Raw genomic sequence first — 118,383 nt, 5'->3', positions numbered from 1 at the left:
CAAAAGTGGCTAACAAACCCCAGTGTATCTCGCTCCCTCCATCCACGTCTGCAAACAGAGGAACAGGAAGTGCATCTCCTCTTCCAGCTCTCACGTCTCCACGCCCACATTGCCAAACTGAGCCATCTGATTGGACTCGAGGTTATGACTGACACGCAGATCAACAGAAGCTCCAGAGCTGCAGTGTGGCATTAGTCATTTTTACTGGGTACCATGGAGTTTTAACTTTTTTATATATACACACATATATACATATGTATGTGTATATATGTATGTATATGTGTGTAGTAATCATGCCTATTTGCTCTATTATTAAAAAAAAAATAAACTTTTATTCAATAAAAAAAAAAACTTCAAACCCACATTTGAGGACATTGTTCAATCCAAACATGGAGGACATGAACCTTTCTCTTATACAGCAGCTTTTCATGTGTTATGCAAATGGCAAGCAACATTTGATCCTTAAAGGTGTTGCATGATGGTGCTTGAGTGGTGGCAGTGTGCGTGTGTGGATAAACATGTAATAGTCGGAAGCATTCAGAAGCACATGGTCTATGTTTGATGTGATCAGGCGGGTGGGATATATGGCCACTTGTGTAATGTGAGGACGTTTGTAGTGATGTCAGTGGGAGTGTTGTGCTGTCATGAACGCTGATGGGAAATGTTACAGTATGTTGTTTAGTCTTTATTTGATTTGGTAGAGAAACCCTTTACCGGGTTTACCGGTCGATCACAGGAGTGCGAGGGTTGCACAAGCAATAAACAGCCTATTTGTAACCATCAGGGTCCAAATGTGTCTGAGAATGAGTGCTCGTGTTGTCTGTGTTGTCTATGTTGCCATCTCTGGGCTCATGGGGATCATGACTAAAAATATGAAGTGCACAGGAAATGTTGGTTTTGATTGGTCTTCATTATACTACAGCTGTACAGAACTATAACCATCAGCACATGTTCGTAAAACAAAGGAGCATTAATGAAAAAGCAGCCTGTCCTTTTCCTTTGGTTGAACATGTGTAATGCCTTTTTAATTGATTTCTGCAGTGCTCATGGTTATTTTAGAGGTTTATTTGCTTGGATGTTCATTGGCACTGTTCGAACACATAGCCTTCAACTGTAAAATTGCTTCTTGATAATTGCTGCATATCTGTACAGACTCATTATTGCCCTTTTGCTTAATTTTTTTTTTTACCTGTATTTAAGGGGCCAGCGATGGATTAACTCCCTTTTTTTTTTTACATTTATTTTAAGGGTCTGTTTTTTCCTATAGATATTTATCACTCAATGTTGTTTATCCTATTAAATGTATTATATTTGCCCTTTTATTGGAAATGATCAAGAGAGAAATAAAGCAGATTGTGCTTTTTTTCAAAAAAAAAAAAAATCTGTTTGTCTGCCCATAAGCCATGTGCACTTATTGATGAGGCCATTGCTGTGATTTAAACATTCAAGTGATATTGCATCTTGGTGTTTTTCTGGATTTTAAATTAGAGCTGAAACAACTAATCGATTTAATCGATTATTAAAATAGTTGTCAACTATTTTAGTCATCGATTAGTTGCTAAATAACTTTTATTTGCCGTAAGTGGCTCATTTCGTGCATATTTTAAATCTGCGGTGACCAAAGTGTGGCAGTAATGAGCCACCGCAGGTTTTACTCGGCCAGTACAGCAGGAGAAGTAGCGATTAGCCAATAGCTGGCCTCGTTTTATGTCACGTGCTTCCCAAGCTGTGTCTGCAGCATTCAGTGAGATGGTGGAGACAGACGGCAGTGGAGTAAGCTCGAGAAAGAAAAAGAAAAAAGCAGAAGATAAAACTACTCCCACACTGGATGACTTTGTTCGATTACTTTACTTTGAGCCTTAAAAAAAAAAAGTAACCTGTAAACTTTGCACTACTGAATTTACTTTTATATGTTCAGATTCTCCAGTACAATGTTGTTTGCAAATGTTTAGTCGTAAAGGCTGATAACATTGCTTTTTAACAGTTAACAAGCTTTACAAACATGTTCTGTGATCAGTTTGTCGTTTACCAGTTCATAATTCAGTCTTGCAGCCTAATTATGACTGAATGACAGAGGTTAATGTTTAAATGTATTTGAAATGCACTTTTTTTTCTTACAAGTATTCACTGCTCTTTTTCCACACTGCAAGGTTTTTGTGTCCAATTTTTTTGCATATTTTTTCAATACTTTTTTTCTGATGGATTTTACTTTTAAATTGTGAGTTCCATTCAGGTTTCATGCCATTGGCACTTTATTCGAATGATTGTTTACAATTTCACAGCATAAGCTATAAAGCTGTTTCCCAGGTATAAGTTGTGTGTTTACAGGGGGAAAAAAATGCTATGTACTGCAATTTTATCCTGTTTTATTCTTATTCTTAGTGAAAAATTGTTCTGAAAGATTCCTTAATAAGCTTTGTTCGGGATGTTAAACTACTTTAGGAGCCCTTAGGACTGCCATGGTGAAAACATGTGAAATCTCCTTGTGAAATTTGCTAGAGTATGTATGGGTCAGTGTTTTGATTGCAGAAGAGTTGGACAAAGGATTACTAGCACATAATAAAACATAACTCCAGGTATGTTTTTGATGAGGATATGACAATGCAAAATGGTTAAAATCTCTAAAAAGTCTGTTGAACGATAAAGACCCTTTATTAATAAGTTACTTGGGGAAAAAATGGGCAAAACTAAAATATAAGCACATAAACCGATTAATCGTAAAAAGAATCGACAGATTAATCGATTATCAAAATAATCGTTAGTTGCACCCCTATTTTAAATACATGTTGAGAAATCTGAAATGGCTAAGTTAAATACTGTAAAAGTCAAAAGGAGAATTAAGACATTTCACTAAATTAACACAAAGAATGACATTATGGACCAATTTAACAAATAAAAATATGTAACTGAACTGCTGTTTTTGAGCATTTTTAGTGACTACATAAAATGTAAGTTTTAATTTTAAGAGATTTACAAAATTCAGGTCCCAGGTCTAGTTCTGTTTTTGCTACCTACTGCAAGTATAATTCTGCAGTAAGGTATGAAAGGCTGTGTTGTGAATATAGTAATGACTGAAGCGTTCTCGTTAGAGTTACTTTCACCACAAATCAGTTCAATTTTGATCATGCATTGAACATTTCAAATCACAATATCAAATGTAAATTGTAAAACTATTATTCAAGGTTGGTCCAGTCAATGTACATTTGAAGTGTAGACCATGGCTAGTGAGTGCCGTTTAGGGGGCACACTTTTAAAATTCCTCTTAACCTACTTATTAAAGTATTAGTCTTACGTCGTTTTTCACCAGGTCATGTATTACTGCAGTCTCTAGAAGTAAGCTATAACAATTTTAATTCAAATGTTTTGCTTTTCATTTATTTGACATATCATTTTGTATTGAAGTGTGATAATATAAGCAACCTTACCTGGAGTATGCCAGGGAAATCCTTTCCACCGTCCAGTGTGGGAGGCCCTGTTTGGTAATTGGCTTCTTCATACACCGATGCTTTTCGCTATAGCCATCCAATGCTGCCACCTCAAAAGACAATATCTTTTCCATTAGCTCAAATGGAGACACTTGCTCTTAGGAATAAGTTGGCATCATCTCACTTTATCTGTTTGTATGTCTAAAATGTGCACAATAAGTGACTTGAAGCCTCCTTGCGGGGTTATACACTGTACATTCTCCAAACTTTAAGTATCACTTGCAGGGGTGTCTAAAACTCTTCCTGGAGGGCCACTGTTCTGCAGAGTTTAGCTCTAACTATAATTAAAGACACCTTGATCTAGCTAATTAAAGTCTTCAGACTCTTTAAAACAAGTGTGCTGGAGTTGAACTTAGCAGGTTGTTGTCGTTCCAGGAGCAGGATTGGTTACCTTGTACTGGTGGGTGGATGTGCTAAGACAGGCCTTTGGTTCAAGTGAGCATGAAAACCACAAGTGTGTGTGGAACTTTTCATTACCTCATGGGACACACTTTTAGTGTTGTAAAAATGCAAGTGTTTACAGAGCTTTTATTTTTTTCAATACTTTGCATTTTAAAATCAACTCCTAAATGTGTTCAGTAGTCTCTATAACAGACAATTTAATTTTGAGGTTCTTCTAATTGTTACAAAATAATTGCAGTGGGGAAAATATTTATTTGATCCCCTGCTGATTTTGTAAGTTTGCCACTTTCAAAGAAATGAAGGGTCTGTAATTTTTATGGTAGGTTTATTTTAATGTATAGAGACAGGATACCAACCAAAAAAATCCAGAAAAAAACACTATATAAAGGTTAAAAATTAATTTGCATTTCTGTGAGTGAAATAAGTATTTGATCCCCTATCATCCAACAAGAATTCTGACTCCAACAGATTGGTTATGTGCCCATGTGAAACACATTAGTCCGGTTACTTTAAGAAGTTACTCCTTATGTCAGCTCGTTAGGTGTATAAGACACCTGTCCATTCCAACCTCTCCCACAACCTTGGGCAAGACCAAATAGCTGTCAAAGGATGTCAGAGACAAGAATGTAGATCTGCTCAAAGATTGAATGGGCTGCAAGACGCTTGGTGAGAAGGAGACAACTGTTGGTGTGATTATTCGGAAATAGAAGAAATACAAAACGGCCATCAATCGGCCTCGGTCTGGAGCTCCATGCAAGATCTTGCCTCATGGGGTAAGGATGATCATGAGAAAGGTGAGGGATCAGCCCCAAACTACACGTGAGGAGCTTGTTAATGATCTTAAGGCAGTTGGGACCACAGTCACCAAGCAATCCATTGGTAACACACTACTCCGCAAAGCCTGCCAGGTCCCCCTGCTGAAGAAGGCACATGTACAGGCCCATTTAAAGTTTGCCAAAGAACATCTAAATGATTCAGAGAAGGCTTGGGAGAAAGTGCTGTTGTCAGAAGAGACCAAAATTTTGCTCTTTGGCATTGACTGACTCGCCGTATTTGGAGGGAGAGTAATGCTGACTATGACCCAAAGAACACCCTTCCTACAGTCAAGCACAGAGGTGGAAACCGTATTCTTTAGGACTGTTTTTCTGCTAAGGGGTACAAGATGACTTCACCACATTGAGGGGCAAATGAACGGGGCCATGTACTGTAAAATCTTGGACGAGAACCTCCTTCCCTCAGCCAGAACATATCTAGACCAGTATCTAGACCAGATGATGGATCAGCACCTAGAAAGGACCTCTACAGCCCTGAAAGACAGCGGAGACCAGGACAACTAGAGCCCCAGATACAGAGCCCCTGTAAAGACCTTGTCTCAGAGGAGCACCAGGACAAGACCACAGGAAACAGATGATTCTTCTGCACAATCTGACTTTGCTGCAGCCTGGAATTGAACTACTGGTTTCGTCCGGTCAGAGGAGAACTGGGCCCCCAACTGAGCCTGGTTTCTCCCAAGGTTTTTTCTCCATTCTGGAGTTTCGGTTCCTTACAGCTGTTGCCTCTGGCTTGCTTATTTGGGGTCACTTCATCTACAGCGATATCGTTGACTTGATTGCAAGTGATTGCACAGATACTATTTAAACTGAACTGAGATGATGACATCACTGAATTCAATGATGAACTGCCTTTAACTGTCATTTTGCATTATTGACACACTGTTTTCCTAATGAATGTTGTTCAGTTGCTTTGACGCAATGTATTTTGTTTAAAGCGCTATATAAATAAAGGTGACTTGACTTGACTTGATGTGAACATTAAAATTAATCCATAACTCTTAATTTTAGCACACACATTGCAGGCAGATATTTTTTCAGAGTTTGGGTAGTTTTTTTAAATATTTTTTTTTTCTTAGAGGATGACTTTCCCTAGAGGTTGAGTAATTTATGGCTTAATTTTCATTTTTGGGTGAACTTACCCTTTAACATCATTTACCTGGGTCATGTCCACAAAGCAAATCACCCAAAAAGGTCAGAGATGCACAATTTGCTCAAATAAATAAACATAAGGAAATACATAAATACTGTGCCCAGTATGAAGCATGACTGTGACTGTGAAAACTCAGTTTGTAAACACTTAGACATCATTTTTTACACACTTATATATGCAGATCTATTGCTTTCTGCTGGGGCTGGCTGTCAGTAAAATAACTGCATGTGATCTGATGCTTTAGATAAATTATTTAGACATGTATATTAGGTTTAGGTTAGGTTTAAGGGTGGGTTAAGGTACTATCAACAGTGCATTTATAGATGCAACTATAGAAAGGTATGTACACAATGAGTATATTGTATTAAATGATTATTTTTAATGTAAGTACATATAGACACTTCATATAAAGCAGGCTCTAAATGGTTCTAAAAGACTTTTGATTAGGTAAGACGATTAAAACTAATTATTAAACAATTCAGGAAAAAGTGTAAAAGTCTGAGACTACAAACACTCAGACTGGAAAATCAAACAGCACATAGATACTTAAGTACTTTTGTTGGACATTTGTGGAACAAAAACAGCATTACTTCAGCACAAAAAAAAATAAAACACCTTCAAAAAAATATAACAGCCTGTTTGGCTGATGAGTGTGGAAACAGCCACTCAGTGTTTTTGTTTGATATCTGGCCCTGCTTCAGGCTAGTAAAAGCAGAAGATCAGTTAAAATCCTTCAAACCTTATAAACACTTCCAAAGTGTCTCCCCGCTCTCTGAATGTGTTATTGGAGTCAAACACCAGAGGTCAGAAGAATCAGTCAAATCCTCTGTGAGCTGAACCCATCAGAACCACAGTCTGACCTCATGACCATGAACCTGCCGAGTATGATTGATGGGGTTTCAGCTCAGTTTTTGTGGTTTATTTAGCAGTTTCTCAGTTCTAAACCGTGTTCTGATCCTCAGTTCCTGTCTGTGAGCAGAATGCCGCTGTCAGAAGTGTGCTGGACACCTGGACGCACCGCAGGAAGATTTCATGTGCTTGATGTGGTCAAACAGCAGCACTGTAAGTGTAAAGCTGTTTTCAAAGGATGTAACATCCTGTAAACATCATGACACGACTTACCCATTGATTACAAAATGAAACTGATCTAGACTAATTTAATTTAGTCTGTGTAAAGGCAATTCAGAGAATTGTTTCTAAACACATTATAAATGTTGCAAAGTCTGAACTATGTAGTACTGAATTGTAATACACCATTTTGTGTTTTTCACTATTATTTTTAATAAGGGTCGATTAGGATCCTTTCAACTGGAGGGCCAAAGAGGGCCCACAATTAATACAGAGGGGCCAATCATATGTTGTGTATTTATGTTTTGAGATATCCAAATAATTTAAGGTTCAGTAAGCTTTAAAATCAGCAATAAACAGTGATAAACTGTAATAAAATAATTCATTCTGTGAGTACAACTCACAAAATAATAAAACTCAACATTAATGCTTTAATGCAGGACCGATTTATGAGCTGATGAGTGGCAGCAGGAGAGAGTGCTCTCTCTCTCTCTCTCTCTGTGTGTGTGTGTGTCTGTGTATGATGGGAGAGTCTGGTGGATCCATGACACATATGTTGTTCAAACCTGTGTGACTTTCTTTTTTTCCAAGTTAGAAAAGAAAGTTGAAAAAAAAATGTTTTTGTCCTTATATAAAAAGTGTCAATGTTGATCAAAATAGGGCTTGACTTTGTTTTCCATTGCCTTTCATTACAGTGGACAAAAACATTTTCTTTTTTGTTTCATGGAAAAAAGAAAATCATAAAAGTTAGAAATAACATGAGGGAGAGTACATGATGGCACAATTACAATTTTGGTTGAAATACCCTTTAATTTGTCTAACTGCCTTGAAACATTAGGGTTTTTCCCTGGTCAAAATTGTCTTTGGTATAAAGTCAAAGTCAAAGTCACCTTTATTTATATAGCGCTTTAAACAAAATACATTGCGTCAAAGCAACTGAACAACATTCATTAGGAAAACAGTGTCAATAATGAAAAAATGATAGTTAAAGGCAGTTCATCATTGAATTCAGTTATGTCATCTCTGTTCAATTAAATAGTGTCTGCATTTATTTGCAATCAAGTCAACGATATCGCTGTAGATGAAGTGTCCCCAACTAAGCAAGCCAGAGGCGACAGCGGCAAGGAACCGAAACTCCATCGGTGACAAAATGGAGAAAAAAACCTTGGGAGAAACCAGGCTCAGTTGGGGGGCCAGTTCTCCTCTGACCAGACAAAACCAGTAGTTCAATTCCAGGCTGCAGCAAAGTCAGATTGTGCAGAAGAATCATCTGTTTCCTGTGGTCTTGTCCTGGTGTTCCTCTGAGACAAGGTCTTTACAGGGGATCTGTATCTGGGGCTCTAGTTGTCCTGGTCTCCAATGTCTTTCAGGGATGTAGAGGTCCTTTATAGGTGCTGATCCAGCATCTGGTCTGGATACGTACTGGATCCGGGTGACTGCAGTGACCCTCTGATCTGGACACAGACTGGATCTGGTGGCCACGGTGACCTCGGAACAAGAGAGAAACAGACTAATATTAGCGTAGATGCCATTCTTCTAATGATGTAGCAAGTACATAGGGTGTTATGGGAAGTGTTTCCGGTTCCGGTTTACCTAATTAATGCAGCCTAAAAATCCTTTAACGGATTTGGATAATAAAAGCATATTAGTATGTTATGTGTATGCCAGGTTAAAGAGATGGGTCTTTAATCTAGATTTAAACTGCAAGAGTGTGTCTGCCTCCCTAACAATGTTAGGTAGGTTAATCCAGAGTTTAGGCGCCAAATAGGAAAAGGATCTGCCGCCCGCAGTTGATTTTGATATTCTAGGTATTATCAAATTGCCTGAGTTTTGAGAACGTAGCGGACGTAGAGGATTATAATGAAAAAGGAGCTCATTCAAATACTGAGGTGCTAAACCATTCAGGGCTTTATAAGTAATAAGCAATATTTTAAAATCTATACGATGCTTGATAGGGAGCCAGTGCAGTGTTGACAGGACTGGGCTAATATGGTCATACTTCCTGGTTCTAGTAAGAACTCTTGCTGCTGCATTTTGGACTAGCTGTAGTTTGTTTACTAAGCGTGCAGAACAACCACCCAATAAAGCATTACAATAATCTAACCTTGAGGTCATATAGTGAATAACTTTTCCCTCTGATTATAAGTTTTCCAGTGAGATGTCTGACATTCAGGTGAAGCAATTTGAGCTGCATGTGCAGATCAGAAACATATTCAGCAGAGGTGGGTACCAGAATCAGAAAATATGTATTAGGATAGCAATGTTCAAGGGGTCCTGTTATGCTTCAGCACTTTTTAGTAATGTTACTGTTTAAGCACAAAAAAAGATCTGCAAAAAGTTACAAACCTCAAAGTCCAGTTCAAAAAGAGATATTTTATTTAACAGAAATCACTTTTCAAAAACTACAATGAACGACTTGTGCTACAACGCATATTTTCCAGGATTTGTGATATAAATATCGATGAATGGGATGAGATCTGGTTGAGCTGCACTAGAGAAGGCAATGAGTGTTATCACTATGTCAGATACATGCTAGCTTTCCCGAGGCAGATGAACTTAGAGTGGTTACAATCATCCGGGTCTTGGCGTAGTCGGCAGGGTTATTTTTTTTTAAGTGTTGTTGGTGAGTTGGCCATACTGAGCAGCACCGTGTGAGTGTGTGTGTGTGCCTGTGTGTGGAGAACAGCAGCTGGCAGCATGATGGACTCGGACAACGCCGGTGGAGGATTGGATGTGCAGCTGCAGCAATTGCGAGAGCGCGTAGCCCAGCTCCAAGCTGTAAATGAGAGACTGTCAGGTGCACAAGGAAGCGACGCTGGCGTGAGTGGTTCCCGGCCAGTACGAAGAGAGCAGGCCGTATATCTGCCCAGAGAGAGACGGTGCTCTAAATTCTCCGGCTCTGTAACAGCTGGGTCACTTTCTGTTGAAGAGTGGAGTGAAGAAGCACAGAGTTGCATTAGGTCGAGGTACATGTCTGATTTAGAAAAAGCAATGTTTTTGTATGACCATTTAGAGGGCGAAGCCCGAAGTGAGATTAAATACCGACCTGTAGCTGTAAGGGAAAACCCTACAGAAATAATTTTAGTGTTAAAAGAGGTATATGGATGTTCTAAGTCATATGTATATTGGCAGCAGCGTTTCTTTGTTAGAAAACAACGAGAAAATGAGTCATTATTTGAGTTTTCCCATGCATTAATGGAGCTTATGGAAAAGGTGAAACAATCCAAGGGGGATTCAATTACTAATCCGGACATAGTGTTAAGGGATCAATTTTGTGAGAATGTGCGAGATCACATGCTGCGAAGGGAACTTAAAGGGCTGGTACGGGCTAATGGGCATTTGTCTCTCTTGGATGTAAGACGGGAGGCCACTAGATGGGTAGAAGAGGGTCAGACAAGTCGTGACCGGATTCACCGTGTACTGGGGCGTAGTAGTGAAACATCTTATATGTCTCAGTGTGACTCCACTGTTGCTCAACCCTCTGAAATGGCAGAGTTAAAGGAGATGGTTTTAAAGCAGCAAGCCCAACTAGATATGCTGGTCCAACATTTGGGACAGTCTACTGGTAAACCTTACGCCCCTCAGTTAAATAGGGAAGGCCGTTTTAAACGTGCTCCTAATGGTCAGCCTATCTGTATAAGATGTGATCGACCTGGACATATAGCCCGGTATTGTCAATCTGCCCCTAGCAACAGTAGACCTATCTTTCACACGTTATCGGATTCCATCAGTCAGCCAGCGCCCCTTGCAAGTAGTTCTAATAGCCAGCTGGGAAACTAGAACCCCCCAGTGTGCAGAGCCGCACACTGGGAGGGGAGGTTTCTGGCTCTGTATGTCCTTCCGTTCTTGGACAGTTAGTGGGGAAATGCCCTGTGTTGAGTGTGGTAATGGGAGGTGTGGCAGTTCCTTGTTTAATTGACACCGGACCAATGGTTACAACTGTAACTGAGAATTTTTTTAGTAAGCATTTTAGCAATTTACAGAGGAAAGATTGCAAGTGGTTAGGCCTTAAGGCAGCTAATGGGCTAGACATACCTTACACTGGTTATATTGAGTTGGATGTGGTCGTTTTAGGACAGTGTATTCCGGGAAGGGGGATATTGATTGTCAGGGATCCACCAAATGGGGCCCTCCAAGATCGCAAGGTAGCTACCCTGGGCATATTGGGTATGAACGTACTTTCAGAGTGTTATAGAGTTCTCTTTGAGCAGCATGGTTCACAGCTCTTCCACTCCCCTCCAGTTAAGTCGGCGGCCCCAGCAGCTCTACGGGCCCTGCGACATTGTGAGATGGTCCAGACCCTCTTCAACGCCCCCAAGCCATTTAAGGTTAAAGTCCAGGGGAAGTCTCCGGTCCGCATTGGGGCCGGTGCCTTGACTAAGGTTCCAGTTACATGCCCTCAGCTGGAGACCGTTGAGTTCCTGCTCGAGCCGCTAGGTCTTGAAGATGGACAACTGCCTGAAGGTCTTCTGGTGTCTCCTACCCTGGTCTCTTCCAAAAAAGGCCTGTTGTATGCCCCTGTAGTCAATGTTGGGTGTACGGAAGTGTGGCTTTCTCCCCGTCGTGTCGTTGGGACTGTGCAAGCAGTAGTGGCGACCTCAGTTGGGAACAAATCTGTCGCCATTGAGCCCTCATGGGAAGAGTGTTGTGCTTATGTCTCTACTCAGGAGGCAGTCACTTGTTCAAGTGTCTTTGAATCTGTTCTCCCTGACCTTGAGGGGCTGACTCCACAGCAGGTTGTCCAAGCCAAGACCCTCTTTGCCCGGTATGAAAGTATTTTCTCCAAGGGTGATGGAGATTTGGGATGTACCTCCCTGATTGCTCATGAGATTCCGTTAGTTGACGATGCTCCAGTCCGTCAGCCCTACCGACGAATTCCGCCCTCTCAGTATGAAACCGTGAAGGCACACATCCAACAACTTTTAGAGAGCCAAGTTATAAGAGAAAGCAGCAGCCCGTACTCTTCTCCCATCGTCTTGGTAACAAAGAAAGATGGGAGCCTTCACCTTTGTGTGGATTACCGGCAGTTGAACTCCAAGACCCGTCGTGACGCCTACCCTCTTCCCAGGATAGAAGAGTCCTTAGATGCCCTGTCTGGGGCAAGGTGGTTTTCCACCCTTGATCTCGCAAGCAGGTATAAACAAGTCCCAGTGGCAGATAAAGATAAGTCGAAGACTACCTTTTGCACCCCGTTTGGCCTCTTTGAGTTCAATAGGATGCCATTCGGGCTCTGCAATGCTCCAGGCACCTTCCAGCGCCTTATGGAGCGCATGTTTGGAGATTGCCGTCATAAATCAGTTCTCCTGTACCTTGATGATGTGATTGTATTCTCCACTACGGTGGAACAACATCTTGAGTGACTTGGAGAAGTGTTTGCTCGGCTTCAAAATCAGAACCTGAAAGTCAAGTTGTCTAAGTGTCGATTCTTCCAGCATCAAGTGAGCTATTTGGGGCATGTGGTCTCTGCTGAGGGGGTGGCTACTGACCCTGCAAAGATCGAGGTGGTAAGGGAGTGGCGGCGTCCAGGCCACCTGGCTGAATTGAGATCTTTTCTTGGCTTTGCAAGCTATTATCGGCGGTTTGTGGAAGGCTTCTCCAAGCTTTCAGCCCCATTGCACCATCTTGTCGGGAGGCTCAGCGGACCACGGCGGAAGGGGAAGACTCCTCCAGTTCCTTTAACAACAGCATGGGATGATGGTTGTGAAAATGCTTTTCAGTCTTTGAAGGAGAGACTTACCTCTGCCCCAGTCTTGGCCTATGCTGACTTTAGAAAGCCCTTCATTGTGGAAGTAGATGCCAGCCATGGGGGTTTGGGGGCGGTTCTCTCTCAAGAGTATGATGGGAAGGTTCGCCCGATCGCCTTTGCTAGTCGAGGGTTGAAACCCAACGAGAGAAATATGGAGAATTATAGCTCCATGAAGCTTGAACTTCTCGCACTGAAATGGGCAGTGACAGAAAAGTATAGAGAATACCTGCTGGGGAATCATTTTACCATTCTGACAGATAATAATCCTCTGAGCCATCTGCAGACAGCTAAGCTGGGGGCAACTGGCCGCCCAACTTGCATCTTTTAACTTCACTATCCAATACCGCCCAGGGAAGAACAACCAAAATGCTGATGCATTATCCCGGCAATACCTGGACCGTTTTGCTGTTGGGACAGACGTCCCCTTGCTGGGAGCCCTGGCTGGGATGGGCCAGCCACCTGCCGTCGAGGGTCACTGTGGAGAAGTGGTGGCACTGCCTGGCCGTACGCCTCAGGACCTAAGCCTGCTGCAAGAGGCTGATCCAGTCATCGGGCCGGTACGTAAATGCCATCAAGTAGGGCGACATCCAAGAGCGGAGGAGCGGGAGTTGCTGTCTCGCTCCAGCAGGGCACTGCTGCCCCAATGGAACCGCCTAGTTGAGAAGGAGGGGGTATTGTACCGCCTCATTCATTCCCCAGGTGGAGGCCCGGGGACACTCCAGCTGCTGCTCCCCCAGTGCTTGCAGGAAGAAGTCCTCCGTAGTGTCCATGATAATCAGGGGCACCAGGGCACCGAGAGGACCCTCCAGCTTCTACGGAGCCGGTGCTTTTTGCCGAATATGACCAGGGATGCTGAAAGGTGGTGCCAACGATGTCAAAGGTGTGTACTGGGGAAGGTTGTCCAGCCCAAGGTTCGTGCCTACTGGGGCACACTGCAGGCTACCCATCCAAATGCCTCCACTGTGGCCAACGTGCTGGTCCAGCAGTGGTTCCATCATTTTGGTCCCCCTGCCCGTATCCATTCTGACCAGGGGCGGAACTTTGAAAGCATGCTGATTCAACAACTTTGTCAGATGTATGGCATCCAGAAGAGTAGAACCACCCCTTACCACCCCCAAGACAATGGACAGTGTGAAAGATTTAACCGTACTTTGCACGACCTGTTGCGCACCCTGCCCTCAGCCGATAAACGACACTGGCCCCGCCATTTGCCGCAGCTGACCTTTTCCTACAATACGACACCCCACCAGACTACCGGGCATACCCCATATTATCTCATGTTTGGTAACCACCCGAGATTACCCGTGGATTTCTTGCTTGGGACTGGAGCAGTAGTGCAGGACGCTGGCAACCTGGAGGATTGGATCCAGAAACATCAACAGAGTATGCGGATGACCCAGGAGCATGTCCGGCAGAGATCAGATGAGTTGATACATCGACGAAACCAGAGCCACAATGACAAGGTGAATGACCCTGGACTTGAAGAGGGGAGGCTGGTGTACTTGCGTAATCATGTGCCTGGACGGAACAAGATCCAAGACCATTGGAACTCTGCTGTGTTTCGGGTACTACGGAGTCCCTCTGGGACTGGAACGGTATATACTGTGGCCCCTAGAGATGGAGAAGGACCAGTCCGGCAGGTGCACCGGTCCGAGTTGAGGGCTGTTCCGGAGGAGTTACCGTCAATGGCAGAGGCGGCCACTCCTTCCATTAGACGGGCTGACTTGTCTGCCAACTCCACGATCAGGGAAGAGGAAGGGCAGGAAGATGTGGTCATTTTTCATCCTGAGGAGATCCAGGAGGCCCTAGATTCACCCAGTTCCCTCGCTCCTGCTGAAGTGGAGGCTATACCTGAAGACGTAACCATGACTCTGCGACGCTCAGTTAGATCTACAGCAGGCCAGCATCCTAACCCCTACCGGCTCCCTCGAGCCGTTTCCGCCGGGAATGAGAAGGGGATACTTCCAAGGGGTGATGACCAGAGTATTGGAGTGTGAATTGCCGTCGTCGGGCCGCCGATTCAGTTGGAGGGGGTGGAATGTAGCCTGTGGGCTGGGTTAGGATTGGGATCCTTTAGTTCACTCTCTTTCCCTGACGCTTTACTTTCATGTTTAATTACATCACTAATTTGGGGGTGGAGTAGGTATTTAGTAAACCACTTAATGTGATTGAAGCCGGCTTATATATAGACACCTGGGGTCCTTAGACCGGAACCGTGTCAATTTACTGCTGGTTCTGGTGTGGTGAACCAGTGATTCAAGGGCTGTGTTTGAGTGTTCAGGTACGTCCATACGCGTTTTCCTTGTTTGGCGTTTTCACTGGGGTTAAGTTACCAAGCGACTGTTTGTTTTAATAGTTTGCGGATGAGCCGACGCTGACTGAGCTGCGGTGCAACATTGTTTCCCTGTGAGACTGTGAATGGGCGAGCGAACTATGGCAAAGTAATGCCAAACGACTTCCGTGGTTAACAAGTGTCGACTGGATACCACGATTACAGTGGGATGTTTACATCCAATTTAGTGCTTTCTATTTCACTGTTAATGCTACGACAGGTATGTTTAATTTCCCTTCGTTGTTTTAACATATATGTATATAGGAGGGTATTTGTTTTATATGCTTAGTATATGAAGACAGTTCAATGCAATATTGACCACCTTTGTTTGAGGCTATTTTATCATGTAATGTGTGAAGATTACATCTAAAACGTGAGTTGTATTGAATGTGAATCATGATCAAACAAATATTCTTAATGGTGTGGTTGTGCTTACAGACCTGTACAGCTACACCTGAGTTGCTGGCTGCTGTTCTCCATATTGTGTGATTTGATTGTGTGGTGCTGCTTATAGTATATATTATTCTATTTTCATTTCTTTTGCTGTTGTTTGTTTTTCCTCTAGCCTTTTGGCGATATGTTATTGTATGTGAGTGTATGAATTGTATGTCACAGGCTAGAGTGGTTTTATTTACTTTCTTTTTTTTTTCATTTGTATTTCATTTATTCCCAATTCTTTTGTTGTTTGTTTATTTTATTTTTTTATTATTTTATTTTTGTAAACGGCCTCTGTGTGGGTGGAGCCAGGGTAGTGCAAGAGACTTCACTGTAAAGTGGGTTTTTGTTCTTCTTTTCTTTCTTTTTTTTTTCTCTTAAGACATTTGCAGTGCTGTGTAGTGTGAACCTTAATGTCTCTTAACCATACTTATTAGTGCTGTGAGTTTGCGGTGTGTAGACGTTGAGTTCTAGTGTGTACTACTTATAAGGCTCTGTGTCTCTGTCCACTGGTGGTAGTGAGAACTTGGCCTTCTCTTAGTGCTTTCTCAAACCGCTCTATTGGCTCCCATGCTGATGATTTGTTGACTTCTAGTTATATTTATTTTGTTTGACTTATTTATTTTTGTTTACATTTAGGCCAACCAACACCTTCAACTATTTATTAATAAAGATTGTATTTTTATACTTTTCTACGAACCTGTGTTTGTACCTTTTATTGGGGCAGAGTTCTCCTTGCTCTGACACTAGATACCAGCTAAACTCAAGGGGTGGCGTAGTCAGTTGTAGAATTAGGGGGCGCCACACGGGTTTAAATCACGCTTAAATTGATTTGATTTTGACACTGAAGCTCGCTGCAGGCGGCTATGGTAAGGGGCATGACATTTCACAACCAGGTGCTGAGTGGAGCCAATCGCATCACACACTGGCCCAGCTAACCAATCACAACACACACTGGCCCAGCTAACCAATCACAACACACACTGGCCCAGCTAACCAATCACAACACACACAGGCCCAGCTAACCAATCACAACACACACTGGCCCAGCTAACCAATCAAAGCACACACTGGCCCAGCTAACCAATCACAACACACACTGGCCCAGCTAACCAATCACAACACACACTGGCCCAGCTAACCAATCACAACACACACTGGCCCAGCTAACCAATCAAAGCACATTTCATATTTCAGAAGGCAGGACTTCATTTGATAAAGGAACTATTCCAGCTGTTCATGCCAGACTGGGGAGAGAGTTGTTGTAATAATGTATAATATCTGAAAAATAATGTGTTTTTTAAACAACCTAGTATGAGAGCCTGTTCTAGTACACCCCCAAAACACTTTGTAGAGACCTTGTAAAAGAGCATAATAGGACCCCTTTAAACAGCTGATGATAAATTAATAAATTTGATTCGTTTTATAATGTCATATCATACAGTACTTACTGTATCAATAAAAACAACAACAGAGAAAACCATCTTTCAAACATAATATTATGACAGATTTTATTCATGTCAGTCAGACATTGGTATAGGTAATTATAAGGTTTACTCTATTCTTCTCCTAGTTATCGATATATCAACATGTTCATTATAACATTATATTTAAAAGACAAACGAAAACATTTCAGTTAAATTTAAGTTTTTCATTGATCACATTAACATGATAATGCTTATTAAAAAGGGTTAATAATTAATGGGGATCTAAAGACAATCATAAAACACAGGCTACATATACAAAATATATTCATAATCTCTAGATATTACTAAAATTATATATAAGAAATGGTTTTACATGTGGTGAATGAAGGTTGTGGCCTTGTCAGTCATGTTCGGGTTGCAAATTGTGCATACACCAAATTTATATTTATGAAAATGGTCTATTTAGAAGTGTTTACAGTCATGGCCAAAAATATCGGCACCCTTGGTAAATATGATCAAAGAAGGCTATAAAAATGTATCTGCATTGTTAATCCTTTTGATCTTTTATTTTTTAAAAATCCCAAAAATGTATCCTTTCATTGGATAATAAGAATTTAAAATGGGGGGGAAATATTATAATGAAATAAAGGTTTTTCTCAAATACTCGTTGGACACAATTATTGGTACCCCTAGAAATTCTTATGAGTAAAATATCTCTGAAGTATATTGCCATTCATATTTACAATTTTGAGCACTCCAGCGTGATTATAAACAAGAAATTATCCAGCCATTTTATCCAAATTATCCAGGCTTCCTGTTTCACAGAAATACAAAGAGGAGGGAAAACAAAGCCCAAATTCCCTTAATCATCCATCAAAATGAGAAAAAACAAAGAATATATTTCTGATGTGCAGCAAAAGATAATTGAGCTTTAAGTGGCTTTAAGAAAAGAGCTAAAGCAGTGAAAATTCTTATTTCCACCATTAGGGCAATAATTAAGAATTTCCTATCAACATAAAATGTTACGAAACTGTCTGGAAGAGGACGTGTGTCTATATCGTCCTAATGCATGGTGAGGAGGTCAGTTTGAGGGGCTAAAGACTCTCCAAGGATCACAGCTGGAGAATTGCAGAAAATAGTTGAGTCTCGGGGTCAGAAAACCTTTAAAAAAATTGTCAAACAGAACCTACATCACCACATGTTGTTTGGGAGGGTTTCAAGAAAAAAAATATTCTAGCTCATCCAAAAACTAACTAAAGCATATTCAGTTATCAAACATGATTGGAACTTCAAATGGGACTGGGTTCTATGGTGAGATGAAACTAAAAAATGAGCATTTTAGCAGCAAACACTCGAGATGGGTTTGGTGAACACAGAGATAAAAAGTACCCCATGTGTACAATGAAATATACTGCTGTATTTTTGATGTTGTGGGTGTATATTTCTGCTGGAGGTCCTGGACATCTTGTTCAGATACATGGCATCATGGATTCTATCGAATACCAACAGATAAAAAATCTGTAAGTCACTTCCTGCCATACAGTAATCCAAACACAAACCTCAAAAACAACACAGAAATGGGTCAATGAGCACAAAACCAAGCTTCTGCTATAGCCATTCCAGTCCTCTGACCTGAACCCTATAGAAAATGAGAGGAGTGAACTGAAGAGGAGAAGCACCAACATGGAGCTGGGAATCTAAAGGGTCTGGAGTGATTCTGGTCTCTGATCTCTTGTCAGGTGTTCTCTAACCTCATCAGGCATTATAAGTGAAAATTTAGACCTGTTAAACTGGCAAATGGGGGTTTCAAAAAGTATTGAATAAAAGGGTGCCATTAATTGTGGCCAATGTGTATTAAAGAAAAACATTTCATAATGACATTTCCCCCCATTTTAAATTCTTATTATCCAATGAAAGGATACATTTTTGTGAAATTTTGAAATAAAAGATGAGGTTTCACAGCCTTCTTTAGTCATATTTACCAAGGGTGCCAATATTTTTGGCCATGACTGTATATCCAAACAAACAATATTGGTAGATTCCCTCTACCACTATTGGCTGTACCTGAAAACCTAGGCAGCTAACTTGCTCGATCGCTGCCTTATCATTCAATGACTATGCTGGCAGCATTTTTGTACGAAAGCACCTTATGAAACTGATTCCGGACAGTTTCTGAGTCAGGGTAACAGTTTAATGATCAACAACAATAACACATTATGGTTAATAACACATTTGTTGGTGGTGTGACAAACTCAGAACACATATTTAATATTGCTTTACACAGACATTAAATGTGGATTAGAACTTAGGCTACTATAAAAATAATAACATGGCTTAAAATATCAGTCTTGTGTAAAAGTATTGCACAGTTTACAGTACTTGTTACAGAAAAATATATACAAAAATACAGAAAAATATACATTAATAGGATATATTTAACTGTGAAGTACTTCTCACTCTAAAAATACGTTGGGTTGTTTATGGTACCCAATATCTAGGTTAAACATTGTGTCACTTTGTTTGGTTATTGCTACGTTTATTGGGTTATTCCTATAACAACTCAAATTTTAAATTTCAGTGGTTGATCAGTGTAACTGTGACAGAAGAGCGGTAAGACATTATATATGTGCGCAATGTGGTTACCCTTTCAAATGGTCTCTCCCATTGCATCGCTTGCCGCTTATGGGAAATCTCCGGTTTCCTGTGATACTGAGCGTCATTTTTAGATTTTTTCTTTTTCAGCGACAAAGATCATCTCCTCGCTGACTCTAAAGCAAGAAGCCAAAGAAGAAGAAAAAAGAAGTTTAGTCTTCGGCTCAATAAGAAGGAGGCCCCAGTGGCAGAAGAAGCCAAAAGCCTTCCCCTGAAGCCATCCAGCACATTTAAGAGCAAATATCTGAGTAAATTTCCAGCGACGTTGTTTCAAAAGCATGTGGCTCAATGCATGGGAACCCCTGCATGATGCAGAAGGGCATGTTGCCTGTATGGGCAGTGCACATGCAGAGTCTGCGCTCGCTCACAGGGATGGAATGCTCTTACTGCGAGAGCATGAGTCTCATCCTTGTCTGCTCACGGATCGCCTTGTTTAATGAAGGCTCTTCTATTCCATTTCCTTTCTCCCCTAGGCGGAAGAAACAATGGAGCAGCAGGGCTCAATAAACGATAAACACACTAAATAAGCAGTACCAGGAAGTACAACCACATTAGCCCGGTTCTGTCAACTCTGCACTGGCTCTCTATTGCACAACGAATACATTTTAAAAGCCTGCTAATTACTTGAGCGTGCTCATATCGCCTTCCCAGCATTTTATTTTTCAAAGCAGGAAGATGTTCTGACCCATGATTGGCCCAGCGCTCACCTGTATGCCTTCCCCTAGTTGACCTGCTTCCTCTTTCATCAGACGGGTCAGGAAAATCAGAAGCTCAGTCCTCTTGGTGACCTACTGTAACACTGGAGGAATCAGATGTGGTTCCCCAAATGGATTCAGCTGCTTTTGGAAGCCCCTTGGCCAATACTTCTGAGGAAGGACCTAATCTCCCTGGCCAGAGCTGTGGAGCCTTAATGTGTGGCCCCTTGATGGGAGCCTTTGCAGCTCCTCGTGTGTTTTTTCTCATTATCTTTGAGAGAACCTAACATGACTAAAAGTGTACGATTAAATCGTTCAACAGGGTTACTGTCACTGTTCATGAATGCACCGTCTCCAGCTGTATTCATGTTACGTCATGTTGATTGTTTCATGTGGGTGTTGCCGCTGATCGTCTGATCAGCGGCAGGTGCATCTCATTCCAACTGCCTATTTAACACCGTGTCTTTCGTCTCTTGTTTGTCAGATCGTTGTTTGAGGTCCTCCGTGTTAGATGTCTGTCCTGATTCTCATGTTCCTGCTCTTGCTTGTCTCTTGTTCGGTCGTCTCTGGATTGTTCCTCTCTCACACGGATTATCTTCACCTCTCACGGATCTCCCACCACCGTCATCTCTACCAGCGCACTCAACCCACCTACTCACCAGTCTGTGCTGCCATCGAGGTCCCTGCGTCACTCTCCAACCTTCATCCATCTCATCTAATTACAATAAACTCTGTCAACTTGCATTTGCCTCCTGTCTTCCATACCAAACCGTTACAGAACGATCTGACCATTATGGAGGCAGCGAGTAGTCACCATTCCACCCTCGAGGAGTTTCTCAGCGCCAGTGTTCGGAGGATGGACTCCCAGGAGAGGAGTCTTGACGACACTGGTCGCGCGGTTCAAACCTTGGTGACGCAGGTGTCCGAGCTCACCCAACAGTTCCAGCTACTACGAGCTCCCACTGGGCCACTCACACCGCCTGTTCCACCAGAACCATCTGAGACCCCCTCCCAGCCGGAACCACGCCTCCCGATTCCGGAGAAGTACTCGGGTGAGCCCAACTTTTGCAGAGCCTTTCTAAACCGCTGTGATATGCACTTTTCCCTCCAGCCCAGAACCTTCGCCAATGAGAGGGCCAAGGTGGCCTTTGTGTTAACTCTGCTTTCTGGGAGGGCGGCATTGTGGGGAACAGCGGTGTGGGAGAACCAGGACCCATGCTGCGCCTCGTTTCAGGCGCTCTCCGGCGAGATGAGGCGGGTCTTTGATCGGGCCGCCGCAGGACGGGAGGCGGCCAGGAGGCTGGCGGAGTTACGCCAGCACGAGAGATCCGTCTCGGACTATTCGATCGAGTTCCGGACCCTGGCGGTGGAGTGCCATTGGAACGAGGAGGCGCAGTGGGACATGTTCCTGCATGGGCTGGCTGACCGCGTCCAGAGGGAGATCTACGCCCTGGATCTTCCCCCGTCCCTCAATGGGCTTATTGAGCTGGCGCTACGGGTCGATGCACGTCTGACACGGATGGAGAGGAGGGGTCTACTCAGCACCCCATCCAGGGGACCGGCAGACGTGCGATTCAGCGGCGGGGACGCGGCCAGCTCTTCCTACGACCACGAGCCCATGCAGGTAGGGTGAGCTCCGCTTTCCTGGGAGGAGAAGGAGAGGCGGAGGTCCCTTGGCCTGTGCCTCTACTGCGGGGGAGCCGGACATCAAGCCCACACCTGTCCGGTAAAAGGGCCAGGCCCGGTAGTACGTATGGGGCTACTATCGGGTGGGATCTCCGCCGAGAAGACCTCATCATCATCATCATCATCATCCTCTACGCTCCTCCCGGTAAGACTGAGGTGGTCAGCACAGACCCACCACTCTCAAGCACTACTGGACTCAGGGGCAGAGGGTAATTTCATGGACAGCACATTGGCACACCAGCTCCACATTCCCCTCAGACCCCTCCCGCACCACATCAATGTTCACGCCCTCAATGGACAGCAACTCCCTACCATCTCACACATCACTGAAGACATCACACTCATCACATCTGGCAATCACTCCGAGACTATTTCCTTTCACATCCTTGACTCTCCCCTGGCACCCATTGTCCTTGGGCACCCTTGGCTCCTCCTCCATAACCCCAAAATAGACTGGTCCTCTAATTCCATTCTGTCCTGGTGTAAAAAGTGTCATGAGTCTTGTTTAGTGTCTGCCTGTCCGTCTGTGTCTATGTCTGTGTTACAGGAGGAGGCGGTGGATTTATCTAACGTGCCCGCGGAGTACCTCCATCTGAAGGAGGTGTTCAGTAAGTCTCGTGCTGCTTCTCTTCCTCCACATTGTCCCTACGACTGTGCCATAGAATTATTGTCAGGTAAGTCTCCGCCTAAAGGCAAATTATATTCACTTTCGGTTCCGGAAAGGGAGGCTATGGAGAAATATATTTCTGATTCTCTAGCTTCGAAGTTCATCCGCCCTTCCTCTTCTCCTGCGGGGGCGGGGTTCTTTTTTGTGGGAAAGAAGGACGGATCATTGCGACCTTGTGTTGATTACCGGGGACTGAACAACATCACGGTAAAGAATACTTATCCTTTGCCGTTGATGTCTTCGGCCTTCGAGAGGTTGCAGGGAGCGTCAATTTTCACAAAACTGGACTTACGCAATGCGTATCATTTGGTTCGGATCAGGTAGGGGGATGAATGGAAGACCGCTTTTAACACCCCCAGAGGGCACTTTGAGTATTTGGTTATGCCCTTCGGGCTTTCCAACTCCCCTGCGGACTTCCAGGCACTCGTCAACGACGTGCTGCGAGATATGATTGATCAGTTCATTTATGTCTACCTGGACGACATATTGATTTTTTCTTCTTCTCTCCAGGAACATGTGCAGCACGTCCGACGAGTGCTTCAGAGGTTGCTAGAGAATGGGCTTTTTGTCAAGGGGGAGAAATGCGAGTTTCATGCACAGTCGATTCCATTTTTGGGGTAAATCGTGACGACTGAGGGAATACGCATGGATCCCGAGAAAGTTAAGGCTGTGGTAGAGTGGCCAAGTCCAGATTCCCGTAAGGCCCTACAGAGGTTTCTGGGGTTCACTAACTTCTACCGGCGTTTCATTCGCAACTTCAGCCAACTAGCCGCACCTCTGACTGCCTTGACCTCCGCCAAGACTGCGTTCAGGTGGTCAGACACAGCTGAGGCTGTGTTTGCCAAACTGAAGAGTCGTTTCATTTCAGCCCCCATTCTGATTACCCCTGACCCTACACGTCAGTTCGTGGTGGAGGTCGATGCGTCAGAGGTGGGGGTAGGAGCGGTGTTATCGCAACGTTCTCCCTTAGACGACAAGGTCCATCCTTGCGCGTATTGTTCATATCGTTTATCTCCTGCAGAACGAAATTACGATATTGGTAACCGAGAATTGTTGGCAGTTAAGATGGCATTGGAGGAATGGCGACACTGGTTAGAAGGATCGGGGGTTCCTTTTATAGTATGGACTGACCACAAGAATTTAGAGTACATTAGCTCTAATGTACAAAAAGGTTGCCAAAAGGTTGAACTCCAGGCAGGCTCGATGAGCACTTTTTTTCGGACGTTTTGACTTTACTATCTCGTACCGCCCGGGTTCCAAAAATATCAAACCCGATTCTTTGTCACGTATTTTTGACCATTCCGAACGCCCGTCCACTCCCGAGTGTATTTTTCCTGAGACATTAGTGGTCTCCACTCTCACATGGGAGATCAAATCGAAGGTCAGAACGGCCTTAGAAGGGGTAACGCCTCCGCCCGGGTGCCCACCGAACCGCTTATTTGTGCCGGAGGGAATAAGGTCCAACGTTATCCAGTGGGGACATTGCTCTAATGTAGCTTGCCATCCAGGGGTTAACCGTACTAGATTTTTAGTCAAGCAACGATTCTGGTGGCCACTTATGGCTCGCGACATTCACAGTTTTGTTTTGGCTTGCTCGGTTTGTGCCACTGGTAAGACTTCCAATCGGCCCCCTGATGGGTAACTCCAACCGCTGCCGGTTCCTTCGAGACCCTGGTCCCACATCGCTCTAGATTTTATTACCGCCCTCCCAGGGCAACACGGTAGTTTTAACCGTGGTGGACCGGTTCTCGAAGGCAGCCCACTTTATTCCCTTGCCCAAATTACCCTCAGCCAAGGAGACAGCGTTGACCGTCGTAGACCACGTCTTTCATTTACATGGCCTCCCGATAGACGTGGTTTCCGACAGGGGACCCTAAATTTTGGCGAGAATTCTGTAGACTACTGGGAGCGACTGTAAGTCTGTCCTGAGGGTTTCATCCCCAGAGCAATGGTCATAACCGAGAGAGCCAACCAAGATTTGGAAAGGGTGTTGCGATGTTTGGTCTCCAAGAATCCTTCCTCCTGGAGCCAACAATTGTCTATGGTGGAGTACGCCCACAATACCTTACCAGTATCAGCTACGGGCCTATCTTCTTTTGAGTGTAGTGTAGGTTACCAGCCACCTATATTTCCCAGTATGGAATCCGAGGTTGCGGTCCCCTCCGTTCACGCCTTTGTCCAGAGGTGTCACCGCACTTGGACTAGAGCCCGCGAGACTCTACTCCAGGTGGGGGCGCGCACCAAGGCCAACGGCCGACGGAGGGGACGCGGATTGCAGTACTTGGTGGACTGGGAGGGTTACGGTCCGGAGGAGAGAAGTTGGGTACCTGCTAGGGAGATATCTTGGATCACTCCCTTATCGATGATTACAATCGACAGGTAAGAGATTCTGGGGACGCCAGGAGGCGTCCTTAGGAGGAGGGGTACTGTCACGGTTCATGAATGCACCGTCTCCAGCTGTATTCATGTTACGTCATGTTGATTGTTTCATGTGGGTGTTGCCGCTGATCGTCTGATCAGCGGCAGGTGCATCTCATTCCAACTGCCTATTTAACACCCTGTCTTTCGTCTCTTGTTTGTCAGATCGTTGTTTGAGGTCCTCCGTGTTAGATGTCTGTCCTGATTCTCATGTTCCTGCTCTTGCTTGTCTCTTGTTCGGTCGTCTCTGGATTGTTCCTCTCTCACACGGATTATCTTCACCTCTCACGGATCTCCCACCACCGTCATCTCTACCAGCGCACTCAACCCACCTACTCACCAGTCTGTGCTGCCATCGAGGTCCCTGCGTCACTCTCCAACCTTCAGCCATCTCATCTCATTACAATAAACTCTGTCAACTTGCATTTGCCTCCTGTCTTCCATACCAAACCGTTACAGTTACCTCTCGGATGATAAGGGCTAGTCCAACTTTATTGATTCCAGCAACCTCAAAAAGCTCTTTGATGACATGGGATTCAAAATCCCTTCCCTGATAATTGTGCAGCTGTACAGGGAATCCATAATAAATTAAGAATTGCTCCCAAAGACATGTAGCAACAGTGTTTGACTTCTGATCTTTGGTTGGGATGGCAACAGCATATTGTGCAAAGTGATCAGTAATCACTAGAATGTCTCTGGTATTTCTGGTAAGCGTTAGCACTCGTTAGCTTGTCATTAGCGTTTTCATTCGAACCTATCGCTGTTTTCTTTTCTCCTCTCCCTCGCTCCAGTTTTTCACAAGTTCATCAAACAACCGGAGTAAGAATTTTCATCAAGCACGGTGAGTAATGGCTTCTCCTATCATTGTTTCTTGCACCTCTTGCCACATGTACAGTTTATCTATCTCTGTCGCTGATGAGGGATTCACATGTGATAAATGCAGGGAAATAGTTAGGCTGACAGAGAAGGTTTCAGAATTAGAGACACGCATCCAAACTTTAATTGAGGACAGTAAAAATGTTAGGGCTCTAGATACGGCTTTGGATGCGTCTAGCTCAGGGATTCCTGTACATTGTTCGGTTCCGGAAACAGAGCCCTTGCAGCAGGGCAACTGGGTGACGGTGAGGCAGCGTAGTCGTGGGTCAAAACACCGCTCTTCTGTTCCGATCAAAACATTAAACAGGTTCTCCCCACTCAGTGATGCACCCACTGAGAAACCTGATGAAAGTGCTCTAGTTATTGGTGGTTCTATTGTAAGGAACGTGAATATAGAGACACCAGCCACCATAGTCAAAATGTTTACCGGGAGCCAGAGCGCCTGACATCTTGGCAAATTTAAAAGTGCTGGCTAATGCTAAACGTAAATACAGTAAGATTGTTATTCATGCCGGCTAATGATGTTCGACTTCGCCAGTCGGAGATCACTAAAAATAACATTAAAGAGGTGTGTGAACTTGCAAGCACGATGTCAGACACTGTAATATGCTCTGGTCCCCTCCCTGCTTACCGTGGTGATGAGATGCATAGCAGATTGTCATCACTCAGTGGCTGGATGTCTAAGTGGTGCCCACAGAATAACATAGGTTTCATAGACAATTGGACGAGCTTTTGGGGCAGACCTGACCTGTTTAAAAGAGATGGTCTTCATCCCTCCTGGGGTGGCGCCACTCTTCTCTCTAGAAATATGGCAAATAGTCTTAGTGTTTATACTTGACTAACTGGGGCCCAGGTCAGGAAGCAGACAGACTGGCTAAACCGAACGTCTGCTAGCTGCCTCCCGTCACAGAGGTCAGTTAATTCTCAGCACATAGAGACTCTTTCACCTAGATATCACACTATAGACACTGTGTCTGTTCCCCGAACTAGAAAATACAAAAAATGTCCAAACCAAGTTAAGATTAACAATTTAATTGAGGTTCAACAAATAAAAAACAGAAGCAATATGGATAAACAAATGATAAAGCTTGGCTTATTGAATATCAGATCCCTTTCTACGAAAACACTTTTTGTAAATAATATGATCACTGATCATAATATAGATGTACTCTGTTTGACAGAAACCTGGCTAAAACCTGATGATTACATTATTTTAAATGAGTCCACCCCCCAAGATTACTGTTATAAACATGAGCCACGTCTAAAAGGCAAAGGTGGAGGTGTTGCTTCAATTTATAACAACGTTTTCAGGATTTCTCAGAGGGCAGGCTACAAGTATAACTCGTTTGAAGTAATGGTACTTCATATAACATTATCCAAAGAAACAAATGTTAATGATAAATCCCCTGTTATGTTTGTACTGGCTACTGTATACAGGCCACCAGGGCACCATACAGACTTTATTAAAGAGCTTGGTGATTTTACATCCGAGTTAGTTCTGGCTGCAGATAAAGTTTTAATAGTTGGTGATTTTAATATCCATGTTGATAATGAAAACGATGCATTGGGATCAGCATTTATAGACATTCTGAACTATTGGTGTTAGACAACACGTTTCAGGACCTACTCATTGTCGAAATCATACTCTAGATTTAATACTGTCACATGGAATTGATGTTGATGGTGTTGAAATTATTCAGCCAAGTGATGATATCTCAGATCATTATTTAGTTCTTTGCAAAATTCATATAGCCAAAATTGTAAATTCTACTTCTTGTTACAAGTATGGAAGAACCATCACTTCTAACACAAAAGACTGCTTTTTAAGTTATCTTCCTGATGTATCCAAATTCCTTAGCATATCCAAAACCTCAGAACAACTTGATGATGTAACAGAAACTATGGACTCTCTCTTTTCTAGCACTTTAAATAAAGTTGCTCCTTTACGCTTAAGGAAGGTTAAGGAAAACAGTTTGACACCATGGTATAATGAGCATACTCGCACCCTAAAGAGAGCAGCCCGAAAAATGGAGCGCAGCTGGAGGAAAACAAAACTAGAGGTATTTCGTATTGCTTGGCGGGAAAGTAACATATCCTACAGAAAAGCTTTAAAAACTGCTAGATCCGATTACTTTTCTTCTCTTTTAGAAGAAAACAAACATAACCCCAGGTATTTATTCAATACAGTGGCTAAATTAACGAAAAATAAAGCCTCAACAAGTGTTGACATTTCCCAACACCACAGCAGTAATGACTTTATGAACTACTTTACTTCTAAAATCGATACTATTAGAGATAAAATTGCAACCATTCAGCCGTCAGCTACAGTATCACATCAGACAGTGCACTATAGACCCCCTGAGGAACAGTTCCACTCATTCTCTACCATAGGAGAGGAAGAATTGTATAAACTTGTTAAATCATCTAAACCAACAACATGTATGTTAGACCCTATACCATCTAAGCTCCTGAAAGAGGTGCTTCCAGAAGTCATAGATCCTCTTCTGACTATTATTAATTCCTCATTGTCATTAGGACATGTCCCCAAAACCTTCAAACTGGCTGTTATTAAGCCTCTCATCAAAAAACCACAACTTGACCCCAAAGAACTAGTTAATTATAGACCAATCTCGAATCTCCCTTTTCTGTCCAAGATACTAGAAAAGGTGGTATCCACACAATTATATTCCTTCTTAGAGAAAAATGGTATATGTGAGGATTTCCATTCAGGATTTAGACCGTATCATAGTACTGAGACTGCTCTTCTTAGAGTTACAAATGATCTGCTCTTATCATCTGATCGTGGGTGTATCTCTCTATTAGTTTTATTGGATCTTAGTGCTGCGTTTGACACAATTGACCACAACATTCTTTTGCATAGACTTGAATACTTTGTTGGCATCAGTGGAAGTGCATTAGCATGGTTTAAATCGTACTTATATGACCGCCATCAGTTCGTAGCAGTGAATGAAGATGTATCCTATCGATCACAAGTGCAGTATGGAGTACCTCAAGGCTCAGTACTAGGGCCGCTACTCTTCACGCTTTATATGTTACCCTTGGGAGATATCATCAGGAAACATGGTGTTAGCTTTCACTGTTATGCTGATGATACTCAGCTCTATATTTCTTCGCAGCCCGGTGAAACACACCAATTTGAAAAACTAATGGATTGCATAGTCGATATAAAAAACTGGATGACGAGTAATTTCTTACTGCTAAATTCTGAAAAAACAGAGGTGTTAATTATAGGACCTAAAAACTCTGCTTGTAATAACCTAGAACACTGTCTAAGACTCGATGGTTGCTCTGTCAATTCTTCGTCATCAGTTAGGAACCTAGGTGTGCTACTTGATCGCAATCTTTCGTTAGAAAGCCACGTTTCTAGCATTTGTAAAACTGCATTTTTCCATCTCAAAAATATATCTAAATTACGGCCTATGCTCTCAATGTCAAATGCAGAAATGTTAATCCATGCATTTATGACCTCAAGGTTAGATTATTGTAATGCTTTATTGGGTGGTTGTTCTGCACGCTTAGTAAACAAACTACAGCTAGTCCAAAATGCAGCAGCAAGAGTTCTTACTAGAACCAGGAAGTATGACCATATTATCCCGGTCCTGTCAACACTGCACTGGCTCCCTATCAAGCATCGCATAGATTTTAAAATATTGCTTATTACTTATAAAGCCCTGAATGGTTTAGCACCTCAGTATTTGAATGAGCTCCTTTTACATTATAATCCTCTACGTCCGCTACGTTCTCAAAACTCAGGCAATTTGATAATACCTAGAATATCAAAATCAACTGCAGGCGGCAGATCCTTTTCCTATTTGGCGCCCAAACTCTGGAATAACCTACCTAACATTGTTCGGGAGGCAGACACACTCTTGCAGTTTAAATCTAGATTAAAGACCCATCTCTTTAACCTGGCATACACATAACATACTAATATGCTTTTATTATCCAAATCTGTTAAAGGATTTTTAGGCTGCATTAATTAGGTAAACCGGAACCGGAAACACTTCCCATAACAACCTATGTACTTGCTACATCATTAGAAGGATGGCATCTATGCTAATATTTGTCTGTTTCTCTCTTGTTCCGAGGTCACCGTGGCCACCAGATCCAGTCTGTGTCCAGATCAGAGGGTCACTGCAGTCACCCGGATCCAGTACGTATCCAGACCAGATGGTGGATCAGCACCTAGAAAGGACCTCTACATCCCTGAAAGACAGCGGAGACCAGTACAACTAGAGCCCCAGATACAGATCCCCTGTAAAGACCTTGTCTCAGAGGAGCACCAGGACAAGACCACAGGAAACAGATGATTCTTCTGCACAATCTGACTTTGCTGCAGCCTGGAATTGAACTACTGGTTTCGTCTGGTCAGAGGAGAACTGGCCCCCCAACTGAGCCTGGTTTCTCCCAAGGTTTTTTTCTCCATTCTGTCACCGATCGAGTTTCGGTTCCTTGCCGCTGTCGCCTCTGGCTTGCTTAGTTGGGGACACTTCATCTACAGCGATATCGTTGACTTGATTGCAAATAAATGCACAGACACTATTTAACTGAACAGAGATGACATAACTGAATCCAATGATGAACTGCCTTTAACTATCATTTTTGCATTATTGACACTGTTTTCCTAATGAATGTTGTTCAGTTGTTTTGACGCAATGTATTTTGTTTAAAGCGCTATATAAATAAAGGTGACATTGACATTGACATTGACATTTCGGCTGTCGGGTTCAAATGACAAAAAGTAATACATCCTACATTACTACATTCCATCGGTCGCGTGGTGTGGATATTTACAAGAGAGGCAGCCTTCTCAGGTTTTGTTTTCCATCGTACGCATCTCCCACGTCTTGATCTTGTACTCTACGTCTTAGGACATCTTAGGCCCATAGAATCTAGACCTAACTAGATCAAGGGTACGCTCAATCCCCATGTGCCCCATATCCCCATGTAGATATTTGAGCACATTTGTCCTCAGGTACTCTGGGAGCACAAGTTGATGTATGAATTGTCCCTCAAAATGTCATGCTTGAAACAACAGACCATTTTTGAACTCCAGGCAACTCCATTCCGTGAGCATCAGTCTAAGTCTAGGAGAATCAGTATGAACATTACGAGGTAAGTGTTCTGAGGTGTTTAACAGCTGTATCACCTGACTGATTGTGGAATCAGATTGTTGTTCTTGAATCAACTCTTCATTATTGTAGGCTGGAACAGATTCTTGTCCATCCTGCGTCTCTTGTTCGAAGACATCTTGAACAGCATCTCCACTAAGAGCTAGAGACTCAACTGTAGTTAATGAAGGTAAATCACCATGTCCTATCAAGTGCTTACAACATGCAGCTTTAACAACATCATCAGGAAGGTTTACCTGTTTACAAGATGTTGATAAATGATGTAAAGTGAATTTCTTCACTCTTTCTTCTTTCTGAGACTCAGAATCATCAAACAGTAACCCATGTGGTCATCTAGAAAGACAATCTGCATCTTGGTTATTCTTCGAAAGTGGAGAGGGCTAATTACCAACGAGAACCAGCTTCATCAAGCTTTGCAGATGTAAGTATATATGTTAATGGATTATTATCCGTAACAACAGTGAAGGTGTTCCCGAACAAATAATCTTGAAATGTGTCTATAATAGCACACTTTAGGGCTAAATACTCCAATTTGTATGCTGGGTATCTGGCTTCACTTTTTGATAACACCCTACTTCCGTAGGTGATGACTCTGGTTTGATCCTTTTGTTGCTGGTACAACGCAGCTCCAAGACCTGTAGTACTAGCATCAGTATGGAGTTCATAAGGCAACTCTGGATTAGCAAAACCAAGAACTGGAGAAATAGTAAGTTTTGCTATGATGGTCAAAAGACCATCATTCCGCAAATGGATCTCTTGGATTCAAATTTACTGCATCCTTCTCAATAGGCCTCAAACCCTTTCTGATGGGTGGGTATCCTGTAGTAAGATCATTTAAAGGTTTTGAAGTAAACTATTTTGGAGTAGTCTTTTACAAAGTGGCAGTATATCCAGTGAATCCAAGAAATGAACGTGAAGGTTCTTGAGGTTTTAAGGTATAGACCATGTTTTGAGAGCACGTACTTTCTCAGGATCCGTTTCAATACCATTTTTTGGATACAATGTGCCCAATATAGTGTACATGTGTCTGGAAAATGTACACTTGGTAGGGGACAACTTAAGACCATTCTCATGTAACCGTTGTCATACTTGTAAAAGCCTAGCTTCATGTTCCTCCAAGGAATATGAGAACACTATGAGATCGTCTAAAAATACTAGCACCTACTTCAGATTTATATCACTCATAAACTCTCTCCATTAACCATTGGAAGGTGCTAGGAGTGTTTGTGATGCCCTGAGGCATATACACTCAAATTCCCAAAAGCCAAGGGGACACACAAAGGCTTGGTTTGTCTTCGTCCTCCATTTCAATTTGATAACACCCTGACTTTAAATCCATTATCTAAAACCATTGTGAACCAGTTAGTGCCTAAAAATCTTCTTCTAGATAAGGAAGGGCATAAGCATCTTTGACAGTATGGGAATTACATTTTCAGTAATCAACACAAAGTTGAACATCACCATTCTTTTTTCTTAAATCTACAATTGACGATGAGAATGGTGATTCGAACTCTCTGATAATGCCCGCTGCAAAGCAAAGTTTGAAGATGTTTTTGACAGGATGTATCATTTTGGACTTTTGATTGAAAGGTGTATCATTATTTAATTTGATACAATGTTTTACTTTAGTAGCATGGCCAAAATCAAGATCATGATGGGCAAATACATCTCTGTAAGCATTTAGTTTCTATGTGATCTGATTTGTCCATTCCTCAGAAACAGGTTAATCAACAAAGTCAAACGTTAAATTGGTACTGTCTTGATTTTGTTGGACTGTGGGGTCATTCAACCTCAAGCCATTTGGACTATCAGGAGAAGAATTTTCAATTAGCTGCTGCGGCATATTTAACTCAGCGATGATGTAGCTGGCAGGAAGTGTTACATCATGATCGTTCTCATTTCTGACCCAAACGGGTAGTTTGTATGGAGGTTGCCCAGGCAGCATAAGAAGACAACAATCCACTGAAACTCCTCCAGGCAAAACGGTGCTGGAAGGCTGTTCTAGTAATACCTCGTTTCGAAAGTGAATGCTATCCATGCTTATATAAACTTCAAGAGGGACTTTCTGGCCTGCAGCTATGACCTTCTGTGCTTTGCCTTTTTGCATCATCATCCCAACCCTTGCATTTTCACTTTGCCTGTGTCTCAATTTAAGCACTTGGAGTATTTGGTAGATTTTGCATTTGCACTGTACTCACTATAAAGCACATCCAGCAGGTTTGTAAGTATCAGAACGGGAACATCACTGTTTGAGGCCTTATCAGACTAAATATAATAAAATATAAGACTAAAGCCAAGGAGGGTATTTCAGGTTCACTGGCCACAAATTCTTTAGGGAAGACTACACTAACTTTCGCATAACCAAAATATGGGACAGGCTGGCCATTAGCACTCCTTACTTCAAGAAGATTCTCAGTTGGTTGAACGACTCAGATATTGTGGTCACTTGAGAACCTGTGTTGAGAAAAAGATTGCAGGCTTTTCCCGAGATTGAAATTGTGGCAGTACATTTCTCACCCACTAGCTTTTTAGCTGTTTGAGCTTTCTTATCAACACTTTGTGAATAGATGCCAGCATTGGTTTTAACTCTGGAGTTGGGACACTTCTGAATCCTCATTTCTGTCTGTCCCCCAACAGAAACGGAACTCAGTTTAAAGAAGGATTCTCAGATTCACTGCTGGCCTTCTCCCACAGTCGCAACTTTTCTTTGAGCTCTTTCTTTTTAGCTTCTACAAGCTCAGGGTTTGGATCACCACAGCAAGATGGGGCAATGTGCCCATCTTTACCACAGCGGAAGCAGTACCATGGTCTTGGCTTCTTATTAGCTTTCCCTTCTCCGGGTTGGGCAGACTTTTCCATCATCTTCACCTTAGCTTTCTTTGGTTTAGCTCCACTTGAATCCTGTTTCACTGATTTCTCATTCTTTGTAGCTCTGAGAGTTGCTAACTGCATTTGCAGCTCTGCTATCTGTTATCTGGTTTTGCATTCTCTTGGCTATGGCAGATGAACTTGAAACATTATGAAAAGTATACATTTCATCTGTGCAACACTCTTTGCAAATGTGTCAAAGCATTAAAATTGTGCAGAGGATCAGGTTCAGTATCCACATTTTCAGTTTCACTTAGAACCCCCAACAGGCTCCGCAGCATAAATGGCCACCCACTGCTCCGGGTGTGTGTTCACGGTGTGTGTGTGTTCACTGCTGTGTGTGTGCACTTTGGATGGGTTAAATACAGAGCATGAGTTCCGAGTATGTGTCACCATATTTGGCTGTATATCAAGCCACTTTCACTTTCTTAAAGTCTCATAATCTATTCTATTCTATTCTATTGGAAATAATAAAGTCAGACATCACTGTGTGGTCTAGACATAGTTTCCTGTAACACAGATGGCAGGAGAGATTAAATAATAAGGGTAATTTTAGGTTAACCTTCTCATGCATTTATTTATAAACGCCTTTATAATCAATAATAATTTAAACTTATTTTTATATTTTCTCAAAAAATTCTTGGATATTAAGACAGACACCCTGCAATTCTGTATATTAAAGACACATTTTGTTTAATAATAATATAATAATAATAATAATAATAATAATAAAATATTTATTTGGGAAATGAAATAGAAAATTACATGAGTAGTAATGGTCTCAAATTGGCCTGATGAGCTAAGCTCATTATGAGGTGATATTTGACTCCTTAAAGTGATTTGTAGGGGATTCTTTTAACCTTTAATGCCTTTTTTTAAACTTTATTAAATGTGTATCATCTAATACATCATGTAGCATATCAGACCCGAACCAGACAAATTAAAGAGTCGATCAGGACTGTGGTTGAAAAACGAGCCGAATTACACAGGAAGGCAACAGGAGGTCGTAACTCATTCCTAGTGCCAGAGTCAGAAGCAAGATAACCAACCAACCAACTCTTTCACAGAACAGCTTTCAACATTAACACCACTAGAACAATTATTGACAATTTCAATTCGGAGAAGAGATTGTCAAATTTGGGGCAAGTAATCAAGATGCAACGCTGGCCAGCACGTGTAAACCCATGAGAGTAATAAACAAGATCCTTGGATTGACTTCCACCCCACCTAGCAGAACCAGACTGAAATTCCTAAGGGGACCTCTTAACCCCTGGTCCCCACAGAACATCTTATGTCAGAGAATGGCACCAGAAATGTGTTTTAATGAACTCAAAAGTACTTATAAATGAATATCAGTCCATTGCTTAACTCCATATTTATTTATATGTAACCCACACATTTGACTATCATGTTTATAAACACTTATTGTGTTTGTCTTTTAATAACTATTGGATAGCTTAAGGATACATATTCATGTTTAGTATGTACGTGTTTGAATCTGTTAGCTTGAAACAGTCCTGACCATCAGTTATTTGTCAAATGTATCATATTCTTGTTATAGGAATCATGTCCAAAATTAGACCCTGCAAGAGCAGGAAAATTCAGACCACATGCTTGATAAGATAACATATGATTTATGATACCCCGAGCAAAGACGATACCTGATTGGTCAAGACAACATTTGAGGTGTGGCCAACAGGCCAGTTTAAATACTTACGCCTGCTGCTACTTAGCCACGATGAGAAGAAACACCACCTAGTCTCGACAAACTTTACTTCTGTTCATTTACTTTCTTTTCTTTTCCGTTTGAGAGTTTCGTGTTTTGAGTTAAGTTTTGTAAAGCCGTGTCTCTGAGTCTGACCTCGAGTGCCCATTCAACTTCAACCAGCCCACACAACTCCACATCGTCAGCCAATGCTCAACCACGGGTTTCCCAAGACGTCACTTCAACGACTACTGAACTTCCAGCCAATCAGCAACCCCGGGAAACCCCCTTTCAACGACAACAAAGGGAACCCCTTTACACAGGCAACGCAAGTACCTCCAGACTGATCTATACTGGTGTATCTAATATAATTTTAACCTCATTGAGGAACGCAATGCGAGGGTTTATTAAGTGACTGATGGCTGTTCATGTCTATGCAATTTCACGTATTGCTGTAAACTTGGGATTCCACATTTTCGTTCTCTTAAACTCATTCTTCCCTAACTTTCTATCTTCCTGCAACTTGTGTGAATGTGTGAGTGCGTGTGCTTATGTGTTAGATTAGTTTATATGTCTTAGATTTATCTAATAAACCCTTATTCATATTGAAAAGAGAAGTATCTTGTGTTTTGTGCTTACAAGTTAATGTCTTAAACTGCCGATCTTGTTACTGTGCTAATTGATAGTGTTTTCACTAAACTTGACATATTAATGAGTAAATTACAGTGCCTTGTAATGAGTTATTGATATATACAATTGACCTATTTTTCATCTTCAATAATTTTAATATCACTGTCATATGAGATATATATTAATCATATTCCTGATTAATTATTAAAAAAAGAGTTAATTTTAATGTACTACCCAGTGCGGCTACAATAATTATTAAAAATCCCATCACTGCACACATCATCCTATCATTAACATAGTGTCTACACTTTGTTTGTAATAAAGAGAGGATCTGAGCAAAAAACGCAGTCTGCTTTCACAATTTGTTTTGTGAGGAGCGAAGCGTTTCCATTGGCTGCAGTCTGCAGTTATTATAGACACAATATCCTGTTACATTTTATTACATTTTCCACTACATTTATTTGCAGAATTAGTGTCCCTTTTGTAGGCTTTTGAATGTATAAAATTATGAAATCCCTTTTATTTTCCAAAAAACACCTAAGCAGTTGGCTTGATCTGTGCAGATTTCTCTACTGATTCAGACCACTCATACTGACTTAAAAAAAAAAAAAGTTATGTATTGTTACACACATACACAAACATAATTTGAAAATTTGAAGTTAGTTTATGTATCAATGCACTTAAAAATCAAGATGGACCAACGTTAATTTCATCAAAGAGTGTCAGAGGTCTCATGTAACATTCATTTATTTTTATTTTAAAGTACAAATACATAAAGTACAGAACCATTTCACTAGTTAATTTTATGACAAATACAAAGGCATTACAGTACTTAGATAATTATCACAAAAAATAATGGTACAAAACATGTCAAGCATAATTCATACACACAAAGAAAACCAAACAGGAATCATTCTGAAACAAATATGCCTTGAAAAAAAACTACTGATCACATTTTACATGTGCTTTTAAAAACAAATTAACCATTAAAAGCATGGGCTATTAAATCACAAAAGAAAAATAAATATGTTTCTTTTCACTTCATATATTCTTATAATTAATCCCAATCCTCCTTTCTTTCAATGTTGCCCAGGCGCTGCAGTTAACCAATAAACTTCAATAAATGTTGATGACATCCTAAAAATATTAGTTGTTCATCAGGACAAAAACACTTTTAATATTTACTTCCTTTCTGAGCAACTTCCTCTGTAAGATGCCTCAGTTCTGCAGAATTAAGAAGTGAAAATGAGACAGAAAAAGAGTTGAAACAACCGTGCAGTGAAATCCAGTGCCTTTGCATGAGCTTTCAAAATACCCAAGCACAACTTCATCTTTTAAGTGTCATGTGAGTGTGACTGAAATCACAACAGTTGTGACCCTAACAGACCATATAATGCAACTGGAGCATGTAAACTGGAGCATCCAGACTGCATTTGTCCTGTAAGACAATATGTGTTTAATCCTACAAATACTGGATTACACATTTGGACATACATCTTCTGCACATGTTTACAGTCTAACGGACGGAGCCCCAGCTGAAGGTCCCGATCGAAATGAGCGTCTGACAGGCTCCAGACGATAGCCTCTCCATCAGACAGAAGTAAAGGAAGCCCAGAGCGAAGCCACACACCATGTCCATCAGGTGGTGCTGGCCCAGCAGAATGTGCGACAGGCCCACTAGGATGGTCCACAGGGGCGGCCAGCACCAATTGAGACAGGAGGAACTTGGACATCACGGCTGCTCTGCTGGCGTGAGCGGCCGGAAATTAATATGTCTCCAGAGCCACACAGTCAAGGAAGCCGGCACTTATGTCCCATAGTCCTTTGTGCCGGACCAGTTTGTGAACCCCAGCCACAATCAAGACGTCAAGAATCAGCGCTGAAAAAGAGGAATGAGAAATGATAGAGGGGTCAAGTGTATCTTCACCAGGACATCTGAGTCTTATACCATTTGAGTCCAAAATAGAGAACATCTCTTAATTCAAACTATGAATCCACTCAAATTCTTTATGTAATTAAAACTTAACTAAATAGCATTACTATAGTACTATAGCATAACTAAAAAACAAACCCTTAGAATCAGAAATTGTTACAAATAAAACTCAAAGCTACATTTAAACTATTACTAGAAAAACAAGGTTTTTGTTACTTGAAATAAATGTTAACTGAATTAAAATACTATCTTAGATATTTTATTTCAGCTAGTTGCCAAGGCATCATTTCTCATTTTTATTTAGCTTAATTTGCTATGTATACATACAGAGCTCGAATTGAAGGGGAGGCGGGGGCAACCCCCTGTGAAACCACCATTCCCTTTAGATCAATAATGTTGTGCATTATGTAAAATGTATTGTGCAAATTAAATGTATAAATTTTCTACTTCTCTACTGTGATAACTCACGAACAAAATAACAGTGATTAGCCAATCAGAACTCGGTACTGTAACAAGCTGTGCACAAGATGAAAAAAGTTTCTGTAATTTTTTTGTGCAAAATGGTTCAAGTGCAACTTCTGATGCTCTTAAAAAGAAGACAACAGAAGGTTTGATTTTTCCTTGATTGTAATTAAAAGACATTTCCCTGACATGATGTCATTGTGCTGTATGTGTTACTGTGAGGGACTAAGAGACGATAGGAGAGATGATGAGTGTCACCGAAACAAACAAAATCTTGAGTCCAGAAGCACTCACTGCACAATGAAGTCCATTAAAATGCAGTTTTTATGTTTTTATATTCATTGCACAAACAATGTACTTTTCTGAATATCAGCACATAAATATGATAATAATTGTATACAACAATGTAGAGCAATGCAATGTTTCAATCCTTGAATAAATCTGTTTTTGAATGAGTCAGTGACTCAACGGTCCATTCACTCGTTTAAGCCATTTTGAGTGAATCATTTAGTTTGAATGATTGATTGTTCTATAATTCCAACAAAAAAAAAACTGTATATCAGCTTTTATTTCACAGACTTCTATTGTTTTTATTTACGGCTAACTTAGTTACAAATTCTACAACCTAACCCACACCCTAACAGAATCTTGCTGTATTTTTACAATTTTTTAAATAATTTACTTGATGTTTAGATAGTTTTTAAATGGGACACCCCAGAAAGTTGGGTTTGACAGATTTATCTGTATTCCTAAACCACATGTGAAGGATCAGCTGGCCTAAGTTACTTCAGATCAGTCCAGAGAATCAGTGCAGAAGATCAGCTCTTTTGATCCTGCTCACAGTCGCTGCGATCAGGTTCAGTTCAGAGTCAGACATCATTCACATGTACAGAAATACTTTAATACAGCTTGGTTTTGGAAAACATCTTCACTGTATTAGTAAACAAGGCTTCAGTATCTATCACGATCCGGTCCATTTACGAATACGACTATGCTAAAGGTGTGCACTGCTTTTTAAATATCAATAATGTACAAAGACATAAGCCCTACTGATTGGCCGCAAAGCAGTGAGCTGACCAATGAAAGTTTGGCTCATGAGTATTAGCATAATCACGTGACTGGACGCGTCAATAAGACAGCCGCAACCTCACATGGCTTTAAATATTAAAGGGGGTTACAATGGTGTTTCGTGTTTTTAGAGTTGTTCACAGTGTTACAGAGATGGATTCTCATGCTAAACATGGCCAAAGTTTAAAAAAATAATTTGGACGAATGACTGAGAATTTCTGTGCCAAAAATTTACTTCCGGGTTGGTTTAAGTCTCGGCTGGTTTTTTAGATTGTGTATTTAATGATGTAGACAATAGTGGAACTCCTTAAATGAGCATTTCTCTCTGAAAAAGCGCGCCCACGCACACGTCGACAAGAGGAGAGCGAGACCGCACACATTAACACACTTCATCGGGAAATCGTCACCAGCGCTGCATAGGATTTGTTCGAGAATGCCTCCAAATAAGTGCATTTTTGGATGTGAGGGAAAGTTTACCGTGTTCAACTTCCCCAAGAACCCAGCGTTACATGAACAGTGGATGCAGTTTGTTTTTCCAGGGCAGCAACGGAGTGTATCAAGTGTGTTTGTGTGTTCTGGTCATTTGAGTGACGAATGTTTTATAAACAAGGCCCAAGTTGATGCTGGATTTACACATCGTTTGCTATTAAAACATGGAGCCGTCCCTGTGATAAAAGACCCCATTCATGTAAGTACAACTGCATCAGATTTCTGTATTTTATTGGAAATCAGCACATAAGTGAATATATGTTAATGGAAACAACACGAAACATCAGTATTATAGCTCCGCTCACCGCACGCATCCAGGAGCTCTGCTTTTTCCGGTGTTGCGTAATATTCGGTTCCTGTGAAAAACTGTTCCCGTGGGTGGAGTTTACTTGAATATTCATTAGTTCCCTTATTGTGGGCGTGTCTTTGAAACAATGTGCAAACGAATGGAACATCTCGGTTATGTATGTAACCATGGTTCCCTGAATAGGGAACGAGATGCTGCGGTGATGTCACCGGCTATGGGAAACACCCCTCGGTGTGATGAATGTCTGAAGCCCTATACCATCTCGCCAATCCTATTGGCCAAATAGCGCTTGGCACCACCCTTACGCATGCGCACGCATCATATACCTGGGTGCCGCGCGCTATTTCGCTCAGATTTCTGAAGAAGAAGAATGCTATCAAGGTATGGCACGGCCAGGACCCAAGCATCTCGTTCCCTATTCAGGGAACCATGGTTACATACGTTCCCTTTCATAGGTCACTTCGATGCTGCGATGACGTCACCGGCTATGGGAACGCTATACCATAACGCCTGACGTACCTGATAGCTGGGATCCAAGGAAGCATCTGCTCAAGCGGAGAGAACCCGGGAGCCAGGGGCCATCCTCACATCCAGACTGTAAGACTTGATAAAAGTGCTCGGTGAGGACCAACCTGCCGCAGCACAGATATCATCCATAGAAGATCCACTGAGAAAAGCTCGAGAAGAAGCCACTGCTCTCGTGGAATGAGCTTTAACTCCTAAGGGTGAAGCAAGTCCGCGCGCCTCATAGGCTAAAGATATTGCTTCCACCAGCCAATGGGACATGCGCTGTTTTGTAATAGCATGGCCTTTACCCTTATGTCCAAAACAGACAAACAGCTGGTCAGACTCACGCCATGGGGCTGTACGATCCACATAAGCCTTTAAAGCTCTCACAGGGCAAAGACTTAGATCTCCTGACCCCGCCTCAGCAGGGGGTAAAGCCTCCAGGACCACTTGCTGAAAGCGAAAGGGATTAGATGCGACCTTAGGAACATAATTAGGCCTCGGTCGCAACAACACCTTCACAGAGCCCGGTGCAAATTCCATGCACGAGGGTGAGACAGAGAGAGCCTGTAAATCCCCAACTCTCTTGAGGGAGGATAAAGCCATAAGAAGAACCGTCTTCAGAGTCAGGATTTTATCCGGTACAGTTTCCAAGGGCTCAAATGGATGCCCTGATAAACCTTGCAACACAATGAGGGAACTCGCACGGAGCGGAAAGGCCTCAGCCGTCGCGCACCCTGTATGAAACGAGAAACCAGTGGATGACGGCCCACTGAGGCACCGTCTATATATAAGCCGAAATGGCTGCCACGTAAACCTTTAGAGTGGCTGGCGTCACTCCATTCGAAAAACGGTCCTGAAGGAACTCCAGTACTGAAGCCATGGGCAGTAAACTGGATCCATATTACGAATTTCACACCAGGTCGTAAACAGTCTCCACTTGAAAGCATATAAGCGTCTCGTAGAAGCTGCTCTAGAATTCAGTATAGTCTCGGTAGTTTCAACAGAAAGACCATGACATACTAACTCACTCCACTCAGAGGCCACGCCCACAGTTTCCATAGATCCATAGATCGATAATACCGCTGGGATCAAACGAATCGGGGGAAAAGCATACAAACTGGTCCTGGGCCAATTGTGAGCTAGCACATCCAAGCCCAGGGGCGATGGAGGGCATAGGGAGAACCATAGCGGGCAATGCGTAGTCATGTTCGACGCGAATAAATCCACTCTCGCTTCTCCGAAAATCTGCCATAAGAGGTTCACCGTTTGGGGGTGTAACCTCCATTCCCCTTGCTCCAGAGTCTGCCTGGATAGCAAATCCACTTCGAAGTTCAAACGTCCGGGGACATGAACAGCTCGGATCGACAGAAATTTGTTCTGAGACCAAAGAAGAACATGTCTCGCCAGCCTGCACGGGGGGCGAGAGCGTAATCCTCCCTGATGATTCAGATATGACACAACCGCTATGTTGTCTGATCTGAGCAGCACATGACGGCCAATCAGCAGATTCGAGAAATACTGGAGAGCCAGAAAAACTGCCAGTAATTCCAACCTGTTTATGTGCCAACTGCTTTGTGTCGCTGTCCACACTCTGTGGGCTGGGCGCCCTTGACAAACAGCTCCCCAACCGGTCAAAGACGCATCCGTTGTGACAGTCTCTCGGAAAGCACAAATCCCCAGCCGAACCCCGGCTAGAAGAAATTCGGTTGACATCCATAGTTTTAATCACACACCTCCGTGTCACCGAAATCGTCCAATGCGGAAGACAACGGAGTGAAATATTTTGTCTTTTCGTCCACCACTTAAAAGGGCGCATGTGAAGTAATCCCAGACGAATTACGGGGAATGCCGCTGCCATTAGACCTAAAAGTCTGAGGCACAATACCACTGTCACTGTGCGACCTGCTTTGAAGCGCCGCACGCATGAAAGCTTTGCTGTCATCGCGCGAGAGTCCAAGTCTATTCCCAGAAAGGTTATCCGTTGAGAGGGAATTAAAACACTTTTCTGGAAATTTGTGCGTAAGCCCAGGCTGTTTAAATGATTCAGCACAAGATCCCGTTGAAAGTGTGCTTGAGACGGCGATTGCGCTAACACCAGCCAATCGTCTAAGTAGTTCAAAACGCGAACACCCTGGAGCCGCAACGGGGCCAGAGCTGCGTCCATGCATTTTGAAAAAGTAAAAAAGTGAAGTGACATCCAGCCAAGTATGGTGACCCATACTCAGAATTTGTGCTCTGCATTTAACCCATCCGAAGTGCACACACACAGAGCAGTGAACACACACACACACTGTGAACACACACCCGGAGCAGTGGGCAGCCATTTATGCTGCAGCGCCCGGGGAGCAGTCGGGGGTTCGATGCCTTGCTCAAGGGCACCTAAGTCGTGGTATTGAGGGTGGAGAGAGAACTCAATACCACGACTTAGGTGCCCTTGAGCAAGGCATCGAACCCCCGACTACGGGGAGCCAGAGCTAAGCCAAAGGGAAGAACGTGGTACTGATACGCTTTGCCCTCTAAAGCGAATCTGAGGAACTTCCTGTGTCTCTTGATGATCTGAATATGAAAGTATGCATCCTTCAGATCGATCGTGACAAACCAGTTGTTTTGGTTGAATCTGAGACAAAATAGACTTTACCGTCAACACCTTGAATTTGCTCGGCCTGAGTGCAAGATTCAAACGGCGTAAATCCAGAATGGGTCGCAACCCGCAGTCTTTTTTTGGTACCACAAAATAACGGCTGTAAAACCCTGACTCCATCTGAGAGGGGTGTACTTCTTCTATAGCCCCTTTTCTCAGCAGAGTTGACATCTCCTGTCGCAGCACCGCTATTTCCATCGGTTTCACATCCGTGGAAAGAAGGCGGGCCTCTTTGAAACTGAATGGTGTATCCGTTACAAATTGTGCGTAACACCCATTGAGAAATGTCGGGCAAGCGTTCCCACGCGGTCCGAAACAATATTAGCGGTCTCAAGATTTCCGCTTCCTGCAACGCTGTCATACGCGTTAAAATGTCCGGGCACGAAAAGCTTGTGGCGTTCGTGCACAGGGGAAGTGCATGCGTAAAAGTCGTTGTGTTTCGTTGTGTATAATCCTGAAATGTGCCCACGCCAGGAATTAGGCCAACAGATTGAACATCGGGCTCTGCCTCTAGCGAAAAAGCGACGGTTGTGTGAGCTGTCATAAACGGGTCGTCTGTGAAAGACCCTTGAATCGTCCCTTGAATTCTGAAAGCTGGATTGCGCAGAGTGTCTGAGGGAACGTTTGGCTTAACAGTTCGATCTAATGATGCTCGAGGCTCTGTTTGCGGCGAGACAGTCAGTATTTGAGCATGGGGACTGCAGTGAGAGTGTTGGATGCGCAAAAAACGGTCCAACAGCGCTTTCTAGTGGAGGGCACAGTCCCTGGCAAGCAGCGAGAACATCAGGAGCTGCTATTCGGGACCCGAGAACGAGAGGCATTAGCCGTCGAACTCAGGTTTAACCTCTTGCGCTGACGTTGGTGAGCCGGTGGAAAAACCTTAGGGCCCCAATCCTTACGAGGGGGCGCCATAGGTGAAGGCTCTTCCCGAGAGGCAACTCGCTGGCGGTGAGAGGAGGTCGAGCGAGAACGCGCGGGCGCCTGCCGGCGTTCAACCTCCCTGGGTCTGCGAGGAATCAGCTGGCGGAAAGCGGCTGATTGCTGTTTCGCTGCCCTGAATTTTTCCACCACCGAAGTGACAGCCTCTGCGAGAAACAGGGGCATCCATGAGGAAAGATTTATCCTTTTCTTTGATGTCGGTGAGATTAAGCCAGAGGTGGCGCTCAACCGTAATCAAACCAGCCATGGAATGGCCCACTGCTCGAGCAGTATGTTTGGTAGCACGTAGCGCCAAATCTGTTGCCCGCCGTAATTCCTTCACTGCCTCGGGTGTGATACCCTCCCCTTTATCTAGTTCCTTTAATAGCTCCGCTTGGTAGGCCTGAAGGACCGCCATAGAGTGAAGCGAAGCAGCCGCCTGGCCAGCGGCCATGTAGGATTTCCCAACTAGGCTGGACGTGACTCGACACGCCTTAGAGGGAGGAAGGGGGCGAGACTTCCATGCCGCGGCCGAATTAGGCGCGAGGTGTTCGGCGAGAGTCTCTTCCACCGGAGGCAACGCTGCATAGCCATGGTTCGCCATATCGGAAATGGTGGCGAAATCCGCAGCCGCAGTGTTAGTAATCCGTCTGAGTCTGAGTAATCCGGCACAGATGATTCGCTTCCCTGAAGGAATGAAATCTGAGCGAAATAGCGCACGGCACCCAGGTATATGATGCGTGCGCATGCGTAAGGGTGGTGCCAAGCGCTATTTGGCCAATAGGATTGGCGAGATGGTATAGGGCTTCAGACATGTTAAGCATTAATTCGATGTTAAGCATTAATTAGCATTAACTGCAACAGTGCCAAAACAATGGATAGTTTGTATAATATGATAAATTGTCTTTCGTTTTGCTTGATTTGTTACAGGCACACAGAAAAACAATCAATAAGCTAATTTAACCTATCTTACCTAATATAGTCTTTAATGTTTGGTATATTTCGCTTTTTATACATTTAATTTGTTGGGCTTTATTTTTAATAGTTTGCTTTGATTAGACTACCTAGTTGTCATTGGAGAGAGACTAGTACAATATGCATACACAGCCTGAAACAAAACACTACAAATGTATCTGTATCTTAATAAAATCGGTGTGAGCATCCTGTGTCATGCTTTATTTAATCTTTTTTTTTTTTTAATAACCAGTTTTTACCAGCCTTCACAGCCCCATCAGTGTATTTATTATTATAAATGCACATTTACTTCTGTCACATATTTTATCCTATTACTAAGATTTTAAAGTATCTTCTACAGAGTGAGTCATGCAACATTGAAACAACATGTGAGTTCATTTTTATATTTAAATGAACAGTCTTTTTAAAATGGACACATTTTTCTTTATTGAATTGAGTTAACAGTCAAATACAGAGCTTAACGGTTTAGACAATCTGAGAAAGAACTACTAATAATAAATATAATAATAATAAATATCCTAAGCATACACTGCATACATTGTATCTGTATGTCTAAGCATACATTGTGTCTGTTCTTTGACCATAGGCACTGAAAAACAACCTCATCATGTCATGTTTAAGAATAGTGAATAGTGATCCATTGTGTAAATGATGTTTAACATTTGAACATCTTATTCAAAATTGTTTTTTCATATTTTACAACTATTACATACAATGAAACCCAAATGTTTCTTTGTCAGCCAAACTCTGTTCTCCTGTCGCTTACCGAAATTAATATCCTCTGAGATTAATTAAAGTTAATATTTCAATAATTTAACAACACTCTTTAATGTTGACAGTTCTCTGATGTGTATTAATAGTAACATGGCATGCAGGTTAACAAATAACATGTTATCTTTAAGTATGTTTACTGTTTAAAATTATACTCAAAAAAACGATATTGTAAATCACATAAATATTACATTCATTAAATGTTACTATGACAAGTACAGAAGTAATTGCTTTATGAATATAACTCAAATTTAAAAGACAAGGAAAGTTGTGTGAAAGTAAGCATGGAATGAAGCAATGCAAAATTAGGTGAGTGTCTGAGATATTTATTGTCTCTCGATGAGAACAGCCTCCATGTATGTCCAGTTCATACAATGATCAGCTACTGTACCAGTGACTTCAGCTCTCTCATCCAGTCTGAAACAGACAGTGACTTTACATGATGATCAATATATGTGGAAACATCACAAAAGCAAATCAAAGCCATATTATAACATTGGTGATGATAATGATGAGACACATGATTTCTTATCCAAGTGTAAAAAATAATATTTTTGGAGTAGCTGCTGACCTATGTCCAAGAAGACTGCATCAGAACAATACTGATTTTATATAACCAATTACAAATTAGATTGATTACAATATTAACATTTTCACTGCAAGAAAATTGTTTACACTATGCATGTGACTTATTTAGGTAACAGAAACACTGGCTACATAGAATCTAAAGTTTTTATAAATGACACAGGATAGCTAGCCTATAGCTTTATTAGGCGACATATATATTTGTTTCACACTGTACACACTATATATTTTGTTGGACACACTGCAGTAATAGTCATCAGTAGCCTAACTTAGCTAATCATACTATTCAAACAACAATTAATGCCCCACAAATGAAATGTATAAAAAGCTAAACACATAAAAAATACATGATTAAGAAACTATATATTCCAAGGTTAGCATAGGTTATTCGCTTGTTTTTCTGTGTGTCTGCAATCAATCAAGTAAATCAGCTTACAGACGATATTACACAAACTGCATTGTTTTGACACTGCTACAATGCTTCAGTGCTTAACATTGACACTTCGTTACCTGTTCAAAATAATCCAAGTAGCGATTTGAGGAGCGTGCACTGATATTTTCAGTTCCGTTCGTTTGCGCGATGTTTGATGGACATGCCCACAATAAGAGAACTAATGAAATTCATGTAACTCCACCCACGGGAACAGTTTTTCACGGGAACCGAATATTACACAACACCGGAGAGAATCGGAAAGCTGTATTTTTCTTTTATAAATATGATAAAACTAAAGACATTTTGGATATATGAATGATGCAGTACTACTCAGGTACTCAAGATTAACACGAGATTAGGCGAAACTGTGTATGTTATGTACCCTTTAATGACTCTGTCTTCACCGTAGTAGGCAGGAGCTTCGGCGTTCTCCAAGGTGCTTAAACGCGGGCGAACTTTTATAGACTTTCTGACACGAATATTTAAAACCAACGCGCAGTTTCCACATGAAGCATCTTAGACTTTTGTTGCTGCCTGTAATCCCGTCAAACTATAAATATCGTTTTCGCCCAACAAACTGCACGAGCACCTCTCTTAGCAGAACTATACGCCCCATAATGCGCGGCGCGCGCCGGGGAGCGGAAGTGACGCCACGGGCGCTCGTAGTGGAGCAGCTGCAGCTGATGCGGTGACGCGCACAGCGCTGAGGGACGGAGGCTGAGCGCAGCACCGGCGCGAGGATGAGAATGAGGACGAGGATGGACTATAACTGATGAAGAGAGACGCGAAATGATGGGCTGTTCATCACAGCATTTATTCACCTCTCATGTTTATTCACGTGTGCTGATGAAGTTCACCTGATGCTGAGACGGATCGTTTAATGTTACTCATAAGTGCACAAGAAAGTGAGCTTCCACCAACTGAACCTCAAGGACAAACTCATGGAATTTAAATATTCATTGGAAAAAAAAAAAATATATATAGGCTATATATAGGCCTATATTGCGTTAATTTTGATACCCAAAGCGTCTATAGCTATTTTTTTACGCACCAAATGCCAGGAGTATTCTGAGTGGATGGATTTAACCTATTTATTTTAATCTTCACGCACTGCTGTTAGGTTTACGATGCGGAAATGCCCTTTTGACGGTGATTGCAAAACGTTATGTGTGAGCGGAGCGTTATAACGGTACGCCAATGACGGAAAGTTGACGAACATTGTTTTCATTTAATTTCATTTAGTTTTATTTTTTATCGACGAAATAACGATGATGTTTTTGTTTATAAGAAACGCCGTTTTTATTTCCTGACGCGACACCGCGACGCGTCGTTTAGTTTTTGCGCGTGCAGTTCCTCTGAGGGTGTCTAGTGTGCGTCCTTCTGAGGGTCAGTGTGTGTAGTGTGCGTCCTTCTGAGGGTTGATGTTCTGCTGGCCGCTCGTGCTGCTGGTGATGGGCTGTATTCAGAGCATCAGATGCAAACCCAAGAGTTTCCGGGACAGCATCATGGTTCTGGAGGTGAACTCCTCCATCGACTCGAACCCAACCAGCATCGACGAGTCCTCTAGCGTGGTGCTGCGTTACCGCACGCCGCATTTCCGCGCGTCCGCACGGGTCCTGGTGCCGCCGGTGGCCGGAAAAGAGAGCTGGACGGTAGGCTGGATCCAGGCGTGCAACCACATGGAGTTCTACAACAAATACGGATCCAAAGGGATGTAAGTGTATCTGACATTCAACACGAAGACTCCTTCACACCTTCTGCCTGTTACAGCTCAACACTTTAATGCATGACATGAATTCAAGTTATGCATCATTTGTTGCACTTATACTGTTGAAACTACAACTGTAGCAACTTTTAGGTAAAGCTTTGGCTGCCATGATAAATATTTTTATATGAGAAATTACAGAAAAGACATGGTAACACCTTGTTTTAGTATTGTTGTGTTACACGCACTTACTGTACAAGAGTAAATAATACATAATTGCATGCAATCAAACCCTAACCATAAGAACAATAATTGCACTTCAGCACTTAATTGCATAATTTCACTGTAACGAGGAGAGTGTAACCAGTAACAACTATCACATCAAATACACAGTTTATCATCAGTAATGTAATTACACAGTCAAGTTGGACAGTCTGAAGTCAGCAGTCTTCAGATGTTCGGCAATATTTGTGTATTGCACACACACTGTTGTACATTTCTTTAATTTCTAGTTATTTACTGTATATCACCCAGTATACAACTGCACATCAATTCCCTGTACAGTAAATAACTGTAATTTCCTTTGCACAATACGAATTTTCTGACGTCACATACAGAGACTTACTGTATTTTTTTTATCTTTTATTTGTTGTATACTACTACTGTATTTAATTTCCTCTTTAGGTCATTCCATTGAGTTTTTTTCCCCCTCATTTCTCACATTTGGATTGACAGGATTTGCCTTACAGCGTGTCTACAACTCAGCAAAAGCTCGAGACCGTCTGCACTGGACAAGTTAAATCGCTTGTAATGATTCAGTAATAATGATAGGCAAATGCGTTTGTCCTTTGCGTCAGAAACAGCGCGAGCCTTTGGAGTACTAGAAATACCCCGGGGCCTCAGTTTACTGTCCAGCCTCCATTGTGTAGATTTGATTACTGATTCTAATGGGTTCTGTATTGTCTTTTGTTGCGTTGCGCCTCGGGTTTTGCCCAGGGATTGAACCCGCGAGTGGAAGAGACCCGGGCCGGAGTACATCTGTGCTGTGAGGCGATGCACCTTACGAGAGAATAACAAAGACCAGCCAGCAAGGTAATAATATCATATAATATATGATTGTCCGTCTGTTTTTGTCAGCTTTTTGCGTGCCAGTTTATCGTAAACATGGCGGTAACATGAACTTCACCACTGTAAACTGCGCTGTCTTTTACCGAATTAAACTTCTTTTAACGAGGAACACTTACCTTATATTATATGTGAATTTTTTTTTTCCGGGTGTTAACGTTGGCTAGTAGCTTATTGAAAAAATAAAATCATACGTTAGCAAAAGTTTCATGGCCACCTTTCTAGTTTTGGCATTAGTTTTTTTTTATGGAATATAAGATTTACTGCCTTTTGTGTGTGTATGTGTGTGTTTTAAAGGCAACTGCAATGAAGCATCAAGAAAGACGTGAGCAGGCCGGCCACACTGAGACTGATAATTCCAACGCTATCTCACGACCAATTCGTACGTATTTTACGAGGTGGCTTATTCGTACAAATTTGTACGACCTCACTAGTACGATTTTATACAATTTGTCTAAACCCCAGTGACGGTTAGGTTTAGGGGCGGGGTTAGGTGTAGGTCATTCGTACCAATTCGTACGAATTGTGCAACTCGTAAAATACGTACGATTTGGTAAAAATCATATGAATTTGTACGAGTGTGGTCGTACGAATTCGTACGAATAAGCCACCTCGTGAAAAATGTAAGAATTGCCGTGAGATCGGTTGGATAATTCATGGTAAGAGAGTAACCTGCCTATTGTTTTGAGAGATTTGTGTTTATTCCATTAAGGGTTTACCTTTTAAAAATGTGTAATTACTTCTTGTCTTTCAGGGAACATGTTTCTTTCTGTAACAAAGTGGATGGTGAACAAAGATGGCCTATGTTTTGGAGCAGCACCTGGGTTTTGAAGATACCTTATATCTATTATTTGGCTGCTTATATTTTTTCCCTAATATTTTTCTGTTGCCTAAGGATCATTGTGAGGAAAAATCCAGAGGATACAACAATAATGCACTGCAAAATGTCATAAGATGGGAGAAATGGTGAAGATGCACTGTTCCAGCATTGCATTTAATATTTTTAAGTATTATATGCAATCTTTTAAATAAAGAATATGATATTTTATAATAATTGTGTCTGTTTGAATTGAATAACAATAAAATGAATTCTATATAAAAATTTATGAATTACAAATGAATGAATTACAGTAGTATACTGATGATTTTGATTTTTTTTACAGTAATTGCACTGTATTGCATGATCACAGTACCACATTGTTACTGTAAAACAGTGTTTACAGTAAGTTACTGTAAAAACCATTAGAAATGTCTAACAGCGTGCTTCTTTTAAAGCAAACTTCTCAGTGTTTTCAGTGATGCTACAAGTGATTTGGGAAGCTCAAATGTGTCTGAACATTACTGCCAAACCAGTGTGAACATATGTGACAAACAGACACGTGTGCATGTAGGATCATCTTGACGTTCTCTCCGTGATGTGTACAGCGTGATGATTTGATCATGTATGTATGTGTGTGTGGTGATACTACATAGCCTGCATACCGTTAGAGGCTACACTTAGCCTTATTTCCTTTATGAAACAAAAAATAAACCCTTCCCGTCTTAAGATATCTGGAGACTGCACATGCTCAGCCTCCACACATTCCTGGAAACAAGAGCACAGCAATGATAATACGTTTAAAACAAATGATGCAATGACGTTCAAATTGTGCAAGCAGCCGTTCACCATAATACTTCGTTTTTTAGCCACTAGTTCCACTTCCTTTCTACGTCGATGGCAACATATCCTTTATAGCAGCTCTTTGCATTCTTCTTATGCAAGAACGTATTTGAAGGTGGTGTTTATTGCAGACAGTAAAGTGATATGCACTTATTTACTGCAGATATCATTCAGTTTCATGTCTGAACAGACAAATTCCTTTTAGCAATTTTTCAGCTGTTCCCTCTGCACTTTAACAAGAAAATAATATTCCAGTCTTTATACTTAAACATTTTGGATTTAATTCAGTGTGTTACTTGCCTTTTTTAGTAATTACTTGTAAAACTGATTAGCATTTTCTAGTTTCTGCACCAGTTTTTATTGAGTGTTAGGACAAGTCCGTCTGAAGGATCTTTATATTGAAGCACGTTCACAGAATGGTGTGGAGACACTCTTGACTGATATCTCAGCCGCTGTTCTGGCCTGATGATGCCGGTCCTGTCGAATCTGTCTGAAGCTCATCTGTTCTGCTCTTATCTCATGAATGTTGAATGATGATGAATGTCAGCAATATTAATCTTACAAGGCAAGACACACCAGGGGAACAGTGTAAAAATGTTAACTAATAGATCTCACCTTATTTTTCATCAGGTGATTAATCTCAGTTTTAAGTATTAAGTTTTCTAAAATGTTATGTTTAAATATCTGTCTAAATTTTATACAAAAAAAATAAATGAAATAATAATAATAATATGCATATATCTGTTTGATTTGTTGGCATATTAAATGTTTTTTTTTTTTTTTTTTTTTTTTTTAATCATCCCATAATTCAGAAAATACTGTCAACAGACAGAAACAAATGAATTTCATTATGTTTTTAGGAATGTCATGTTAATCAGTGCGAATGATATAAGAATAAACATCTAACATCATTTCCTCATTACGGCTGTGCCACATACCACACTTAAGTATGATTACTAACTTCTAATGTTTTAAACCATCATAGTAAGTTTGTAATTCATATACATGTAAATTAAGAGGAAAACATAGTATATTTAAGTTCTTGAGGACACACATAAGACTTGTAAACACTCAACCTTCCCCCCCAAAAAAACAACAATCAAAACTCACATTAGACTTTATTTAATATGAATCTTGATCAGTTTTTTCAGGAAGGCATTTGGGTACTTAAGCATAAACTCACTTACACACACACACACACACACTTGAAGAATTTCTATTCTTATTCCCCTGATGATAATCAAATCCCCTCATGTGTTCATGTCACGTGGCTCTTTCCCATGATGCTCTGCTGCTGATCCGTGAGTTCTGGGAGAAAGGTCATGGTTTTCCTGCATCAGGGAATCGATAGGCCAGCAGCTCTGCGGTTTGTCCCGCTGTCACCTGCATCTGTGCTGATTGTGCTGTTTGGAGAAGGTCACGGCCTTCACTGTTTAAAGGCACAGATCACACCAATCAGATGTCTGTGATAATCAGCTCACCATCATGACATGTGTGACCATCAATCATCTGTAAAACACGAAAGAAGATGTTTAGCAGAATGTTCACGCTGCTCTTACACAGAGCATGAATTCTGTTGAGTTCAAAAACTGAACATAAATGTGACCCTGGACCACAAAACCAAAATCTCCATTGATGTATGCTTTGTTAGGATCGGACCATATTTGGCTGAGATCTAACTATTTAAAAATCTGGAATCTGAGGGTGCAAAAAAAAAAAAAAAAAAAAAAAAAATTTGCAATGCATATTACTAATAAAAAATTACTTTTTATTAATTATTATTGAATATTTATAGTAGAAAATTTACAAAATATTAATCTTTACTCAATATCATAATGATTTTTGGCATAAAATAAAAATCGATCATTTTGACCCGTACAATGGTTATTTGGCTATTGCTACAAACATACCCCAGTGACTTAAGACTGATTCTGTGGTCCAGGGTCACAAATGTAGTTCACATGACACGTCATATGATGCTTTTTATGTGGAACAGAATCATAAATTCATTATTACTGAAGTAATCTCATCCAAACAACCACATTACGGCTTTGGAACAAATGAGGGAGTAAATGATGACAGAACTTTATTTTTGGGTGAACAAATTATATACTAAGATATATATACTAACTATACCCTAACTTTTTAGCATACATTTATAATGAGTAGTTAAAAAAAATAAAAATTAAATACATTTAAGTGTGAATTGAATGTAATGTTTTGAGATGCTCAATTGCATGTTAACTGCCATTAAATGAAAATGTATAATAGTTTAAGAGTATATTAAATGCAGTTATAGCTGAACTTTAGAGTGTCTTTGACCCACTTAATTGTAGGACTTTAATACACCTCATCATGTAATTTAATAATCGTGTTGAAATATTGTTAAAGTTACTGCTGAATGTACTGACAGGCATTTATAATGAACTAAAAATATATGTTAAAGTCATTTCTGTTGAAACTTGTATGTCAAGTATTTAACTATATTTTTCATTATACATTTATAGTGATGAAGATGTAGTTTAGTAACTTTGAAGGTTTCACTTTTAAGATGTCATTGTTACAGTGTAACTGTACAAATAAGTAAAGAGCAATATTAATGACCAAAATGTACTTACTATATAACTAAGATTAAGGTTTGGTTTAGGGTTAGTTGTAAACGTAAAGGTAATGGTAAAAGTAAACGTAAGGTGTATAACAAGGACACTAAAGTAAAGTGTTACCTGTTTAAACTATATTCAATTAAATATTAAATAACACACTATTTAAAACACTGGTTGAATAACAGTTTACTAAAACTAAATGTTATCTGAAATAAATTATAAAAATGTTTCATTTAGCTTAAATTTATGTACTAAAATAACTAAAACAAATACTAATACAAATGACAAAAACACACAACAAAATTAGAAAAAATGTAAATAAAATGCTTGTTGCTCGACGTGCTCGAAGCATAGCTTTCCCGCGAGAGGGCATGGTTTCAGTGCTGACAGTGGACACGCCCCCAGCATTTTTATTTATTTTGTTTTATTTATTTATTTCAAATTTGGCTGGGTGGTTAATAACATTTTACTGTGGTGTGATAAACTCAGAACACATTTAATATTGCTTTACATGGACTTTAATTTGATTTGATTTAATTATAATGCATACTTTTTAAAAGTGTACTTAACTGTGCTAAGAAACACTCATGAAAGTGTCTCTTTAAGTACAATTAAGTGGTCTTTTATTTCATTAATATTATACTAAATGCAAATACAGATTTCTAAAAATGTTCTGATTAGATTTGAAGTGCACTAAAAGTGGACATTCAATACAGTGAAGTGCACTTCTTTTCCACCAGAGCAGAGATGCGCAGTGTGAGTCAGATGAAGATGATGGTGGTCACAGGAGCCGATAAAGATGTGTGTTGTTCTTTATTAAAGGTCTCTTTTGATGGACAGTCAGACCAACATCCCCGTTCTATGTTTAACTTCCTCTAAGGGCTGGAGTAAAAAGCATCTCTCGCCTTTGGCAGCTAGTGTTCTGCTTTCTCTAGAGTCAGCACACTTCATTCGGCCCATTTGTTGTCATGCTCTCATCCTCCGGTGTCTCCCGCAGGTCCAGCTGGGAGCTGCCTGATCTCCAAGATGGAAAAATCCAAGCCATCAGCGACTCAGATGGCGTCAACTACCCCTGGTACGGCAACACCACTGAGACCTGCACCATCGTGGGTCCCACTAAGAAGGACACCAAGTTCACCATCAGTATGAACGACAACTTCTACCCCAGCGTGACGTGGGGCGTCCCGGTGAGTGACAGCAACGTGCCCATGCTAAGCAGCATCTGGAGGGGCCAGAGCTTCACCACGTGGCTGGTGGCAATGAACCAGGTGTCAGGCGAGATCCTGGTGCTGCAGACAGTACGCTGGCGCATGCGTCTGCACATCGAGGTGGATCCCGACAAGCCACTGGGACAGAGAGCCAAGCTGTGTGAACCCATCGCTCAGGAGCAGCCGCAGGTGCTGGGGAAGAACGAAGCCATCCCGCCCAACGCCATGGTCAAACCCAACGCCAACAACGCTCAGGTGCTGATGTGGCGGCCGTGGACAGGCGAGCCATTGGTAGTCATCCCTCCCAAACACTGAGACCAAATCGGGTTGGGAATCACTGTGCTAAACACCACTGCAAAAAGACAAAGTGGGAATACTGCATCTCAGACAGATGGAAAGAGCATCCGATTCATGCTGCCTTAAGTTTACATTGCTTTCACTGCAAACTCTTCGCCTTAAACCAAATGCAAAGCAGTAAACCTCGCACATCCTACCTGTCCGTAGATTTGCACTGGATGTGTCCTAGTTAGTCGTCGTCTAATGGGACTGCGATGACCGCCGCGCGCCCAACCAAACGAGGACAAAGTCCTTATGCATTCAGTGTTTTCAGCACAAGCTATAATGTTTTAGTTTAATGTCAACCAGCCACTTCCAGTGTGTTTTACAATAGCCGAGAGTCCACAAATATATCTTTTCTACTATGTCAGTCAGTGTCAAGACGTCATGGCCAATCGATAGAGTTCTTACGAGCTAAGATCGATCAGTCCATTCTGCTGGAGTCTGAATGAGATGTGCGTGCGGCGACAGGAGCGCTGATCCTCAAATCAAACACCATCAGAAGCTGAAGAATGAAGGCACTGAAAAGCCCTAGAATGAGTGAAACTCGTGTCCACTGCTTTCATGGCAGTACTGCAGATATGACCATGATGTATGTCAAAGGTTTGAAATAATTCCGATATGTTTTTGTAAGGCTGCATTTATTTGATTAAAATGCAGTGAAAACAGTGAAGGCATTTATAACATTACAAAGGATTTCTGTTTGTAATAAATGCTGTTCCTTTGAACTTTCTATTCATCAAAACGAAAAACAAAACGTGTCACTGTTTCCACACCCCTGTTTTTAACATTGATAATAATTGTATTTTTTTCTTGAGCAGCAAATCAGTATATTAGAATGATTTCTGAGGGATCATGTGACATTAAAGACTGGAGTAATGATGCTGAAAATACAGTTTTGATTACAGCAATAAAAACATTTTACAATAGAATACACATAGAAAAAAAATTGTTTAAATTGTAATGTTTCACTCTTTTACTGTCTTTTTGATCAAATAACTGCAGCCTTGGTGAGTGAGAAGAAGAAACTTCTTTAAAAAACATTGAAAAATTGTGAACTTTTGACCCATAGTGTGTAAATACATTTTTATAATATTTTTTTTTTGCATTGCAGTGTTGAGAATTTGAGGTCAGATTTGCTTAAAATTCATGCAAATGACAATTGAGCACAATTTTTATCCATTTTGCAACTCAGGATTAAACGCACTTCAGCGCTTCCTGATGCCATTTGTTATTGATCCCATAGAAGGCCTTATTATACTGAGATGTGATTGTGTTGATGAACAGATGAGCATTGATTATGTGATTTAGTCCAGCTGCAGTCAAACGTTGACCAGCATTTATATGCACAAATGGATCAAACGCCACAACAGACACTGAGCTTTACATCCATCTTCCTCAGCGCACTGGTCAGCGGTGGACGTCTCATACAATCAATTAAAAGACCATCATGTGTGTCTCATTTCATCAGATGCTTTTGGGTGCTTGAGTTAATCTCACATGACACAAGTCTGCATGTGTGTGTGTTTGGATGCATATACACAATGACTGAAGAATTCGATTTCTGAGACTTCCAACACTTATCCATCATCAGAGCCAATACATTCATTATTAAACGCTTGTGTTCATGGCAAGACTCTTCATTCTCACAGGATTCTGTTTGGCTTGAAATACTGACCTGATGAGACAATATGAAGTGTGACAGACAGCAAATCCACAATAAATCCTCCAATCATCTAGTTTTGATATGCAATAGTAACATTGAGTTCCTCCAGCTCTGTTAGCTGCACCACACTGTATACTGCAAGTGTGTGTGTGCGTGTGTGTGGCGTCAGACTTATCTTTTTCCCTTTTCAAAGGAATGATGGGATTTTTGGCCGTTTTTTATAGTTTGACAATAATACTTGAAAAACAGAAGTGGGAAACATTTCAAACTGTGAAGATGCACATTTGTGAGAACAAAACATTCAAAGACCGCTGAATTTTTCATGAAGAATAAAACTGAAGTTCAACAGAGTCTCTTGTGTTTTATTCAGCGAAGGTGTGGTGCCTCTGCATTTGGTTTGTTTCTGCATCCTTTGTTATTACAGATCAAATATTAATATTCTGATGAATCCATCAAGAGATGCCGGAGCTGCTGGATTAATAAAGTCATGGGCAACCAAATGCACAAAATGACTGAAGAATGCAAGATTATTACAGATTTAGTATAATATTTTATTACTCTCACCAACCTCGTCAGTATATACAAAAGTTTGTTTTTTTGCTATTTTTTGAAAGAAATTGACACTTTAATTCATCAAGGAGGCATTACAATGTCACACAAGATTTCTATTTCAAATAAATGCTGTTCTTTTGAACCTTCTATCCATAAAAAATCCTGAAAAATAAAAAGCATCACAGTTCCCCAGCAGAACCGTTTTCAATACTGATAAAACCATGTTTCTTGAGCAGCAAATCAACATATTGGAATGATTTCTGAAGACTGCAGTAATGATGCAAATCTTACTGAACCAATAATGTAAATGCATTTATAAACTGTCATTTTGGTGTAAGATCCTCCTGTATTCTCATCGTGAGCAGATGAACTGCAGACTGTGGTGGCTTTAATCATGTGTATCTGCTGCTGGTTTCATCAGTGAATTTAAACGTGTTTGATAATGGAGAGTATTATCCCATTATCCGTGGCTGAGGACGAGGCTTAAACTAAAGCAGCTGAGAGATTAACAGACTCCATCCCAGAGCGCAGACACTCCAGCGGCATGATGGGATTGATCTCTAGACACCAAGCTCTGATCATCTGCAGGCAGGATGAAAATACAAACTAGTGCGCGGTGACTGAAGAGCAGACGCTCACAGAGCTACAGATGCATTCGTCTGCATTCACTGCTAGATTTACACGCACCGGTCTCACTCTGTAAACACACATAATCTGGAAGATAATAGACTGACAACAGACGCTTATGTGGAAAAACAAAACCTCCTCTAATGCCTGAGGAACTAGAGGAAGATGCTGGTCAAAGATGAAATGTCATGATGTATCGCAGGGTCAAAGGTCAATGAGCTTGACACGCCGCACATCTTAACCTCTTCATAAAGACAACCGCAAACAAACAAAGGTTTGGATCAGTGGCTTATTTCATGAAACTGGTTTCAGTGGTTACCCGGGGAAGTCTAAGTGTAGCTTCAGCAAACTTTTATTTTTATCAGAATCTCTTCTAGAAGAATCTGGATGCACTTGAGCCTTTTCCTTTCCACAGGCATGTGAAGAGACTGCTGTGATAAGAGCCTGAGTGACTGTGACACACACACACACTATTCATCATCTCATTTAAAATCAAATAGATGGAAATGACTATGCAATGACCTTTTGAATGCAGAAATCTGACCCATTGCATTTATGCATGACTGACAAATATGCATCACATTAAGTTTATTAGTCTTTTATGTAATTGAAATACAATAATTTCAAAATATTACCTGAATATTTTTTTCCAGTGTGACAGTAAAGGACAGAAATGAAACGTACGGTCAACAGCGCTTGAGTTTATTTCTCATTGTGCAGTTAAAACTGAAGAAACACATTGAACATAAAACTGGAGGACATCAGCACATTGTTAAGAACATGAACTCATGGTATATTCAATCCTCCGTGAACACTAAAAAACCACAGCACATCACATCAGATGATGTCAGTGTCCACAGATCAACTCCTCCAGCTGCTGAACGTCTGAGACGAGGCTCTGAAAAACATCAGACACATGAATGTGAGAGCAGAGCTCTGACGGATGTGTGTGAATGAACGCGAAGGACGTAACACTTACTGGTTGGTGTCAGTGTTGGTGCTCCCAAAACCTCCAAAACCTACAGACACAGACATGATCAGAGAGTCAGACTTCATCAGCAATGACAGGTGAAGGTGAAGAGGCATGGAGTGGGTTTATCACTGGAACTAGGCTCTTGATTTATCACAGGAGATGCAGAGAATGTGAGTGCAGCAGAGATAAGAGCTCATGAGAAACAAAACCTGCACTGAACGACACTAACACTTCAAAACACTCCAAACCAGTGCTGTTATTGGTAAGTCAAACTATAATTAGAATTAAAGGGTTAGTTCACCCAAAAATGGAAATTATGTCATTAATAACTTACCCTCGTGTTGTTCCAAACTCCATTTATCTTCGTAACACAGTTTAAGATATTTAAGATTTAGTCCGAGAGCTCTCAGTCCCTCCATTGAAACTGTGTGTACGGTCTACTATCCATGTCCAGAAAGGTAAGAAAAACATCATCAAAGTAGTCAAAACAAAACTTATGACTTTATTCAGCATTGTCTTCTCTTCCGGGTCTGTTGTGAGCGCGTTCAAAACACTGCAGTGATGCTGCAGATGTTATCTTTGTTATTGGGTGCACCAGAAAACACGTTAGCAGCGTTGATAATGCGCTCACAACAGACCCGGAAGAGAAGACAACGCTGAATAAAGTCGTAATTTTTGTTATTTTTGGACCAAAATGTATTTTCGATGCTTCAATAAATTCTAACTGCCCCTCTGATGTCACATGGACTACTTTAATGATGTTTTTCTTACCTTTCTGGACATGGACAGTATACCGTACACACAGCTTCAATGGAGGGACTGAGAGCTCTCGGACTAAATCTAAAATATCTTAAACTGTGTTTTCCGAAGATGAACGGAGGTCTCACGGGTTTGGAACGACATGAGGGTGAGTTATTAATGACATAATTTTTATATTTGGTTAAACTAACCCTTTAAAACTATTGAAAAAGGATTGTCATTAAATGAAATAAAGCTGAATAAAATTTTAATTACATTAACTTAATTTAAAAAATGAGTAACGCTGCCTTCATAACAAAATAAATAAAAAATAAATACATAAAAAAAAAAAAACTAAAATTAGACATTTTGCCTTAGAAAACAACTGAAAAAAACCCTTAGCTGTGAAAAAAAAAACCTGACAAAACTACCAAAATTATCTAAATTAAAATAAAAATGAAAATATGAGTACTATTTGAACACCAACATGTCAACTCAGTGTTTCTGATTTTTTTTTCTGCCGTTATATATTTCACTTGGATGTTATAAGTTGCCCCGAATTAATACAGCTGGATTAAACAAAAACTTCATTTCAGGCTGCAAAGCAACAAAATGGGATTATTTTAAAGTGATTGTTTTCTTTACCCACTATAGATTTAAAAAAATATTTAAGGAAGCTTAAATGAGTGGTTGCCAAGGTGTTGCGATGCGGTTGCTAGGGTACTTGGGGTGGTTGCTAGGAAGCTGCTATGTGGTTGCTAAGGTACTTTGGGTGGTTCCTAGGTATCTCTAGGCGGCTGCTAGATTGTTCTGTATAGCTGCAAGAGATTGTTGCGGTCTGAATGTCTGCTCTGGGTTTGATGGATGTAGCTTGAGAGGAGGAGAAGCATTTACAAATGTAGTCTCAGAATAATATATAATAATAAGCTTAAATAGAATATCAGTAGGTTGGCCTTTCTCAAGCCAACCTAATTAATATTTAATTAATGAGAATGTCAAACTTTTGGCCAAAGTTGTGTGCGTTATGGAAATAGGAGATAATCAGGTAAAATGCTAACGCATGTGATTATCAGAATTTCTAGCTCAGAGACTCAAGCTCCACACGAAAAGAAACAAACCTCTACAAACTCTTGTGCAGTTTGATTACAGTGAAGCAGCAAGATGCAGAATGCTATTGGCTCTAAAGCTAGTCCTGCTGCGGCTACAGGGAGGGCCTGTGAACTCCTGACCACTGTCGGTGTGAATGAGATGTGTGGTCTCACCTCCAGACGAGCCGAAGCCGGAGAAAGCACCGCTCTGAGTGCCGAATCCCGACTGCGGCTGCTGCGCAAGACTCCCGAACGACGGCGGCGGTGCTGTGCTCGAACCCGCCAGACTCCCGAACGACGGCGGCGGTGCTGTGCTCGAACCCGCCAGACTCCCGAACGATGGCGCCGCTGTGCTCGAACCCGCTAGAGAGCCGAAGGACGGCGCATCATTCTGAGGAGACCCGAACCTGAAACACAATCAGAAGCATGCGTCGTGTCATGAGCATAGGGTTTATTTGGGTGAGTTATGCAGCGCGGAACAAGTGCAACACACACACATACACAAGATCACATGCACACATCACTAAAATAGCCCGCACCCCTGAACTCATCCGTCATGACACGTTTAGAGTAGACCCTCATGCAGCACGTGTAAATATAGCTGCAGCTGTTTCTAAACTAAGCTGTTCTTTTCTCTTCATGTTAGTGAGAATCTCCATGTGTTTTGAGTGTCTTGTCTTGTATCACGATCTTATATTTGTTGCTGGTGATCAGGTTTGTTTGTTCTTGGTTTTGTTTCTGTTCATTTGCTGACAAACACGTGAAGGCTGTTTTTTATTCAAGCGCTGTGTTGGTGTGTTTTGTTTCATTCTGCTCTTATGACTAATGATCAATAATTCATGAATTATCCCAGTGGACTCTCAGTGTCTCGTTTCATTGTGGTGCTTCAAAAAGTATTTACTGACATTTTCTCTGCTTTTAACTTTAACTGTGGTAAATGTTTCTCAAATAGAGGAACACAACAGGCCAGGTATCTAATGTCTTTACCTCCCGAAATAACAAAGCATATCGAATTATCTGTAAATGTCTAAACTTCAGCAAATGATGGAAAGGATTGAAGGATTAGTTAATCCTAAAAGTATAAATTCTGTATCTAAACTGTTTAAGAGTTTTTAAAATCAAATAATTTCTGCACAAATAAAATGACTATAATGCTGTATGTCCATACAGAACATACTCATACAATTGTAAAATAATTCAATAATTTAGATTCTTTTATAGGGCTGCACAATTAATAAAAAAAATAAAATAAAAAAATCATTAAGTATTTTTCTGTATTATGGAACATTTTCTGGAACGTGTCGACAGTTTTCTGTCAAAATAAAAGTTGGATGGTTTAACATTAGAAAAAAATTTAAATAAAAAATTAAGAAAAAACATCAGTACTATCATTTTACAAGTGCATTTTAAAATAAAAATATTTTTTCCTAACGTTTAATATTTTACATTATTTTTTTGTAATTAATGAAATTATCACCTTTAGAAGTTTAATTATTATATTTTTCTCTGAATTTAAGACCACCAAAAATAATAAATAAGACTTCTGTTGTGACATTTTATGGTCTTACATTTGATCAAACTGATTTTAAGACTGATCAAACAGTTGACTGATCAAACTGATTTTTGTGCAGGGATGTTTCAAACCCATAAGACTGGCCTATCGATTTATGTGGACTACTTTTACAATCTCTTTATGAACATTTTTATGCTTGAGAGTTTTGGTTTCAATGCATGGACAAAAACAAGGTGAGAAAAATCTCTTAATCACTCCTGCTCGAGAGTTAGACCTGTTTGTTCAGCAAATCTACAGATGCTTGTCAACAGAACATAAAGATTTCATCCTTTATATTATAGTGTATTTTTAGTCAGTTTGATGTGAAGGTCATCTGTCTGTCATGATTAAAGAAGCTGCCCTGAGCATAGTCAGTCAAAACCACTCAAATCCACTTCAGTCAAACAGAAATATAATCATGTTTGTGTTTCACTTCATCTGCATGCAATCATGTTGAGAAGCAGAACATACAGCAGTGAGTCTGCTGATCTCTGAGGGAGACTCCTGATCTCTCTCACGGCCTGTAATCTCCCACACTGACTGCAGCATTGTTTTTAGGATAAACAATTATGTTATCAGTGTTTCTTATATATGCGCAAACATATTATGGTATTTTTATGCTTAAGTGGAGTCAAAAACTTAAATACAGCACCTTTAACTCTTGAATGTCAATAAAACCAAACAAAAATTTGGAACTAATGTTCATATTTCGGTTCTGTAAATGTATGCAAATGCATGCATATTTAAAAAGATGCTTATCATTTGCGTGTTTGAACAACATTCAGAAATCCTGTAATGTCACCATGTACTGTGATTAATTCACTAAGGAACTATGGTGATATCTATTAGTTTAAGATTGGACTCTTTTACCCTATATGGTGTCTTATACTGATGTTTTAGATATTTTTCCTTTTGTATGACAGCATTCTGTGATTGCGTTGTCCTTTTCACATCACAGAAACCATATGGCTCTGGGAGGATCTTACACACATTTACGTTAAATCAATGTATTACACTGGATGAGGCAGTCGTTTCGCAGACTGACCCAGTGGGACTCACCCAAATCCCCCAACGTTGGCAGCCGTGGTTCCCTCACCAAACACCTTCCCAGAGGAGGAGCCCAGCGGACTGCTGAAGGAAGGGGTGGAGCCAAAACCCGCAGACCCACCGAACGCTGGAGTTCCACCGAAAGTAGGAGGACTGCTAAAGACCGGCACGCCTCCGAAACCAGCTGCAGACCGCCAGACCAGAAACACACAGATCAGCATTAGTTCAGACAGGAGAACAGGAAGCATACTGCCATTGTTCAGGAAAGAGCGTCGTTCACTGAGCGCTCTGAAATTACAGCCAGCTGAATAATTCAGTGAGTCGTGTCATTGAATTACATTTTCAGGATCGCTGACATTAAAGTAAATGCCTGTTTGGTTAAAAAATGCAATTCAGTCAAGCTGAATTGAAAAGACAAACTGATCTTCATGATCAAAAACAGAGAAAATAATAGTAATAATAATGATAAATAAAAATAAAACAAAAACAATCATAACAACAATAACAACATAATAAAATAAAATAGATAAAAATAAAATGGCTAAAATCAAAATAATAATAAAAATAAGATAAAAATAAAATGGCTAAAATCAAAATAATAATAAAAATAAAATTAAACAAAAGTAACAAAGTATATAATATATAAAACAAAGTAATAATAATAATAACAACAACAACAAAAGTAATAACATAATAAAATTGATTAAATAAACAATAATAATTAAAATAAAGACAAAAAAATACAGTAATATAATAGACAATACAAAAGTTAATAAACAATAATAATAATAATAATAATAATAATAATATCAACAAATAAAATGAAAACAAAATAATAAATATAAATAATAACATTAAGAAAAAAAACGAACAAAAATAACAAACAAAATAATAATACTAAAAATTAAACAACAATAACAGTTCTTGTCATTATAATGTCCACCAGTCTGCATCACATTGTGTGGTGCTTGTTTGACCTGGTTTGGTGGGTGTAGAGAACGACCCGAAACCCTGTGCGGCCACAGACCCCGTGCTGGAGCTGAATGAACCGCTGGGTTTCTGTTCGCCAAACAAACTGCTGCCGAAACTAAAGCCCTTTGCTCCGCTGCTCCCAAACAGGTTAGGTGGAGCTGTAAACAAACCACACGAGAACTTCAGCGCTAATGCAGAGGACAATACAAATATCAGTGAAAAAAGTGAGTACAACAGTAAATATCAGTGTGCTCACCTGTATTAATGGGTTGACCGAATCCACCTGTGGCTGGCGATCCAAACGGGTTTTTGTTGGCAGCATCTTCACTGGGTTTTCCTCCAAGACCACTGAAAAATCCTGATCCTGATGAAGGGTTTCCAGTGCTTGACCCAAACAGACTTCCGCTTGACTGAGCCTGATGATAAAATCAGATAAAACAACCACAAATCCCCCCCCCCCCTGCAATTAGTGTATCAACCAGGGGTGTACCGGTACATGTATTCATCCTGAACAGTCAGGGTACGGACGTCACGGTTCAGTTTATACAATCAGACGATGAATACAGTCAATCATATAGGTGAGTGCATAGTAATGCAATGCTGAAAGAGCAGAAGAAGAGACAATCAATGCACCAACCCCAAACCCTGTCGACCAGCCATAAATTGGAAAAATTCATTTTTTGTAGATTTATTTAGGCCGGTCTCTATTCCGGAATTGGACACAAACTGCACTGCAATCATTTCCCAAAATGTAATTTGTTTGGAAATATTTCAAAGTCTGCAAACAGGATGCAAACACAAGCCAGAGATGCTGAAGACGGACACAAAGATGAGGAAATATCATACGAGGCAGAACAAGTTCATTGTTTGCGATGGGCAAAATATTGGAAGAAAAAATAATTTAATTAGTGGTGGTGGGTTATATGAGGAACTTTTCCTCTCCAATTAATGCGTATTATAGTAGTGCTTGCATGTGCAGCTGCTTTGTTTACAGCAGTAACCAACGAAACGCTGTATTGCTGCTGTTACACAAGCACCACCTGCTGGAGTGAAAACCTGAAACTTGTGTCTAACCAATGGAAATATACAGCCAATATGTAATTCGGGTTACAAAGCAGTCCTTCAGCAGACTGACAGCTCATCTTATTTCAAGGCCTGCAGCAGAGAAAATCCCCACTGCATGCTGATGAAACCCCATCACTGAATCGGAGACTGAGACTCAAACACGCACATCCAACTGAATAATAACCTGCCTGCTTTAGCAGGTGAAGAGCTTATGATGTGTTTTGGAAGGACTGTACCTGTCCAAAGACGCCGGATCCGGTGGCCTGCTGTCCAAACACTGATGAGGTGGAGGTGCTGCTGCCAAACACTGAACAAAAAACACACGCAGATATTAAGAGATCAAACATAAAACTCTTTGTGCTTATTCTTTAGCACTGGATGAAAAACAGTCTCAAAAGTATTAAATGCATACACAATCATATATGAACTTGATAAACACTGCAAATGCATCATACTATCCACAACCTTTCAAATACCTTTCAAAAAAATTGAAACAAGGATCATTGCAACAAGGATGATGCATATTTGTGGATCGAGTGGAATGCAGGCATTCATTGACCATCCTATTTGATTCACTTGGATTTTGAAACTTGATTGTCTGATTGAAACATTGACTTTCGACACTCTTCATGCTCCTCTATCTGCTTGACTGATTCAGTAATGCACAGATGAAAAAAAACCAAGCAAACAGCAGTTGATCTCAAACATGCAGTCAACAAGAGTTTATACTGCAGCATGGAATGAAATCCCTCTCAAATATGAATAAATTAATGCAAAATCATCTATGAAATGATAAACACTGCATATGTGCTGTATTGTACTAGCCACAATCAAATCCAGAATTAAAGGTGAAGCGATTTGTACAAATAAAGACATGTTTGTGAATACAAATGTTTTTGTATTGGTGTATCAGAATTTGTGCAAGCAACAAAGATGATGCACATTTGATTAATTTGAATGTTGAGACTGAAACATTGACTTTCAACACTCCGTTTACCCTCTATCCATTTGACGGATTCAGTAATGCACAGCTCATCTCAAATGTCATTGATTATCCAGAACATAATATGCAGTCTAAGGTGATTCCGACAGACACATCTGCAACATTTTAATCAGCACATTCTTAAGAGTTCTACCGCGCCACGAGACCTCCAGACGCGCGTAAACGCGTCTTTACATTGACTTAACATTGAAATCATTCGCGCCAGACGCTCTAATCGCGTTTGCTGTGAACGCAGCATACTGCACTTTCGGATTTCTTTATTTTCTTTTTCTGCTTGTTTGTAAGTTTTGTTACATCTATATTTTTTAATTGTTTAATTATTTTAAAATTAATAGTGTACATATTTGGTTAAAAACGATTCCCTATTTTCATTTTCGAAACTTTTTTTGGTTGGTCCGATCAATTGTGCAATCGATTTTCAAACTAAAAGTGACAGCCCTACTAAATATCAACACGTTTAATGTAGCTATTGTCTTTCTTCACATATCACTTAGCCCCTTTTCCAACATCGTAACTAAAACAATCCGAATATAGGGAATAATAAAACGTGGATTTACAGTGAATTTTTTGCATGATTTTAAGAAAAAAAAAAAAAATACCCTACATAGTTTAGATTATGCCTATGCGATAAAATAATAAAAATCATTAGGGCAATATAATGTTCATTGTTAAAACGATCTCGGTCACTAAACAGTGCTTTGAGATCCGTTGCTCCGTTCTGTAATCTACACTACACCAGGCTCATGTGTAAATGTGGGACAATCCCTCTGGGGTTAAGAGTATTGATGGAGTGAAGGCTCATATCTCACTTCTAGTCGTGATCAGGAGCATTTCTAGCCATCAGTACTGGTACTGGGGCTGTGGGCCACACCGCCCCCACCACCCCCTATTTCGGTGATACAATCAAATAAATTTATGAATTCTGTTTCAGATAGTGAACTGTAAACATTACCTCCTCTACTATTATTGTTTTTGGCCTTATGAAGTATCACATTACAACATGGGAAACCGTGTCACTGCATGAATGAAATGTGCGATTGAATTCAACTGAATCACAAACAATTTGCCAACTTCTTGCAAACCACCTTGACCAACTGAATCAATAGCGATTAATTTGTAAATAGCTACATCTACTTCTAAACAGATGACAGAAAACACAGAACATGATTGCTGAAATATTCTCAAGTTGGTATGGCAACCTTAATCAATCAGACCTGAACTAGCTAATCAAGGCGTTCAGAGTTACTTGATAATGACGGGCAGGTGTGTTGGAGCAGGGTTGGATCTTAAGACTTAGGGCTCATGCTTAGCCGCTTTACTGATGAGATGTGCATGATAATCACATGCGATAATGTGCAAACCTATGAACACTGCAGGATGGTAGCTCTCGGGGAGCAGGGTTGGAGTATATGGTAATCTCCACCATCAGACAAGGATTTAGAAGTAGTATTTCACTGGGACTCGTACCCCAGTAAAAAAAAAAGATAAAATAAATAAAAAAATAAAATTCTAGCGAGCAACTACTGAGCAACTCTAATAAAGCAACCTCTTAGTTAGCACTAGCCCTATGCCTTATCCACTACACCTAATGTATAATTTCTACATCCTATTCCTTCCTGTCAGAATTTGTGAAAAAAAAGAAAGAAAAGAAAACCCACTTGATTGTTGTCCAAAGCCGAATCCAGAGGAGGATGCTGTGGTGGTGTTGCTCCCAAATGTGGATCCCTGGCCAAAGCCTGAGCTGGACTGTCCAAAGACAGGAGCGCTGCTCTGGCCAAAGAGCCCAGTTCCAGTGCTGGGTATGGAGCTGGTGCCGCTGGCTACAAAGGAGAAGGAACTGGCACTGTTGGCGCTAGAGGATCCAAACAGTCCTCCTCCTCCGCTGCTGGTGGCTGATGTGGTGGAGGCCACAGCTGGCTGCCCAAACCCAGAACTTGCGCTAAATGCCGGCTGAGCAAAAGAGAAGCTGCTAGCAGTTCCAGAGGCGGCAGGCTGGCCAAAACCTGCACCGGCACTCTGTCCAAAGGCAGGTTTGCCAAAGCCAGAGGTGGTAGAATTGGTGCCAAAGTTGGTAGTTCCGAAAGCTGTGGTCTGAGTGACTGAAGAGGGTTGTTCGAAGACTGGGCCTGGTGTTGGAGCTGTGCTGGTGGTGATGGCTGCAGATGGGATGGAGGAGGCCACTGTAGCGACAACACTGGTAAGACTGATGGCTCCTACGGTCAGATTGTCTGTGCCACTTGAAGGTGGGGCAAAGATTGAGCCTGGTTTGTCGGATGCTGGAACTGAAGATGAGGTGGTTGCTGGTATCTCTTGGGGTAAAGGAGTGGCTGTGGAAGTGCTGGTGGTCTTGGGGGGAGGATCAGACACTGGCTCTGCTGCAGGAGGCTCAGAAACAGGCACCAGGATCTCAGATGGTGGGGTAAGTGAGAGAGGAGGATAGGGCGACACCCCAAGGGTTGGAGGAGATGGGGGCTTGTTGGAAGTAGCTTTAGTAGGCTCAGATCTGGTGGGAGCAGGGGCTTCAGTGACTGGTATGGCTGATGGAGCAATTAAGGTTGGTGGTTTAGGACTGGGTTCTGCTGGAGGTTCCTTAGGTTCAGTATCAGTGGAGGGAGCTGGCTCAGTTGAAGTCGTCGTCTCTGGCTGTAGGGACTTCATTGGAAGAGTTAGCGTTTCTGACAAAGGTGCTTGCAGAAGACTACTGAAAGAAGTGGCAGCTGTAGAAAAGGAAGATGTTGAGGGAATGGTGAAAGTTGGCTTTACTGAAGGAGCAGTTCCCTCCTGTGGTTTAAAGGTGAATGTAGGTGTGGCAAATCCTTGTGCCATAGTCGTCTTTGGAGCATCTGCTGCAGCATCTGTTGATTCTGATAAACTTCCAGTTTCTGCAGCCTTGATTTGTGCAGAACCAAATTCAAATCCTGTAGATCCATTGCCAGGTGGTCCAAAGGAGAAACTCAAGGTGGTCTTGGGAGCTTCATTTAATTCTTCATTTTGGCCCACTCTTAAGCCAGAAAAAGAGCCGAGAGTTTCTCCAGCATTGCCCTGGGCTTTGGGAGCTTGAGGGAGTTTAGATGGCTCAGGAGGTGGTGTAGAGGAGCTCACGCTGTGTGCAGGAGATGCCAATTTTGGAAAAGGCACCTCAGACCCCACAGGACCAAACGCCATCTTTGTTCCCATGCTGCTTGCAAAAGAGAACTTGCCCGGTAGGCTAGAACTCTTTGCTATTTGCAAAAGTGCAAAAGGGGAAAAAGTCATTTAATAAGAGAGGTGTCACTACTAAACATTCAGCAAGGTTGGTGGTTTAGGACTCACACATTCTGCATTGACTCACACATTCTGCATTGACTATTGGTCGAATTGTGCTAAATGGATTTCAACATGGGAAATGGTTTTACACAAAGCTGCAAATGCAACACTCTTATTAATAGGGGTCTAAATCAGTGGTTATCAATGTCCCCACTATTCATAACAATATTTCATGCCTGGCTTGCCCCTTTTAATTACCGTATTTTTCGGACTATAAGTCGCACCTGAGTATAAGTCGCATCAGTCCAAAAATACGTCATGATGAGGGAAAAAACATATATAAGTCGCACTGGACTATAAGTCGCATTTATTTAGAACCAAGAATCAAGAGAAAACATTACCGTCTACAGCCGCGAGAGGGCGCTCTATGTCTTCAGTGTAGGCTACAGGAGCACTGAGCAGCATAGAGCGCCCTCTTGCGGCTGGAGACGGTAATGTTTTAACTTGGTTCATTTCTCTTAGTTCATGTCAAATTAATTTTGATAAATAAGTCGCACCTGACTATAAGTTGCAGGACCATCCAAACTATGAAAAAAAGTGCGACTTATAGTCCGTAAAATACGGTAAATGAAATTAGGAGGGATCCATAGATGAAAGTAACTAACTAAGATAATAATAATAAAAATAATATAATTTTTGAATTCCAGAAACTTGGGGCTAAGTTAAAAGAAGAACTCTCTTGATTTGTATTTGTTTATTTCAAAGATTTTTTAAATATTTTAAATAAGTTTAAGTTTGCTAAGGCCCCCTTGTGGGCCTCGGTCCCTGGTTGAGAACACATGCTCAAAATTATTTGGAGGTTTCTGCAGAATCTGGCAGTCCTGGCCATTGACACAGAACATTTCTGACTAATACAGTGTTAAAAGTGAATAAGATCAAATGTTTGCATTTCTAAATGACACAAAACACATAGATGATACCTTGAGTGTTGTTGGTGTCCTGTGATTGAGAGGTGAAACTGAACCCTGATGACCTGTGAAACAGCAAACAGCACACTCTGCGTCTAAACCACATACTGGAGTCCGTATTTATATTCAAACAATATAAAGACATTAGACATGCTTAATATTCCAGTATATCAGAAATGCTGCTGAAGAGACACAAGAGCAAAGTTGTATGAATAATATAGACTAGATCAAGATAACCACTCATAATCATCAATAACAACCATGAAGACCTGTACTGAAATTAAGGGGGTCCCTGTAATAATGTTTGGTAACTTACGGAGCAGTAAATGAGAAGCTCTTTGAGTTCTTCTCACTGATGGATGAAGAAGCTCCTGCATCAGGTTTAGCAGCTCCACCTGTAGCAACCCAAACACAAACCAGTTCATTACTACGATCAAATCCTTACTCCATAGATAATGGAGAATAAACTAAGTAGTGCGGCCCTCATTTCATCTGTTTAGCATTTATTATTCTTATACTATACTATTTGTACATATGTGGGAACTCTTGAGTCACACTCACCAAACACAAGACTAGCTGATGTAGTCTGGGCTGGACCTGCCAGTGGTGCTGGGACCTTTAACACACCTTGAAATGAATTCTGCAAGTAAAAACAATGGTTACACCAACATGGCAGATGTTTGTTCACTCTGGAGACTTTGTGCTCGTGATCATCTACAGCGATATCGTTGACTTGATTGCAAATAAATGCACAGACACTATTTAACTGAACAGAGATGACATAACTGAATCCAATGATGAACTGCCTTTAACTATCATTTTTTGCATTATTGACACTGTTTTCCTAATGAATGTTGTTCAGTTGCTTTGACGCAATGTATTTTGTTTAAAGCGCTATATAAATAAAGGTGACATTGACATTGACATCTGTAAGAGGAAATCCTTGTTACTAACACTGAATTCTGATAAAAAGAAGTCTGACATTTCAATCAGCAGAAACTGTACTATTGTGACTGGTGTTTGGAGCAGCTCATGTGTGACTCACTTTATTGGCTTCCACCGTTGCCAGAACTTGCTGAACCACCTGAGCCGCAGATGCTGGAACAGATGCACTACACATAAAACAGAGACATGACAAGAGCTGAAACAATTTGTCTACATTGTCAACAATAAAAAATTGTCTACAAATATGTTTGTATCAAGCAGTCATTTGATCTCATACAACCTAATGTAAGGGCCTGAAATAACACGTTTTCTCCAGTGTGGCACTTTAGCGCAGGACTGTAATTAAATTCAGTAGAAGACACATGGAGCTTATAAGAGTTTGAATGTAAACACAGTCGACCCAGGTGGTGCTGAGAGTGGCGTTTAGATGAATAAGTAAATATGTGCAGCACATTTTCCTCTCAATAACAAACAAACAGCAGATAAGAAAGCATCTGATCATTGCGATATTGATTTAAAGCCAGCAGCTATACAGGATTTAATAGGGCAGTCACTAATGATTATTTTAGTAATCGAGTAACTAGTTGATAATTCCTTTTTTTTGTGGTAATAAAAATAGACTTAAGTGGACAATAGACTTTAAAATGACTTAAAATACCTATATAATAGCAATTGGGCAATTATAATTGGTTCAAATAAAATATCAAAAGCAAATAATCACATGGTTACAATAAACAAAGCAGTACATAATGTAATAAAAGAATATACATTTAACTTATGTAAATTATGTATTGTATCAAATGGCTGCAGGATAGAGCCAACAGCTGGAGTTGGAGGTGGTCCATGCATGTAAATTATAACTGTTTGTGTGGAGCAGCATTTACTGTGAACAGAGCTGGTCTGAAAAGTTCAATTAAATATATTTATTTAATTGAATAACAGCCTTTGTGATTTCACAGTAGCATAATGCTTTAATATGATTTGTAAACAATTTTTATATATTGTGCATATTTTGAAATAATAATGCTTTTCATGGATTCTCATCCTTAGTATGTGCCACTTAAATGGCAAAATGCCATTAATCAACAATGGCAAAATGCAATCAATGTTTTTCTTTTTCTTTTTTTTAAATAATCAAGTATTCAAATTTAATCAATGAATCTTGGCAGCCTGGTCTGATTACCGGTTTTAAGGTGTACAGCAATTTGAAAATTTCATGGTTTCAAAACCACTAATATTGGTAGATGGTAGGGTCAGAATTTGGCGTAAAGAACATGAAAGCATGGATCCATCCTGCCCTGTCTCAATGGTTCAGTCTGGTGGTGGTGTAAGGGATATTTTCTTGGCACACTTTGGCCCCTCTTAGTACCAATTGAGCATTGTTTAAATGCTCAATTTAACACAGCCTGCCTGAGTATTGTTGCTGACCATGTCCATCCCTTTATGACCACCATGTACCCACCATGTTTAGGGATGCTGGGATGCATCTGAGAAACATCCTGAGCATTTGAACAAAAGAGTTCTGATGTTCTGCGTTCACGTTTCTTTTTCCTTCACGTCTGAGCCTGTGAGCATGATGCTCATACACAGCACAGGAAGTCCATGTGGAAAGTGTCCTGCGGGCTGTTCAGGACAAATATCAGCCACTATAGTGCCGGTCAGACAGACACAGAGTGAGCAGAAAGAAAGGCTCAAGTGACCAAGATGATGTTGAAAAACAGCAACTGAAGCAGAGGAATAGAAGTGCTCTGATAAACAGCTCGAGTGCTTGAATCGCAGTGACCTCATTACAATGGTATCCTGACCTTGACATGGTGAACAAACAAAATGAACTCAAGTGTGTGTGTGTGTATGTGTGTGTGTGTGTGTATGTGTGTGTGTGTGTGTGTGTGTGTGTGTGTGTGTGGACATTCCACATGGGTCTCTTTCTGCATCAGAATGAGAGATCATTACAGAGAGGAAGAGACACACTAACACACACACACACACACACACACACACACACACACACACACGCACACACACAAGGTGAACACTACTGAAGTGCATATTGCGCAATACAGATTAGGGAGGACAGTATCTATTAGGGGCGGCACGGTTCAACTTTTTCACGGTTCGGTTTGTTTCACGGTTTTAGAGTCACGTGAATGTTAGAATACTATATCCAACTACAAGCAACAGCACAAATAAATACAATAGAGTAAAGATGCAAACAATAAACAGTGATTTTCAGTTTTTTAGGCAGGTTTAGCATTAGTTTTTAGGTACAGAAATTGAATAAAGTAATCAAATGTAAAACAGCATTGCATATTGGACTGTATAAATTAAAGCTTATTCTTTATTAAAGTTACAAAGTACTTTTTAATCAGGTGCAGTGAGTGATTTCTTTGTTGTTACTGTTCGATTAATATAAAGCCTGTCACTTTAAGAGAATGCACTGATCCAGCAGGACTACGTTCAGCCGGCTATGTCTGCTGTAGGATACTTACCAAAACCGGCATTTTGACAATTTTTGTCTGAATTTGACCATTTAAACAAAACTTCAGAGAGAGCTTAATATTTGCGCGCATTCTGAGGCACGGGTTTGCGCGCTTCGGACGAGCGCACGCACAAATCTTCTTACTGCGCGCGGGAGCTCGCGTCCTCTGGCTCTTAAATGTGACAAAGCTTAAATGAGTTTAGGTTAAATACATATTAATGTGTGCTGTTCAGGTCTCATCTGTGCGCGCACGCTCTCAGCACCCGGGTGATGACGGAATAAATGACTGCTCATATTCCAGCATACTACATTCGCATTGATCAAGAGTGAATGGTTTGTCCAGGGTTTTTTTTTTTTTTTTTTTTTATTTATTTTTTTCTCATCGCTATTTTTGTAATGTCTGGGAACCCAGAATGCGCATCCATCAACAGAAACATATATTAGTTGAACCCAGTTTGTTTTACGTGCTATTTATAGCAAACCTTATTACAGATGCTTTGTCAGATTTAAACTGAACCGCGGTCCCAGCGCGTGCCGAACAGTGTGTGGTGAACCGAACGGTTCGGGTTTTTTGGAGGACTATAACTATAATGATTAACTATCAAATTTTAATAATTGTTTTAATTCTATGATAATAGTTAAGCTTACATCACCGATACAACAATAACAACAGAGGAACAATAATAATATAACTATTTTCAGAAAGATTTTTCTAGCTGATGAACGGTAAAAACATTGATAGCCAATCAGAATCAAGAAAGAGACTGCAGTTAATATGACTTCTTAGTTCACAGCACACAGGGTCAGGTTTAGAGTGTGATGCATTGTGACTTTGGCAGATGTATTTGATCATTGACATACTGCCGAAAAAGGGTGACTACTGTGGTGGTCTTTGGCTCTTAACACAGCAGTGTTTGTGTGTGTGCACCTGCTGCCTCAGGCCGAGCAGTTTGAGCGTTAATAATACATGAGTCTGGGTTAAAGTTGCATGGGACATTCTGTCTTGTGCATTCACACACAGATGAGGCGTCTCCCTGCTCACATGTAACACAACACTTAGAAACACACAGACATAAGATATGCCTCCACTGAGCTCGGACAGCACTAGTCAGGCTGTCAGCACAGGAAATGATGTCAAATCATGTCACTCACAGTGCTGACCACAAACTCTCACATCCTGCTGTGTGTCAGTGCACAACACTGGACAAAAAAAAACACTACACACTTACAACTAGTCTTAATCTCATGGCCCTAACAGAGACCTGGATCAAACCAAAGGACACTGCTACACCTGCAGCACTCTCCAATAATTTCTCATTTTCCCACTCCCCCCGTTTGACTGGAAGAGGTGGAGGTACTGGTCTGCTCATCTCTAATGATTGGAAATTTAATCCTTTACCATCTTTGGGTATCAACAGCTCCTTTGAATCTCATTCAATTACGGTTACCTACCCTCTTAAAATACATTTTGTAGTTGTCTATCGACCCCCAGGACCACTAGGTAACTTTTTGGATGAATTATATGTGTTGCTCTCAACCTTTCCTGAGGATGATACTCCCCTAGTTATGCTTGGAGATTTCAACATCCACCTAGATAAACCTCTGTATGCCGATTTCCAGACTCTGCTTGCCTCTTTTGATCTCAACCGAGTATCAACTACTGCTAATCACAAATCAGGCAGCCAACTGGACCTTTTTTATACACGACACTGCTCTACTGATCATGTTCTGGTTACTCCACTGCACACCTCAGATCACTTCCTCCTCATTCTTAACCTCAACATGGTCCCTGACACATCACTTACCCCTCCACATGTCATCTTTCGACGTAACCTACGCACACTTTCACCCTCCCGGCTATCTGCAATGGTTTCATCTTCACTTCCTTCCCCTAAACTGTTTGCATCTTTGGATGCTAACAGTGCTACTGATACTCTCTGCTCCACTCTTACATCTTGTTTAGACACTGTTTGCCCCTTATCTTCCAGGCCAGCCCGTAACACCCCTTTTGCCCCTTGGTTATCTAATGTTGTACACAAACACCGTTCTAAGCCTAGAGCTGCTGAAAGGGTGTGGCACAAATCCAAAAATACTACTGACCTTAATGTGTATCAGTCACTCCTATCTTCCTTCTCTGCTAATGTCTCCACTGCTAAAATGACATACTACCATAACAAAATTAACAATTTGTCTAACTCTCGCATGCTTTTTAAAACATTTTCCTCACTTCTTTGTCCTCCTCCTCCTGCTTCATCTCTAATAGCTGACGACTTTGCCACGTTTTTCATTAATAAAATTAAACACATCAGTGCACAATTTTCCACACCACAATCAGTCAATTGATGATCCTATTCCATCTAATCTCCCTCAAATCATTTCCCCTGCAGTTGTACCTTCACTCACTCACATCATCAACACATCCCTCCACACTGGTGTTTTCCCCTTATCATTTAGACAGGCTCGTATAACTCCACAACTTAAGAAACCCAACCTCAACCCATCCATTTTAGAGAACTACAGACCAGTTTCCCTTCTTCCTTTCATTGCAAAAACACTTTAACGAGCTGTGTTTAACCAAGTCTCTACATTTCTCACACACAACAAACTCCTTGACAGCAACCTATCTGGCTTCAGAAGTGGACATTCAACTGAGACTGCCTTGCTCTCAGTTGTTGAAACTCTAAGGCTGGCAAGAGCGAAATCCAAATCTTCAGTACTTATCCTGCTTGATCTGTCCGCTGCTTTTGACACGGTTACCACCAGATCCTCCTATCAACCCTACTGGCAAAGGGCATCTCAGGAACCGCACTTCAATGGTTTGAGTCTTACCTATCAGATAGGTCCTTCAAAGTATCTTCGAGAGGTGAAGTGTCCAAGTCACAACATCTAACCTACTGGGGTGCCTCAGGGCTCAGTTCTTGGACCACTTCTCTTCTCTGTCTACATGGCATCATTAGGTTCTGTCATTCAGAAACATGGCTTTTCATACCACTGCTATGCTGATGACACTCAACTCTACCTCTCATTCCATCCTGATGATCTGACGGTAGCTATTCGCATCTCAGCTTGTCTAAAAGACATTTCTTGCTGGATGATGGACCATCACTTTCAACACAACCTTGCCAAGACAGAACTGCTTGTGATTCCAGCAAACCCATCGTTTCATCACAATTTTAACCATCATGTTAGGCACATCAACCATAACTCCTTCAAAAACAGCGAGAAGCCTTGAAGTTATGATTGATGATCAGCTGACTTTTTGGACCACATTGCTAAAACTGTCCAATCCTGCAGATTTGCTTTATTCATCATCAAGAAGATCAAGCCCTTTCTTTCGGAACATACTGCACAACTCCTTGTTCAAGCTCTTGTTATGTCCAGGCTGGACTAGTGCAATGCCCTCTTGGCAGGTCTTCCAGCCAGTTCTATCAAACCTTTACAATTAATCCAGAATGCGGCAGCAAGATTAATTTTTAATGAGCCAAAAAGAAAACACATCACACCTCTGTTTATCAATCTGCACTGGCTTCCAATAGCTGCTCGCATAAAATTCAAGGCATTGATGTTTGCCTACAAAACTACCACTGGCTCTGCACCCATTTAACTAAATTTGTTACTTCAAACTTAACGTCGCTTGATTGTTCCATCCCAAAGAAGCACAAAGTCACTTTTACGGACTTTTAAATTAAATGTTCCCTCCTGGTGGAATGACCTCCCCAACTCAAATACGAGCAGCTGAGTCCTTAGCCATCTTCAAGAATCGACTTAAAACCCATCTGTTCCATCTTTATTTGACCCTCTAACTTTAACACTCACTATTCTAATTCTATTCTTTAAAAAATCTAACTACCTTTCTAATCTTTTTGTATTCTATTTTCTAAAGTTTCATTAAAAAAAAAACAACAACCTGCAAACAAAAACACAAATAAATGCAATAGAATAAAGAGAGCTATGAAACTAAGTTTTTTAGGTTAAGTAGGTTTTTATTCAGGTAGGAAATACTACAGAAATTAAAGTAATCAATTTTTGTAATTTTTTTTAATCAAAAGGTGATTTGTGTAGTCTTCATCATAAATTAAATACAAATTAATGCTTACCATTAAAGTTATAAAACGTATTCAGTCAAGAGCAGAATGTGATTTTCTTTTCTTTTGTTCTTTGATTAACATGACAGACATCAGCAGGAATATTGGATTTAAGAGTTCATCCACGTACCCAATATACTGTTACACAACATGTGGTCCCTTTCTCAACTATTTACCGTTCCAAAAACGGGATACTTGCCTAGACTGGTATTTTGACTTATTTTTCTATGTATTTGAACGTTTTAGTGCAAATGCCACTCATTTTGGTATTTAAGGCACACAATTTAAGGATTTTTGCTACAGGCCCAGATGGGCTAATTGCCCTGCTAACATTTTCACTGGCTCTGCCACAAAAAAATACAATAGTTGCCGTTATCATTGTTTTAGATCTGATCTCGTATTCCAAAAAATACGCTTATATGACACCAATATTTAAGATACCAATTCGATTTTACAATTCTCTATTTCAATTACAATACCACAGCAAAAATAAACAAATGTAAAGTTTGAACATTATTAAAGACAAGTGACAGCCACTAAATAAAAACAAATGAAAAAATTACCATCTACAACCAATTTTACAAATTATATGTTTGTTTTAAAATGCTCTTAACATTCTGATTAATAATGCTAAATATTGGGTTAGGGTTAGTCGGACTGAGGGTCACATATAGATGAAAAATAACTGTTTGCAGCATTGTTTTCTGCAGTGTTTTAACAAAAGTATCAATCTATTTTGCTGCTCACCGTGTTTTTGCGTCTTTTTTTAAAATAACCACATCACTTGCAGCCCTTAAATGGCACTTTACTGTCATTATAGAGAATCAGTGCACACGGGAAGGGATTGAATGAAGTGTGTTTGGCTTGAGATAATAAATAAATAAACAAATAAATAAATAAATAAATACACGCACGTGTATATATATATATATATATATATATATATATATATATATATATATATATATATATATATGTGTGTGTGTGTGTGTGTGTGTGTGTTTAAAGAAATACAGCTGAAAGATCATTACAATAAACAATCCTGAGAGCTTGTGGTGTGAACTGCTCCATTGTTTTTAAGCGTTGCTCACTTTATCTAAGGTGCTGCCACTGCCATAATGTCTAGCGAGGATCAAGCCGAGGCCTGGACCACACTCCGCCATTTGAAAATGCATGGTTGATGTTATAGTTACTGTTAACATCAACAACTATAGCTGTAATAACTATTACAATATCTATGATAACATTAACGATACTGACAAAAATATAAATAACTAAAATGTTAACAATATTTGAAATAACTATAATGCAATTGGTAATAATAATGTTAATGACAACTATAACTATTAATAATTATATCAGTAAGTTAACTATAAAAATAACTATAAAATAGTATTATAATGCTAACATTAATAATACTGACGACTATAGCAGTAACTAAAACAGCAAACGGTAATGTGCTGTGTTCTGTGATGGACAGATTTGTGTGGTCATGTGACCACCCAGTCCAGCAAATGTGAAATGTTATTTTATGAATATTCAAAGCTATTCTAGCTTTAATCTTTTAATGTGCGCTTCTGCAGTTAAATGAGAGCTGCTGTTGGTCAACACACGATTCCATCTGCTGTTGTTCATCATGCACTGCTGCAGATAATAGGGTCTGAGCGTGCTCACATTTGTGGTCTAAATGCACCCCTGAGGGCAGATGAGCTCATGTGAAAGGATAAAACAGGACACTGTACACATGCATAGCCCATAATAAATACAGACCCTGATGTCTGCCTCATTTTAGACCCAGAGAAAGAGGATCTCACACACACACACACACACACACACACACACACACACACACACACAAGCAGTCAGCACAGCAAATGAACATTAGATTTGTTCTAAGTACATGCTTATGCTGTGCATAATGAGCGTGTGTGATTTGTGGTGTGAGCTCTGTGTCATAGTGAATGAACTATCACAGTTATACAAACATAAAAACAACCCAGAATAATGCATATTGCATGCATTTTCAATCAGTACATACGGAGCGCTCCCAGCAGCACTTTAGTCAGTGTGAAAAATCATACAAACAGCCCATAATTCCCCTGCCGTGGTTGCAGTGTGAAGGTCTCTTACCTGATGATGGTGGACACCGGTATTGGCGGACCTTTATCCTTCAGTTCCTGTACGTTTACCACCTGAGGAACCATCTTCAGTGTAGACTCTGTTAGAGATGCTCCTGAAGAAAATGACAGACATACTGTAACAAACACATGAATAATTGTGTGTAGCCCACAGTAGCAGATATATTTTTCATGAAGGGATATTCTGACATTAAATAAATTTGCTCATCAGATTTACATTTACATTCAGTAAACACTTATCCAAAGTGACTTACAAATGAGGACAATGGAAGTAATCAAAATCAACAAAATAGCAATGATATGCAAGTGAAAAAAGAAAAAGATAGAATGCAAAAAAGAGTAGAGAAGCTAGTGTTAGTTTCTTTCTTTCTTTAAAAAAAACAAACAAAAAAACAATGTGTTAGTAAATGAACAGAGTGCAAGTCTAAAAGCGTAGAATTATTTTTTATTCTTAAATTTTTTTTTTTTTTTTAGTAGAATTAGAATAGAGTGCTAAGGTTAGAGGATCAAAAAGATGGAAGAAATGTGTTTTTAGCCGATTCTTGAAGATGGTCAGATTGAGTTGGGCATGTCATTACATCATGAGGGAACAATCAATTTAAAAGTCTTTGAAAGTGATTTTGTGTTTCTTTGGGATGGCACAATAAAGTGATGTTCACTTGCAGAACGTCAGCTTTTAGAGGGCACATAAATCTGAAGTAATGAATTACGGTAAAGGGGTGCAAAGTCAGTAGTGGTTTTGTAGGCAAACATCAGCGTCTTGAATTTTATGTGAGCAGCTACCGGTAGCCAGTGCAAATTGTTAAACAGAGGTGTGACGTGCATCCTTTTTGGCTCGTTTAAAATGAATCTTGCTGCCGCATTCTGGATTAATTGTAGAGGTTTGATAGAACTGGCTGGAAGACCTGCCAAGAGAGCATTGCAATAGTTCAGCCTACACAGAACAAGAGCTTGAACAAGGAGTTGTGAAGCATGTTCCGAAAGAAAGGGCCTGATCTTTTTGATGTTGAATAAAGCAAATCTGCAGGACCGGGCAGTTTAAGCAATTTGGTTTGAGAAAGTCAGCTGATCATCAATCATAACGTCAAGGATTCTGAGTAAGTCAGCTGATCATCAATCATAACTTCAAGGATTCTGGCTGTTTTTGAAGGAGTTATGGTTGATTTGCCTAACTGGATTGTGAAATTGTGATGAAATGATGGGTTTGATGGAACCAAAAGCAGTTCTGTCTTGGCAAGGTTGAGTTGAAGGTGATGATAATTCATCCAGCAAGAAATGTCTGTTACACAAGCTGAGATGCGAGCAGCTATCGTCGGATCATCAGGATGGAATGAGAGGTAGAGTTAAGTGTCATCAGCATAGCAGTGATATGAAAAGCCATTTTTCATGACAGAACCTAGTGATGCCATGTAGACAGAAAGAGAAGTGGTCCATGAACAGAGCCCTGAGGCACCCCAGTAGTTAGATGTTGCGACTTGGACACCTCACCTTTCCAAGACACCTTGAAGAACCTATCTGAAAGAGAAGACTCAAACCACTGGAGTGCGGTTCCTGAGATGCCCTTTGCCAATAGGGCTGACAGAAGGATCTGGTGGTTATACGTGTCAAAAGCAGTGTACAGATCCAGCAATATAAGTATTAAAGGTTTGGAATCTGCTCTTGCCAGTCATAGGGCTTCAACAACTGAGGGCAAGGCAATCTCGGTTGAATGTCCACTTCGGAAACCAGACTGGTTGCTGTCGAGGAGGTTCTGTGTGAGAAAGGCAGAGACTTGGTTGAACACAGCTTGTTCAAGTGTTTTTGTAATGGAAAAACACACTAAGGATTACTAAGGATTAATGAGCTCCTGGATTCATGAATATTAATCAGGTTTTGTGCATTCGCACAAACTGATTTACAATAATCAAAACAGGGACAATAGGTGAGCGCCAGCCAATGAGATTGCCGTTTGCGCATTAGCTCTGCCCACTACTGGAAAACCTGACAGTTCTTAAAAGCTGAATAAATCCAAAAGGAACGTCGCTATTTTAACAGGAAAATATAACAACACACTAGTGTTTATGGTACGTCAAATTCAGGTGCATTGCACATCCATTCAGATGAACTGAAAAACGTACTCTGTTACTTAAGTGAAAAAGTGAAAGTGGCGTGACACACACAGAGCAGTGAACACACACACACACTTTGAACACACACCCAGAGCAGTGGGCAGCCATTTATGCTGCGGCGCCCGGGGAGCAGTTGGGGGTTCGATGCCTTGCTCAAGGGCACCTAAGTCGTGGTATTGAGGGTGGGGAGAGCACTGTACATGCACTTCCCCCACCCACAATTCCTGCGGCCCGAGACTCAAACTCACAACCATTCGATTGCGAGTCCGACTCTCTAACCATAAGGCCACGACTTCCCTAAAGTGTAACCTCGGTTCCCTGAGATGAGTACTGAGTCTTGCTAAACCCGCAAAGCCTGCCAAAGTCCACCAAAATAGGCGGTGCATTCTGGCTATACAAGTGGGCATTCGCCACAGGATTCTTAGGTTACTTCGACTGAGGCAACGAGTCGTGCAGGTACATAGCATGGCTAGCAACGCAGTAACTGAGGTTACGTTAAGTAACAGAGTAAATTCCCTTTCGATACTACACTCGTACTGTGTCTTGCTAGATGCATATGGGACCGTAAAATCATGCTGTGCTAATGTAGTGGAACGTCTAAGATATATCAGGCTTAAGGTTAAGCTTCTTGAGGTTACACTTGGCCTGGTTAAATGTTCCAAAGTACTTCTGTCACTTTGACACCCACAGGCCGAGAAATGACAGGTGAACTGATACCAAAAAGAGCTAGAGCGTGATACGGTCAAGGGCTCTCTGCCAGATGTGTTTATGCAGCGCATGTTGCTTAAGCGGAAAGGACCTCCAGGTTATAAACCTTGCAAATGTGGATGGTGAGGCCCAGCCAGCCGTCTCACAAATATCCACAATGGACACACCACTGTACAATGTCCAAGACGAGGCGATGCCTATTTAAGTGGGCCTGTACTCCAATGGGACATTGAAGGCCAAAGGAAACTATCCATCTGGAGAGTCTTTGCTTCGTAACTGGTAGCCCTTTGGTGCAGTTACTGAAGCAGACAAAGAGTTGCTCTGACTGCCTATAGGTGGCGAAATGCTCAATACAGATTTTCATAGCTCATAGACTGGGCAGAGCAGAGATAGCTCACTGTCCTCTTCAGAGGAAGGAAGTGCAAAGAGCGTAATGATCTGTGCTCTGAACGGAGTGGAGAGCACTTTAGGTACACAACCGTGCCTTTGTTTATACTGGTAGACTGTAGTGGCTCGAGGGCAGGGTCCAGTGCACGGTGGGCAAATCCCATGAAGGGACGGTAGAGGGACGAGGTGGATTCAGCCTCCAAGCACCCCTTAGAAGGTGGATGACTGCGCTGTCTCTGCCCACTCATTGGCCCTCGAAAGGGGCACGAGAAGCCGATATGGCCACCACATAGACTTTGAGCATGGATGTGGAGTGTTCTTTATAGAGCACCTTTTGCTAAAATGACAACACCTGTCAAATCGGAAGTCTGAGGGTCTGTGCTGTGGTTTAGACACCAATCGGAGAAAATAAAGACCACTTTAAGGCATAGAGGAGTCTCGTAGACTGGGCTCTAGCCTCCGAAATTGTGTTTAGAACTCGCTCTGGGAGGCTGGAAGGCTCCTGTTGAGTGGCCAGAGGTACAGGGCCCATAGATTTTGCCATATTGTCCTGTTCACCTGAGAGAGGACATTCCGTCTCAGTGGAACAGGCCAAGGGTCCGCTATCAACAGCTGATTGTTCTGATAACCATGGCTGTTTCTTCCAGAGGGGGGCCACCAGGAGAACCTTGTGTTTCTGTTCCCTTACTCCCCTGGTTACCTGTGGGATCAGTGCAATCGGGAGAAAAGCATAAAGGAGGAGGTTGGGCTAATTGTAGGCCAAACACATCCTTTGATTTTGAGAAATAAATTGGGAAGTTAAGAGTTGTCTTCTGAGGCGAATAGGTCCACCTCAGCCTTGCTGAAGATCTCCCAGATTCTCTGAACCACCTGTGGCTGGAGCTTCCACTTCCCTGAGGGGACATTGCTCCTTGATAACATGTCTGCTCCTTGGTTCAATTTGCCCGGTATATGTGCTGCTCTCAGTGAGTGTAGGTTGAGCTGAGCCCATTCCAGGATGCACTCTATGAGAGTGAAGAGATGCTTTGAGGAGAGGCCTCCATGGTGATTTATGTAGGACACAAGAGGCATAATTGTTCCCAGTAACGATAATCGTTGGCTGGAGAATGAACTTTTGGCAAAATAGAGTCCCAGGCACTACAGGTGGCTTTGAAGGAGGGTCCTGTGTGATATTAATTCTGCCTCTGACTGGGCCAGAAAGAACCAGTCATTGAGGTAATTAAGAATGCAGATTCCCATCAGAGGGGAGAGAGTCAAGTCCATGTACTTTGTAAAAGTGCGGGAGGCCAGAAAGTATGCATCCAACTAACAGAACCAGTCTCAAGTGAATTTGCGCAAGGATCTGTGTTTCAGTGTAGTCATCCTGAATGACCTTTTCATGAGGGTGTGATCCAGGTGTATGAGATCGAGGATGGGCCGGAGGCCAAAATCTGTTTTTGGGGACTAGGAAGTAGCAGCTGCAAATTGGTGTGAATAACCCCATTTTATTGTCTCCAACACCCAGTTTGGCACTACAGGGATGGCCTGTCAGGCCTCAGTCCGTGTGACAAGGGGTTGGATCAAATTGAGAGGCTGGTCGCCGTATGGGGACCCGCAATCAGAAGAGGAAGAAGAAATTTACTTTCCCTGAACATGCTTTTAGAAAATGCCTCACTAGACTTAATGCTCTCATAGCAGTGCAGTCAGCCCATGTGCGAGCTGCCTCAGCGTGGCCCAGAAGAATCCATTTTGAAGTTGTCAGTGATAATCATTAGTGACAGGATTCTCTTTTAATCTGCCTAAAACAAGATTAAACTGCTCGTTATAAGAGCTTTGATGATCTTTATGTGTAAACACTGGCAGATCAAAAATGCTGCACACATTCTATCAAATATTCTTTATTCAAGAAGGCGAGCTGCAAGCAAAGCAGAGTGAGACATGGTTCACTAAGAAGTTCCGGTTAAATCCGGACATCACTAGATGAGACAAAACCAATAAAACATTTGTTGCATCCAGTTGGGACATAATTACAGATTACAATGACGTTACGCATTGCAACGCGTAAACATAAAACCATGTCTGCATTTGTGATCTGAGAAACAACAAACAAGCCTACTCTACACTGCTCAAAACTTGCGTTTGAATCATCATTGGCAAATTATTTAAATATAAATAACGTACTTACAGGTTATGAGATATGTCCTTGCAACGTTTGAACTGACCAACTTTTTTAGAAACAGCTGTTGTGCCACAGATGCATTGCAGGCTACTGGTTCAGGAAACAGTCCTCATCCTCCATAAAATGCGCAGCACACATCTGAATATTTGGGTTGACTGTTCTGGAATGGTGTTGAAATACATCTTAACCACTGATTTCTAGTATCGCTTTTACAACGAAACACACAGCTTCTCCACGACATTGAACCAGCAGCAAAAGCAATAAAAGTGCTAGAAATAGGCTCTTTCAGAATTGCAGGAAGCAGTCAGGGGAAACGGATTAGTAGAACTAGTGATTGTCCGATATAGATTTTTTATTTTTTTATTTATTTATTACCGATACCAATTATTTGCATGTTTATGTGCCCGATAACCGATATGCAGAACGGGTGTTTAAGAGGTTTTTCCACTTCAGTCATCTTTTTTTTGTGTGTTGAAAATATGTCTTTCATGTTAAATTTTTATATTAAAACAATAAAAAACAATTTATAAAAAGCAACAACAACACTAATATTAACAATAAGCTAAATGAATGTAGAATGTCTAATGTTTTCAAATGGAGAAAATAAAGGACAGGAGTCATATCAATTTCATTTTAAACTACCGTTTTAGAAGATAAGCTGTTTAATAGCTACAGTCAAGAATAATTCATTGGATAATGATAATTCACTGAATAATATTCTCTGTAATATTGGAATATAACAAAAATATTGTATTTTATTTCATTTCTCAACTGGAATGCTAGATCAAAATTATTAATAATATTTTGTCGTTCTAGATTATGAAATGCCCGCTGACAGCACGGTTTACCTATGCAATTACAAGAACTATACTCAAACTGTGACTGCTCGTGGCAATAAATAATTTCCAAAGAGTTCCATTTGAGTGATAAGCAATATGAAAGCATCTTCACAAGACTAATGATGGAGAAAATTTACAACAGAGAGAGAATTTAATTTAGCATTTTTTTTCCAACATTCGCGAATTCATGGCTGTATTATTTAACTCGTGCAAAGTTATGTCTTTATTGCGAGAGGATCTTGACGGATTATCTGTGTGACTCTGACTTCGAGACTAACGATGAGCATAGACAACAGAAAAATAATTAAATTCAGTGCTTTTATTTCCAACATGCGCTCATTTATGGCTGCATATTAATCCAGGCAAAATTACGTCTTTATTGGGACAGGACTCGATGGATTATTTACATGACTCCATGAGCTGGTCTCTATTTCTTAGAGCCAAGCTGCATAAACTGCATATCAGGCATTTATGTAATGCTTCTAACTGATGTATAACTGTCTGTTATGTTAAATTAAGTTTACTAACAACAGCAAATCAAGTACTTAGATGCCGTTGTTGTAGTCTCGTCTCCCCTCAGACGCGCTGCAATGGCAATCTTGAGCTCGATTCTCAAAACACCCACAAGATGGCAGCGTTAATCAATGAATCTGATATTACAAAACCAATATGCAATAATGCTAAAATGCTTAAATATCGGTGAACGTATCGGTAAATCGATATATCGGTCAATCTCTAACTAGAACTGCTGTGTCGCTGTAGCGGAGGAGTAGCAGTTCAGCTCTGCTGAGAGGTGAGCAATTTTGGATCAGCAAAGAAACAGTCGACGCTGCAGCAGAAGAAATCGGAGAATCCTGTGGCAAATGCCCGCTTATATAGCCAGACGCCCCACCCATTCTGGCGGGCTTTGGCAGGCATGGCGTCTTCATCGCCATAGGCTCATGCAGCTCCGCTGCCTAGCCACTGGTTGATTTTTTTATACACTGCACAAATCACTGGACGTGCAGTGTTACTGCGTGAATGAAAAAGGCTTCAGTTCAGGAGAAAAAAATACTTTTTCCCATATGCGTCTAGCAAGACGCAGTACGAGTGTAGTACCGAAAGGGAACAGCACATGTCGATTGATGGAAAGTGAAACTCTGATGCGCTCAGAGTGTTTGGCGTGTGAAACTATAAACGTGTTAAATCGCCTCCGATGATTTGTGTTCTTGGATCTGCACTCATTTTTATGTTTGATAAATGAGGCCCACTATATCTAATTCTTATCTAACTTAAAGGGTTAGTTCAGCCAAAAATGAAAATTGTGTCATTAATGACTCACCTTCATGTCATTGTGTAATGTTGTTGTTAGAGTATAAATAATATCTGTAAAATTCTAAAGCTCAAAGTTCAATGCCAAGCGAGATATTTTATTTAACAGAATTCGCCTACATCGAACGACCCATTTGGACTACATCCCTCTAATTCCTGCAGTAATGACGTCACTAGAACCGTTTTTTGACTAACCTCCGCCCACAGGAATACACAAAAAAGGGGGCGTGGTCTTGTTGCGCTCCCACAGAGAAGGAAGAAGAGTTGCGTTTGTAGCGTGTGTTTGTCTCCATGTCGTATAAGCTGTTATTTTCATCTCTGAGTCCAATCACCTTTCTTTGGGCTTCCCAGTGACGCTGTACTTAGAGATCAATGGTTACAATTTATGTTTAACTCGGTTCCCGAAAATTATAATCCACATGTAAAACTATGTGCAGCACATTTTGCTGAGGACAGCTTCCTCAATCTCAATCAGTTTAATGCCGGATTCGCACAAAGATTATTCCTGAAAGATGGAGCAGTTCCCTCTTTGTCTGGAGAAGGCGTTGTTTATGGACCACAACCAGTAAGTGTATTTTATTATTTGGTGCGTTTAACAGTTTCTGTAACTTATTACACAAAGGGCAACGCTGTTTAGCTTTGTTAACTAGATGGTAGAGCTGTGCAAAAAATCGAATGCGATTTTCATGCGCATCTCGTCAGTAAAAACGCTCCTGTGATTATAAGTACATCTCCAGCACGTGCGTTCAGATCAGGATTGTCAGGTTTTCAAAACAAATCCTGCCTACTTGCTTCTCAAAACTAGTCCAAAACTAGCCCAATCGCGTTTCCAGGAGGGCATCGTGCGCTAAGCTGGTGTCGAATCACAACACAGGAACCACTGGCACAATCAGAACTCGTTACGTATTTCTAAAGGAGGGACTTTATAGAACAAGGAAGTCATCAGCCCGTTTTTATAACAGTGAAAACAGCAGTATACAGATAAGTTAATTGTGTGAAAAAGAATGTGTTTTTAACACGCGAAACATGAACAATTTATATTGCACACTGTAAACACAATCAAAGCTTCAACATGAAAAACGTGACCTTTAAGAGATGCACATGGAATATTCACACTTCATGTCACAGCCCTGCACTAAATGAAGTAAAAATATTAACAAGCGATTAACTTAAAAATTAAAAATCCTTAAATAAATCCTCAAAGAAATGGTGAACAGAGACAATGTGCATGTTAATATATAACATTTTAATATTTTTTAAGAAGAGCCTCTTCTGCTCACAAAGGTTGCATTTATTTAATGATAAACAGTAAAAACAGTAAAATTGTGAAATAACAAATTAAAATAACTGTTCTGTATATGAATATACAGAAAAATATTAACAAGCGATTAACTTAAAAATTAAAAAAATTAAAAATCCTTAAATAAATCCTCAAAGAAATGGTGAACAGAGACAATGTGCATGTTAATATATAACATTTTAATATTTTTTTAAGAAGAGCCTCTTCTGCTCACAAAGGTTGCATTTATTTAATGATAAACAGTAAAAACAGTAAAATTGTGAAATAACAAATTAAAATAACTGTTCTGTATATGAATATATTGTTAAATGTAATTTATTGCTGTGATCAAAGCTGAATTTTCAGCATCAGTAACCCAGCCTTCACATGACCCTTCAGAAATCACTCTAATATGCTGATTTGCTGCTCAAGAAACATTTCTGATTATTATAAATGTTGAAAACATTTGTGCTGACAAATATCTGTGTGGAAACGGTGATGCATTTTATTTTTCAGGATTTTTTGAAGAATAGAAATTTCAAAAGAACAGCATTTATGTGAACATACTGTAGGTCTGATGTACAGTGTCTGTCGCCCCCTAGTGTACAGATGAGACTGTTTTCGGCTCAATTAATCTAATAAACATATATCATATCTGATTTAAATGCATCATGATCAAAATATTAGCTCTATGCAGTTTATGTCATAAACCAAAGAGATGTCAAATGTCATTTATTGCTGAAATCAGAGTGTAAATGTGGATTTGCTGTGCTGTGATGGACGGTGTGTTTGTACCTGGTTTCTGGTTGGTCATATGTCTGCTGAGGGCAGCTCTTGCTGCAGCCTGATGGGCGGGGATTGTGGTAGGCGTGCTCTTCTCTGTGGGCGGTGCTCCATGCTTGACTGTTTTTGTGGCTAATGCTGTGCTATCGGCACTGTCCATGTTTATCTTCGGAGCTGCAACACATTCAAGAGACGTTCTAATGACTATTAACATGACTGGCAAAACGTGTTCAGGTGCGTTATGAGCCTCACCCTGGCTGATGATGGGGACGAGGACAGGGCCAGGGCTAGTATGAACTCTGCTGAATGGACTAGGCTGCTTACTGAAGCCCGGCTGTATGGAGGGTGTCCGGACCACCGCGGGGTGTCGCGGGACAGTGGGTGTCAGCAATGGGATAGGCGCAGGCTCATCCTCTTCCTCGGCCACGGCCAGCAGGTCCTCAGGCTCCAGAGACTGAGACAGAGACGAAATGGAGCTCACCTCATCCAGATCTTCATAGAACCGAGGAGACAGGAAGGCTGACTGCGACAGGTTGGCTGAGACACAGTGAGACATAACGAGCTCTTCATTTATCATCACATATGAGACACAGGGGTTTACAGTATGTATAATTTACAATATAATGTCTTATTGGTTGTTTTATATTGGTTAATCCATAAACTTTGCACAAAAAAAACCAATCCTCGATAGTCCACGCTTTTACTGCAATGAAGACTCGTAGAAGGACAAGTAGAATGCAGTTAGAATGACCTAAAATTCAGTAAAACTTTTAAACTGTCTGTTAAGCCTCTCATAAAAAAAAAAAAAAAAAAAACTTGATCCAAGAGAATTAGTTAATTACAGACCAATCTCAAATGTCCCTTTTCTGTCAAAGATAGTAGAAAAGGCAGAATACTCACAACTACATTTCTTCTTAGAGAAAAATGGTATCTGTGAGGATTTCCAGTCAGGATTTAGACCGGATAATAGTTACTCAGAGTAACATTACAGAGAGATTTACAAATGATCTGCTGTTTTATAATCTGATCGTGGTTGTATACATTCATTAGTACTACTGGATCTTAGCGCTGTGTTCGACACTATCGACCACAACGTTCTTTTGAATAGACTAGAAAATGATGTGGGCATAAGCGGAAGTGCATTGGCATGGTTCAAATCATACTTATTTGACTGTCATCAATTCGTAGCAGTGAATGATAAGGTATCATATGAATTACAAGTGCAGTATGGAGTACCACAAGGCTCAGTACTAGGACCTTTGCTTATCACGCTTTACATGTTACCTTTGGGAGATATCATCAGGAAACATGTTAGCTTTCACTGTTACACTGATGATACTCAGGTCTAAACCATTGTTTATCTTAGAGCAACACAGCAGTGTTTTGTTCCTCTATTTATCAGCATTTTTAAACAAATCAATGATTTATTGCTTCGTTCTGGTTGGATCAGCCTTTTGAATAAATCAGTTAAATGAATAATTCAGTGAGTCACTCATTAAGGCATCAATTAATAAAAAAAAATACATATTCAAAATATTTTTAAACCATCAATTTCATATCATTTTTTATGCAATTATAATTTCATTGTAAATACAGCCAAGCACTACTTTAAATATCACTTCTGCAGGGCAAAGTAATTTGTTTGGTAACATCATACCGGGTCTTATTTTTTTTAATTGAATTTGTTGACTAAACTTAAGAATTTGACAAAAGACAATCACATACACCTAATGGGGTTCGAAAAAAAATTCTTTATAAAAATTAAAATATTCCCTGGAAATCAATTTAAGATGGCAAATATCACACTTTAAAAAGTCTGGGTAAAGTCAATTTTGAGAATTGTTTCTAAACACATTATAAATGTTAGAAATGCATTGTTGAAACATGTTACAAAGACTGAACTATGTAGTACTTAATTGTGGAGTTAAACAGTTTTTCACCATTTTTGTGTTCAGGATTTTTTGGGCAGGACTAGTCATTACTCTATGACGAGCATGGCCCCTCTCCTAGCACTATAATAAGAGGCGTGTTAAACTTGAAGCAGCGCTGTGCAGACCTGTGTAGGGATGTGTACCGAAACCCTGTATTAAACTGGCCCCAGGGCTAAATTATGAAAGACCGTAGTATCAGGAAGATCTGCCGCTATCGGTTCTGCTTTCAGTACTGGAGGTAAAAAAAATAATGTACTATGTATTTTTGCTCAATAATGTTATCGTTCACATTTTATCTCACTAAACATTTCCAATGTGCGATCATATTAAGACGTTTGTCTGTGAGATCTGCGAGATCTCATGCGCGCCACGGAGGCTGTCTGTCAGTCACACACACACCACAACGAGCGCGGCGCACACACAGACATAACAGTATGAAAACTCCCGCTTAATAATAAAGAGTGACGATGGCGAAGAGATTTGCTTAATAATGTTATCGTGCACATTTTATCTTACCAAACATTTCTAATTTGCGATATTATTAAGACGTTTGTCTGTGAGATCTGCGAGATCTCTCATGCGCGCCGCGGAGGCTGTTTGTCAGTCACACACACACACCAAGAACGAGCGCGGCGCACACACACACATAAGGGGCCATTCACATATCGCATCTTTTGCACGCTCAAGTTCGTTATTTCCAATGTAGGCGCACGGTCTGCGCGCTCATAATGGAAGTGACGCGCACGCGGTGCGACGAGCTCGTTTTTTCCAGGTGCGTCCGCGTTTTTATCGAGTTAAAAACATCTCAACTTTTCAGAATGCCGCAAGCGCACCACAGGTCATGTAGCTTCCTCACCTTTCCGTAACAACGTTGAAAGCTTAGTGAAGATTAAGGAACAGCTGATAGCTGTATGTGGATTTTTAAATTAATTTAGTAGCAGAGCTACTGCAAGCAGTTTTAAGTGCTGCAAATCCATTTATCCATTGCTGAAATTTCCGCGTCTTCATGGAGAGCGCACATCATGGTTGCTTAGCAACGGCAGACTCCTCAGGAGCGCAAGTGCCCGAAGGCTTCAGGGAAAAAAAATCAGAAAGCAGCGCGCCTAGCGTTTTCCACGCGTTTTTAGCATAGACAGTAAAAGAAATGGACACAGCGACCCCATTGGAACTCAATTGACTCAATTAGTGCTAACTCAATTAGCACTTCTGTTTCTGACGCGCAGACTCAAACTAAGCTTGATGACGTCAGCAACCTGTCTGACAGATGTAAATCTTCTAAGTGGCTGTGCGTGCAAACTGCCATCGTTAATCTTGCAGAGACGGCGAGCTTGAGCGGGGAGTTCTTTGGCGTGAGTGAGCAGGAGTAAGTATTCTGATTAATTATTTTGTATAGTATTTTAAAATGTAACGCCAGTACGCCATATTAAGTTAATTGCCTGCGAGCTTCTCCTCCTGTCTGTACGGTAATTTCTCTACTGTACAACAGAGAGTCGAGTGGTTATGACGCAATCGTTAGCCCTTTTTTTTTTTTTACAAAGACTGTTTCTACGGGGTCATAATGTAACATAGAAGGTAATGGAGCCCTTTATACATTGTTGTGTATCTTTAGAAATAAATAATGGACAAATGGTGTCTTTAAACGCCTCAGATGTAAAGTTATTCGCTGTCAAAGTGATGCCAAAATGAATGCAAAGTCAATGGGATGCTAACGCAAGTGAAGTTCTGCTACAAGATGGCAGCTTGCGGCCGACTTCAACTTCTGGTCGACTTCCTTGCCGCCTGGTTTTTAGACACGATATGTGAACGGCCCCTACAGTACGAAAACTCTCGCTTAATACAAAGAGTGACGATGGCGGAGACAGTAAAACGTTCCAAAGTGTGGTTATATTTCACTAGAGTTGATGCAGACAACGCTGGTTGTCATAAGATCAACAAAATTTTTGCATGTAAGGGCGGAAACACAATCAATCTGTCAAAGCATCTTTCAAAAGTGCATTATGTGCAGACAGAGAAATGCAAAGTTTTCGACTGCCTAACACAACACAAAGTACCTATAAAAATACCGTTAAAGTACCGGACCGTTAAGCAGTATCGGTAAGAGTAGTAATACCGTTAAAACCTTAACGATACCCATCCCTAGACCTGTGTGACATCAAAATACAATGAGAGCTATAGAGAGCAGATGGCTCCTTGCTTTTGAATCACTTTCGCAGTACATCGTTCTGCTCAGCACTGCTTCAAGTCGAACGCACCTAGTATAACTGGTGCATGACCATAAGTGCGTCACCCGCTCAATTTTGGGTTACGGTCATTACCGTTGGTTACAGCTTGTTCTACTTATTTAAATTTATTTGCATTTGAAATCTGAGAGAGATTTTTCCTGTGAGTGGGCGTGGTTTCAGCGCTGCCAGCGGACACACCCCCAGCATTTGAGAGCAGAGAATACTGCTTGTTTTTTCAAGGGTGGTTAACAACTCATTTTACTGTGGTGTGAAATACTCAGAATACATATTTAATATTACTTTACATGGACTTTGATGAAAACGTTTGTCACTGCTGTGAACGAACCATGCACAGAATCTAAACAATATTAAAAGCCTGTCCACAACAGGCCTAAAAGAACCAAGATACCAGCACAAAAACTCACTCAGCAAATTAATGTCTTACTGTTACTGACAAAAGCACAAAAAATATTGAGACATCATTCTTTTGTTATCAATATTACACACCTCTACACACGTGCACACAATCACAACCACACACAGGTGACGTACCTGGAGCTGTCGAGTGCACCGGTGGAGTCTGCCGCTTTGACAGGAAGTTCCTCAGCTGAGACTGTTTGGCTGGGGTCATTTTAGCTGCACACACAAACACACACACACAGTGACATCAATAAGGGCAATGACAGATGCGTCCAGATCAACAACTCACTGTAGCTCATCTGTGAGCAGAAGCATACGGAGTCAGGTGGCATGAACAATTCAGACTGTACTGCTGGACATGAGATGATGGACTGAACAGTGGTGGACAGCTCATGCATGACAAGAACAACAAAAGCCCTTACGTAGTGATTTGGCAGGAACTTTAGGTGCTGTTTCCAGACTGGCCTTCAGAAGAGAATCCTTCAAACTCTCCAGTTCACTGTCCAGACTGTAAAACACACAGAACATGTGAATCTTGTGTGAACTTCTGAGAGTTTCATCCTGAGACAGTACGACACGCCAAAAACACACCGCGCTCCACTGAGACGCTCTTTTTCAGCATGGGCTCCAGACTTATTTCAGCCCTTCAGTAGAGATTGACGATTACCAATTAATCAGCACTGACAGTTACATTGTAGGGGTAGTAAAGCCACCTTTCCACTATATCTCCGATAAATGACAGGCCAAGAGTCATTCATTTCCAATGCAGAGTAGTACGGCTTCAGATTCAATTTGATCTTTGGATGCATTGAAATTAGGGCTGTCAATCGATTATTGTGACATGGTATCACTTTTTTTACCACTATATGTATACATTAGCTTTCTCATTTCTCGAGCACAACGTGCAGAAACAGCTGGCTCTCTTAATTTCTTACACTTGCTATCAAAAGGCTTGCCGTCTCTCCCCATTTCTTCTATCCAAGCCCAGCAACATTTATTTATTAATTAGGACATCTTCCCCATGAATCATAAACTTACTCTCCATCCTGTAAACTATGTTTGCTTGCTACTCTCAAACATGACTTCTCTGCTCCGGCATCCGTGCCTAGTAAAATTAGGCCTGCCAAGCAATTAAAGTTTTTAACATAATTAAATAATGTGTCTAATTAACTGCAAATTAATCGGACATCAATTTTAGCAAAAAAAAAACAAAATTACATCATATCGAAAGCCCTGATAAAATGAATATATTCGTGTTATTACAAGGCCGTGATGAGTGCTGTTAGACCGCTGAGGCAAACAAGCCCATAAAATATAATTAATAAATATAATTAATTAATAAAATAAGCATTAATAGCTAAATCCACTACTGGTGGATCATCATGTGCTCTCACCTCTGTCCTGAGGATGTGGAGGGCGTCTGGCTGGTGAAGCTCCACACTGACGTCCCTCTGTAGAGCCTCAGCTTGTGCAGGTCACTCTCCAGACGGTCCAGGCGCTGCTTCTGCTGGTTGATGATGTCCAGGTTATTGGTCAGTGCTGCAAACAGAGCCTCTCTTTCTGGGGCAATCATGTGCCTGGGGGAGCAAACACTGAAGCTCAGTCGTACAGATGAACAGATAATAAATAAAGCACAATGTCACAGATGCTCACCTCTGTTTCTTCTTCTTCTTCTCCAAGTGTTTCTCCCACTCTACGTCCAAAACGGCATTCACGTCCTCCATGGTGAACTTCACATACTGGTACAAGTGGCGAATTTCCTGTGGAAAAAACACAGTTTTAGTACGTTATCACTTCATATGATGATCAAGCTATCAGAGGTGGACGAGACCTTGAGCTGCTCCTCTCGCCGAGGGTCTAGTGGTTTCTTGTAGAGCAGCTGGAGGTAGTCTTTGTCTCGGTTTAGTTCTCTCTGAGCTCGCGCCTCCTCTGCTCCAGCGAAACCCTCCAGCAGGCTGGTCTTCAGCATACTGATGTCCCCATGAAGAGACTACGTTCAACAGTTCAATAAATAAATCAGTTTAAGAGGGGAAATATTCCCCATTATTGGTTCAATAAAATTCTGTCACTAAAGTGAACTAACCACCACAGAATACGAAGAAAAATATGAAAAAGATCTGGATGTCAGCTGATAAAACAGGCCTGAAACAGGCAATACCAGAGCAAAAATACACTTTCACAATTTGATAAAGCAATATTGTTATTTTGCTTCTAGTTTGACATGCTGTGCCAAAGCAATGGTGCAAAACACAACATTAGAGACCTTTTTTGTTATAATGAGAAGTGTAAAAATACTTCTATCTCATTATGAAACCGTGGCCAGGCAGATTAGACTACGATGGGTACCACGACAACCTAGATAATGAATGGGAAACACTGCTTTACCTGCTCGGAGTCTGAGCCATTTCTAACTCAGATGTTTCATGATGTAAGGCTGTCTTTACATGATGAATAGTCTCATTGGTTGGTTGTGATCATCTAATTGTATTATGTTTTTTTTAAAAAAACATAATACAATTTTGTGAGACTTTTAATTCACTGGATTATCAAAAATAGAAGACAATAAGAAGAACTCTCTAAAAATCTCATACCAGCCCTAGGTGCAGGTAGTACCTCTGTGGTGTCTCTGATCTCCAGTGTGAAGGCGTGTACGTTCTCCGAGTCTTTCCTCAGGTCTCTCATGTCAACGTTGCTGCCCACCCTGAAATCAGCATTTCTGCAGCGAGTCTTCAGATCGTCCAGCTCCTTCTCAAAGTGTCCGATCTGAGCAGAGGACAGAGCAGGCACTCAATCAGCATCAGTATAACAGCTCATCGGATGTAAAACGTGATTTTTGGGCTCTACCTCCTCCAGTATTCCAGTCATGACGGGGTCCGAGTCTTTCTTCTGCTGCAGGTGTTTCTCCATTGCTTTCACAGACACGGCCTACCACAAAACACATGGAAACACACTTCAGATCAGTCTGTGCAGGACACAGGTGACTGGACCTTTCTGATGGTGGTTCATCAGTTCTTCAGTGCTGTACCTGTGCAGACGGAGCGCTGGACGCAGGAGGAGCGAGTGCGGCTGGTTTTAGCGGAGCTCCTGGAGGAGCGCTGATTTGAGCAGACCGAGACAACACTACAACAAAAACATCTCACACTTTAATACTGCATCTCTGATCACTGTAGGGACCTAAAGCGTCCAAACAATGATCCTAAATGTGTACATACGACGATTAATGAATTTCTCTCAAATACAAGATCAATGTGAACAAATCCATCAAGTCCACCAATAGAATTTCCACAAATACCCCTTCATGGGAAGGTCTGGACGCAGAGTCAGTGAGGTAAGCATGTACCTGCAGGGGCGGCTGGTTTGAGCACTGCTGTCGTCGGGCCACTGACCTCCACTGCTACGGGTTTGGGCGTGGAGGTCAAAGAAAACGGCTGGGCAGTAGATGTGACTGATGCCAGAGAGTCCACCTCCAGAAACCTGCTACAAAACAAGCCAAACCCTCAACTGCTGATCATTCAGGATTATCCAAATAACATAATATCTGAGATCACACGCTCACCTGTCAGTGAGGTTCATCCTGACAGCAGGTGTAGCAGGCTCCACCGGCGCTTTGGGACCGCTGATGACGGGAGACATGGCAGACGGACGCTTAGGAGGAATGGCCGTTGGAGCACTGCTGACCTCCTTTGGCGCGAAGGAGGAAGTTAAGGAGAAGGCAGGAGCATTGGAAGAGGGTTTGGGAGCACTGAAGGAGAAACCAGCCGCGGTGGAGCCCAGCGAGAAGCCAGAGGTACTGTTAGAGTTTGGAGCAGGAAGAGAGAAGGAGAAATTTGTGGAAGACACTGAGGTAGGCAGGGCCGAGGAGGTGGCAGCAGTGGCTGCTGGGGGCGGGGCTGTGAAGGATAAGGTGGCTGGGAGCAGGGCTGTGCCAAAAGATGCTGGGACAGATGGGAAGATGGAGGACGCTGCAAAGTCGGGAGCAGAAGAGAACGAAGATGACTCTGAAACAAAGTGTGTTAGAACACAACAAAGTCACCGGACTGCAAACCCTGCATCTTCAATCACTTCTAATTCATGATTCATCTGTTTTAGTCAATAATAGATTTAAAATGCTACAACGGAATTAAATTTGACTTCATCAAAGCAGCTGTAGGTTTGACTGGCATAGTAAAAGCCCCAATATACTTCAAGAGGAATCAAAGAATGAACTGGTTTCAAACATTTCAAACAAAATCAGTTTCACCTTCAAACTACCCTTGATCTGTGGCAGTTATGCAATAGGTAGAAATAACGAAACCGCATGCCATCGCTCCCGGACCAGAGATGGGAGCACGTGCCTTTCTGAACGCTGCCTTTCCTTTACAATTCCCCAGCACAAAGAGCACACCAGATCCCCTGTATATTTTGGACACTATTTCCCCTCTGAACACTTTATTCACATTTTGGACCTTTTATGTTTTATTTTCTGTTTAATAAAAGCCTCTCCGAGGCCTGACGCCACACCCACTGTGTCTGTATTTGGCTCCTCCCGCCACAGTGCTATATAAACCTGACTGGAGCAATGAATTCACAGCTGGAGCAAACATATCCATGTCACTATGATTAGATGCTTTCTTAACTGCTGTTTTCTCACCATTGTCATTTTGTTGTGTGTTTGTTACTGAGATATTCACATATCACATATTTACATTTACATCAAAATGTGTCGAGATGTTTGCTAACATTATACCGCTGCAAAGGTATTTCCAACTTTTTATACTGGAAAGCGGAGAACAAAGTATGCTGTGAGATATATTGGGTGCTTGAAATATTGATGGCGAGCGAGTCTCATGGCTGTGGACTTACTAGCAGCAGGCGCTCTCTCGCCGTCCTCAGGCAGCGGGACGGCAGCTACGGTCAGCTGTCTGACCCCTGGGTTGAGGTTCAGTAAAGAGAAGGGACACAGAACTCCATCTGTAGACAGCAGCATCAGTGTCGGCGCCGGAGGCAACCTCTTTTCATCAGCTGAGGACGCAAGAAGAGATTTTACAACAAACAAACAAACAAACAAGCAGTAGCTGTGACAACATGTTTACAAATCAGGGTTCATGAGTTGGTGAAGAGCCAAAAAGTATTTAAATCGAATACAACTTATTTAAAAAACAAACAAACAGGGATGCATAATTAATTAAAACTGAGACAGTGATATTAACAATTTGCAATAATTAAATCATGTTTAAATAGATTTATAGTCAGTTGTGCTGTGTATTTAAGGTATGTTTGAAAGCGACATGAGTTTAATGCGCATTTGAAAACGCAATTCTTGCAAAGTTCAGTTAATTTACATTCACATAATTTCTGGCATTTTTGTGCACAGAATTTTACACCATTTCATCAATATATTCTTCCAAAAAAAGGTTCAAGATTTGACATTAAAAGTTAAGTGTTTGAACATTTGCAATTGAACATTTTAAGACAAATACTTGTATTTTAACATATTTAGTTGTTCCTTGTAAAGAGTGATCAAGTGTACTTAAAGTTTTTCTTAAAACGAACTATTTCTATTAACAGTAGTCTTTGTTCTTTGTGTCTATATGTCTCTGCAGCAGCAATATAAATGTCATATCAGTTCAAACAGACATCTAGAAGTTTATTTTAAAGTGCAAGGTATTTCAAATGTGTAAAAGCTCTCTAGAACATAATTTCTTATTTAAGTGTGTCTTATTGAATAATAAAAAAATTCCATGCACACCCGCTTCACACATAAAGGAATAATGTAAGCAAATAAGTGGTGACGTGTGCTCACTGCTCAGTCACAAAAACAATCTACCATCACAGGAGCTCTTACACAGGTGTATGTCCTCCTGGCTGGTGTAATCGATGGCCATGCCCACAGGAAGTGTGTCCTCACTGTTCTCTGTGACAGGAAGCTCCGCTCGACTGGCATCTTCCAGCAACCACAGCTCCCAGTTCACCTGCAACACATCAGACCTCTGTGACTAACACTTCTAACCTGTGTTATTTTACGAACACTGAGATACTATTACTACAATTTAATGTAAATACTTTTTTTAAATGCATTTTTTTAAAATTGTTTCAATATTTCTGGGTGAACTATCCCTTTAAGTTAAAGGTCACGTTTTTTGTGTTTTTTGAAGCTTTAATTGTGTTTACAATGTGCAATATAATATGTGTTCATGTTTCGCGTGTTAAAAAAACCCCCCCAGTATTTTTCACACAATCCACTTATCTGTATACCACTAGGGCTGCACGATATTGGGGAAAAATGACATTGCGATATTTTATTTTTCTGCGATATATATTGCGATATTTTTTCTTACAAACAAAAATGGGGTGAGCACACATTCTCATTTCGTGTTGTTTGAAAACGGCTCGCTCTCTCTCGGTCTCTCTCTCTCTCTCTCAATTCAATTCATATTGCTTTATTGGCATGACATACAAAGGTACATATTGCCAAAGCATTGTACATAGCAGAATAGAAACAAACAAAACAAAAATACATATATATTCATAAGAAAAAAAAAATTACATGCAAAATAAATCCATATACATTTCTATAAACATTGATGGTACTTCTAATGTACTCTCTGTCTGTCTCTCTCGCGCGCGTGCTCTCTCTCGGTCGCTCTCGCGCGCGTGCTCTCTCTCGGTCGCTCTCGCTCGCGCGCTCTCTCTCTGTCTCTCTCGCGCGCTCTCTCTCTGTCTCTCTCGCACGCTCTCTCTCTCCCTGTCTCTCGCTCGCGCGCTCTCTCTCTGTCTCTCTCGCGCGCACTCTCTGTCTCTCTCGCGCTCCCTCTCTCTCTGCCCTGTTAAACTTGCATGTGGTTTTCAGTCCTGTCAATTATAAACTTTCACTCTATGATGGTTAAGCTGTGCAATTAATCCGCGAATCACACTGTCAAGGGCAGGGGAGTAGCTGGCCCGTACAGTCAATGAATAACGGATCAACTACGACAGCCTACATCGCACATCCTGCGATGTGACTATCGTGGATTCGTACATCGCGATATCGATGCTTAAACGACACATCGTGCAGCCCTATATACCACTGTTTTCACTGTCATAAAAACGGGCTGATGACTTCCTTGTTCTATAAAGTCCCTCCTTCAGCGGTTCCTGTGTTGTGATTCAACAGCAGATGAGCACACGCTGCCCTCCTGGAAACGCGATTGGGCTAGTTTTGAGAAGCAAGTGGCCACGATGAACCATAGACAGTAAAAGAACGCACGTGCTGGAGATGTACTTATAATCACAGGAGTGTTTTTACTGACGAGATGCGCATGAAAATTGCATTCGATTTTTTGCACAGCTCTACCATCTAGTTAACAAAGCTAAACAGCGTTGCCCTTTGTGTAATAAGTTACAGAAACTGTTAAACGCACCAATTTAAATAATAAAATACACTTACTGGTTGTGGTGCATAAACAACGCCTCCTCCAGACAAAGAGGGAACTGCTCCATCTTTCAAGAATAATCTTTGTGCGAATCCTGCATTAAACTGTTTGCGATTGAGGAAGCTGTCCTCAGCAAAATGTGCTGCACATAGTTTTACATGTGGATTATAATTTTCGGGAACCGAGTTAAACATAAATTTTAACCATTGATCTCTAAGTACAGCGTCCCTGGGAAGCCCAAAGAAAGGTGATTGGACTCAGAGATGAAAATAACAGCGTTACGACGACATGGAGACAAACACACTCTACAAATGCAACTCTTCCTTCCTCTCCGTGGGAGCGCAACAAGACCACGCCCCCTTTTTTGTGTATTCCTGTGGGCGGAGGTTAGTCAAAAAACTGTTCTAGTGACGTCATTACTGCAGGAACTAGAGGGATGTAGTCCAAATGGGTCGTTCGATGTAGGCGAATTCTGTTAAATAAAATATCTCACTTGGCATTGAACTTTAGAATTTTACGCATATTATTTATTCTCTAACAACATTACACACTAACTAAAGTTTGAAACATGGGATCACGAAGAATGTTACCTTTAAGCATCATCAAATGTTTTTTTTTATTTTTTTTTTTTTATGATTTTAGTTTTAGTTAAGGACAATAACCCATGCTTACCTTGTCCTCCTGTTTAGCGATAACGCTGACTTCAGTAGCAGCGGCTGATGCAGCCAAAACCAGGTCCCTGCGCAGGAGAAATCAGTTTTATTTGATTCATGTCAACTGATGTCCTGAATTTCTAGAGGACTAACAAAGCTAATGCAGAGCGCAGGACATGCAGACGAGTCTCACCAGTCCTCGATATGGCACAGGAAGTAGTGATGCTGCCTCTCGGTGCAGGTGCCGTACACCAGGTCATTGAAGTTCAGAAAGCACTCGTCTCTCTTCTCATCCTTTTTCTGACACACACACACACACACAGTTGACACATTGTCATCATAGTCCTGTCTGAAAGGTTTTGTAGTGTGTGATTTGTAAGAGTTACTCACAGGCAGCGATATGACCACCAGCTCCGGCGGCGTCTCCAGAGACCCATTAGCCGATGCGTACGCCACCGCAAAGTTAAACGTGCTCAACCACAACACGTCCAGCACTGTGGTGTACACACACACACACACAACACGCATTAGCACAGACACTAACACTCACGTCCTTACTTATGAGAGTGGAAGTGATGTGCATCTGGTATAAAAATGACTGTGGATTAACATGGAGTTAATGGGCAAGTTTATATATTTTCTCTCATTACTTAATGATCATAAATTAATAATAATTATGATTATTATTCAGGGTTTTATGAAGGTCAAATTTGATAACATCTCACCATGCTGGAAACACAACTTAAAGATCTCCGTTACTTTTTTATTCATTTAAAAAAAAAAAAAAAAAAAAGAAAGAAGACATAAATATGGTATATATGGAAATATATTTTACTGTATCTCATCACACTGCAGAAAAGTGCTCCTTTCTCAGTATTTATTCTTGTTTTCCAGTGCATGTCTAAACATTCTCCAGTAAAATACATTTACTGGAGAAGCAAAATGACATTATGATTAAAACAGAATGAGTTTGAGATTAAAACAAGACGACACATCTCAGAAAAACCAACTTAATTAAAAGGAAACACAGGTTTTCATTGCACATTTGCAGATATTTGTTCTTGTTTTAGGCATAGACTCATTGCATTTTGATCAATTTCTAAAAAAGACAAGACTTCATATCTTCATTTTGCATCTCAAGTAGATATATTTTCATTTAAAGATGTTTTGATGTTTTTTTTGTTTTTGTTTTCTGCAGTGTGTGCAACATTTAATGCCATAGCTTTATGAATTAAAAGGCTTTTTGCTCCGATTTAAGATCTTTTTAGGCCTTAATTACAGGAAGGGTGAATTAAGACTTAAGACCTTATTAATAGAATTACTTGTATTCTTTTATAGTAATATTGCTATACAATCATACAAAATATCTGGCCAGATTATGCAGCCCCACAAACAAGCACAACAAACTTGGAGCTTAAAATGCATTTTAAACTGCAATTAGCTTTTTGATTGTTCATATTGAAACTGCAGTCTCATTATGATCAATACAAATTCACATCCAAACTCTTGGGTTAAAGTTGTGGTGACACTCAGGCTGATTAGCACTGACATCACATCTATACAGGAACACGGTCACTGTAAGAGCACAGTGAATCTGAGCAGTCACACCTTTGACGGGGTGATCCTGACTGTAGAAGCTGGGACAAGGAATCACCTTCTTGGCCTGTAAGGTCTTAGATACAAACACACAGCATGACATTAGACACTGGACTAAACGCCCATTCACAAGAGTGATTACTAGAACTATAAAAAGTTTCAATAATCGCTCTAACACAGAGACACACCATCACTATAATCACTTTCAGAGCGATGTTTTCCCCCAGCTAATTAATCATAAAAACATTGACAGCCAATAAGAGTCCAAGCATTTAAAGCACCAGATGACAAAACCTCAGTTCATGCTTATAACAAAGAGAACAATATTGTGTGTAATATAGTTTGTATTTTAGTTCTTCTTGGTAAAGTGAAGGTCTGTTCATCTTAAACGGTCATGAACAGACTTACAGGAGTGAACTGAACCACTGTGGCATCCTCTTTCCCAGCAGACACCTGCTTCCCTTTGGGACTCCAGCAAACTACAAAGACAGAGAGAGAGAGGATAGAATCAACATGCTTTAAAATAAGCTCAAAGACGCTGGATAACTAGCGCTTGAGGTATCTAGAGACCGAGAACTTTAACAGATTCATTCAAGGTTAGCACTGTGAGAATAAAGAGAGCACACAGTAACCACTGACCGCATGTGATTCCCACAGAGGCAGGAAGCTGAGCGACCACACTGACGGAGTCCTGAACGTCCAGCACCATCATACTGCCGTCAGACAGACACACGGCCAGACGGGACGCGTCCACCGGACTCCACTTCAGATCCTGGACCAGCGTGTCTGCAGCGGCCATGGGTCTGAAAGAGGTGAAGGGACGCTTCTCCTGTCTGTCCTGTGGGAGCAAACAGACACACACACTAACACTCTGGTCTTCACCACACTCTTGATCCTCAAAACAGACCAAAGACAACAAGTGTAATATATAGATTTTTCATAAAAGTATTTTGTAGGGGATTTCATTGTACTAGACAATAACCACCTCTAAATTATACAAATTTATACAAATATTAGACGAAAAATGTAATTTCCGATGAATGCAGTGTTTAAGCAGAAGTATTTGAAATCCAGTGGATGAAAGGAAGATTAATGCCATCTGGCGGGAGAAAAAGAAAATCATATGTAACACCATGGTTTAACTACTATATGCCTGCAGGTTTGATATTATCACAGATTTAGAGTTTTTTACAATGGCTTGTGCTGTATAAAGGTCCAAATTCATGTCATTTTCACAACTCATAACTTTAAAAACTGCTTTGTGGAGGTTTTATCTACTGAAAGTCTTTTCAGGAAGATGTTTCATCAGCTGAACAACTGGGTAAGTTGTACAATCCACTGAAATAACATGATTTAATGAAGACACCCACTAAAAGGGTATTCAGTGTAACAATAGTTCATATACCAAAATAAATAAATAAATGTTAGGCATATTCAAAACAAGAATCATTAGAAACATTAAAAGATGATTTAAGGATCACAGTGCAGCCCACAAAAACTAATTAATTGTAATTTTAAATCTTTATCAAGATTTGTCACTATCTTTCAAATCACTAGGTTATACCCGTTTGTCAGCAAGAAATTTTAATCAATTAAAATATAATCAAATTTAGTATGATCTCCTTTACTTTCATATATTCTAATAAGTACAGGTCAGAATAAGTGCAGTTTCATTTCTGCATAAATATATCTGTTACGCCAAATGATGGAACATTATTTAACCCATATTTTGACATTTTAACAAAAGTTATTTGAAACATTAAAGTAGACACTTTACTAGCTTTAACATGCTTACTATGTATATCAAATCATCTTTGTAAATGTAATTTGATGCGGCTACCAAAATGGGACATTATGTCTTTGACCTTTATATATTTAGACATTATCAAAGACTTCATCATCCCAGCTGATTTGTAGATTGTATCCCAGAAAATTGCTCTGTATTTTCATATTTCCTATTCATTTTCTATGGCATTCACTTAGTTCTGACAGTGAAGACCACACTAGACTTTTTGCTTTATTTGCTACTATGTGCGTTCATATAGCAAGTGCCACCAATATCACCAAGTTTCGTACCATTCTGATGAAGTAAAAAATAATAATAATGAAAAAAAATTTTTCAACATCAGAATGGTAAAAAATATTTGTGTCACTTGCTATACGAACACACAAAAAACATAATATTAAAAATAAGAACATAATGGTCTAAAATTTGCATCACTGTTATTTTTGTGTTTATTTCTGTAAAGCTTTTTACTATTATATAATAATTATTTATTTTTGTTTTAATGTTATATCATCAACAATGGCTATATTCATAGCAACATTAACAGTATCAGGAGGAAACGAATGAAAGCCCAGTTTAAATATTTTTAAGAGCGCTGAATGACCTTGTTGAGGAAGGAGCGGACGTCGTAGAAGACGAGCGTGAGCTCTGCAGCGTCCCCCGTCCCGCACACAGACAGCGTCAGCTCGTCGCTGCTCAGAGCCATGTGATGCATCGCCAGGCCGACAGTCACTGTGACCGCGCAGGAGCACTCCACTGAAGAGACACACACACGATACACACACACACACCGGTGAGCCCGAGCGCAGTCACAGCACAGCAGTACAGGGGTCACGTGGTCTTACCGGTGTCATTGGGGTTTCCCTCCAGACGGCCGGCTGCGGTCACGTCTCTCGTCCAGAACACTTTCAGCGTCCCACCTCTGCCAGCGAACGTCAGGCCATATTTGTTGGAGATGGTGAGGAGACTGGAGCGCTCCTTAGGAAGATCCACAGATGATTCGAACACACGGATCTTCTTCATCTGACGGAACTTGAAGTCCTGAGAAGCACAGAAGAGCACATCTGTATGTAAGTGCTTATTACTGCTGTGAAACATCAGGCTTTCCGCAGGTACCTTTTTAAGACCAGGTAAAAGATTGCAATACTTTAAATATGTTCACTAAATGTAAATGTCTCTTATTAGCAATGCCTCCAAATTTAAAATAGATCTTCCAATCAATCTCCATTTCTTTCTAAATCATAAAAAAAAAAAAATCTGCTCCAAACAAATATGGAAATAAATTTACTGTTCTTTTTCTAACTACGCTCGGTGTTTCACTATGGGAATCGCTTTGGGCGTGACCAACTACGGAAGCTCCTATGCCACCACGTCTGTCTTTGACAGACAGGTCGACCTGAGATCAGGCTCTGCCCCCACCTATATTACTCCGGTCGACCCCTACGAAGTCATTCTCGCTTTCTTCCCGTGAGGGACTACAAGCTCTCTCAGCACGTCCGACCTTGTTGCTGATTTCGCTTAACTGTTCAACAGGCGGGCCGTCATTGGATTACGCTACCGAACGCGACATCAGTGGATTGGATTGGGACTGTGTTGAGTTTCACACCGAATAGTGTCCGCGTCAAGGCGAGCTATTCTGTTCGGAATATCGCGTGTTATCACGACGATAGGATTTTCAGTGGTGTCAAGCCACCGTAGGCTTTACGCGTCAGGGCGAGCCGCGAAAAGGGCTAACTACCCTGTGAACCATCAATCTGACTAACGTGTTGTGACGAGTCTTCAAATCACTCCTCCTCTCTCCAGTCGTCATGTCGACAGTCATTACCCCCGCCAAAGGGAATGAGTCGAAGAAGGAACCCGCACCCCGCCCGTGTCCATCATCACGTGGAGCAACCATCTCGGGCATGGATCCCCATCCCATGTGCATCGTGTACATGGGCGCTAAGCACGCTCAAACATCGCTTGCGGACCCACAAACGTGCATTCACTGTGCGTCATTGCCGGTTAAAATTTTGGAGAGAAGGCTGAGAGTGGCGGTGGCTAGCCAGCAGGACCCATGTCTGGCTGGAGCCATCGCGAAAACTAAGGCTAACGCTCATCAGCGAGCTACCACAACGAGCTGGGCTGAGATGATGGAAGCCAAATCCCTGGATATGCCTCCTCTGTTCGATGGCCTTCTCGCACACGAGGAGGAGGAGCCGGGAAACGAGGACGCAGGGGGCGATGCTAACTCTGACCTCCTCGACTTGGACATGGACGAAGAAGAGGAGGAAGACAACTCTCTCTTCCCTGTCCAGCAGTCGAGACCTCCTAGCGCGACTGACACTGGCTCTCAGGCAGACCTGAGACCTGCACGAGGTATGCAAGCGAGCCGCGGCAAAACTGGGCCTAGCGTGGCCCGCGGCCCAGGATTCAGAAGGAGCAGAGAGGGACCTTTATGACGGGAAAAGTCTACCGCCTGCTCAAACCACAACAAGACAACTCCTACCCGCCGTGCCTGCGTGCATGAAGGAGATGTCCCGCCATTGGGGTAGCCCCTTTAAGAGCAAGCTCCCGACCAAGGGATGCTCTAAACTTGAGATCCAAGGAATGGGAGAGCTGGGGCTGGCCGGACCCCCAGCGATAGAGTCTTCAGTGGCCTATCACCTCCTTCCGAATCGCAGATCTATTTCTGCCTCTTCCCAAATTTCACTGCCAAACAAAATGGAGCGTCTGACCGCGTCCGTCTATCAGAGGATGTACAAGTATGCGGCGCAGTCAGTGAGCTCGCTGAACGCGGTGACTTTACTGTCAGCGTACCAGGCAGAGATTTTGGAGGAGATGGGGCGACAATTAGATACGGGAGTGCCGAACCCAGCTCTCTGGGATGAGATATGTGTGGTAAACGACCTAATTCTCCGCTCTTTTCGTGGCGCGGTTCAGGGCTGTGGCTGTGTTATGGGCTTGGCCGTTTCGGGTGAGAGAGCATTATGGCTGAACCTGTCTGGATTAAGCGACGCTCAAAAAGCTGAGGTGATGGACGCTGCGTTCGACCCAACTAAGGGCCTTTTCGGACCAGCTCTCGAGAAAATGAGAGAAACCAGCACCCTCAGGAAACAGGAGGACGAGGCTTTTAACCTCTGTTTACCGCGCAAGCAAACACCGTGACCACCCTCTCAGCCAGCACGGCAAGGTTTTGCAGCAGCCGCTGTGGCGAGAGGAAGACAGACGGGAGCTAGGAGTGTGAGACCACCTCCCAGCGGACAGCAATCTGGCTATCGTCCGAGATCTGATGGCTCCGGACCCTGGGGGAAACATTCATTTGCGGCCGCGGCGGCGAGAAACCGCCCACCCCACCCCGAGGATCGGAAGAAAAAGCGTGCGACCTGACACGCGAATGTTCCCCTTCACTTCTCTCTCCGCCCGCAAAGAGAAAGAGGGGGTGCAGCCCTGTTGTTCTCAGTTCAGTAAGGGCTCCAGCTATAAGCAATCAAGTTCGAAATGTTCTCCAGTGTCACCAAGCACTCACACGGGGTTTTCAAATGCCCATCAGTTCAGGGGAATGTTTAATAAAAAATGCATTATCGCATCCAGGCCACAGGCTGAGGGCAATATGCTCCCCCAACTCATTAAACAAAATAAATGTTTCACTATCGCAGCCAGGCAGACAGCCGAGGGCGAGATTTTGGATTGATTAAAAATTGATTAAAAAGATAGATTGCAAAAATATCCAAACATTGAGATGTGTATCCCTAGCCTCTCCACCGGAGGGAGCGCGCGCGCCTCCAGAAGGGGACAGCGTGGAGACGGTAATGACGTCATCAAAGCGCGCCTGCATTGGGGAAGTATACAGGGGACCTCTCTCGGCTCGCAAACTCAGTTGGCGCACATGCGCAGCTCTTTCGTGGGTTGTAAACACGATTTCACGGGGATACAGGCTTCAATTTGCCATGAAACCACCCAGATTCAATGGTATAATAGCCTCAGTGGCCGGGGGAGAATCAGCTCGCGTCCTGACGGCCGAGATAGACACTCTTTTAGACAAACGAGCCATCAGAGTAGTGCCAAAGGAAGTGAGCTGTCAGGGCTTTTATTCCCGTTACTTTGTGATCCCAAAGAAGGGGAGCACATCTCTGCGTCCAATTCTAGATCTCCGTGTGTTAAACAAGCACCTACGGAAATATTCATTCAAAATGTTGACAAACACAAAACACTTTGTCGATCCATCCGCCAGAACGACTGGTTTGTGACGATCGATCTGTCAGACGCGTATTTTCACATAGATGTTTACCCGTCTCACAGGAAGTATCTCAGGTTTGCATTTCGAGGCACTGCTTACGAATTTCAGACAATGCCCTTTGGTCTGTCTCTGGCGCCAAGAGTATTCAGCAAATGTGTGAAAGCAGCACTTTTCCCGTTGAGAAACAAGGGGATAAGAATACTGTCGTACATAGACGATTATCTGATATGCGCCTTGTCGAAAGAGCAAGCAATCAAGGAAGCAGACATGGTGTTATTGCATCTCGACAGCTTGGGATTCAGAATAAACAGGGAAAAGAGCCGCTTAGAGCCAGCCCAGCACACAGAATATCTAGGACTCAGTATAAACTCCCTCTCTTATCGAGTCACTCTGACAGAGAGGAGGATCGCGTCATTCACTCAGTGTCTCTCCCGTTTTCAGACGGGGAAAATTGTCCCGTTCAGACTGTGCCTACGAATGCTGGGTTTAATGGCTTCAGTGATATCTGTAGTACGGCTGGGACTACTAATAATGAGAGACTTTCAGCACTGGGTCGCGCATCTGCGTCTGTGTTCTCGGCGTCATCTCAACCGACAGGTGAGAGTGACTTATGTGTGCGTCAGAGCGCTCAGACATTGGAAAAGCCCTGCGACCCTCAGATCGGGGATTCCCTGGGGGGGCAGTGTCGTCGAGAGTCACTATGACGATGGACGCATCATTGAAGGGCTGGGGAGCGACTCTGATGGGCAGAGCTGTGAACGGCGTTTGGCCTCCTCAGCTAATTCACAAACACATAAATTACTTGGAATTGTTGGCAGTGTTTCTAGCGCTGAAACATTTTCTGAGCTTCATCAGGGGTCAGCATGTTTTAGTGAAAACAGACAATTCAACAGTGGTTGCTTATATCAACCGACAGGGAGGCACGCGCTCTCTTCAGCTGCACCAGCTGGCAAAAGAGCTGATTGTGTGGTGCGACATAAGGCTTTTATCCATCAGGGCAACCCATGTTACAGGGATATTGAACAGGGGGGCAGATTTATTGTCCAGAGGAAATCCCCTGTACGGAGATTGGAAGCTTCATCCCCAGGTGGTGAAGCAGATATGGCAGAGATACGGCCAGGCGGTCGTAGATCTCTTCGCCTCGCAGGAAAACGCTCAATGTCCTCTGTACTTCTCTCTGGCAGACGGAAATGCACCATTGGGTGTGGATGCTTTAGCCCACCCATGGCCAAATGTCCTGCTGTATGCATTTCCCCCTCTGAGCCTGATTTTACCCACTCTAGCCAGGGTGAGGGAAATGGGATTGTCGCTGATACTGATAGCCCCACGTTGGCCATCCAGACCTTGGGTGGCCGAGATAGTTAAACTACTGTCGGGTCAGCCGTGGCCCCTCCCTCCCCGGAGGGACCTCCTGTCTCAAGCGGGGGGGGGGGGGGGGGGGTGATCTACCATCCTCACCCAGACAGGATAGCTCTCTGGGCCTGGCCCATGAGAGGTGGAATTTAAATGCAGCAGGCCTGCCCCCATCAGTCATACACACTATACAGAGTGCAAGAGCCTCTTTCACTCGTTCACTGTATAGTAATAAATGGCGAGTCTTTGAAGAATGGTGTGGACGGAGTCATATTGTCCCTTTTCAATGTTCAGTGAGGAACATATTATGTTTCCTGCAGGATCTGCTAGATAAAGGGAAAGCTTTTTCTGCGATAAAGGTATACTTAGCAGCTATATCTGCTTGTCATGTGGGTTTTGGTGACAAGACAGCAGGTCAGCACCCTTTAATAAGTCGATTTATGAAGGGGGCACGACGTAAGAGGCCAGTGGCCAGGCGAATGGTCCCATTGTGGTATTTGTCTACAGTCTTAGAGGCTCTTTCTCAACACCCTTTTGAGCCGTTGGAAGCTATAGGGTTAAAGCTTCTCTCTCTTAAGACAGCACTACTGTTAGCGCTGGTGTCAGCTAAGAGGGTGAGTGACTTACAGGCGCTGTCGGTCAGCCCGTCTTGTCTGCAGTTTTCTATAGGGTTTACAAGGGTTTCCTTTCGCCCTAACCCTGCTTTCGTACCTAAAGTAGTGGATTCGTCATATAGATGTCAGACTACAGATCTTGCAGCTTTTCACCCTCCTCCCTTCTCTTCTTCGGAGGATAGGAGGTTGAATGCCTTGTGTCCTGTACGGGCACTTCGTGCGTACGTAGAAAGGACAGCAGGTTTCAGGAAAAATGCACAAACTACTAGCTACTACTAAATATTGTAGAAACATAATTATTCTGTAAAGTTGCTTTGTAACGATTTGTATTGTAAAAAGCGCTATACAAATAAACTTGAATTGAATTGAATTGAAGTCCCATATGATTGGTATAGCGTACGTTGCAATCCAGGAGTGGTCTATATCTCCCATAGTGAAACACCGAGCGAAGTTAGAAAAAGAACGATGGGTTACTTAACGTAATCCCGGGTTCTTTGATGACAGAGTGAGGTGTTTCACCAACACTTCCCTCCTTGCATAGGAACGGGAAGAAATCTCTCTTAATGACTTCATAGGGGTCGACCTGAGTAATATAGGTGGGGGCGGAGCCTGATCTCAGGTCGACCTGTCTGTCAAAGACAGACGTGGTGGCATAGGAGCTTCCGTAGTTGGTCATGCCCAAAGCGATTCCCATAGTGAAACACCTCACTCTGTTATCAAAGAACCCGGGATTACGTAACCCATCGTTTATTGTGATCCAACTGCAAAAACACTGATGTTCTCCCTCAGTAGTTTTTTTGTCTTGTTTTCTAGTGCAAATGTGTAAAGTATCTTAAATCAAGATATATTTGAAATTGATCAAAAGAGAGTGAGTTTATGCTAAAAAGGAGAACAAATATCTGCCAAACTCGACTTCAAATCAAACTTAATTCAAAGGAAAACAAGTTTCCACACCCAATCAACAGATCAGATTGTTCTTGTTTTTAAACAGCAACCTTTTGCAATTTTGTTCAGTTTTTCAGAAAACAAGACCTCATATCATAGTTTTGCATCTCAAGTAAATATATCTTGATTTAAAGATGTTTCAATATTTGTATTGGAAAACATTTTTTTTCTTCTTTTTTTTGCAGTGTGCAACTTTTAATGCCATGATTTTATGAAGATTTTCTTCTCCGATTTAAGACCTTTTTAGGTTTTAATTTGCGGAAAGACGAGTTGAGACTTTTTAAGATCCACAAAAAAACGCATCCGTGGACGGGGTTGACGTCACGAGCACAACACATGACGCTGAAAACACACAACATAAGAACAAGCCGCCTGATTCAGGTGTGTGTCAGACAAAACTCACAGCTTTCACTTTCATTTCACGGCATGACTGACATTAAAATGAATCCTGTGCTAATCGGAATTCATTATAAAATAATAAATAATACAGAGGATAATGGGAAACTGCGTCTGGCTTCATCAAGCTGTCTCGTGACGTATGAAGGAATGAAGAGCACATACGACACTTCATAATCTCCAGCGTGAGTTTATATACTTAATTCGTGTGCACATGTAATCATTTAATTATGACTAGAGCTGTTTTACAAAACCGAAACAACATCAAACCAGAAGAATTAGAAAGTAGACTCAAACACACATTAACTCACACACCATAAACACGTCACCTTCATCTGCCACAGAACGCTACTGCTCTAATAATAATAATAATAATAATAATAATAATAATAATAATAATAATAATAATAATAATAACAGTAGTAAGTTAAGGGTCTCGCCTTCATCTCTCTCTCTGGAGTAGAGTCCGGATCGTCTCCCATCTTTGCAAAGCTTCACCCGAGCGCCGTCGACTACAATAACAAGTGATTGTGTAGCTAATAAAGTTATTAATGGCGAACTGATGAATGTATCCTGTTCATCTCAAACTCTCAGCGAAGAACCCGCGTTGAACTTTAGCAGGAAGTGACGCGTTTTGAAGCGGAAGCGTGTGTGTCACATGGACCTCTGTCGGTCAAACCATAGACATCATATAGGTAGACGCCCCATCGAACGCTACTGCCTATTGGCACGAACGAGACGTGGAGCCGCCATCTTGGACCGGTCGACAGCTCCACTCAGTGTAACTTGTTTGCCATGTGCAATGAGCTGTCAGCGCATTAAATTAATCATATCTCACTGAATACCTAACTGATTTTGACGCGGGTTTTTTGCTGCTCATTCATTCATGCAGCTATGATACAGGACACATGGTTCAGCGTATTTTAATATTCATAATAGGCTTTACAGTTACATATTATATTCTGATATAAGTGACCAGACGCCCAAAATCTAAATATGTGAGGTAGAATATTTATAAATCACACACTATAAATATGACAAAGAAGCAGAAACAGATAGTTGCAGTAAAATAAGATATTTTAATAAGTTGAAGAAACAATTAATTATAATTTGTGACATACACTCTCTCTCTGGTTCTCTCTCTCTCTCACACACACACACACACTCTTCTCCCTCCCTCCATCTCTCCATCTCACACACACACACACACACACACGCACGCACGCACGCACACGCGCACACACACTTCTCCCTCCCTCCCTCCCTCTCTCTCCATCTCACACACACTGAAGGCCAATTTATACTTCTGCGTCGAGGGTACGCCGTAGTGTACGTCGTAGGCTACGCACGTAGGTGACGCCGTCGTGAGCATTTATACTTCTGCGTTATGTCTGCGTTGCTCTGCAGTTGCACCGCCGAAACGCTAGTTGGCGGGGGCGGGTTTTAATGTTCCACTGTGTTTAGATTCCTCGCAGGTGTTTTGAGTTTAGGCTACTACAACAAGCAATGGCGACTGAAAGAGAGCGGATCATGTTGGAGTTGGAGCTTATTGAGGTTGAAAAACAGTTAATTTTAGTGAAATTACTCAAATTAAAAGGCAGAAACGAGAGAAGGCGTCGGAGGAGATGGTACGTGCGACCCGTGAACCTGATGAGGCAGAAGGAGGGTGAATTTTCTGTGCTTGTCCGGCCACTGAGAGACATGGACGAGGAAATGCACTTCAGATATTTCCGAATGTCTGCAGGTAGATTCGACGATTTAGTTCGTTGTGTGCAGCCATTTATCGTACATCAGTGTACGCACAGTATGCCTGTAGACATTACGCAGAGACTGGCAATCACCCTTCGAGTTTAAGCTTCAGGTGGAAGCCAACAGGCTGTAGCAGCTAGCTACAAACTGTCGTCCAGCACAGTGTCTTCCATAGTCGCCGAGGTATGTAAAGCTTTGTGGAAAGCACTGCAGCCAGAGTTTCTTCCCTGCCCTTCAGTCGCCCAATGGGAAACTATTGCTGCCGATTTTTGGCGACTGTGGAACTTTCCGAACTGTGTTGGCAGCGTAGACGGAAAGCATGTCAACATAAAAGCACCACCGCACGCAGGTAGCGACTACTACAACTACAAGGGTGCACACTCCATTGTTCTGATGGCTACCTGTGACGCCAGATATCGCTTCACCATGGTGGATGTGGGGGGATACGGACGGGAAAGTGACGGTGGTGTCTTCAAGGAGAGCCGATTTGGTTCTAGGCTTCTTGAACACAAACTGAACCTGCCCCCACCAGCCAATCTGCCTGGAACAGGAGTCAAAATCCCACATGTGATCATTGGTGATGCTGCATTTCCCCTACACAACAACCTCATGCGTCCCTTTCCAGGTATGTCACAGACAAGATTTATTTAATGTAATAGTACTTCATGTATGTGTATATATGGTGGTGAATTCAGGTTGAGTGGGACACTTTTTGCCATTGAGATAACTTGGAAAAAGTGTCCCAATCAACCTGAATTTTATATATATATATATATATTCATTCCTGATCACAGCTACATTGACACTCAATGATTGCCTATCAATTAATACTGTTTTATTTTTCTACATAGGGATGAACCTACCAATGGATAAGCAGACCTACAATTACCGTCACTCCAGAGCCAGACGCGTGATTGAGAATGCATTTGGCATTTTGGTTGCAAGGTGGCGAATCCTTGGACGACCTCTAGAATGTCTGCCAGACAAAGCAGTTGATATTGTGAAAGCTTGTTCTGTTTTACACAACTTCCTGGCCTACACAGATGAGGTCAGCACACCTGTTAGCAGATACATCCCTGCTAATTTCACAGACACTGACACTACAGGGTCACCTCAGCTCGGGGAGTGGCGCAGAGTGGTGTCAGGGGACACAAATCTTTTGGAACCACTAGAACACACACACTCTCTCTCTCTCTTCTGTGACTATTGACACCTTAGAGCTTGTATTGCTGAAGCCTGGCGGATCAACCTCTCTGCAGCTCTCAGCACCTTATAATAAGAATACAAATAATACATATTTATATAGCGCTTTACACAGTACTCAAATACACTTTACAGAACAGAGATAATATGAACAAAGCAACCTTAATATACATTACTTCCTGATATCACGTGCGCAAACACAAATAACAGTTATTATGTTCTGTCGAACAATGTATGTATTAACTTCAGGTTGGATTGTGTTGGTAATAGGCACTAAACGTTACCTAAAAGTGAGTTTCGTGCATCTAACAAGTGCTTTTTCGAACTTCTTTCTGATCTGAATAGTAATAGTAAGTTATGTGGGAAACACTTGAGTTGAGGGAGGTAACGTTACATAGTCTAACTAACGTTAGCTAGCTACGATTTCAGTACAGTAAGATCCTTGCTCCTTCTCAATTATCTGGATTTAAGGACAAACTACAACCAATAGTAATGTTAAATCTTACTTGTGAAAAGTAATCCCGAGCCGTACTTGCGATGGTCCGCCGATTAGAACAGGAAAATGCTGCACAGTGCTCTGGTATCTTAACTGCTGCTACGCAACGAAGCTAGGAGTACGACCGGTTCAAGATGGCGGCCGCAAATCTCATCGCCCAGCGGCCAATAGGGCGTCTACCTATATGATGTCTATGGGTCAAACCGTCAAACGCAGCAGCGCTCACACTTACTAGTGACTACCTGTTTGAAACCTCTTTAGATTTTGAACATTAACTAGTGACTTTTGGCAAAGAACAACTTGATCTCTAATGAAGTGATTTTAATGTTCTTCTTTCTTGGTAATCAGAAGCCATAATGAATGTGGCAATAACAACATTTAGAGTCATATTCACATTTTATCTGACAGTAAGTCACCCGAGAATCGCTGACATCTTCCAGTAACAGAATTTTGTTCAAGGGTTTTTCGTCAATAACGTTCTCAAAACGTTAGAACAGATTCACAGACGAGGTTTAAACTAGTCCCAGACTAAAAAATATCTTGCTCTGACACCTTAAAATATCATTATAATGTGTCAAGATGCACACCTTAATGTTTTCTTCTAAGGCCCTTTTTGTAAAAGTTGCTTAAGTGTCTTGATTTAACTAAGGCCTAGTCCTGGCTTAAGCTAAGGTAAGTTTTCTTCTGAAACGTTTTAGTTGGACAGTATCCAACGGGTTTTAAATGTTACTACTT

At 41.3% G+C, this 118,383-nt stretch overlaps 3 protein-coding genes across 6 annotated transcripts; 2 read left to right on the top strand and 1 right to left on the bottom strand.

Moving 5' to 3' along the window:
* Nucleotides 1–48,374: 48,374 nt before the first annotated feature.
* fam78ab (family with sequence similarity 78 member Ab) lies at nucleotides 48,375–56,507 on the top strand. The gene is made up of 2 exons (XM_059545471.1): nucleotides 48,375–49,034; nucleotides 55,411–56,507. The coding sequence occupies exons 1-2, from the start codon at nucleotides 48,742–48,744 to the stop codon at nucleotides 55,934–55,936; spliced, it is 819 nt and encodes a 272-aa protein (XP_059401454.1). The 5' UTR covers nucleotides 48,375–48,741; the 3' UTR covers nucleotides 55,937–56,507.
* Nucleotides 56,508–59,483: 2,976 nt separating this feature from the next.
* On the bottom strand, nucleotides 59,484–107,712 carry nup214 (nucleoporin 214). Of its 4 annotated transcripts, XM_059545438.1 has the most exons (35): nucleotides 107,519–107,712; nucleotides 107,278–107,429; nucleotides 105,527–105,725; nucleotides 105,296–105,366; nucleotides 104,900–104,963; nucleotides 103,682–103,785; nucleotides 103,485–103,591; nucleotides 103,311–103,377; nucleotides 101,072–101,198; nucleotides 100,090–100,248; nucleotides 98,804–99,245; nucleotides 98,588–98,724; nucleotides 98,273–98,367; nucleotides 98,092–98,172; nucleotides 97,861–98,010; nucleotides 97,079–97,237; nucleotides 96,901–97,007; nucleotides 96,642–96,824; nucleotides 95,670–95,755; nucleotides 95,380–95,463; nucleotides 90,927–91,211; nucleotides 90,687–90,848; nucleotides 81,094–81,196; nucleotides 72,500–72,566; nucleotides 72,016–72,094; nucleotides 71,771–71,849; nucleotides 71,467–71,519; nucleotides 68,899–70,461; nucleotides 66,474–66,544; nucleotides 65,429–65,588; nucleotides 65,178–65,330; nucleotides 64,213–64,384; nucleotides 61,776–62,008; nucleotides 59,782–59,821; nucleotides 59,484–59,700 (listed from the first exon to the last, which is right to left on the bottom strand). In XM_059545438.1, exons 1-35 carry the CDS (start codon nucleotides 107,694–107,696, stop codon nucleotides 59,664–59,666), a joined length of 6,009 nt encoding a protein of 2,002 aa, XP_059401421.1. In that variant the 5' UTR covers nucleotides 107,697–107,712; the 3' UTR covers nucleotides 59,484–59,663. The 4 variants fall into 4 exon arrangements, with proteins under 4 accessions (XP_059401421.1, XP_059401431.1, XP_059401411.1 ...); XM_059545448.1 differs by lacking the exon at nucleotides 59,484–59,700 and having other exon boundaries at nucleotides 59,782–59,916; XM_059545428.1 differs by lacking the exons at nucleotides 59,484–59,700; nucleotides 59,782–59,821 and adding an exon at nucleotides 61,040–61,566 and having other exon boundaries at nucleotides 61,719–62,008; nucleotides 98,588–98,721.
* Nucleotides 107,713–111,159: 3,447 nt separating this feature from the next.
* LOC132131953 (uncharacterized) lies at nucleotides 111,160–112,311 on the top strand. The gene has a single exon (XM_059544152.1). It carries the CDS (start codon nucleotides 111,160–111,162, stop codon nucleotides 112,255–112,257), a length of 1,098 nt encoding a protein of 365 aa, XP_059400135.1. The 3' UTR covers nucleotides 112,258–112,311.
* The last annotated feature ends 6,072 nt before the right edge of the window (nucleotides 112,312–118,383 follow it).

This window comes from Carassius carassius, chromosome 4, assembly GCF_963082965.1.
Source record: "Carassius carassius chromosome 4, fCarCar2.1, whole genome shotgun sequence".
In the NCBI taxonomy this organism is placed as follows: Eukaryota; Metazoa; Chordata; class Actinopteri; order Cypriniformes; family Cyprinidae; genus Carassius; species Carassius carassius.
The sequence above is the reverse complement of the archived record's forward strand: the minus strand, read 5'-3'. Positions and strand labels throughout refer to the sequence as shown.

Coding starts and splice junctions, on each gene's coding strand:
- fam78ab (XM_059545471.1), top strand. CDS start 48,742: ATGTTCTGCTGGCCGCTCGTGCTGCTGGTGATGGGCTGTATTCAGAGC. Junction 49,035..55,410: donor AAATACGGATCCAAAGGGAT/GTAAGTGTATCT, acceptor TGTCTCCCGCAG/GTCCAGCTGGGAGCTGCCTG.
- nup214 (XM_059545419.1), bottom strand. CDS start 107,696: ATGAAGAAGATCCGTGTGTTCGAATCATCTGTGGATCTTCCTAAGGAG. Junction 101,199..103,310: donor TCGCTAAACAGGAGGACAAG/GTAAGCATGGGT, acceptor GATGTGTTGCAG/GTGAACTGGGAGCTGTGGTT. Junction 66,545..68,898: donor CGGCTTTGGACAACAATCAA/GTGGGTTTTCTT, acceptor TTTTTTGTTCAG/TGTTTGGCAGCAGCACCTCC.
- LOC132131953 (XM_059544152.1), top strand. CDS start 111,160: ATGGTGTTATTGCATCTCGACAGCTTGGGATTCAGAATAAACAGGGAA.